This window comes from Elgaria multicarinata, chromosome 13 (assembly GCF_023053635.1).
Source record: "Elgaria multicarinata webbii isolate HBS135686 ecotype San Diego chromosome 13, rElgMul1.1.pri, whole genome shotgun sequence".
In the NCBI taxonomy this organism is placed as follows: Eukaryota; Metazoa; Chordata; class Lepidosauria; order Squamata; family Anguidae; genus Elgaria; species Elgaria multicarinata.
In genome coordinates this window covers 11657112-11763919 of record NC_086183.1, presented here as the reverse complement: position 1 = coordinate 11763919, position 106808 = coordinate 11657112, and the positions used below count along the sequence as shown (strand labels likewise).

At 44.6% G+C, this 106808-nt stretch overlaps 3 protein-coding genes across 14 annotated transcripts; all 3 read right to left on the bottom strand.

The window, feature by feature from the left end:
* Nucleotides 1–21697: 21697 nt before the first annotated feature.
* On the bottom strand, nucleotides 21698–23235 carry SFN (stratifin). The gene has a single exon (XM_063140492.1). The coding sequence runs from the start codon at nucleotides 23146–23148 to the stop codon at nucleotides 22408–22410; it is 741 nt and encodes a 246-aa protein (XP_062996562.1). The 5' UTR covers nucleotides 23149–23235; the 3' UTR covers nucleotides 21698–22407.
* Nucleotides 23200–73715, bottom strand: ZDHHC18 (zinc finger DHHC-type palmitoyltransferase 18). 8 transcript variants are annotated; one of them, XR_010026090.1, is made up of 10 exons: nucleotides 73403–73708; nucleotides 62127–62287; nucleotides 55543–55692; nucleotides 50677–50814; nucleotides 48882–48930; nucleotides 48079–48181; nucleotides 47154–47263; nucleotides 44061–44160; nucleotides 23411–23880; nucleotides 23200–23280 (listed from the first exon to the last, which is right to left on the bottom strand). XR_010026090.1 is itself a non-coding variant. In XM_063140478.1 (10 exons), exons 1-9 carry the CDS (start codon nucleotides 73657–73659, stop codon nucleotides 23749–23751), a joined length of 1200 nt encoding a protein of 399 aa, XP_062996548.1. In that variant the 5' UTR covers nucleotides 73660–73709; the 3' UTR covers nucleotides 23370–23480; nucleotides 23723–23748. The 8 variants fall into 8 exon arrangements, 6 of the variants coding, with proteins under 6 accessions (XP_062996548.1, XP_062996552.1, XP_062996547.1 ...); XM_063140478.1 differs by lacking the exon at nucleotides 23200–23280 and having other exon boundaries at nucleotides 23370–23480; nucleotides 23723–23880; nucleotides 73403–73709; XR_010026091.1 differs by lacking the exons at nucleotides 23200–23280; nucleotides 23411–23880 and adding exons at nucleotides 37271–37347; nucleotides 40368–40463 and having other exon boundaries at nucleotides 73403–73706.
* A 5474-nt stretch (nucleotides 73716–79189) lies between these two features.
* Nucleotides 79190–105822, bottom strand: PIGV (phosphatidylinositol glycan anchor biosynthesis class V). 5 transcript variants are annotated; one of them, XM_063140473.1, is made up of 6 exons: nucleotides 105743–105822; nucleotides 103866–104186; nucleotides 102327–102387; nucleotides 95326–95485; nucleotides 85203–86375; nucleotides 79190–81673 (listed from the first exon to the last, which is right to left on the bottom strand). In XM_063140473.1, the coding sequence occupies exons 4-6, from the start codon at nucleotides 95428–95430 to the stop codon at nucleotides 81374–81376; spliced, it is 1578 nt and encodes a 525-aa protein (XP_062996543.1). In that variant the 5' UTR covers nucleotides 95431–95485; nucleotides 102327–102387; nucleotides 103866–104186; nucleotides 105743–105822; the 3' UTR covers nucleotides 79190–81373. The 5 variants fall into 5 exon arrangements, with proteins under 5 accessions (XP_062996543.1, XP_062996542.1, XP_062996541.1 ...); XM_063140472.1 differs by lacking the exon at nucleotides 103866–104186; XM_063140471.1 differs by lacking the exons at nucleotides 102327–102387; nucleotides 103866–104186.
* Between the last annotated feature and the right edge of the window lie 986 nt (nucleotides 105823–106808).

The following is a 106808-nucleotide window of genomic DNA, read 5'->3' as shown; positions in this document are numbered from 1 at the left end:
AATTGTGAAATTCACTACCACAAGAAGCAGTGATGGCCTTCCATGTGGATGGCTTTAAAAGGGAGTTCGACAAATTCCCAGAGGAAATCGCCTATCAATGGCGAACTAGTACTGACGGCTATATGCTATCTCCACGATCACAGGCAGTTGCTGGGATACATGGGCGGAAGACTGCTGTTGTCTTATTTGTGGGTTTCCTGCGGGCATCTGGTTGGCAGCTCTGTAAACAGGATGGTGGACTAGATGGACCCTTGGTCTGATCCATCATACCCCTTCTTATGTTCTTATTTCAATTATAATAATTCTTTCTAAATTTGCATCTATACATATAAATAAACACATGCACATCTATGCAAATTTGTATCATCTTTGGTTCTTTTAGTTGGTGATGCATCCCAGTGTCTCATCACTGGTCAACCTAATTCTGTTTCATTTACGGAAGTTTATGGCGATTCTTCCATTTGTAACCCCCGTGTGTTTTCGCATTGCCTCCTCTGTCTTTTTTTCCCCCCAGCAAAAAAACCAATAAGGAGAAAAAGATGGAACAATGTTTTTTGATTGATAACACTTGGAGCCATCTGTTTGGAAGCACCCCAAGATATGGGAGATGCAGATTGATGGAACTGACACTCAACACCCAGGAGCAGATAACTCCAGTGCATATGTTGGCACTCCCAACATCCCCATCTCTGCCCTTATAGAGGCTTTCAGCTGGCTTGTCCCTAGACTGCCATTCTTTCAAACAGGTGTTCTTTAAGATATGGTAACTAGAACAATATCGCCGCCTGCTGACAGTTAAAGCTATAACTATACAATGTGCTTCAATGCACTTTAGTGCGATTCAGTTAACTCTTGAATAGGGCCTCTGTGTTCAATGTGTTCAATATGCAGGTAAATAAGGGCTCCAGAAGAAGTGTTAGACAGCACACTATAATGTGAAAGGAAAGAAGTCCACATAACACCATGTATCTGCAAGGAATATTCTGCTCTGTACTGACATTTGCAAAGAAAGCTATTGTCACCTTAAGGGCCCTCCAAAGTTAGGGCTGGCCCAGTGGGATCTCCCAGCCTTGCCATTGCCAACTGACTTCTGCATTGTGGGTAAGAACAGTAATTTAGGCACGCTTGTAGGCTGGGATGGTGTGGGGCTGGGCTCTTTGGAAAGGCCCATACCTGTGGCCTTTTCTCAAGCCAATTCACACAACAGGCACCCGCAACCGATGGGAACTTTCTCGGGCGAGGTGTAGCTTGGCGGTCCAGTCACACCTGCTCTCAGCTTCTTCCAGCCTCCGTCTCCCTCCACCCAATCCGCCCAAACGACTCTCTCGGCGCAAACAGCTGCGTTAGCAAAGATGCAGCTGTTTGGTGGCAGCAGGCTGTGTGACGAGATGCCCAGCCCCGCCACCCTGTGCAAACTGCTTAGTAACGGCTTTTCCAGCAAGCCCTGGCCCCCGCCCTTGGGGCCTCCCGGGAGAAGCCGTTAGACCGGCTTTGAGGTTCTGGGTGCCCGTGGCAATTCTTGCGTTTTGGCTCACTATCAACTCTTTCAAAATTGGGCAAGTCAGCGCCACGCTGCTCGCTGTTAACCCCTCGGAGGTGCTCAGTCTAATGGTGGTAGAGAATCTACATACCCTAACCCAATGTTTCGGGTTGAACTAGAGGAAAATATGTAAACCCAAATGCTTATATAGCAGCTTTGCCCAACCTGGTGCCCTCCATATGTGCGGGATTACAACTCCTGCAATCTCCGAGGTACCTATGGGGACAGCAGGTTGGAGAAGGTGGTCATGTAGGGTTAGATCCAGACGTCACCAGACGTACAATGGACCCAGTAAGATCAATGGGTCATCTGTTAGCTATGTCTAACTTAAGTCCTATTAATTTCAATAGGTCTACTCTAGGTGTGACAAAGTCTAGATCCATCCCATAAATACATGAAATATGGCAACTCTTAATTCACACATTGTAGCTGCATATCATTGAATTCAGAGCTCCATGGTGTGGTGGTACCAACCAACAGTTGATGGAAATGAGTCCCAAAGAGCCACTGTTTCAGACATTTTGGTAAAAATCATGAAAGTTACTAATTTTGGCTTCTCCTGGGCCGGATCTACACTACTGCTTTCAAGCGCTTTATAACAGTTTTGACAACTGTATATGGAGTGTGTTCTGGGCCCCAACAGTTGTCAAACTGTTATAAAGCGTTTTAAAGCACTTTAAAGCAGTAGTGTAGATCCTGCCCTTGTTTTACATCCTTGCCTTGGGCATTTGCAAATATTTTTCGGCATCCATGTACCAGGCACACACATACCTGTTCTCATTCATTGCAAAGCTTTAAGATAAACTTAGGGTGAAACTACAGGTAACATTAAAATACCCTTTCTGAAAAGGAGGCTTAAGCTGCCTAGTTTTATTTCGAAAGAAAAGCATCCAGGCAGGGCCCTTATCTGAATCGAAGGCTCTGCACCGGTTTCCTGCTGAAACTTACCCATGCATTTCCCAGTTGCTATTTGCCTTCAAAGGGGGTCAGTTTGCGGCAAACACCACCTTGGAGGAGGGCCAGTATCAGACCACTGGAAAGCCTACTCTGATCTCTCAAATTTCACAAGGCATGATCAGCTCACTTTCAGACCTATCTTTGCAGAAGGCCTCGACATCCACGGAACCTTTCTTGCCTCTCCCGCACCAGCTACTCATGTAACGAAAATCAGCGACACAAGGCAAAATTTTGGCCTTGAGCAAATTTGTAGTAAGCTGAAGTCTGGAACAGATGCGATTGGAACTAGGGATCTCCCGAACCAGAGGTGCAGAACCTCATTCACCCTGAGGGCGGAATTCTATTTCGGAAGAGCTCTGGGGGGACACTTTCTTGTGGAGGGGGGGAACACTTCCAAATGCCAGCAGATTTCATTTTAAAGCTCTTCCTGCAAGTAACTCAGCCTTGGGAGGGTATTTTAACCTTTTAGAATGGGGGTGAGGGAAAACAACACAAAAGCTGAGAAACTACCCCAAAATTGGTGGTTGAGAGGAAGGGGCGTGGCCTTGTGGAGAACCCAGAAGGGCTGGGTTGTGACCACCCCCTCAGAGGGCCGGATTTGGACCCAGGCCTGAGTTCCTGCACCCTGTCATAAACCCATTCTCACACAGCTATCTCCCTCTACCCTCCACCCAAGACTTCCTCAACCTGGTGCCCTCTGGATGTGCTGGACTACAATTCCCATCCTGCCTAGAGATGATGGGAGTTATAATCCAACACATCTAAAGTGCACCAGTTTGGAGAAGGTTGCGCCATCCTCTTCCCTCTCCCTCTCCCAAATGTCAACTGAACAAATTCCCACCAGCAACCCGACTGCCATTCCATGGTTCCTCTAACTCCCACCACCACCACCACCACCACACACACACCTTAACACTCCACACTTCAAGTGATCTCTTCCCTGCCTCACAGCTTCCTCTCGAAACACAAACCCCGTACTTGGTTCATTACAGTCAGGGCCAGCCCGCCCGTGATGCAGGGTGAGGCGCTCGCATCAGGTGGCAGAGAGTGAGGTGTGGCGAATTGTGCCACACTGCGACGCAACCTACCCCCGCCATGAGGGCCTGCCGCCACAGCCTCCAGCAGGTGCTGTGGAGATCCCCACCGTCCACTCTCCTGCCATGGCATTTGCTGCAGCGAGAGAGCGGCTGGGGAGGGGCTCTTTGGATCAGCCGCCCTCCCTCGCTCTCCCTTGTTGTGTGTGGCTGGGAACCTGCCACAAGAGCCGCCTGAGGCCTTGTGAACTCCCACGAGCGTTCCCCAACTGCTTCTGGCCTCATGGCTCTCCACAGTGATGACACGGCAGAGGCAAAAGTGAAGGTGAAGGGAAGGGGGTGGCACCGCGAAAGTCCTTGTTCAATCAATTAACAGATTATATGTTGCAGTCTTAATTCCCAATGACTCCCTCCTGTCAGGAAAGATGCCGTCACGTTTTACGTGAACTTAAAGCCTCTACTACGTTTTCTCAATGGCTCCATTAAGGGAGGATTTGGGAGTGGATGTCAAAGGCTCCACTTAGTAGAATGAGTAAGAGAGACCCAAAAAGCAGCAGGGCTGGTTTACCACATTTTGGAAGTAAGTGAAGCAATTCTTATCAATATCTAAAAGGGCGGGGGGGGCATAAGACCACTAAGTTCACGATCTAAAATTACTTAACTTCACCACAACTAAGTTCAGGATCTAAAGTTACTTCAAAACTGCATTTCCTACAACGGCTTTGGGTTAGTGGTATAATCATAATAGCTGGGCCTCAAAAATGTCTTAATATGAATAACTGTAAGCCAACTAAATGCCTTACAGAAAAGATCACAGCATTTTCACCAGGTGGAGATGGTGAAAAGCACTTGTGGTGGCTTCTATTGCCATTTCAAAGGCCCGCGAGAAGTGGTGGAATTAGCTAGTAAAGAGCCTTCCAAGGGTTAAAGGGTGACTCTTAAGTTCCAGTGACAACTCCAGGGAGGAGACTCGGCTGAGCTTTGCACTGGGTGTTACAAACAGGGTGAACAGGTTCAGGTTTATGCAGTGCTGCCTCCCACGACATTACATCAGACAAAAGACTAAGAGAGAGGCACGCACAAGCTCCCATGAAAGTAAGTTGCAGTGAGACACCAAAAGAATCTTCAGTTACATCACTGAAAAGATACCTCAGCAATCTAGAGCAAGGCATGTAGGTCATTCTGCCAATACGGGTGTGGCCGTCTGGAGGATTGCCAGCCACTGAAGGAACAATTGGTTGATCACGAGCACCTTCTGTGGTGCTGCAGCAAAAAGGACCAAAGTGCTCCTTGGCCGAACAAAACAGGCAAGGGATCCCAGACTTCGCAGTGACGAGTCTCCCCCAGTTCCAGGAAACAAGAGACCAAGCCTGCTCAGGTATTTACGTTTTACAGGAACAGCAGGCGCACATGTGTACATTGTGTACAGCGCCATCATGTTACAGGGAATCAGGTGCACAGCTGTGCCTCCAGCTCGTCCCCAAAGTCATTTGGCATTGCTTGCCCTGCCCCTGATGTCCACAACAAGGCAGCAGTGTTGGCTTTTTAAAAAAAAAAATCCAAAATTTGTATGACAGAGAGATTGCACCCCAAGAGGAAAAGAGAGAGACAGACAGACAGACAGATTGCACCCCGAGAGAGTGAGAGACAGATTGCACCCCAAGAAGGGAAAAAGAGAGAGAGAGAGAGAGAAATTGCACCCCAAGAGAGAGTGAGAGACAGATTGCACCCCAAGAGGAAAAGAGAGAGACAGACAGACAGATTGCACCCCGAGAGAGTGAGAGACAGATTGCACCCCAAGAAGGGAAAAAGAGAGAGAGAGAGAGAGAAATTGCACCCCAAGAGAGAGTGAGAGACAGATTGCACCCCAAGAGGAAAAAGAGAGAGAGAGAAATTGCACCCCAAGAGAGAGTGAGAGACAGATTGCACCCCAAGAGGAAAAAGAGAGAGAGAGAGAAATTGCACCCCAAGAGAGTGAGAGACAAATTGCACCCCAAGAGAGAGTGAGAGATAGATTGCACCCCAAGAGAGAGTGAGAGACAGATTGCACCCCAAGAGGAAAAGAGAGAGAGAGAAATTGCACCCCGAGAGAGAGATTGCACCCCAAGATGCTTTACTGCCGGCCAACTCCATGCTTCCAGTGTCACTATCTCATTGCCCATTCCAATTGCAAAACTAGCTCCTCATACACAATCCGCGAAGACCAAGGACTTGTCTTGAACCCGCACCTCAGCTGGGGAATTGCCCAATTGGGGAAGAAATACAGCCACAAAAGAACGTTTATGGCATTTTTACGACACCCCCCCCCCAACTTCCTCCTCCAGAGGCACTTTAGAAAAATCATTGTAACAGACCCGATAACAGTTATCAGACCGCAAATTCACACCATCCCTATAATCTCTTAGGAGCATCCAGTGCCTTACGCTCTGCCAGATTGTTTCTGCTTCTAGCTCAGAATCGGCTACTCCGGCTGGCTGTTTTGGTTCGCTAGGGAGTCTGGGAGAGAAAAGCTCTTTCCCCTCACCTGCTACCTGATCCTTTGAAATACAGCCGGCAGCAAATGAACCTTGGACCTCCAGATGCTCTACCCCTGACCGCCGGTCCCTCCCCTAATAAATGATTGACTCGCGGCAGCTCCTATCCAGCGTCTTGGGTAGAGGGCCCCTTCCCAGCCCCGATCCCCGAGATTCTTTTAAACTCGAAATCTATATTAATGTAATCCCTTTACCAGGCCAACTCAAAGATCACCCCCAAATGTGCACGCTTTCGAGATCTAGAAATCTCTTCATCAGGCGAGACGTCAGAAGAAGCTGGTTGGGAGGGGGGGCGGAAACAAGGGCAAAGGAGGCAGAAAAAACACTGACTGCAGGTAATCTGCATAGTCAGCAGGGCCGCCCCAAGGCATTTTGCTGCCTGAGGCGAAGGACAAGATGGTGCCCCTTTTCATTCTATGTACAAAAGCCAACTGGGCTGGCAGGTGAATCTTCCTTCGATGCTGGCAATGGCACAGCACCCTCCATCACACCTGAAGGCAGCAGGCTAACTTAGGGGGTGCAGAACAGGCTGTGCGGCTCACAGCTCTCTCCTCCAACACCGTGCTGCCCTCTCCCAGCATCTGCCGCCCGAGGCGATTGCCTCAGAGTCCAGTCAGCCAACCTCACCCCCACCAACCATCCAGCCTGCTTTTTGTAAGAACTTGCCTAGTGAAGAAATCTGGAGATCTCAAAAGCTTGCACATTGTGTGTGTGTGTGTTCTTTGAGTTGGCGCAATACAGCAACGACAGTGACAGTAAAAGCAGGGAGTTGGCTGGCAATGAAGCATCTTGGGGCCCTGATGCAAGCTAGCAGGGCTGCTGCCTTGAAGGGCGATCCTGCTGTATGCCTCCCTTTTCGTTGTGCACACGGAAGCACACACTTGCTGCATGCAAAAACACGGCAGAAATGTGAGTGGTGGACTCATCTCCTCTGGTCCGGCTCAAGAACACCCCAGAACTCACTCGAGTGGATGCTTAGGAACTGCTCCAAAAAGAGGAAATGCATCACCACAAAAGGAGGATAAGGGTTCACTTAAAACTTGCATGTACTAATTTAGAGATATAGATGGAAACTTAGAAATAATGGCAGTAGGGTAGAAATGCAGCGCTTCTCGCCATAGTGTGGAAGACAGGGACCAGGCAGCAGCTACACAACTGCTAAAGGTGGACAGTAGTTCTTCTTCTTCTTCTTCTTCTTCTTCTTCTTCTTCTTCTTCTTCTTCTTCTTCTTATTATTATTATTATTATTATTATTATTTTATATAGCGCCATCAATTTTCATGGTGCTGTACAGAACAAAATAAAATACAAAACACTCTGCCATATGGCTTACATTCTAAAATCACAGTAACAAACAAACAGGGAGGGGAAAGGCCAACCAACATGGGGGACAATAAAACAAATAATAAAAACTAGTATCGTCACACTACAGATAAGCTTTTAAGAAAAGAAATGTTTTCAAATAAGATTTAAAAACTGTGATCGACGTCGCGGTTCGTAGATGCGCTGGAAGAGAATTCCAGGCATAGGGGGCAGCGAGCGAAAACGGGCGAAGAGGAGCGAGAGAAGTAGAAACTCTTGGGCGAGTAAGAGACATAGTGTTATTAGAGTGAAGGGTGCGAGCAGGACAGTAAGGTGAAATAAGAAACGCGAGATAGGGAGGAGCCAGACCATGACAAGCTTTAAAAGTCAAAAGGAGAAGCTTGTATTGAATTCTGTAGGAGATAGCCAAGTTCATTGGCTGAAATTCCCTCTTGATCACAACTGTTAAAGATACAGGAGCCCTGTCCTCCTTTTCATATGGTCACTCTGTTGTTATATTTTAATTAGAAATACATTTCACCAGTTCAGTCTGCAGATCAGGCACAAATTTGAAAAACCTGTTCTCATTTCTTAGGGTTCTTTATCTTTAAACTGGAGTTGGACTGGGCAGCCTTTCAAATAGAGGACACCTTCCGATAGAGGACAGTTATAGTAGGAGACATGGCCACCCTAGTTATTTCAATGGATATGTCATGCTTAGAGTTGCTCCATTGAAACCAATTGGATTTAAATTAGTCATTGATGGGGACACAAGTTAGTCATGCTGTCTGGATCCAACTCAGTATCTTGTGAAAAGCTGTCTCCACCTCTTTTGCCATGACCCAGTTCTTGACTCCATTGTCCCCATAGAGCAGGCTTCTCCAACTGACCCCATTTCAAGATGGGCTGGATTCCAACTTTCATCATCCTCAGTCACCTGGCTGAGGACAATGAGAGTTGTAGTCGACCCGTCTTGGAGGGGCACTCCGTTGGAGAAGGCTGGCATGGAGTCAGGAACAAACTCATTGGAGGAATCCCTCTTGCCGCTTTTGCTGACTGAGGTACCATTGCATAGCCGCAATCTCACCCAGCCACTGTTGACTAGCAGGCATGCGGCGGAATCAAAGATGGGGCCCACATGGACATTCCGAAAGAGTTCCTAGGAGAAGTATTTGGGCCAGGGCATGGAAACCACATGGAGACCTCATTGACACATATTGTCCACTCCCAGTGCACAAACCCACTTAATTTGTGCCACTCACTGTCTATTGGGCGGTATAGAAATGAAATGGTATAAATACATACGTTCAAGATGCAATGAGAGAGACGCTAATGCAACAGATGCCAGGAGACTGTGCTGGCCCAAATCACATCAGCCCCACCCTTCTCCAGCCTAATGACAGGCTCTCCTTTGCCTACTTGCAGCCGCTGTGGCTCAAACTTCAGCTCACCGCATCAGCCTACCTCCTTTGGTTAAACCCAGGTTCACCCCGATCACGCAGAAAGCACCCATTGCCAAAATGTCTTCCTTCCTCTCTCCCCCCACAGCCTGGTTCTGGAACACAGAAAACCGCCTTATGCGGAGTCAGACCATCTAGCCCAGTATTGTCAACACTGACTGGCAGCGGCTCTCCAGGGTTTCAGGCAGGAATTTTTCCATCCCTACCTGAAGATGTGGCAGGTTGAGCCTGGGACCTTTTGCACGCAAAGCAGGTGCTCTGCTGCTGAGCTACGCCCCTTCTCCTACAGGAAGTGAGTATGGTGGGAAGGTGGCCTTATAGGCCCCTTCCAGCTCTACTATTCTATGATCCTATAAGTTGCTCTACAGCAGGGTGGCTGCTTATGAATCGCCCCCCAAAAGGACAACAAAATAAGGCAGCCATTTCCATAAAACATGCATACGTTCATTTGTCTGGATAGTTGCAAAGTTAGAAATCATTACAATTTAAATGGAAATACAGTCAATCTTACTATAGTGCGGAAGATTATGACCGGGTTGACTTGTGTGTCTGCTTGTTCAGCCTGCTTCCCAGGTGCTCATTGTTGAAGGTCAACTGTTCTTAGAGTTCTTCATCTTTAAACTGAGAGCCAGTGTGGTGTAGTGGTTAGAGTCTTGGACTGGGAGTCAGGAGATGCAAGTTCTAGTCCCCTCTCGGCCATGGAAACCCACAGGGTGACTTTGGGCCAGTCACAGACTCTCAGCCCAACCCACCTCACAGGGTTGTTGTTGTGAGGGTAAAATGGAGAGGAAGAAGAGGAGGGCTATCTATGTACACTGCCATGGGTTCCTTGGAGGAAAAAAGGTGGGATATGAATGTAATAAATAAACTGGACAGGACAGCCCTTAATAAAGGAGGACACATGGGCTCCAGAGCCTTGGGAAAATGCAGAGACCTCAGGGAGTCCTGCTAAGCTCTGCATTAATCCTTTCATGATCCGATGAAGCTTATGCAGCGTTTATGCAGAGCCGATAAGTTTAGGCTGACTCTTCTTTCAGCCGCACCTGCCTTGCGGGGCTCCTTCCACACAAACGCACCTGGGATATGAGATGGAAAAGACGGACCTTTCACCCCACTCCCATCCACCCCAATATGGGCAGGCGGAGTGAGCTGAGAACTTTTCATGGCACACCCTGCATCCCCCAGACGTCCTCTTTCTTCCGTCGCTGGACCACTGCTGGTTGAAGGATGTGACCGGAAGCCTCACATCCAACCCAGGGGCAAGTCTTTTCGTTGTTCTTTCCGTCTTTCTTTTTTATGACCTCTCCTCCTGTGTATTCAACACGATGACATGCAGAAATTAAAGCAGATGGGCGAAGGGTTCCCCATTATCACTTTGTTCCCATGCTGGTAAAAGCACAGGGGCCAGGCCAGCAAAAAGATCAGAAAAGGGGGAGGAGACGACACAGCCAAACACAGCCAGCGTCAAGGGTGGGCATGTTGAGCACCTGTCAAGGGCCCACAAAACAGTGGGGGGGGCACAGAAAAGGGCCCCTGGAATTGCTGCTCCTGTTAAGCCAGCAAGTGGTAGAAATGATGAGGAAGATGCTGAGGATCAACAGCAGCTAGTGATAATACTGGTAGGGAGGTTGAACTCATTGATGGACCCGGGGGGGGGGGGCATTAAGGGTGTCTTGCCCAAGCACCGCATCCAAACTTTACAGGTTCTCAGTTATACAGTCATGTGAAAAAGAAAGTACACCCTCTTGGAATTGTATGATTTTACATATCAGGACATAATAACAATCATCTGTTCCTTAGCAGGTCTAAAAACTAGGTAAATACACCCTCTGATGAACAACACATGACATATTACACTGTGTCATGATTTATTTAACAGAAATAAAGCCAAAATGGAGAAGCCATGTGTGAAAAAGTAAGTACACCCTTACTGCTTCCATAGGAATTAAGATGCTAAGTAGCAGACAGGTGCTGCTAATCAAATGCCCGTGATTAATTGATCATCAGCAAGTATGACCACCTCTATAAAAGTCGAAGTTTTTTCAGTTTGCTGGTCTGGAGCATCCAGGTGTGTGTTAACACAATGCCAAGGAGGAAAGACATCAGCAATGATCTTAGAGAAGCAATTGCTGCTGCCCATCAATCTAGGAAGGGTTATAAGGCCATTTCCAAACAATTTAAAGTCCATCATTCTACAGTGAGAAAGATGATTCAAAAGTGGAAAACATTCAAGACTGTTGCCAATCTTCCCAGGTGAGGACGTCCCAGCAAAATCACCCCAAGGTCAGACCGTGCAATGCTCAGAGAAATTGCAAAAAACCCAAGAGTTACATCTCAGACTCTATAGGCCTCAGTGAGCATGTTAAATGTTAAAGTTCATGACAGTACAATTAGAAAAAGACTGAACAAGTATGGTTTGTTTGGAAGGGTAGCCAGGAGAAAGCCTCTTCTCTCTAAAAAGAACGTGGCAGCATGGCTTAGGTTTGCAAAATTGCATCTGAACAAACCACAAGACTTCTGGAACAATGTCCTTTGGAGAGACGAGACCAAAGTGGAGATGTTTGGCCATAATGCACAGCGCCATGTTTGGCGAAAACCAAACACAGCATATCAGCACAAACACCCCATACCAACTGTCAAGCACGGTGGTGGAGGGATGATGATTTGGGCTTGTTTTGCAGCCACAGGACCTGAGAACCTTGCAGTCATTGAGTCGACCATGAACTCCTCCGTATACCGAAGTATTATAGAGTCAAATGTGAGGCCATCTGTCCGACAGCTAAAGCTTGGATGAAATTGGGTCATGCAACAGGACAATGATCCCAAGCACACCAGCAAATCTACAACAGAATGGCTGAAAAAGAAAAGAATCAAGGTGTTGCAATGGCCCAGTCAAAGTCCAGACCTCAACCTGATTGAAATGCTGTGGAGGAACCTTAAAAGAGCTGTGCATAAAAAAATGCCCTCAAACCTCAATGAACTGAAGCAAGGTTGTAAAGAAGAGTGGGCCAAAATTCCTCCACAACGATGTGAGAGACTGATAAAGTCTTACAGAAAACAATTACTTCAAGTTATTGCTGCTAAAGGTGGTTCTACAAGCTATTGAATCATAAGGTGTACTTACTTTTTCACACATGGCTTCTCCATTTTGGCTTTATTTCTGTTAAATAAATCATGTCACGGTGTAATATGTCATGTGTTGTTGTTCATCTGAGGTTGTATTTACCTAATTTTTAGACCTGCTAAGGAACAGATGATTGTTATTATGTCCTGATATATGAAATCATACAATTCCAAGAGGGTGTACTTTCTTTTTCACACGACTGTAGGTGAATTTGCTGGAGGTGGCTGTCCGGTGTTGGAAGGTAGGGTGGCCATATGGAAAGGAGGACAGGGAATTTCAGCAGGTGTCCTTTGTAGGCATGCAGCACCTGGTGAAAGTCCCTCTTCATCACAAGAGTTAGAGCTGCAAGAGCCCTGCCCTCTTTTGTATCTGGTCAAGAGGGCAGGGCTCCTGCAACTCTAACTGTTGTGATGAAGAGGGACTTTCACCAGGTACTGCCTGCCTACAAAGGACGCCTGCTGAAATTCCCCTTTCTGTGCAACTGTTGAAGACACAGGAGCCCAGTCCTCCTTTCCATAGGGTCACCCTATTTACTACCCTTTTCCTGGCTAGGGCTCCTATACCAAAGATGGTGAGAAGTTGTGATCCGTTGAGCCAAGTGCTGTAGGACTGTCAGCATTCTGTGCGTTTAAGAACAGGTAAAGTCCCACCATTAGGGCTTTAACTAGTACTGAAGCCCTAGCACTGCCCCACTGGGAAGCCTACTCAGACACTTTTTAGCATCATGAACCACACACACTGTTAACCATCAGGCCTAGAATTCTGAGTTTAAAAAATTAAAAAGTTGAGATATTCAGAAAGCTGAATTTTACAGCAAACACCTCCTTTTGCTGCAGGACTATTGATTTGCAATGTACCAGTCAGAGGCCTGGCTAGCTAATCACTTTCAATCTGCCCTTTTCAGTGCCATGTTCAGACATCACTAGGGTTTCCCTGTTCTTTTTTTTTACAGGCAGATCTCTTCTATGTTGAAGGAATGTTGTTCACTGGCAGAGCCCATATTTCAAATGCAGGAGGTCTCTAATTCAAACCCTGTAGCCTGTCTCCAGATTGGTTTTTTAAAGGCTGAATTAGCAGATGATGGCAAAAAACTTCTTTTCTGAGACCCTGAAATTCTGCTGACAGTTGGAGCAGACTGGTCAGACAACACAGAACCGGATTTGGCGGGGGGGGGGGAATACTCTTCCCCAGCAAAGGCTAGTTCTTAGCTTCTCCCTGTGTTCCTGCACAACAATCAGAAATTCATCAGCACAGCAGTGATGAAGAATAACGCCATGTGTCGGATTTCTGCTTTACGGAGAGTTGTTGCAACAGGCCTGCACAGCTGCAGCCTGTCAGGTGCTTCAGACAGTGCTGTCGTGACGCAGGGGCATGCTGGGCAGTTGCACGGGGGCCCCATGAGCATAGGGGCCCCATGCTAATCTATGCACAGACCAGAATTTAACACTAATTTTAACATTTGCAGAAATGAAACGTAATGTTTTGAGTGGAGCACAGAGAGCAGCAGAAAAGAAAGAGAAAACGAGAAAACTTCCAAAGTTATCATCTTGGTTCAATCCAAGTGCAATGTCAGCCACTGATTTTGTTGGCGGTACCAATAAATATAAGTTTATTTTATCGATAATTTACATTTTTATTCCTGTGAGTGGTTGTGTAGGCAGGGCCCAGTGCACTGCTTTGCCCGGGGGCCTCTAATGCTGTTAAGACTGCCCTGGCTTCAGATGCTCCACACTTCCTGAGAAAGTAGGAGGCCAGTGGGCTGCCAAGTAGCCCAAGAGAAAAATGATGGTTTGTCCCTGCTCCTCTGCCTTTAAGAGAAGTCTGGTATGCAGAAGTCATCAGGTGCAGCTTTCTGTCTTGTGACAAGAAGTTTGAAATGCTCCACTACCTCATGGGTGAGGAACCTCAACCTGTGGGCCAGATCCGGCCCTAATTCAACCCCCTGCAGTTTACCAGATGGCCACACCTCCTTTCCCCCAACCACCAATCAGTGGGTGGTTTCTCGGCTTTTGTGCAGGGTTTTTTTTTTTGGCCATTCTAAAAGCAGTTCTGAAAGCTTGAAATGCCTCTTTTAAGGCTTAGTTACTGGTAGTAAGAACTTTAAGTTCAACCATGCTGGCATTTTTTTTATTGGCTCCACCCCATTTTGCATGTTGTTGTTTTTAATTGGCCCCACCCCATTTTGCATGTTCTTTTTTTTTAAAAAAAATGGCCCCACTGCTTTTATATGTTTTTTTTAAAATTGGCCCCACTGCTTTTGCATGTTTTTAAAATTAGCCCCACCCCTTTTTTGCCCTGCCTCCTCTGCCATTGGCCTGCCCCACCACTGGAATGCACCCCCTTGTAAGCTTCAAAACTGAATTTAGCCCTTGGGGGTGAAAGAAGTTCCCCAATCCCTGCCCTACCTGGTAAGCCTTACCAGTTCTTGCAGATCAGAATTGCAGGAGAAATAACACAAAATTACAAAAAGTATTTGGGGGTGGGGGGGAAGGGAAGCATGCTGATATGAATATTCTACTCAGGCTGCGGGGTTCACATTTGCCTTAGCACAGAACTGGGTTAATGGCACAATCTACACACAGCTCTAGTCAAAGCTGGGAAAGAAAGAAGACTGAAAAGTGCAGATGGGCTGAAGAAGAGAGAGAGGCAGGAGAAGAGAAGGATGCTAAAGGGAGCAGCTGCAAAGCCAGGGAAACCTCGGCATAGACACACACACACACACACACACACACCAATTTCGTTGCAGCTGCCTGGCCCTCCCCTCCGCATCTTGGCGCACCCCGGCCCCGTTCTGCTGGCTGAGACGAGTTCATAGCCCAAGGTGGCATGACTGGATTTTGCTACAATTAATCGGTCAAGTTGAAACTAGTGAGAAACCCCAACACAGCTTGGATTGCTGAGCTCCACCCAATTTTGGGGAGGAATTAAAACAGGAAGGGGGCCAGTTCGGGAGCCGTCCCGCTCCCCCTATTTCCCAGAGGAACAGAAGAGGTGGGTGTGGAAGCGTTGTGGTATGTGCTAAATGCTTTGATCCAAATTTCTCTGTGGAGCGGAGAGGCTGCCGTTTTCGCTTGGAAGTGCATTAACCCACCCAGCGTCGTCTGGCTCAACGTGTTCGTGACGGATCTCGGAGTCCATCAGAGCAGGATGTGTCTTCACGGGGTTGCCAATTCCTTTCCTGACAGAGGCTCCTGGGCCTTAAAACAGCCACATGACTGGAAATAATTCCTCAGACACAGAGGCTGTAGTTCAGGTGATGTGGCCTGTGAGGACCCGGCCATGTCAGGAATATTCCTGGCCTCCTCCCTGTTTTTTCAGCTTTCTTAAAATGAAACAAAACCGCCAACACACACACCCCTCTGTCCCAGTTAGATGTGGGACATATAAGGAGAAGCATGTGAACCGTATACTGCCCAATTGCTGACTAGCAAGTAAGACAACAGAAGGACTTGGAGAGAACAATCCTATGGTCCCTGGTAGAGCGTCCGAATGATCGTAGGATGGTTTGGATTACCCCGTTCTGAGATTGGAGACTGTGCTCCGACCTCGGAAGAGGGAGTCAGAGATCCACCCCCCTCTCTAACCCATCGCAGCCCACGGAGAGAGACCCATGCTGGCTGGCTCTCCAAGCTGACCTCAGAGAGGGGGAAAGGGAGGGCATTCTGGTGGGTTGGGGCAGGGAGGAAACCGGAGAGGCTAGGATACGAGATATCCTGAGCCTCCTTCTCGCCGCCTCGCTAGACGAGCTAAAAAGCCTGTCTAGTGAAATCTGCAGGGCATGGTGGGGAGGTGAAGATGGCCTCTGCTGCTTCTCCCTCCACGCATTGGAAGATCAGATGCCTCCTGGTTTGTCCACCAAGGATTGTGCTCAAAAAGTATTAGGTTATCTATATTTGCGTTCTGGCTCTTTCACAATGATTCCCTAGGCCACCTCAACACAAAATGTCTGGCAAAGGCCCTGCTCAGGTTCAACTTCCTACCTTGCCATGATGGAGAAGGTGTCGCTTGTTGAATTTTCAGAACAACATTGGCAACCTGGAGCATGTTTAAAGGAGGGTGTTCAAGAAGGTAAGGGGGGCTGGAAATCAAGCACTGCGAGGACTGAGGAACAGTTGAAAGAGCTGGGTACATTTAGCCAAGAGAAGGGAAGAGAAAGGAGAATCATGACAGTGGTGGTCTTCAAATATTGTTCTCTGTTGCTCCAGAGGGCAGGACTAGAGGAAACATTTTAGCTAAACTTTAGGAGAAATTTCAGGAGGTGTTGGGCTCTCCTTCACTGGAGGGGTTTAAGCAAGGGCTTAATGGCCATGCTGTAGTTGCATCTTGCATTACGGATCCTGCATGGAACAGGGAGTTGGACCAGATGATCTCCATTGCCCCTTCCAACTCCTATGACTCTGTGCATTCAGCCAACTGGGGTCCAGCTGAGATTACCACTCCCCACATTTTTACTGCTCCTGCTCCTGTATCTTTAACAGCAACAACCCCTCTCAGAAAGAGAGAGAGAGAGAGAGAGAGAGAGAGAGAGAGAGAGAGAGAGATCTCGTAGAGGCAAAGCTTTTTCCTGGCATGTAGAAAAGCTGGATTTTAATTTTTGTACATCATCCTTGATGACACAGGAGCAGGGCTAGCAAAGACCATGTGGGAACTCTAATTCCAGCACAGTTATGTAATTGAGAAATCGGAGTTCAGATCCCATCTTTGTTGAGGAGCCCTTGGGCAAGTAGCTGTTGCTATTTCTCAGCCTTTCTTCCCCTGGCAGCAAGGCATGAACCACAGGGAGAGGCCTAGCCACTGAGGAAAGGATGGCTACTACTTTTGATCCACCCAGAGCCTTAAGGACAACATTTAAATGAATGAGTAAAGGGGTGTGTGCGTTCTATGGGCCAACACTATTCCCTGGTTCCATTCAGACCCGCCACTGCCAAGTATGATTCCTACCAGTTCACATCCAAGATAATGGTCATTATCTCTGCCTGGGGAACACCTTGTATGAAGAGACATCAGACCCTACCTTCATGATCATCTTGCATGGTAACCCTGGGCACACACTTAATGCCAATTAAGTACCATCTCTATTAATGCACTGAGTCAGCAACTATACCCTTGTGAAATTTTCTCTGCTCGTTTTCCCTAGGCAATTAAGCATGTTTGATGAGCAAGGGCATTCTCCGCCTCAATCAGCCATGGGAGGAGGGTGGCTGCTGTTGCATCAGCTGCTCCAACACCTCCTTCCGAGTAAGGCTTAACATCGGTCTTCTAGAAGCGTACCTGTTAGCAAGTCCCTTTCACCGAATGACAGAACTTCAGAGGCAAAGGCCCTAGGCAGCGGATCTTAGTCACCGTTAAGGCACAGCAGAGCAGACGATGTGAGCCATAGGGCAGGATCTGGCTGAACGTTCTCCTGCTGAGTTGCTCTGTAACCCAATTCCAGTTCATGTCAATGAGACTTGCGCAGGAGAATTTCCTGTGTTTGTTAGACCCCATCATCACTGCCTGGCAAGTTTTAAAAGGCCAAAGTGTAGGAGCAAAGTGTAGTGCTCATTAATTAAATAAAAGGGATATAGGTGATCCAGAAGAAATTGATTAGCTCAGCAGTCCTCCAAAAATATTTTTTTGACTTGACCACTTGAAAATTGTTGGGGGGGGCGTTCTCCTCTCAGAGGACTACTTAATCAACATTCTTTATTTTATAAATCAAAGCATATACACAGGGTTATATACAGTCTAACTTAAGTCCCTTTCATTTTATTTCATACTCTAAGAATAACCCATTATTCATATTTTAATAACATTTTTTTCTTCAGTGTGAGATGGTGATTGGCAACAATCAAGCAATTCTTAAACTGTGGTCCAGGGATGGCCAGTTGTCCCTTGTGCAGTTTAAGTGATCCTTTGAAAAGCTGGAGATTTAGGTCCCATCACATGCTGAAGAGGCGAGCCACATTTCCACCACAGGCTGAAGAAACAAGCAGAAAAAGCCGCAGTGGAAATGTCAAAGAAAGCCCAAGCAGAATGCTTGACTCTTCTTCCTAGATGAGGGGTGAGTTAACATGTGGGCCCACCTAGCCTCTTTTGCACATGCACTCCACTCACTGTCAAATTGCTGCCGAATTTCGGCAATGCAGCAGCGGCAAAAAGCTGCACCTTCACTTTAAAACAAGGTGGGCGGGGAGTGTGCAGCTGGCTTTAATAGAAATTCACACTTCCCAGGGCTCCTGGATGTATGATTATGCATTAAAAGAAGGCATGCAGTCCATGAAAACAAAAAAGGAGCTTTTTTTGCTGTCACCGAATTTCTGTTGAATTTCTGCATCAAGTTGGCAGCAGCTATTTTGGCCGTGGGGATGCAGCTCAGAGTGGATTCTGTGGGTGGGAAATTGGGCCCTGGACCCTCTAGATCCCCTGGCCTAGATGCAAGAAGCTTTGTTGGATGATAGACAGAGAGGACAAACATAGCAGTAGAGTTTTTATTCGAAAACCTTGGACACAGCTTCTCACACGGTGGCCACGAGTTTAGGCGCAGGTGCTGAGCTTCTTCCAGCCTGAGGAACGAATTTCATTTCAGAGAAGTTCTTGCGGGCAGTGGTGGGGCGGGGCCAAATTACCAGCATCTTTTATCTTAAAGCCATTACTGCCAGTAACTAAGGGGAGACCTTTCAGCACAGAGCAAAAACTGCACAGAAGTTGGGAAACCATGAAACGATCAGTGGCAGGGGAAGGGGGTGTGGTCATGAGACAGGGGTGTGGTCACAGGAAGGGGCGTGGCCCTCTGGGGAAACCTCAGAGGGCCGGAATGAGCGCCCAGGCGGGCCAGATTTGGCCCTTGGGCATGAGTTTCTGCACCCGTAAGATAAGGGAAGTGATGGCCTGCAAAGGACAAGTAGACGATAGAGAAGTGGTCCTCAGTATGGCAAAATTTAAGAACCACCAGTGACAGAAGTGCTGCTGGCCATGCTAGAGAACCCTGATTCACCAGGAAACACACAGACCCAGGATTTGTAAGTTTCTAACCAGCTGTGTAGCTGCATTGCATGGGTTTGATTTGCAACAATGAGTCAAGCGACAATATTCATCTTCAAGTAGCACAAAGTTCCACCTGCTGATTTAGAAATCTAGCCAGTGTAAGGTACAGACTTTGGGGGTGGGGGTGGGTTGCAGAGAACATAAAAAGCAAAATAAAAGAGTGGTCCTCAATACCATGTTTAAGAATTTGTCAACTTATAGGCATGTGGGGAAACGCTTGCCTCAAGCATTTCGGTGGCAGTGGAAACTAGATGTGCCTTTGTGTTCCTCGAAGATCTAAATGTTTATGATTTCATGCTTCAGGAGGGGCCAGTTCCTAAAATTACTCTCTTTAGTTTGATAATCCTTTAGGCAGAGCTCGAAATCAAACAGTTGGATAGGTCAGGTGGACTGCAGGCTTTTATCCAGGATGACTTATAGATCAGGGGTATTCAGACTTATGGGTTCTGCTCTGTTTTTAACAGAACCCCAGATCCATTAATCAGAGCCAGGCGAAAGAAAGTAGATTTCCAGATGTTTTGGACTTCAGCTCCCAGCATTCCTGACCGTTGGCCATGTTAGCAAGGGCTTCTGGGAGTTGACGTAAAAAAATATATATCTGGAAGCAAGATTCTGGCTGGACATCAGGAAAAACTTCCTGACTGTTAGAGCAGTACGACAATGGAACCAGTGACCTAGGGAGGTTGTGGGCTCTCCCACACTAGAGGCATTCAAGAGGCAGTTGGACAGCCATCTGTCAGGGATGCTTTAGGGTGGATTCCTGCATTGAGCAGGGAGATGGCCTTATAGGCCCCTTTCAACTCTACTATTCTATGATTCGATGATCTACCATCTGCCCACCCCTGAACGTGAACCCAATTACTGCATATTCCAGGACATCCAAATTACTATAGATCAGGGATTCCAATGCAAAGAACCGAAGCATTCAGTAGAGCAGCACACAGTTCTGGTCAAAGGCATCCAATTTTACAAGTGAGGAACATTGAGGTTAAGCAGGTACCACAAGGCTAGAAATTGTGTTTTGTGTTTTGTGTTTGTTTTAGAATTTTCAATGTTACTTGCTATCGTTAAACTATTGGAAGTCAGAAATCCTTGCCAACGTACAGCAACTCATCCAGAGATCTAACGAGAGATCCCAATCTACTGGCAATGCCTGATATAAGCTGAAACTCTGACATTATGTTTCTACTTAAGGTGAAACTGGAAAGAGGGCTTTTATGATTTAGCAGCTGGGAGCCTGAGATATTTCTCGCTGGCACATCTGTGGTCTGATATGCCCGCTCAGCACCATGGGTGCTGTCACAGAGCTCCCTGGTCTCATACCACCACATGAGAAGCTGTGGCCCTTGCAAAAAATGTCCACGCTGCACCTCCCCCGTCCCGGGACCCTTTGGAAACTGAAGCCACGTTGGCATGCAGAGGGAAGGGTTGTAACTCCGTGGCAGAGCACAGACTTTGGATACAAATCCCCGTAATGTCCAGGTAGGATTGGGAAAGACCCTAGTCCGAAAACCCAGAGAGCCACCCCCAGTGAAGATGAAGCAACTGTGAAAGCTAGAGAGAAAGTAAAGAAGTTTGAGGATCTTCAGATTCTGGGAAATCCTCTTGATAATTCTCTGTGACAGAGGCGATGCAGTTTCCCAATACTTTTGTTCCAGGAATGAAGTGGAAGGGTTGAGATTTATTTTTTTCCTAAAGTAGTGATTTTCAGAATATGTTCCAAAGGAATCCTGATGGGTTTCTTCGTTTTGTTATTATGTGTCTCAGGGGTTCCTCTGAGGACATCCATAGTGGCAGATAAGCTTCCCTGAAAAACTGTCTGTCTGCTATGACCAAAGTAATATAAGAAGCTACCATACATACACTCAGTCCATTGGTCCAGCTAGCCCCGAATTGCCTACTGGCAGTGCCTCTCCTGGAGATGCTGAGGACTGAACCAAGGACCATCTGCATGCCAAGCACTTGCTGTAACCACTGAGCCACAATCTGTCTCCCCGGTCAATGTACAGCCCCAGAAGAGATTTGATTATGTTCTTGATTCTGCTCTCAGTTCCTGTGGGAAACCAGTAGACTTGGCCAAAAGGCAGCCCCGCTCCCCAGTATTCTGCAGTCCAATGGGGGTCCTCAGCAGATGGGTCAACATGAAAAGGTTTCCCCAAATGTTGACTTTAAACCAACCAACCGACCCATAAATATACTGGTCAAAACAGCAACCATCAGTGGGATTCACTCTCTCCCTTCTGCCACCTGAGCCAGCCAACAGCGTTTGCCGCACACAGAAAAGTGAACACGTGTTTTTCTCCTGAGTAAGCAGTATCCTCCGTTTTCCACCCAGATCAAAGCCATTCCTGTCCCTAACAGCCTCTCCTCGGGGCTGTTCTGCTACTCCACCCTCCTCCCTCCCTTTCCCAGATAAGGCCCAAGCGCGCCTACAAGTTGCACCGCTCTTGCTTTAGGTGTAACCTTTCTCCCCACCCCTCACTGAAGCTCTCAGGAGCGCCTCAGATTTCAGACGCGCCAGAGAGAAGCTGTCTAGCGTGCATCAACCTGCTCTCTGTACGCTTTGCTTAGACTTGTGAGTTTTCGGGATCTCCGGTTCCCATCCTACGGCACGCCAGCAAACAGGTTCTGGATGCCACATTTCCACCCCGCCCCACCCCATTCCTCCTGCCCTGGGAGGCAAAAACGAAATCGAAAAACTAAAGACCAGAACTACGAAAGGCAGGCGTAGAAGGGAACTTTTATTGGGAAAGAATACGGCAGCAAACCAACTCAGTAACACAGTAACAAAGAGGCCCTCGTGAGATTGCTATTCTTAACCCACTCAGAAGAGCTGCCCACCCCAGCCGCCCCACAAAGTACCCACCACCGCCATCTTCTTACAACAACAGGATGCTAAGGGTGAGAAAACCCTGCAGAATTGGAACCAAAGGTGACCGCTCTTGTTTTAACTCGGCTCAGCTCCTATTTTGGTACCGTTGCCATGCCAAACGACATCTAGCTTCTCAGGTTGTTGGTTATGTTTTAATTTTTGTAAACAGTTAAACACTGAAACAATATATCTATATCTATATAATATATATCTCAGTCCTCTGTGACAAGTCAGGACGAGCCTTGTGTTAACCGAGTGCTGCACCAGACCCAAGAGTTTATACAAAGCAAGGCGCTCCAGGCTGCAGTAGGGGTCACACACCAAGAAGAACAGGGGCCAAGGGGGGACAGAGGTAACCCCAAAGCTGCCACGCGAGGAGGGTCGGATAAACGTTCGAGTCCCGTGCATATGAATCAGTCCCTTTTTTGCTGTCTAAATCCCAGCCGGAACTTTCAGGAGCTGGGGACACATCTTATAAAAATAGGGTGGCTTGGGAAAGGGAGGAAAAAAGAGAGAGATTGAGACGGGGAGTTACCGTCGTTCTGCGATCTAAAAAGTTCAGTTCTTGGGCTCTTCGGCAGCCTCTCCCCCTTCTTCTCCTGAGCATTCTGCGGTCCATAATGTGAGGTTGTCTCTGAGAAGCTGCATGATGAGGGTGCTGTCTTTGTAGGAGTCTTCGCTGAGCGTGTGGAGGTCCCCCATGGCTTCATCGAAGGTGGTCTTGGCCAGCTTGATGGCTTCTTCTGGGGCGTTGGCGATCTCATAGTGGAAGACCGAGAAGTTGAGGGCCAGGCCCAAGCGGATGGGGTTTGTGGGCTGCATCTCCTTCTTGCTGATGTCCATTGCTTCTTGGTAGGCTTTCCGGGCGTTGTCAATGATCTGCTTGCGGTCATCGCCAGTGGCAACTTCGGCCAGGTAGCGGAAATAGTCGCCTTTCATCTTCAAGTAGAAAACCTTGCTCTCTGCATCACTGGCTTTCTGGATGAGATGCTTATCCAGCAGACCCAGGACAACGTTGCAAACACCCTTCAGCTCCTTCTCAATCTTCTCCCGGTATTCACTGACAAGCTGAGTTTTGTCGTCTCCTTCCTCGGTCTTGTGTTCGATGCTGGAGACGACCCTCCAGGCGGACCTCTGACAGCCGACCACATTCTTGTAGGCGACGGAGAGGAGGTTGCGTTCCTCGTTTGAGAGCTCTGCTCCATCTTCCACCACGGCCTTCATGAAGTCCGCCATGTCCTCGTAACGCTCGGCCTGTTCGGCCAGCTTGGCTTTCTGCACTTGGTGGTTCCTGGCCATCGTGGGGGCTGTGGAAGGGAACGCTGGGCGAGGAGGCCGGCTTTTGAGAGGGATCAGGCAGCTGCTTGGAGAGCCGTCAGAGTCTCTGCTGAGTTCAGCCGCTGGGATCGGCTTTTGGCTTGGCGTCTCAGCCTGGAGCAAGAACAAGGCGTGGTGAAGAAGCTCTCAATGAACCCTTCCCCCACTTCCGTTCGTGCAGCCGCTCCTTAAAAGGAAAGCTGCCGTGATTCACCTTGGAGCAAGAGAGTGAATGAATGCGTACCTGCTAAGGATGAGGAAATGCAGCCCGTTCCGAGACCTCTTGGGCAAGAGACCGCTTGTCCTAGCGAAGGCTTTAGTAGAAAAAGAAAAGATGGAGCCACAGGGTAGGAGCTCAAATAAAGCATTTTGGTTTCCCTCCAGGGGGCAGTGCACCAACCCTAAGCCGACCCCAATGTTGGCCCTGTTCTGATCTTCAACTCCCATCATCACAGTCAATGGTCAGGAATGCTGGGGCTTGTAGTCCAGCACATCTGGAGGACACCAGCCTTGGGGAAGGCTGTAATATACCTTTCGATCTTCCTCATTTTCTAACCTCCATTTGCCGTAGTTCGATGAACCTCAGACTTTGTGAAATGTCGCCCCGCCTTGTGAACTTGTGTCCGGGTTATATGGCCAGCGGAATCGAGCGGTCAGGCTTTTCCTGGAATGCACCACTGCAGAGTGGAGGGGTGGCACGTTTGAATGCTTTGCCTTTTAAAAAGAAAATAATTAAAACCCTGCACATAGTAAACTAGCATGTCAGGGAGAAAGGTTCAGCTGGGAATTTGGCCTGACATCTTGGTTTTGCATATCCGGGGGCGGGGGGTAGTTTGGAGGGTGGGGAGAGAAGGTATTCAAATTTGGGGAGGGAGGAACCATGTACAGACTGAAGTGGTACCTCCCCAGGAAAGGCTTTATCACTTGATTAACAGCACAGCCCCATACATGTCTACTTCGAAGTAAGGCTCACTGAGTTCAATGGGGCTTACTCCTAGATAAGGACTGCAGCCTTAATTGGATCCTTACCCTTCCTCCTGGGTTATTATCCAGATTAGCGCCAGTAGTGTCAGTAAATGTGTGGAGATCTCCGTGACACTGCTAAAGCAAACAGAAAAAGAACCCTAAAAGAAAACCTAAAATGTGTATTGCCAATGGGGACTCATATGTGATAGGTTTTAAATCAGGTTATGGGATAGTGTGTGTGTGTGTGTGTGTTCTGTTTATGTTTCCAGCTAAACTGTTTTTATTTTATGCAGAATACTGGACTTTTAAGGATTTCACCCTTTTTAAACTGCCCAGAGAGTACTGGGCAACATACAAATGGAATGAATAAAATGAAATGAAATCCCACCACCATTTCTCAGAAAACGTGAGTCAAGGCAAATGGATATTAAAATACAGTAAAATACTGATCCCCTTCTCTTCATCCCACAAATAGGGCTGGATGTTAGAGCCAAAATCCAGGCTCTTGCAGCCCAGGGAAACACCTAATGACCACCTAGGGGGCAGCAAGTGATGGGGGAAGCAGAAGCAAATTCTATTTTATCCCTGTAGTCATGACGGTCCTCTGATTTAAGTGAGTTTAAAATGCAAAACTGCAGATGCTTAAAGTATTTTTGTTTTAAAAGGATTGTCAGATATATCGGGAATGTAGAAGCAGTTGTAAAGCATAGAATGGTGGCTGGGCAGGGGGGACACAGAAATTATTTTTTACAGTATTTATATACCGCTCCCCATTCAAAATTTCAGAGCGGCGGACAGAATAAAAATACATTAAAAGTACATTTTAAAAGAAACAAAGTGCAAAATAAACCACAGCTGGTCATTAAGAGAAGGCTTCCTGGAACAACAATGTTTTCAGGAGGTGCTGGAAGGAATACAAAGCTGGCATCTGCCTGACCTCCAGAGGCAGGGTATTCCCTAGGAGGGGGGCCACCACACTGAAGGCTCTTCCCCTGGTGGACTCCAATCGCACAATAGGTCTATGACCTCAGTGACCAGGCAGGTTGATAGAAATGTTGGTTGTGAGTCTTTTGACTGAACTAATACAGATGGTCATTTAAAGATACTCCCCATAAGACCATCAAATCCAGGGTCCAATATGGCGTAGTGGCTAAAGTGTTGGACTGGGAGTCGGGAGATCTGGGTTCTAGTCCCCACTCGGCCATAGAAACCCACTGGGTGACTTTGGGCCAGTCACGGACCCAACCTACTTCACAGGGTTGTTGTTGTGAGGATAAAATGGAGAGACGGATTATGTACACCAGCTTGGGTTCCTTGGAGGAAAAAAAAAAGCGGGATATAAATGCAAGAATAAAAATAAATAAATAAGTATTACCCAGTTGCACCTCTGATCTCTGTTGCCCCTGCCCTGGCCTGTGCAGTTGTTCCTGACATTGAATCAACAGACAGCAGTGAAAATCTACTTCTTCCCAGAAGAAGGGTCCCAGAGAACAGCAGAGGTTTGCTGGGTCAGACCAAAAGGCCAACTAGTCTAGTTTCTGATGGTGGACAGCCAAATGCTTCTGGAATCTACAGTCAGGGGGCTGGAGGCAATAGACCTACCCTGTTGTCTGTCCCTGGTATCTGGCACTAAAAGGTACACTGCCCCTGAACATGAAGGTTTCACTTAACCGTCGTGGCTAGTAGTCATTGATGGGCTTTTTAAAATTTATTTGTTACACTTCTAATCCACTTAATAACGAATGTTTAGACAAATTCACAGAGGGCAATTCTAGCAATGGCTATTAATAGATATGCTTGTGGAGTTAGTTGGGTTTCCATTTTTAAGCAAACTGACCTGATTCCCATTTCCAGGCCTAACACGCACGTCAGAATGGAGTCATCTTTTGGCTTTCACACTTTTCCAAAGTTTGTGATACAGTTCTCAGACAGAAAAATGTACCAAAATGTATATAAAATGTGTATTTTTGGTTAAAACGCATGCAGATGTGCTCCCCCTCATTGTGGAACGCCCTCCCCAAGGCAAAGGCCCTTTTTCTCCCAGGGATTTTAAAGGCCAAGTTTTTAGATCTTACAGCTTTTCTTAGATATGTCTCTGCATGTATATATTCCCATGCTATCTGTCATTTGTACTGTATTTTATTCTTTTAACTATTTGTTTTGTATGTTATCCTTTTGACTTTGTAATCCGCTGAGTGAACATTTGTTATTAGGCAATTTTTTTTAAAAAAACACTACTTGGGATAAAATGCATACAAAAATGCATGTCTCAGAAAAAATGCAAACGAAAATGCATGTCTCAGGATAAAATGCATACAAAAATGCATGTCTCAGGATAAAATGCATACAAATCTGCACATGCAATGGAACACAATAAGATCGTCAGTTAGAGGCAGCAGGAATTGTGTGGACTCAAGAGCACTGCGCTTGTTAGCAAGTGTCTGCCTTTAAAAAAAGCTTCCAAAATGCATTTCCCACACCTAACAATTACTTTACTGTTTGACTGGGAGAATCGGACTTGTCTTTTGAGAGATGTGTATGTGTAAGTGTGCACATCTGTTCACACTTGACGATTGCAGTCTTACGTGATGATTTACATATGTGAAACGGCCACAATAGAAAAACATCACAGACAAGCCCTTCCATTTCCTCTTCTTCTTCTTTTGGCAATTCTCCTCTTTCTCCCTCTCGCCTGCCCACTCCCAGATTCAAATAGAATTCCAAGATCAACCAGTAACTTCCCACCTGGATTTTTCTTTTCTTTTTTACGCACACACATGCACACTCCCTACAAAGAGGCTTTAAGAAACATTTCCAGTACATTCTCGTCTGTTCTTCACTATTCTCCGCATCAGCCCGTGTGGAGCTATCAAAACGTTTCTCTCTCTCAAAACTAAACCTGTTCCCGCTTGTCAAGGGAAGACTTTTCCTTTCTTCTGACACTGCCAAAAAGAAGAGAGGGCGTGGGCTGGAGAAGGAGGCCAGCTCGATGACAAATTCCTTGCACTGCAGAGCGCTTTGGGGGCCTTGGGTGATACATCCCAGGTTAGCCATGGGATGAGACAGGCGGGGCTGATAAGTCAGCCGCTCCAGTTAGAGAGTGATTGTTCCATCGGGGGTGACTCATGGCCAATCTATGCAAGTGATGTGTGAGCAAAACTCCTTCATCGTGGCTTAATCCAATGACACAGACCGGCACTTGGAGACGTTCTTTTCAACCCGAGACAGGGTGGGAGCAGGCGACGCCTACGGCGGTGGAAAAGAAGAAGCCAGGAGTACCAAAGCATGCCTGGACACCTTCAAGGACCTTTCCAGAACTGTAGCAGGGATGTTTCATTGAATACAACCACAGAAGCAGAAGGGGCTTGCCGGCTATCTAGCACATCCCTTGATGCAAGAATGTGCTGTTAGCAATCCTAACAGAGGGCTGTCTAATTTCTGCTTGAAGACCTCCGGCAAGAGAGAGCTCACCACCTTAATTGGTTCCATTGTTGAACTGCTCTGGAAATGTCTCATAATGACCAACTAGAATCTACACTCCTGTAACAGAAGCCCATCTGATCAGGTCCTGCCTTCCATAACAGCCCTTCAGGTATTTCAAGAGCAATGTATTCTTGAGGGCCACTCCATTCTCCAGACCAAGATCTAGCATCTAGACATTGCCAGAAATGGATTTGCAATAGATTTAGGACAGACATGGGTCCTTCTTCGCACAGCACAGGATTAATCGCTGGAACTCACTGCCACAAGATGTGGTGATGACCACTGGCTTAGATGGCTTTAAAAGGGGATTGGACAAATTTATGGAGGATGCCTGTTGGGCATGATGGGGAACAATAGCAAAAGAGGGCTATTGCCCCCAAGTCCTTCTATTGCCCCCAGGGGGCATCTGGCTGGCCACTACATGATGGATTAGATGGACCTTTGTTCTAGTCAAGCAGGACTCTTATGTTCCTAATGTTCAGATTAATTGACACCCCGACACATACAAGTGTTCACTATAGTTAAATTCCCATAATGTCCTACTAAAATCTTCCACAGTTGTGGAGTATTCGTTCTCTGTTTCCCTTGCAGTTGCTTGTACTTTTCAGGCTTGTCTTTTCAGCATATGGCAGAAACATGGGTTGCCTCTTCAGCATGTGATGGAAACTAAGCCTCTGGCCCTTCAGCAGTTTCCTCCATTGGTTTCACTGTGGCCTTGGAGAGCACCTGAAAATGTACCAAGGACAACTGATGGTCCCTGGATCACAGTTTAAGAATCACTGCTCTCAAGTAGATAATGTTGTTCCTGCAATGTGTTATATGTGAGGCTGCTTTTGAAGACCTCTTGGGAACTTCACCTAGTTCAAAATACAACTGCTAGGCTACTAAATGGGATTAGCCATAGGGAGTGTATCTTACAGGCATGCAAAAAGCTTCACTGGCTGCTGGTCCATTTCTGGGCAGAATTTAAAGTGTGGATAGTTCACTATTAAGTCCTAAAACGCGTGGGACCTTCTCTTGTGAATCTGCTTGAATCTTACCTCCAATTGGAGGCCTTTCTCCTGAACCCCCTCACCATGACATGAGGTGGGTGGCGACTGAAGGAGAGGGTCTTCTTGGTCGTGGCACCCTGTCTATGGAATGTTTTCTCCAAAGAAACTTGCCTGGTGCCAACTCTGATGTCATTTCATTACCAGGCAAAATCTTCTTTCCTCGGGCATTCCAAAATGTGGTGTAAAGATCATTTTAATAGTGATGTTATATCTGTTCCGCCAAATTGTATTGATTTCTGCGACCACTGCTTGTGTTTGTTTTGTGTTTTAAGATTCCGGTTTACACAAACAGGAACTGTGACAAAATGTTGCAGTGGGGAGTGCTCCTTTTTCAGGGTTTCAGTTCGCCGGCTGTGCTCTTTTCCAGCACACTCCATTACATCCCCCTTCCCCTGCATTTTGTGACCACTGAGCACAATCAGTCTTCATTGGGCTGTGCTTGTTTTCTGCTCTCTTAATTTCTTCTTTTCTATATTTCTGCACTTTGTGGTTCACCCCTGCACATGCTGATGCTTCACTTGTGTGTCTCACTAGCCCCCCCTTTTTTGTCAGCACCCACCAGTGGTCTTTGCTATTACAGTTGCTATTAATGTTGTTTGATTCTTTTAATAGGTACACAGGCCTGAGAGTTTTGTACTGAAGGGTGGCATAGAAATTTACCATATAGAGAAATATTGGGCACGTGGACAACCAGTTGTCCTCCAGTTTGTTTGTTTTTGAACTGCAACTCCCATCACCCCAACCAGTATAGTCAATGTTTGGGGATGATAGGAATTGTAATCCAACAAATCTGGAGGGTACTAAGTTGGGGGAAGCTGCACTAAGATATATAGTATGTTCTTTTCCTTGTAGTTTTTGTGCACAAGGTACTTTTGACTCTGCATGCGGTGCGCGCGCACACACAAATTTCATGCGCTTGGATTCAAAGTTGGGGAGAAATAGGGACCCCCAGGACCTAGTGCTAGTCCAGGGCCCATCATAGCCTTGATCTGGACTCTCTATCAAGCAGCTTCATTTAGGCCCCATTCAGATGACACCTTAAACCATGGCTTTAACCATGGTGAATAAAGCAAAAGGCCTTATTCACTGTGGTTAAAGGTATGGAATAGTCTGCTGGAGGAGACTCATCAGCTTGACAGTCTTTTAGCGTTCAAGAAAGCTATCAAGACTGTTCTCTTCCAGCAGGCCTATCCAGGGAAATTTTAGGATATTTTTATTATGTTTTTAGGATGTTTTTAAACAGTGTATGCCACGTTCTTAATCAGTATTTTGTGTATTTTGTTTGTTGTTGTTCGTCTTGATCCAATCAGAGAGGTGGGTAAGAAATAAAGTTGTTGTTGTTGTTGTTGTTGTTGTTGTTGTTATTATTATTATTATTATTATTATTATTATTATGGTTTAAGGTGTCTTCTGAACATAGATTGGCTTTCTAGCTTAACCACCATGGTTAAAGCAGTGGTTTAAGGTGTCTTCTGAACAGGCCTCTATGGTTCTGCAAGTTCCAGACTTTTTTCCCTCAAAGAAGTTGTTCTGTTTTAAGGCTAAGGCATTTCCCCTAGCACTCAAATCACAACAAATCAGAGTTGCTGCGGGGAAATATGCATTCTTTCCCCAGCTAGCAAAACCACTGGGACTCGGAACGGTGTGTGAAAAATGGTTGCACAACTTATCACCGGCACAACAACTTTGATTTCTTGATTGTACAATTGCCTTTTTATAGAGGAAGTGGCACAGAAATGTTACAACAAGGAATGTCACAGGAAAACAAATTAAGTATTTGGGACTCAAACAGCTGCCAGATTCTGCACTAAGATAGGAGTTTGAGCTACAGTTGCCACCTCTTCACATTCCTGTAGGTTCTCAAGGGAGTGTCTTGTATCTCATTGCAGAATCGCAGTACACTTAATTATACGCTTGCGTAGCACTTTTTAATGACAAAATAGAGCTTCGGCTGCCATTAGCAATGGCACTGTATTATGCATCGAACATTCCCCCCTTCAAAGTTCTTGGAAAGTGAAATTAGATATTGGGTGATCCTCTGTCTGCGCAGTCACATCGCTGTGCAAACAAGGGCCCCCAAAGCCAGCTGCTTGGCAAACATATTCACAAAAGGTCTTAAATGTTAAACCCCTCCTAACTCACTGACTGCTGTGAATGAGGAAGCCAACTGCTTTGCAGGACTCCAAAGGTCTTTCGGTTTACCCTTTACTCTTGGACCGCAGTGGGGAAACCTCTTTCAGACCTAGGGCCAAATTCATGTTATGGAGAAGCTTTCAGGGGCTGCATTGCAGTGGTGGGCGGGGCCAAAAGCAAAATGGGCAAGGCCAAAAATGCAAACATGCTTTAGCTGAAAACACTTCTTGCCAATAACTAAGCAGAGGAGGCATTTCAACGTTTTAGAATGGGGTGGGGAAGGGGGAATTGCAAAAGTCAAGAAACCACCAATCGATAGATGGTTGGGGGAAAGAGGGCTTAGCCCAAAGGGCCGGATTGGGACCCCAGGCTGGTAGAATTTGGCCCCTGGGGGTTCAAAGGAGGTCCTCCGCGCCTGTCCTTGATGGAATAGTAATTGCTGTGACCTACATGACCAGTTCACCAGCTATTACTCAGGCCTTAGCTAAACCTACCTAAAAGTCCGGGGAAGAGGAGGGGAGACCTCACATTGGAATTAACGCAAGATGTCACCCCCGTTTACACGTAAGGTGCAGTGACCTCAGGAAGAGAGGCATTGCGCCCACCATTTTTAAAATCATTTTTAAAGGAGACGGAGCGCACAAACGCTCATGCGCAAAGGTAAGTTTTTTTTTAAAAAAAAATTAACTACTTTCCCCGCTCCCCCCACCCTGCCCCCAATGGGTGCAGTGCTCCTGAGGAGCGCTGCGCCCCATGCGTGGAGCTGGGTAAACCCAAGGAAATGGACCACACGCTCTGTGGTCTTGGGCTCAGCCCAAGATTGCGGAAAAAGCAGGCCCAGAGTGTAGGGTTGTATCCTGGGGTAAGGGAGGGATGATCCCTCCCTGATCCCGGGATCCCCTGTGCATCATCTGGACGCACAGGGATGATCCCGGGGTTCACCCCGGGATATAGCTTGGTCTAGCTAAGGCCTCAGTGAGCATCATCACTCTCTTGGGATCGATTCTCTGGACTGTTTTACGTAGGAATTGTCCCTCATTCTTATCTAAAACCCTCTTTTCCCAAGTACGTTTTTTCTGGGTAGTGTAATTTCCATTTGGTTTCTTGCTGTTGCTGCTGCTAAGAAGTACAATTCCTGGGGGGGGGGGTGCAATAGAGCAGAACAGCCTTCCCCAACATGTGCCCTCAGTATTTATTTTATTACATTTATATACCGCCCCGTAGCTGAAGCTCTCTGGGCAGTTTACATATGCATTGGACTATACTAGGGTGACCATATTTGGGAAACCAAAAAAGAGGACACCTAGTGTGTGTGGGGGGGAAGCAGCTTTCTGAGTCCTGCAGAAAGTACGTTATTCCCCCGCCACCTTAAAGAACCCAATTGGAGTGGAGGAGGGGAAAGGATTTCATTCTGCACCACCACCATCCACTCCAATTGGGGCCTTTTCTATAATGTCCACAAATGACCCACTTTCCCCTTTAAGACCTCAATTGGAGCTCAGGGTGGGGGAATGATGTGCCTCAAGAAAGCATGTCATTCCCTCCTGCCATGCTAATGGCAGCCTTAAAGGGGAAGGTGTGTCATTCCAGGACATTATTGAAAATTATAGAAAATCCCCCGACACCATGGAAAGAACAAAAAACAGGACAAATCCGGGGAAATCCTGACAGTTGGTCACCCTAGACTATACTTCCCATCACTCCTGCACAACATGGCCAATAGTCAAGCTGGCCAGGGATGATGGGAGGTCCAGTCCCAAGATATCTGGAGTGCACCAGGTTGAAGAAGAGTGCAATATCAGGTGTGCATGCACATGGCCTCACCAGCACTGATATACCGTTACGAGGTAGGTGGAGTCACCCAGGTTGTGGGTTGCCATCCCCAGAGAGGGCTGCCTGCTACCTTCTTTACAGACACTTTGGCACCACTGGGTAAAGATGTTTTTATTCTCACCGGCCTTTTAAAATATGTGGTTTTAAAATCACATTTAAAGGTAATCTGCTGTTTACCTTTCCTATATTTTTAGCTGTGTTAAGAAACTTGATTACACCTCTCCATTGACATTTTTCAATGCTGCAATTTGGTTATTTTACAATATTGTACTCTAATATTGTTCTTTGCTATTTTATGTTTGTGAGCTGCTCAGGGAACAGTGCTATTTGGTGGTCTAAATAAAGAATTGAAACTGGGCGAGAACTCTCGGAAAACAGACAAGGGTTTTCTGAATCCTTGCCAAAAAAAAAAAAAAAAAAGCTTATAGTTGCTGAGCTAATTCCAAATTGAGCAGAGGAGTCTGCATAGCTGTCACTGGTTTGCATAGCTGTGACTAGCATTCCAGTCACTGGCATACCTGTTGGCATCAAGCAATTATCACAGCACGTTTAATTAAACTATGGAATTCACTACCACAAGATGTAGTGATGGCCACCAATTTGGATGTCTTACCACAAGTCCATCTCAGCATCATCCTTTCAACAGTGACCAACCTGTTGCAACTAGAAAGAGTAGTGCCAACTCTGTACCTGGAGGTTCTGTCTTATGGTTATCAGCCATGTCCACATCAGAGAACACTTAAGCATCTGTAGAGCTCTTTCAAGCATTGAAAGACGGTGTAAGGTCAACAAAAAATATTATTACACCTATTGAAGGCAAGAGCTGAGGCTAAGGTGTAGGGTGCCCATGTGTCCTCTTTTACACAGGGCATTCCATTATTTGAAGGACTTCCAGAGGACTATCCTTCATTTGAAGGCCTGTCCTGTACAATTCTGGATAAAAGAAGAAAAAAATCCATAAGGACGGTTGACCATCAACAGCACCTGAGCAGCACACTGACAGGTCATCTGGTTTCACTCTTTCAACTATGGCAAGACGGACTGCATTCCTCTTTAAATTCTAATAATTCTAATGTGCATCTGTATATATGAATTTGCTCATGCACTTCGGTGTCCTTTTTTCATGAGTTAGTTTTGGCGATTCGTAAGTGACTTGGCTACAATTTCTTTTTCCTGCAAGCTCAGCTATAACCATCTACTGAAGCTATGGCTAAGGGAAGATCCGAACTCCTCCTAGCCCTAAAGGCAGAGTAGCAACGTAGATTCTCTTTCTGCTCCACAACCCATTCAGGGTAATGCTGACAAGCCATAATGATGGCAGTGACCTAACTGCAGTTCTTTCTCTTTTTTTATGAGCTTGGTTTCCCTCACTGTAGAGCTGAAAGGATGCCACAGATCTGAGATCTGGCTGATGTCTTATTACTACCTCAGAACCCACCTTTCCCACAAAACATACGCTTCAAGCCACCAAACACAACAAAGTTTGAATTAATAATAGAACTGCCTTTGCTCACATACTGCCCTTCTTATCTTTGCCTTTCCCACCCATCCCAACCAGCCTTTAAACTGTGTGCAGTTTTTGGCTTATGCTGTAAGGGTACAGCACACAGCAATGAATTAATTAATAAGGGAAGGCTCAAACTCCAATTCAGCAAGGCTCAGTAAGGCGTGACGGGATGTAAAACATCTGGGCGGCAACTTTGCACCTCTGTTCTACACACTGTTGTTATAAAGAGGAGGGGTGCCCCATTTCATCAAATTTCAGGCTGCATTCACTCTCCACTAAGAAAAACCAATGTGCTGCACCAAGGTCACCCAAACTTCTCTCTCAAAAAAGAAAAAAAAAGCCAGGTCTTGCTCCAGTATAGTGAAATCGTTTCCAGATGTTGTGTGTCGAGAAATCCCTTTCCAGATTGCCTCATTGTCCAAGAGCTTCTGCACATTGTAGAGGATTCTTTGAGGTATGTTCTAGGTTACTCTTAACTGACATGGGGCACAGTCTCTGCTCCACTTAGAAACATAGGAAGCTGCCTTCTACTGGGTCAGACCGTTGGTCCATCTAACTCAGTATTGCCTACACTAAGTGGCAGCAGCTCTCTGGGGTTTCAGAGAGAGGTCATTCCTGGCATTACCTGGAGATGACAAAGATTAAACCTAGGATGTTCTGCATGCAAAAGTCCCACTTGAACAGAGTGGGAGACCTAGAACCACACTTGGAATCAGCATCTAACAGCCTTCCTCAACCTGGCACCTTCCAGTTGCTTTGGACTATGACTCCTATCAGCCCAAGCCAGCATGGTCAATGGTCAGAAATGCTGGGGGCTGGAAGGTACCGGATTGAGAAAGTTTGCATACAACATCCTGATGCAGCTTCCAGAGTTGCTATTTTAATTTTCCACAGTGCTCTCGATTACTCATTACTAAACTGTGGCACAGTGACAAATTTAAATTGCAGCTCTAAGTCACTGGTTGCAACGCTGTTACCTGCCATGGCCCATCAAAAGAGGGGATCCATTAGAAGGTTCTTTACTACAGAGTGTAAAACTTGACCCCTTTAGTATCTCTGCCTACAGGGCACTCAACATATCTGCCTAGAAGGCACCCAGCATCTCCAACAACTAAACCCTGTGGCCAGTAGAAATGAGCACAAGTTGGTAGTAAGGAACCCCGTCTTTCTAGGAAGCTTGGTTGCTACTACTAGTCTTCTTGTAAATGACCCTGATAAGCTTCCAAGGCTGAGCAGGCTCCCATGAGTCACCATCCAAATACTTATGCTTTTAGGTTCTTCCAGACAGAGGCTCTTGGGATGACCAATCAAAAGACATTGTGCAGCTATTCCATCCTTTCTTCCTTAATGTTTTTTTTTTCTGGAGCGAAAAAAGAGGGTAGAAATGGTGCAAGAAGACAGAAGTGTTGTAAGTGGATGATCCTACTCCCCATAACATATAATACAAGCCTCCTCTAGAAGCATCTAGAAGAGGCGCGCAGGCACACACACATACACAGGCGAACACAGAGCCGTGTATGTTGCACTCTAGCATAAGAAGGGAAAGGGAAACTGATAGCTACAGGCACAGGTGAACATAAAGAGGATGTTTCCATTGAATTAGCACAGAAACCAGACAGCCATGGAGTAGGAGAGGAGAAATTTTATTGTTACAAAAGTGAAAGGCATAAATGGATTTCAAACCCTACGTAACTACAGTTAAGGGGGCCCAACGGGGTTGGTTTTGTTCTGTATTTAGGGCTTCCGGACAATCTCCCTGTTCTCTGTTCTGCTCCTTGACCTTACGGTGAGACAAGGGCAGAATTCTCTATAGGAACAGTTAAACACTATAATATACTGTTAGTTGTTTTGAGGGGTGGGTGGGGAGGAAAGAGAGGAATCTAGAACAATCCTAAAAAAAACAAGCTAACTTATTAGCAAGTTAAGTGTTGAAAAGTACAAACTCCAAACTAACTACACCCAGGGGCTGTGCATATTGTCTCTTCATACGGAGCTCGAAAAAGCAGCTCAGGTTTTTAATCCACAACCTCTGAAAGTTCCTGCTTTGCAGGCTGTAGTAGCTGCACTTGTGCATTTCAGCAGGCTGGGACTGCGCACTGATGTGACCAGGCCCTCCTCATTCTCCCACGGTAGCCCAGGACAGAGCCAGGCACAGCAGTCTACTTTTGCTCGAGAAAAGCAAACAAAACCATGAACATTCTGCACCAAGGAAAGCTAAATTGTGCAGCTTGTATAAATAATGCAAGTTGAGTTATTTTACATGATGTATTTCATAAATTTGCATAATCCTGACTTCACCAGTGATCAAGGGAGGTATGTAGAGCACTGAATCTCCATAAATCTGGGTACACCACCCTTCTGACTTCTGAGATTTCCACAGAAACAGCACATACTTGAAAGCATCTCTTTAAACCTATACGTTTTAGACCTGGCTTTAAAAAAATATTTTGAAGATTTACAGGAAATCAAATTCTGCATCCATTACCATGTTGTGTTTTTACCATATGCACGCACGCACACACACACACACACACACACACACACACACACACACACACACAGAGCCCTGAGTTGGCTCACAGTTCTAGTGCATCACATTGTATTTAAACAGATGCAAACTTGGACCATATGCACCAAGAAGGAATACATTAAACACAAGTGCAAATACAGCCTTAATGGAGCCTCCTCTGCGGCTAGACACCACACTGTTGGGGGAAGAGGAGGTGTCTTAGACTAGCATATCCAATCATCTAGATAACTAAAAACATCTCCCAGGGACTTTGAAGCCTTGAGACATCTTTGCTGCAGAATAAGGCTAGATATAGGAATCCTCTCATGGCCTTGGTGTGCTTAAGTTGCTGGAGTCCATTTCCCCCCAGATATGGGTGTCAATAGATGCCTGTTATTGCACTTGCAGCAGGTGGCTTGTATGGCTTTAAGCTTCAAACCCTACAGACGGCAGGAGCACCTCCAGGCCTCGAGGATTTGGAATAGCTTTTTCCTTGTGCATGGTGGCATCTCCCTATGCTTGCCATGAAGCGGGAAGAGATGCAGCAATATAAAAATTACATAGCCCTGGAAGGTAGAGAGGCACAGGTGGTGGCAATGGCTGTACTTTCAGATATTGGACAGGGCCTCTTGGGTTCGCCTTGGGTTTTGCCACGAGGCGCAGAGGATCCTCAAAAGCTCTTTTGTGCCCCGGACACACTGGATGTTCCCAAGCAGTGAAAGGGGAGAAAAAAGGAAGAAGAGAAAAGAAGAGGATTAGTAAAAGGAAGCACCAGAGACAGAAAGAAGGTTAAAGGAATAGCGCCTGCAAGGAAGCTAGAGAAGAAGAAGGAATAGATAATGGGAAATTAGTGCAATCTGGGGAAATCTGGAATGGGCGCCATTTTGGTAAGGACCACTCTTCATTATGAAAGATTTGGAGAGGAGAGGAGAAATGTCAGGAGAGGGAGCTATATAAGGTACATCAGACCAACACAGAAAGGAATTTCAAACCAAGCTTGATTAGGTAGGAGGAAAGCAAAAAAAGAGATGGTTTCTGAAGAATGTGACACATGGGCATGCAAGGGTCCGGGAGGGAGAGGGGTAGACAAGAAAAGAATACCTTCTCATGACGTTTATATAGCAAGATACAAGCAGAGGCCAAGTGTGTGGGTTACCTCCCAAGCCCTTTAATTCATGACCTTCCTTGGCAGCCATTTTAACTACAGCTTCTGTTGCCACATCAGAGGTGGGAAGAAATGTCCTGAAGTTCTTGGTGGATCTTAAAACTAGAAACGGGGTGGCAAAGGACAATCTAATGGACCCCATCAATTCAGACATGCAGGCAGCCAACTTTCTGTAGAGCTGCAGGAATCGGCATTTCCTTTAGGACTACCCTATCTCACCACACTGTGCACACGACCACCATGGAAAGAGAGACTTTTTCAGGTCCTGAGCATTCGGGCCATGGGGAAACACAAGGAATCAAGCTGCATTTTGCTTGGAATGAAGTCTGCTTCTGTCCGATTCACCACTCTGGCTTGCCCCTGGGAGTGAATATAGGCAGAAGGCTGGAAAATCCAACCCAGCACTTAATACTCCCCTTGCTCTGCCCTGCCCAGCACTTCAGCAAGGAGAATGCCATTACTGCTGCCTGTTCAGCCACAACAGAGACAGCTGGCTTTATCAGCTAACAGAACCCTCATTGCTTCAGCTGATCCTCCCTTTGGTTGCTCTTGCCATGGGGGGCAAGAGAGCAGTAACAGCTTCTCCCTGCTAGAGTATTGGGAGGGGGGGCAGACCAGGGCAGGGTGGGGGGAGAGAAGAGGAAAAGAAAGAGCGAGATATTAGAAAATTTCTCCAGATTTCTCTTTGCTGATACGGGGAAAAGGAGAGAGATGAGAAAGGGTAGAAGCAGGCCTGATTACATGCATTTTCCCCATCAAAGGTAACATACAAACTAACCCGCAAATTACATAAAATCTTATGACCATCTTTGTCAGGAAGCAGTCGCAGCAAATCCTCCTGGAAGCTGGGTGAAAGCAGCACTTCGAGCCAAATAAACATTAAAATATCACCATTTACGAGTTGCAGGTCTGCCAGATTTGTCTCTTATTCCAGAACGTTAACATGTTTAGCCCATCGCAAAACCTCAAGGCACATAGCATGTTTCATTTGTTATACAAGAGTTCAGTACTTCCCAGCACAGACAATGAACTTTTCATACATTCTTCTTCTCTTTCGGAACAGACTCCAAATAGGATTCGGATGTGGAGGGGAACCAAATGGACAGCAGTGACAATAGTTAGTTGCTGGAACATCTACACATCTAATTCAACATCGTCATTAAACAAATAAAGCGTCTTGATAATTACTTACCAGCAATACACACACGTACACATGAGAAAGGATTACGTCTCATTTTGGGGAAAATGAGATGGCAACAAAATGAGCACCAGGGAGGGTGGAGGCAGCAGCCATTAAACAGCAGGGCCAAGTTGGCACATTAGGTCCTGGCTTTACACGAGAGTTTGGGGCACGGACACCCTGAACATTAACTGGGGTTTCATCTTGAGAGCTTGCATGGAGTAATGGTGAAGAGATGGAGCTGGAAACCAGGAAGTCCCCAGTTCAAAAGTCACCTCAGCCACTGAGGGTGAGTGGGCCCAATAGGCAAGCCACTCAAGGCCAGCTGACGTTATGACTACTCTGAAATAAATTATTTCAATTAACAAGGACTTCAATTCCCAGCATTCCTGACCAGTGGCCATGCTGGCACAGGACTTCTGGGAGTTGAAATCCCAAACATGTGAAGATCTACCTTCTGCCCACTCTGGCGATAAGGAATACTGAGATAATGTGAAGAACCTCAAGAATTCTAAGGGCCCAATCCTATGCATGTTTAGACAGAAAAAAGCCCTACGAGTCCCAGAAAGTCATGGTGGGAGTTGTATGACTTGTTTGTGCTTAAACATGGAAAGGATTGTGCCCTACAGCACTATATAAATGCAAAGTGATGCCTTCTAGTCTATGCTGCACCTTAACTAACCATGGTGATAAAACACAGCATCCCTCTATTACAAAATAGGGGCAAGTGGTTGGTGTGCAGCAACCCTTCTTCATCCTTGACCTGTATCCCATATCATAACCTACTCTAAGAGCCATCTCCTACTAGGCTTTAGAAATTAACTGCTAAGTAGCTGAAATGGGGTGCTCAGGCATCTTCATTTAGTACAACCTCTATTCTACCCCTAGTTTGCAACTCAATTTGCACAGCTGAGAGATCACCTAGAGATTTCTGTTCTATTTCCTATTTTTTCATGGTAACCACTGGTGCACGGGAAGCCATTTTCAACGGGCGTTCTCATTTTTCTGTCCTCCAAGCAATCACGGAGAAAGTGGACAGACCCATAGCCTAAAACTGTAAGTATATCATACATGTTCCATGTAATGACAGCTTTAGCACCACAGGGCCTGTCACCTTTTGGGGATGCGATAGTAGAAGGCACTATGAACTTTGCTCAAAACCCTCCACACCTGCAGGCTGCCTTGCTACCCATAGGCCTCATAGCTCTTCACAAGGCTTAAGCTACCGGTGGGATGGTTTGTAGGCACACAACAACAGCCACACAGACTGGAGGGGGGGGGGTAGATGGACTCCAGGCTTGAAGCAACTCATGCGGTGAGAATGGGATGATTCACTGGATGAGGGCGAGAGGGGAAAAAAACCACGTTCTTACCAGCTAACTTTCAGAGAGCAGTACTAACCCATCCTGTGGGGAGGGGCTATCCCATCAGGCAGTGCAAGATATGGCAAAGTCCTGGCAAGCATCCTCCTGAAGAAGACACCAGAGATTATGCACCATGGCAGTCTCGGGGTTTGGGAAGTAGAATGGGGAGCGGGGTGGGGAGAGAAGGAAGAGCCAGAGTGCTGTCCATCAGCAGTGGAATGCACTTTGGCCAATGAGAGGGCAGCTTAAGTTATGGCTACTCTGAAACTCTACTACAAAACTATTTCAATTCATAGAGAGTAGGCTCCCCCTGTCCCCTCCCCTCCCTTCCATAGATATTCCCCAACCACAGGGGAGAATGCTCAGCAACTGCTCCTATGCCCGCTAGGTTCTAGAACGGTCATGCAGGCAACAGCCTGAACTGGCAGATGAATTGCCCTAAGCTCAGCGTCTTGCCACAGAATGTAACCAAAGAGCGGCCATCTTAATATGACAAAAGGAAATGCAAACATAAAACCCAAAGCAATTAACTCTTTAAAAAGTATTTTTTTTATTACAAAAGTAAGTAACAAAGGGAACTCGCTTCAATACCGCAAGAGAGTTTCCCCACACAAAGGTAACACTGCTACAGTCCTTGCCTCCCCCCCTCACACAAACGTTAAGAATGTGATTGTGTGTTGAAAGTTGGCCTGAAATTCCCCTTCAACAAGAAGAGCTTCCTTCCCTGAGAAGTGGACAAGGCTACCCCTCTCAAAGCGTGGTCGAGGATGGGCTTCAATTGGTGTGCCTAGTTTATATAAGCCAGGAACTATCTCTCCCTCCTTTCTCATTATGTTCCTGGAAAGCTGTACAAGGGGGGAAGAAGAGTGTTTCCAATTTATGAACACCTCCTGAAAGCAAAGCTGCAAGCCTTTCTGCACGTAATGCCGGAGCTATATGGGCCTCAATGGAAAGGCTACTTTTGGAAGTGCACCATCACAGAGGAGATTGTTAATGCAGCTGTACTGGGAACAGCAGCTGCTCAAGAAGGTGATGCAAGAAAAAGAAAGAAAGAAAGATTCTCATCATGGCTCCAAGCATCTTTCACGGCAGAAGTGGCACAGCAGCCTCTGCAGGCTGAACGTGAAGGTTCAAGCCCGTTATTATCAAGGGAATGCCCCCACCACATCCTTGGGTTTGGCACATGCCTTAATGGCACAGAATACAAGCACCTGCCTCATATATCAGCCGGCATATTGCTTAGAACTGCCTATATTTCACAGGATAAGAAATTCCCGAGACCAGCAACACTCCAAGAGGTGTCCGTTAGCAAAACCTTCAGTTCTGCACCACGAATGAGCCAAATGCTGCCCATCCGGATGCAGTCCAAAGGGCAGAGGATCATGCATTCTAGCCCAGACATTTGATAGCTGGAAGCTGCCGTGAAGTTTCTGAACCCCATCAGAATGTCTTGGTATGGTGCTCTTAAGTGCAGCTCCAAATTCTAGAAAGGGATTGTTGATTATGTGCACTCCTCTGTCTTTCTTGTAAGAATTCTGATTTGTCAGGCAAACAGATTGTGCAGCAAGCATACGCAAATCATCATCACGATATAAAATAAAAACAGGCAGGCATAGAAATGCCTTTGATCTCCTGCAGGAGCTGCTTCAACTCAGGGCATAGGTGCAAAGAGAGCTCAGAAATGCTTCCTCTATTAACACCACTCTTCTTAGAATGGAAAAAGGTGCAGGTCAGCTAACAAAGTATGCGACACTGAAAATGGTAATCACCTCCTTCCCCCGCAAAATGCACATGCAAACAACGGAGGAAGGAACTGTGACAATTCTGTTTTAACAGGGTTGGGTAAGTTGCCGCCCATCTTGGGGCAGCCTTACAAATCTCTCTGACATTGTGCGTGATCAATGGAAGAAGTCTGCCACGTGCCTGTTTGCCACTGTTGGCCTTCAAGGACATTCTGCTAAAGGGGGTGGTGCTACTCCAAACCACTGATGGATGTCACACCTGGCCCTGAAGAAGCAAAAGGGAAGACTCAACTTGTTCTTTCTCCAATCCCTAACTTAACAGCTTTTAGGGCAAATTCCTGAGATATGACCTCAATGATTTCAATTTAAAAAGCCCCGTAATGTTCAAGCTTTCTTGATCCTCTGCAGAAGTGGGGTAGAGAAGGCACATTCACACACTTGATTTGTTCCTTTGAGATTTTAAACTGTCTCTCACAAACTCTAGGTCAATAGGGATGAGGAAGATCTAGCCCCCACAAGTCCATATGGGCTGGTAGAGACCAGGGAATAACAGCTTACACAACCTTTTGTTTGTAATTACTTGATACACAAATTCCACTGCTGTAAAAAATAATTTAAAAAAATCTATCCTGGTTTCTAAATCCCTTGAACACAGGTTTTTATATAGCAAAACCACTTTAAAAAAAATACACCTTAGAAAAATCTACAAAATGTGTGCAAAAATACCCAGCAGCTTTTAATAAACACATTTCAAGTATTTAACATGTCTTTAGCATTCCTATTTACGTCAAAGGCTCACACAACAGGATGGGAGGCACAGTAAGTCCAATAGGAAGGATCACGACGCTTCCCTCTTTATATGATTGGTCAACAATCCAAGCGAATGGACTCAACTTCCTACAGTAAAAAATCAATTTGGTTTTGGATAATGCAGGAAGGTTTCTCTCTGGATTCCTCCTTGAACACAGCCTTTGGTCAACGTGTCTTCTATGTACAGACCTTCAGCCCCCACAAAAATAGCTCTGCTATCTGTACACACCAGGTGACTATGCACCCCCTCTGTTGACATCATTTCAGAAACTCAGATGGGTTTGCTTAATTTTCTTCTAACTATTAAACAAATAACCTCACTGGGCTGTGTTCAGCCTGTTGTCGTAGTCCTCATTCAACTGAAACAAAGGACAACTCTGGGTCAGTTCCCAGAGTGAGAAACCATTTTCTGCCACTGATCCAATAGATGCACTCATGATCCTTCCTAGGGATCTTCTACTCTATGCATCCCTCTAACTCCCACCAGTAGGAGGAGCAGGAGAGTCTTCCCAGGCAAACCAGCTTAGCAAGCCACACTAGCTGCTAGGCAAGGAGTGCTGTGTCCTCAAAACGGTTCACCTCTCTGCCTTACAGCTTGGGCAAGCACCCATTATTCTTCATGGTGCTCTTGCGGCATGGCAGGAAAGACAGACTAACATCAAAGATGTCCACTTTCACCAAAGAGCAAGTTTTAAAATAATCTGCAGTGCAGTTTAGGGAGATGATACCTCTGTTCCCCCAACCCCTTCCCACTGCCGGATCCCCGTGCAAACGACTATGCTCTTTTCAACCAATTCCTGCTGCGGATCCTCCAAGAATGGATGGTTCTCAAGAAGCTGGCATCTCCCAACCATGGGCATTTTTGGCTCTAAGTTTCAACCCTCTTTTCTCCTGTGTGACAGTAGGGCCCACTTAGAGGCTTAACTGCAACAGTCCACAAAGTTCAGGTAAATCCCACTGGGTAAACACCAAACCAAATAAAAATCAACCAAGAGACGATGGCATATGGTTTGAGTAGGAACTTTGGAAGCTCTGCCACACAAGGTTGTCCTGCCTGAGCCCAGGAAATGTTAAATGAAGGAGAGGCACCAGCTGGAAGTAGACATAGGCACAGGACTATGTGTCAGCACTGCTAAGGATTGGCTCATACCATGCTGGCATCAGATTTCGTTCCAAAGGAAGGGATTTCACTCTTAGGAGTGGACGGGGTCCCAGCATCTGCCTGGATAAATCCTCTTCTGTCTATTAGACTAGGCAAGGGGAGAAAGAAAAACAAGTAAAGGAGTTAGACTGGTAATTAACAAGCCAAATGAGCAGCAAAATCCCTCTTTTTCACTTGTTTATAGATGAGGTGGGAATTCCAATCTGCACTTGGGTAATAAAAATGAAACCAGGGGCACTATCTATTCTGGAGCCATGCACTAGGAGTACAAGAACATGTGGAATAAAAACATATATGAACCTTTGTAAAACAAAATCTGCAGTTAGCATTTTAACATCAAGCAGGCCAGAAGTATCCAATCATCACAGAACTCCTTAGAGCAAGCCAAAAATGGGGATATTTAGATAAATTTCTCCAGCCCCCCACTAGCGAGATAAGAATCTAGCACCCAGTAAACGAAGTTCAACCAACTTTTCCACTTGGTTTGGATGATACGGCGTTCTGCCCAATGGAGCTACTTTTAAATTGCAGCTAAATACTAAATAAGTTTTGCGTGGGCCAGTAGTAGCTTATTCACCATTATAGTTTTAGACTGGGAGTCATATTGGTGTGTTACATATTTAACCTCTCCAACATGCCTGGATCCAGCTCCAGCTGAGAGCGCCCCACCCCTCCTGCTACCAACTGTCACTGCTGAGGCCATCAGAGGGAAAGGAAGCAGCAGCCAGGCACTTCTCCATCATGCCTGGATCTGTATTAGAGGGAGAGGGAAAGGAAGCAACTGCTGAACTTTGCAACTATCTAGTCCCTGAATTTGCTTCCCCCCCCTCTTCCCACCCAATCCCCTTTGCTTCTGGTGTCATGTTTTTTAGATTGTAAGTCTATGGGCAGGGACTGTGTTAAGAAGTATTTTTGTAAGCCGCGTTGAGAGCCTTTTTTGCTTAAAAGTGCTATAATATTTAAGACATGAACTGGGGGGTTCACAGTGACACTGGTATGAAAAGCAATGAGAGTATTGATTGGTTTAAAAAAAATTGAACTGGAAGAATTCTAACTAGTCGTTAGACCACAGGCTTGCTCAACAGGAGTGCTATGCTTACATCCTATTTTGGGAATACCTGCCCTCTACTCTGCCAGAAGAGAAGCACATTTATTTTTTATTTTATTTATTTTTTATTGCATTTATATCCCGCCTTTTTTCCTCCAAGGAACTCAAAGCTGCGTACATAATCCTCCTCCTCTCCATTTTATCCTCACAACAACAACCCTGTGAGGTAGGTTGGACTGAGAGGCTGTGACTGGCCCAAAGTCACCCACTGGGTTTCCATGGCCAAGTGGGGACTAGAACCCGGATCTCCAGATTCCCAGTCCAACACTCTAGCCACTACACCACACTGGCTCATGAAGTATCATGGACTCTCTTAGACTTTCAGGAGACAAGCAGAATTTGATCCAAAGGCTTAAAGCCTCTTTGGCATTCAAGGAATGAATTTTTGCTGTGATTCTGTAAATATGAAAAACAAATATGGACCAAGTGGATCTCTCTATAATTTGTTTTGAGGATAATACCAAGAATAGGACCTAATAGAAGCATAAGATCTCACTCAAATGATCCTTCCAAAAAGGTTGCATGGTTACGTGGCTGACCCTTTCTAACAACTATTCCTCTTGTATGTACTCATGGATCCTACGAGGAGTCATCCCACAAATGCCACGTGCAAATGTTAGAATCATCTTTCTTTTTGTCCAACTCTGCCCCCTTGTGACTACATGAAGTTAGTTATGATATCAGCAAGGGGCCAGGTAGTTTAAAACTGCAACTGTAAATATAGGAGAACTGTAGGCTAGCTGGACTTGGGTGTTATCCTGAGGAATTTCCAGTGAGCCATTGACAAATTCCCATAAGAGCGTCAGTACTTTAGACAAAGAGGGCGTAGCAGAGAGAGATGGAAAGTGGGGCTATTCCGTAAATTCTGCTAAGATACGCTAGCATAGACAACTTCTAGCGCAACACTGTTGTGTCAGCAAGCACTATCGCCACTCTGCTAGGGGTCATTTACATTAGTGCGATGGAATTCACGTGAGTGCAACATAATTTAGCAGTAGCTTCGCACTGGATACTGCCCTGAGTTTGCTTTTCTTCCCCTTCTTTCCTCATCTTTCCCCCCCTTTTTGTGTCATATCTTTTAGATTGAAAGACTGTAGGCAATGACAGTCTTGTTTTCATTGAGCATATGTGAGCCACTCTGGAAGCCTTTTTGACTGAAGAGGGGGGTAGAAATGCTTCAAACAAATAAATATTAGCCCCATGTTCAGACACTGAAGTCTGATGTATTTCCAAGGTTGGGCTGAATGAGGTGGCTGCCTCAAGAGGCAGACTGTGTATGCTATTAAGGGGTAGGAAATTACATTCCTAGTGAGAGGAAAGGGGAGATTTGGATTCTCTATCTCACACACAAAAACATCTCAGGACAGCTCTACATCTTTCAGCATTTCACTGCTAGTTTTCCTGTTTTCCCACTAGCTTAGCTCTCCCACCTCTTTCATTGACCCTTCCCTGTTGCTTCCATCTTCCCAGATTCATGTTTTTGCACAGGGGTGTGTACGTGTTCATGTTGTTTCAGTAACTCTCTCATTGGAACGAAGCAGCAGCCATTGTCTCAGCCAGTATGGATACTTCCTGCACTTAGCAACTCCCTTTGGGAACATGCCTGCAATCCCATTTCACTCAGGGTGGTGGGCCATCTGCCTGTTCCTGACATCCTGGCTGCGTCCCTCTGTTTCTTCCCTGCATGAACAGCAGCACAGTTCAGGAACGGGAGGCACCCATGGCAGAGAAAAGGAAACATCCCTCCTCAATCCCACAATTCACACGTAGAAGTGAGCTTCCGTCTTTTTTCTGTCCCTAACACACCTCCTCTCCAGGCAGCATCTTCCAATAGTCTAGAATAGCTGCTAGTCAGTCTCTGTTCCCACCTGAATGTGGTTCCGGTTCACATACACAAACACAAAATGAAGATGATTCAGGTTCATTTATTGAACATTAAGGTGCAGGGTCAATTCAGGAACAAATGTCCTTACCTGGGATAGAATGGTCCACAGAGCACTGCACAGCAGTTGGTGAGGATACTTTTATGGCTGTAGGGATTGGCAAATTCGGAGCCTCTCTTATTTGACCATGCCCCTTTGAGCTATAATCCAAAAGAGACGAGCTGGTTAGGAAAGACCAAGAGAGGGAGAAGACAACGAGAATCTTTTGTTGGGCTGGCTTAGAAAAGCATTTCCTCTGTTTTCAAGAACTTTCCCTAGTTACTGGCAGTGAATTATTTCCCAGCTACTAATTAAAATGTTCTGATTAATCAGGCAGCAAATTTTCAAAATACTATTATTTTTAGTACAAGTACTTAACAAAAATAGCGCATAGCAAGGGCCACTTTAGAAGAAACATCCCCCCTTCTCTTCCTCACAGAAGGGAATGCCTTCTAAGGCGGGGCTTGATGAAATGCAGGCAGGGATCCTCTAATTTTTAGATTCTAAAAAATTAAGAAAGTAGGCCTTTTTTCTTCAGAATGACTATTTATTCATAAAAAACATATGCAGACTTAATTGCTTGATTGGAAGTCATACAATTAACTGACTAAGATTTCATTAAGCGTGTGACTTCCCCACCACAATATACTTTAGTTAGAAGTGATCAACCAAGGGTGAAATTCTTTTGATTAGACATGATGCATTCATTCATCTAGAATCTACAAAGGTATCACCAGCTTTTTTAATGACAAGAAAAAAAAGGGGAAAAAAAGAAAATGTCTTTCCCTTCTACCGTACACTGGAATCTAGGGATGTTTTGACCCCAAACATTACAATGGCACATCTATGTAATGAAAGAACAGGATTTTGAGTGCCATCTTTTGCTTCCTTAAGGGATTGGTTTACAGCTCTAGTAATTGTTGCTTGGGCTTTCCAGCATCTATTCATGAAAGGAGATGCAAATATTCATACTCACATCCTCATTGGTCGTCAGGTTGGAGGCAACTAAGTAAGTGTGAAACCCTGAGAGGCCAAAAATAGACCAGACTGAGAAAAAACAGATCACCAATTCCAACACAGTGAGTGGAGAATCAAGGAAGGAATAACAACTTGTGATTATAGGGAGTTTGTTCTCCTCAAATTCACAGAACCAAAGATATACCTTCCATCAGTTTACCATCCTTCAAACTCATCTGAGCCACTTTCAGCATAATTTGTCATGGAAAGATGGTGGCCAGCATTAATTCATCGAATCAATACCCATTTTGTACATGAAGAACAGAAATCTCCAGCTATGTACTTGTAGTATTTTATACCCCAGTCCTTTAGAGGATTCTTAGACTGGCTTATAGGAAAAATTAAAAGCCATAAACAATACAACAAATAGTAGAAATAGAGTAAAACAGTGTTGAATAAAACAGCATTGCCCTATCAACAAGTTAACACAGAGACCTGGGAAAATAAAAGTCTTCACCTGGCATTAAAAACATCTAGATCTTATGCAGAATCAGATGGACACTTCTGTAAAAGGAAAACAGGCCATGAATGAAGATCATGGATCATAGAAAAGGATTATTCACCCCCTATGTAACAGGGCCTATGAGACAACCTCCTGCTTTTGCTGTATGAGTGGTCATGGGAGTTTGACTATCCCTTACTTTGGGTGTTCAGAGAGTACCTCCAAGGATGTTTTACATTTTAGAATCCATTATGCTAACTAGCTCTTTTTCAGTCCCCCACACGGAGGAGGGGAAGGTAGAACAGACACTGAAAGGATATCTTGCTGGTGTTGCTTTCAAAACAGCAAGGAAATCATTTCCCTGGGAGCCTGCAAAGCAAAGAGAAAGAGGCACTGAGTTGAAGAAAGCCATTTTCTATTTCTAACCATGCAGTAGGTCACATGATACCAGAAATTCAGCACAGTCCCTGACACCCAGGATCTCAGTAAGACAGAAGCAGCAAGGCAAGTTTTGAGTAAGACTGAATAGGCTTGCCCAAGTTTCATGTATTAATGAGCTTACGTAAAAATATTTTTGTTACCACCCTCTGGCGTGGCCTTAGAGCAGCCTTTCTCAACCTGGGGTGCTCCAGATGTGTTGGACTGCATCTCCCAGAATGCCCCAGCCAGCTGGCTGGGGCATTCTGGGAGATGCAGTCCAACACATCTGGAGCGCCCCAGGTTGAGAAAGGCTGCCTTAGAGGATCTCAGATTCTTCCTCTCCCCTTTATTGCCTAAAAGAACTGTGGCATATGGCTTTGAAAGGCACTCTGGTTTTGGCTTGCGCTCACCCAGACACCTCCAGGAACCCAAGAAGAGCCCTGCTGGATAAGACCAAGGGTCCATCTAGTGCAGCATTCTGTTCAAACAGTGGCCAACCAGCTGTCGACCAGAGACGCACAAGCAGGCCATGAGTGCAACAGTACCCTCCCAACTATGTCCCCCAACAACTGGTGTACATAGGCTTACTGCCTCTGCTACTGGAGGCAGCACATAGCCAATAGGACTAGTAGCCATTGATAGCCTTCTCCTCCAGGAATTGATCCAACTCCCTTTTACAGCCAGCCAAATTGGTGGCCATTGCTACATCCTGTGGAAGTGAATTCCATAGTTTAACTACGCGCTGTGTGAAGAAGTACTTCCTTTTATCTGTCCTGAATCTCTCACCCATCAGTTTTATGGGATGACCCCAGGTTCTAGTATTTTGTACACCTCTCTCACGTCTCCCCTTAGCCTCCTTTTTTCCCCAAGCTAAACGATCCTAGCTGTTGTAATCTTCCCTCACAGATGCTGCAGCCCCTTGATCATTTTAGTTGCCTTTTTCTGCATTTCTTTCCAGCTCTGCAATATTATTTTTTAGGTACGGTAACCAGAACTGTACACAGTATTCCAAGCGTATTCACACCATAGATTTGTATAAAGGCAGTATGATAGTGGCCGTTTTATTTTCAATTCCTTTCCTAACTATGCCTAACATGGAGTTTGTCTTTTTTTTTTTTTTTACAGCAGCCGCACACTGGGTTGAAATTTTTATTGAGATGTCCACTACAAACCGAAGATCTCTTTCTTGGTCGGTCACTGCTAGATCAGATCCTGCCAGGGAAGTTGGGATTTTTTGCCCCAACATGCATCAGTTTACATTTGCTTACGCTGAACTGCATTTGCCATTTGGATGCCCATTCTCCCAGTTTGATGAGATCCTCTTGGAGCCCCTCACAATCCCTTTCTGTTTTAACCATCCTAATTAATTTGGTGTCATCGGCAAACTTGGCCACTTACATCACTGTTTATTTCTAATTCCATTTCATTTATAAACAAATTGAAAAGCACTGGTCCCAATACAGATCCCTGTGAGACCCCACTATTTGCTTCCCTCCATTGGGAGAATTTACCATTTATTCCTACTCTCTGCTTTCTGTTCTTTAGCTAGTTACTGATCCATAAGAGGATCTCTCCTCTTATTCCATGACTGCTAAGTTGGCTCAGGTGTCTTTGGTGAGGAAGTCTGTCAAAAGCCTTTTGGAAGTCCAAGTAAACTTCCCACTTAGGACATGCTTTACTAAAAGCTATACTTACGCAGAGCAAGATGGGTGATGACGCAAGCAAAGATGAAGGCTGTCAGGAAGGAGAGAGAGAGGATGAAGGCATAGAAGTATCGATAGTTCCGCTTCCCCACGCAGTTGCCCACCCAGGGGCAGTGGTGATCAAACCGTTCTGGGGGGTGGGGAGGAGGAAAGACAACAAGGAGACAACATTAAGTTCACTGGCATCCCACACACCCAAAGAGGATGCTCAGCAAAATCATTGAAGCAGGTGACAATCTTAGGACCAGACTCTCTTTCTGCTAATATAGTGAGAGTAATGGTGTTGCTGTTGTTCTTTCTAAAGGGGGGCTGCAGCAATTTTAAGTCTCTTTGTCTTAAAGCAGGGATGGACAACTTGTGGCCCTCCAGATGTTTTGGCCTACAATTCCCAGCAGCCCTAGCCAGCACAGCCAATAGTGAAGGATGATGCAACACACTTTTTACGGGTTTCTTGGGAGATTCATTAAATACGTTGGCTTGGAATCAGATGGTCTTTGGGGATCATTTTCTAATGCCCCACATTGTGAGATGTAAAGCTGAATGAGATGGGGGAAAGAACCCGTTCACATTGTTCTTCCAGCCGGAGTTAATGTTTTCATTCAAGAAGTTAGGATGCCAAGTGGACCTGTAATTTGCACACGCACTGAATTTTCCAAGACCAGATAGCAAACTTGACTGAAAAAGCTAGCTTGGGCTGGATGAACAGAAGCTGGGGGTTGTGGGGGTGGAGAAGAGTCAGTCCTAATATGGGTGCTCCAAAAGTCCAGTGGACAAATTCTTCCCTGACACGGAAGTTTTCTTAAGATGTGGGTAGTGCAGTGGCAGGCAAGCACACAATTAGTTGATTTCAGTATATGATGTTATGCATCTGCAAACCTCAAGCCCATAGGGGTGTATGTATGGAAAGTGAACTTGAGAACAGGACCAAATAGGCATAATTTGTTAATTGTAGGAGTTTTGGTTGACTATATTTGCGTTATGAATAAAAGCAATCGTTATGAAGAAAAAGCAGGATTTGTTTTGTCACATTTCAGAAGTCATCCCATGTGTGCATGCACAGAGGCACCTGTCACCTCTGCAACAATCACATTAAAAATAATTAGTGTTTTTAAAAACTCACACTGCTAATTGAAGCATTTAAATTGGTTAATCTAGATTCTACCCAACCAAGTTTATGCTGCGGCTCTACTACCAATTAACAAATATTTGTGGCAGCAAAAAGCAGATTTCTCTTCAGCTGGACTGATTGGTGATACCAAAAGGATTTTGTCTTCCCTAGCTATGGGCTGGCTTTTTATCAAGCAACTGCTTTATCTTATACTGTGGCTGCTTGATGATCTAATAGTAATAATATTCTCTTGTTTGGATTACACAGGGCTGCCTTTGAAAATGGTCCACAAGCCCTCAACAGCTTCAGGATAGGTTACCAGAAGGATAATCTCCTACCATATATACACCTGCCCAGACCTTAACATCAGGCTCAGCAGTCCTTCTCTGGGAGCCCCTGCCAAAGGAAGTGAGGCAGGTAGCTTCTAAGAAGAGGGCCTTTTCTGCTGTGGCACCCCAGTTATGGAATGAGTTTCACAGAGAGGCCTGCCTAGCCTTTACATTTTTTATTTTCCCAGGTACTTCAGTTTTTAAGATGCTATTTTAATACTGGTGTTGTATTTTAAATCTTGCACTGCTGCTAGGTTTGATGTGCCTATAATTTTTATTTTTTATACTGTAGTTTTAAATGTTATATTGCATTTTATGTCCTGTATTTTACAGTTTAAATTGTTGTGAACTGCCCAGAAAGCTTTGGCTACTGGACAGTATAGAAATAAAATTTATTTATTTATTTATTTATTTACATTTATATACCGCCCCACAGCCGAAGCTCTCTGGGCGGTTCACAACATTTAAAAATAGTAAACATTAAAAGTATACAATTTAAAACACACACACACACACACACACACACACACACACACACACACAAAAACAGTATAAAAACAACAGTATCCATTTAAAAACAACAATTGTGGGGTCCATTAAAAACAAACTTAACGTTGTTAAATGCTGTTAAAATGCTGTTAAAAATGCCTGGGAGAAGAGAAAAGTCTTGACCTGGCGCCGAAAAGATAACAATGTTGGCGCCAGGCAAAATAAATAATAAAAATAAATTTAAAAAATACTATCTTACTGATGCTTCCGGCATAGTGCTTCTTAGCTTTCCGATTGTGGCAGACTATAATCGCGAAGTGGAAGAAATTCAGAATATACTTCTCAACTCACGGTTAGAGAAAGCTTAGAAGGGATACAATGATTTTGTTTGTTTCCCTTCCACACAGTTGTTCATTCGGGCTATCAACGAAAATGGTGCCTTTACAATTAGTTCAGTTCATCTTTTGTTACCGTGGGAAAATCAACAACACTCACCTTAATAAGAGACTGCAGCTGTCAAGCTTAAGAAAAGACTTGGGCAACAGAAGCAGGGGAAGAATACTTGAACCAAAGCCTAATCCAACTGACAGTAGGCAGAGATTCTCTTGGAAGCATTCTGGACACAGTGCAATAAACATTTTTACCAAGAAGCAAAATGCCAGAGAGACACTTTGAAAGAAGAGTGGGGAGAGGCAGGCCGAGGCTCCAGATCTGAGCAAGCAACTTTCTGGTTGCTGTTCTCCAGGCTAAAGTGTTGCATCCAAATCTCCCCTCAGCCTTTAAGCTCACTGCGTGACCTTGGGTACAACAGCCTACCCGATGTCAACCTACCAAATTCATACTGCAAATGGATATAACATGTAATTAAAAACAGCACAAGTTCTATCCGTTTTTGCCTACTTGGCAGGGTTGGAGGAGTGCACATTAATTTACTGCTGTCATTGTCAGGTCTTGGGGCAGTGGGAAAGGTGATCCATGGACACTGGCAGGCAGAGACGTATTTACCCTTCAAAGTGCCTATTCAGACAACACGCTAAGCCATGGTAAGGTCGTTAACCCTTTTGTAGCAAATTGTTAGTGACCATGTTTAAACAATGGTTATATAGCCACCGTGGTTAGGAATGGCAAGTCATGGTTCACAGGACACACTAAGCCAAAATGTTTAGCTCAAAATGCTTAACCACTGGGGTTTAGCATGTTGTCTGAACAAGGCCATAGTGAAGCTGCTTTTTGAAGTAGGTCAACTGTCATGTCCCAACCATCCCAAATCTTGGAAAGTCAGAATTTTGTGAGAGTGCTAAAACTGTTAGAAATCCCAAGCCCCCTAACAGAACTACATCTGGCAAGATTTTGGGTGGAACGAAGAGAGCAATTAAATTCAATTTGTATGTCTTAAGTATCTTGGAATGAGGGGACAAGCAGAAACACAGAGCAGACAAGATCCCATCCATATTCATTCCAAGTCCTATTTGGCTCTCATTCTTTTCTAGGCCTTTTGCTGATAAATTGCTCATATTTTCCTACACAACCACCAAGGCTAGGAACTTGCTTTCATTTTAGAGTCAGCATTCATGTCTGATCTAGCCTTTTATAAAGTATATTCCTCATTCTGCAGCACAATCATGGTCAGGCACAATAGAAGAGTCACGAAACAAGGATTAGGTACCTGACATTAACAAGTACTCTAGTCACATGGTGTATTTGGACCTTGGTCCCACCTTCTCCCCCACAAGATACTGTCTCCTCCAGCTTCAGTTTTGCTTAGCACTGTGAGAGAGTGCTGAGGAAAGGGCTTATGCAAGTACCTGAATGTCCTACCACATCTCTTACTGAAACACCTTTGGGAGGCTGCTGGCCCAAGTCCGCCCCTCCCCAGGGCATGGCTGTTCTGTGCCACTGGAGTCATTTCTTGGGTGAGTGATTGTGTTAGCTCTCTACTCTATGCAACCTGCACAACCATACATGTAAATGGCTTAAAAAAGTAATCTGTATGTAGACAGGATTCTTCACATTTTACTCATTAGGCAGACTGCCTGAGAAGGAAAGAAAAACTGCACAATTCAAGCATCCAGGAATCTACTTGAAAAAGCTGGTGTCTTACACAGACCTGCCCTTGCCCTGAAGCGCTATACATACTGGCAAGAGTTAGCAGTTTGGGTGTGCTCAAAACTTTTGTTCACGTCTTGATATGCCTTTTAACATTTATTTTCAACTAGTACATGCTACAGGAAGACTTCGCAATTACAAATGCCTCAGGAATGGAAAGGATTTGGGGCTGAAATTCCCTTTAAAGTGGAAACATTTTTGCCACCTAGCCTGTCTCCTAAATTTTCAGCAACTTTTCATCACCCTCAACATTTGCCCATCACCTATCGATACCTATAGACACTCAGCAGATCCCAGCATGCCTAGGAACTCAGCCATCCCTCTCATACGTGCATCCATCCTCCCATTGGCCCAAAATAATGCTCCTCAGTCAATGCAATGCGTCAGTCAAAATCTGACATCAAAAAGCTCTGTGTTCTGCTTCCAAAATGTATGCATTTTTGTTTGCTTGTTTAATAAGAGAAGAAAAAATGTTGACTAGCTACCTAGTTCATTGCAACAGACGTTAAAGAAGCAAAAGTCATGTGCATTGAGAAATTTCACATGGGCTTTGCATTATGTATTCTTATCCCAAGATTCTAGAAAGGTAGCCAGGTTAGACTGTTGCAGCAAACACAATAAAGAAACCTAGGGGCACTTTAAAGACAACAAATCTTTGTTCTTCCAAGATCGAAGCCCTTACATTTGCTGGGTGGGGTGGAGAAAGCAGGAAAAGAGAATACACACTGTCTGCAGTCCAAATATCTTTGCTTCAGATGAGGCAGAAAGATTTAGCAGCTGAAACCATAACCCTGATTACATGTAGGACACCTCCCTCTGAACTTACCTACACAGTTGTCACAGACACTGCAGTGGGAGGTCCTAGGAGGACGGAACATTTTGCAAGTGTAACAGTATTTCAACTTCACCATGTACTTGTTTATAACTACTTCCATGGTGCGGGCAGGTGGCCGATAAGTGGAGGTGCCCAGATTGTCTGTGAAGGCAAGAATATCCATATATTAGTCTCATCCCAGATTGAATCACAGGACTGGATGGAATCTGGCAATCTTCCTGTTGAGTATCCTGCCCCAAAGCAGGACCCATGGCATATCAAACACTGACCTCTCATTGATCTGAATTATACCATGACATCTATTTTTGCAATGCTTCTGTTTAAAGAATACATTACTCCTCTTGTCTCAACATTAACAGTCACACTGAATTTAAGGACAGATGGAATGGAATAAGTTTCAAACAAACAATCCATGTTCAGAAGACACATCTCAAAACAGAAAGGTTAGCTTGCCCCTTCTGCCCCTTCTCCATTGCACTTGTGGATGCCCATGCATCTAACTCTTTAGAAAGATGAACAGACAGTCTAATCTTGTGTATGATTTCTCCAGAGCATACCGTCTCCAGTCCTTACACCTACAAACCTGGCTGCAACATTCAGCAGAGCAGGCACCATGCTGCATGGAAGAGGAATTCAGAATTGTGGGTTTTGTTTTGAAACTAGGGTTGGACAGCTGGTAAATGATAGACCACTGGCCAATTTCTGGTAGGCTGCCCCGAATCTGCTAGTTGCTTGGATTTTTGCAAAGAACACTGGATTAGGTGGACTGTGGTCTGATCCATCAAGAGCACTTCTTATATCCTTAGGCAAGAGCCAGGCTTCAGCATTTTCTCTCACCATGGCGACTAGACCGTCTCCTCCCTGAGAATGACTAATCCTACTCCCAACTTTGAAGCTGCAAGGGTAGGCTGAGATCATCCTAGCAACTCCATGGCATTCGCCTTCTCCCATACAGTCCGCCCCGCACACTCAGGTCCTCTGGGGTGAACTTACTTCAGTCAGCTAATACTAGGCTGACATCAGTTTCCCAGAGGACCTTTTCTTCTGTCGCCCCCAGATTGTGGAATGGCCTGCCGGAGGAGATTCGTAATATTAACTCTCTGTGTGATTTTAAGGCAGCTTTAAAGACTAGCCCTTTCCGGCAGGCCTATCCAGATCAATGTTAAATCAAGAATTTTTTAAGATGTATTGATTCCTGTTCTAATGTTGTTCCCCGCCTCGATCCAAAGGGAGAGGCGGGTAAGAAATATAATAATAATAATAATAATAATAATAATAATAATAATAATAATAATAATAATAATAATTCCCCAGTTCCAAGGTTGGGAAGAAGGCTTGGAGTGGTTTGGAGTGGTTAAGATGCTCAAAGCATCTTGGCCAAATGGGTCCAAATAGGCAAGCCACCCCCTCTTTCCTGCACCACAGCAGGAAAGGGAGACCTGGGGTTCTTTTGGCTGCTCCTTCGTGGAGGAGTCCCTCCACCATGCAGTAGCCAACGCTGACACCCTCTCTGCCTCTCTTTCCAGAGGAAGAGGTTTTTTCCCCTCCCTTACCATTGCCTGATGAAGGAGGCCCTCCATCTCTCTTACCTAAAAAAACGGAATGAGGCCTTACCTGGCCACTGTTGCACTAAGCAACAGCCCAACTAGAAGGGGATAGTCAGGAATGTGGTGAGCACAATTGTGGACGACTGACAAAAGTACATCCTTAGATTAGGTGTGCCTTAGCTAAGAGATCCTAAGTAAGCACTCTAGTTTTTTTTAAATGTGATGTACGTTGGATAGTATCCAATGTTAGTCCTACATACAGCAGACACATTGAAATGAATGGGCCTAACTTGTCTCATTCATTTCTATGGGTCTACTTTATGTAGGACTAACATTGGATACCACCTATTGATTGCCCATACAGATTTGGGTAAGACAACAGAAGCAGCATTAGGGAATTCTAAAAAGCCCCCAAAAGGCCGTGAGCCTTATTTTTGATATTCCTGCTTTAAATCCTCTCTTTATAAGCCATAAACTGAGTTATCATACAACATAAAGCATGCCTACTTTCCTGTGCACGAACCTCATCTTCATGGTTCTAGCTAGCATCATACTGTCAGGCTAGAGCTAACTAAATGAAAGAAGCAGCTGAACACAGCCTCCAGCTACTTTTTCCCAATTCTGTTGCACAATAATTCTTAACATGGTAAAAGAGTTTATTTTATTTAGGCATTTCTTAGCTGCATTTTCTGCTGTGCATAGCACCCGAAGTGTCTTATAGGTTAAACATATATACAGAAACCCCAATTAGCACAAATTAACACATCAAACACACAACATAAAACCACAGCCAGAAGCAAATCCAGTTACTTGGCTATAAACTACAGTACATTTAAAGATCATTTCATTAACTCGCTTCCCAAGCAGTTCTAAGGAAACGGGGAGGCACATCTGGGAGGAGGCATTCCCACAGGTACACGGGTGCCAGATCATTTAGAGGAGTAAAAATTAACTTCACAACTTTGAACTGGACCTGGAAGTAAACAGGCAAGCAGTGCAGTTGGACCAGAATAGGAGTAATATGCAACTCATTTCTAGCATATGACTTAGGCCACAGCTAGACCTAAGGTTTATCCTGGGATCATCCAGGGTTCTCCCCTGCCTGAGCACTGGATCCCCTGTGTGTCACCTAGATGAACAGGTTTGACCCCTGGATGATCCAGGGATAAACCTTAGGTCTAGCTATGGCCTTAGACTCCAACCAGTATCCCAACTCCAAAATGCACCTAGATATATGAGTTTGGGCCCATGTATTTCATTCCTTACCCTTACATTTCTATTTCTTTTCTCTAAATTAGCTTCCTATTGTCCTTTAAGTTGCAGTTCAATCTCAGGTCTAAATAACCAATTACAGAACATATTGTCTTGGACTTTAGTGCATGAATTAATCGTGGCGAACTCTCCATCCATCAGATAGCGCCTCACACTGTTTGCAATTCCCCAAATGCATCTGCAGTATATTCAAGTAGAAACAGGTATTTGGTGCCTCAACCACAAAGAAGAGACATGGAGAAGAGACTGTTTTAGGATGACCCTTCAGATCCCTCAGATGCAGGAATTGGATCATATAATCTTCAAGGAAGCAGTGATGTGCAGTGGAAAATTTTCAGAGCTTTTATTTTTCTGAGTAAAGTTTTCCATTTCATAAGTTCATTAGTAAAAATGAATATATGCCAATTGCAAATGGAATATTAGGCAAGCTTGGCAGTTTCAATGTTGTAATTAATACTTTTCTGGTGATTATCAGAAAAGCATACATATTTGTCACTGAAATACATATATGTCAGAGTGAAACAGCAAAACTGAAGGTGCCCCCAACAAACTTAGAAGAGAGCTGAACTTTGTTGAAATATATGAGTAGTTGTCAGCACACAAAGTTCTTTGAGTTGTAAAATTAATTAGTGTGTCAACAGTGTTCAGTAACTTTGTTTCCCCCCCCCCCAAATTTAAGCAATGTTAGGTAAGTACACACTATTGTATTTAAATTTTTGGTAGTATTCCCACAAATAGTCTACATAATATAACATTTAAATCATATTAAGAGTGCTCTAATTTCCACCCCTCAAATATTTCAGATCAATTTTTTTGGGACAAAAAATAACATGGGGTAGGTTTTGGGTATGTGTGTTTTAAAAAGCTTTGTTGTTTACTAAATACAAGTATAATAAACATGATAAACTAGATCTGTCTAGGGCAGGGTTGGGCACTGTGGCCCTCCAGGAGTTTTGGCCTATGGCTCCAACCAATTCTAGCTAGCAAAGCCAATAGTGAGGGATGATGGGAGTTGTAACCCAGAACATCTGGAGGACAAGTTGCCCACCTGGTTCTAGGGCATCAGAACATTTTCCGATCTATGGTAATTAGGTCAATTTGTTGCTTAGCAAATTAATTTAATTTGCATCATGGTACTTTTCAATTCAAACTGAATTTTTCCTAGACAAAATAACTTATTCTGCATTGGAAAATATTCTAATTTGAATTTTTCCAGAAAATCCACAACACTGCAGGTAGGACAGACTTCCTCTCTCATACATCTACATTACCTGTCCCATGATCTTTAATACACAGCATTATATGCAAGGTAGGGTGGGGCAAGATGAACATTTGAGGCTCTACTCAATGGAGACTAGAACCCAAAAAGAACAGTGATCTTCCAGTGTGACAGCCTTGCAAGTACCCATAAAAGCTACACTAGTCTGTCTGGCCACAGAAATCAGTATCAACTCCTTCTAGCATTAAAAAACTCCACAACTTTGTAAGGCTCCTAACTGGTCACTTGGAGGCAATTCCTACTCACCACATGTGAACAAGAAGGAGTGAGAGAATGTTTAACTCATTTATAAAAGTTAATCTATTCAGCCTTCAAACGACACAACGGACAAAAGACCAACACTAAATACCTGGCCCAGTTGGAGAAGTAGAAGACGTTAGCTGACAGTTATCATTACCAAAGCCAAAATACATCATGAAATCCAAGTTCAACAATCACTGGCTGCATTTGCACAGAATTCTGGTTTAGCGATTGAGAGCAAGTGTGCTAGTGTATGCTGTTGGATCACTACTACTTAGCTCCTTCTGCCTGCAGGAACAGCCACGAATTCAACAGCAAAAAACAAAACAAAAACTTGTTTCAACACAATGCTACACTTTTTCTTTCTTTAATTCATTTTTATTGCATTTATATCCAGCCTTTTTTCCTCCAATGAACCCAAGGCGCCGTACATAATCCTCCTCTTCTCCATTTTATCCTCACAACAACAACCCAGTGAGGTAGGTTGGGCTGGGAGTCTGTGACTGGCCTAAAGTCACCCAGTAGGTTTCCATGGCTGAGTGGGGACTAGAACCTGGATCTCCCGACTCCCAGTCCAACACTTTAGCCACTACACCACACTGGCTCTCTTCTTGGTGAGTTCCTGGTTATTGCAACATGAGCCAAGCTGGATCTGGGATTATCTGTGATTCTGGCTTATTTGGATAAACATGGTCACTTGAATTCTGGTTTATTTGGGTAAACATGGTCACTGACTGCATCAGACTTTATTTCAAGCATTATTACAGAAATGGAATGGTTGGCACAATATTTGAGCCAAGAAACACACATTCTCTTCCTGGTTAACTTCATATTCAGGTTGCTGGTAGTCAGTTGTGAAGGTTTAATTTATTATATTGTAGAGGTTGGTATTTTCACTATGCTTATCTTCCCAGTTCGATCTGTGGATGATTTTAGTGGTTGCTAAATTAGTTAATAGTGGCTTTTATCTATCACTGTTATATAATGGCATGCTTTTAATTGTTTGCTGTACGATAGCTAATGTTTTTATGGAATTTGGTAGCTGCCTTGAATGCTATCTGGCAGAAAGTTATCATACACATTCTTTCAAACAAAACAAAATATTATTTCCCCCTTTGATAGCACTGTACTGGCCCACCTCTCATTGAGCCACAATTACAAAACAAAACAGGCACATACACTTTATTAGTGAAAGCCACAAGAAAAACAACTCAAGCTTTGTGACAGGGTAGAGGAAGCAGAACTATGTTATCTGGTTGAGTCATCTGGGAAATCGGTCACGTTACCTACGAAAGGTTAGATACCAACGGGAAGTTAGGCACTTGCGATTTTGCTTCTTTGAAGAGAACACACACTGAAGTGTCATGTTTTTTGATAATCACTACTTTATGTTCCACCTTGCTACTGTGGATTCATTCCCCTGGGTCCTAAGACTCCATTTTTCGATCTAAGACCTTGGAAAGGTGACTACAAGGCCTTGCACTATGCTCCTTGAATCAAAAGAACATCATAGAGTTTCATGACATGGACAGGACCTTGGAGCCAGTGAAAGATCAGGCCACTGCCCTCTGCCACAACTCTGTTACTGTCTGGCCTTCCTATTCTGCTCTAGCATGTGGCATTCTGGCTCCAAAACATAATAACAAGATGAGGAGGCAGCAAAAGCAACAGCACATGAGATTGGCCTGCTGTTCAGCATCGAAATGAGTTTTCACTAGAGAGGACTTGTGGCCCTGATTTCATGTGTCTCTCAGCCTAATTTCATGTGGGGGGGGGGGAGCCCAGAAAGGGAGGAGGAGGGCAGGAGCCCAAATGGACAAAACAATGGAAGGAATGAGGAAAGCTCTCTGCAAGTGATCCATCCAGATTTTTGGCAAGAGTCATTTATCTCTTCTGCAGGGTGGGAAAGAAGGGAGAGAGAGAGAGAAGGAAGACAGAGAGAGAGAGAAGGGATGTCCTCACTCACCACCAGGATGCAATCCCTAACAAATTACTCCAAAAGGAATGCAGCTCTCAACAGAAAAAAAAAGTTCCCCACCCCACCACTTAATATCTGGCAAACCTAGTACCCTGTCTCCTCCTCTAGGGCTGGCCCAGACTCAGGATATGAAGATGCCCAAACAAGGATCATAGAATCATAGAATAGCAGAGTTGAAAGGATGTTGGATACCATCAGATATTGAGCAGTGCCTTTGAACTTTTCCCCATAAGTAAAAGTGCAACAACTAGAATCTCACCAATCCATTTCTCAAGGTCAGCAGCTTCACTGGGGGTGGCTCTGGGCAGGATACCAGGGTCTCTGAAGCTGGTCTGTAGCAAAGAACTGATGACAAAAAAGAACAGGATGCCAGCAATGATAGGAATGGCCAAGGTCAGGTTACGAGCCAGGAAGGGGCAGCTGAAAAGAAAAAATACACTTTTTAAGTAGGACCTCTCCATTCACTGCATAAGCTCTTCACTCAGCAGCTAGTTTCTCTTTCTGCCTACACTAGCCCCTACAGCTAACAGAAACCAGCACAACATGTTCTTATTCTGGAGGATATTATTATTATTATTATTATTATTATTATTATTATTATTATTATTATTATTATTATTATTTCCCACCTTTTTCCCAGTACTGGGTCTCAGTACCTTGAGTCCCATGTACCTTGACAAGTTCTGTAGAACTTTTAGGAGAAAGTGATAAAGGACATTATGGACAACAGAAGATATCTAATTGGGCATTTGTAGTAGAACTTGTAGTTATAACATATTCCTAGGGTTAATCCTTCCCTGTTTTTCTGGGATCTCACAATCTATTTTTTTCCTTAAAATTCTGCAGTAAGCAGATCAACAAACTGGAGTTAAGAATATTTCCACTCCATGTTCTCTTTTCAGCTCCCAGCAGAAGAAACTATACACCCCACAATTCCATTTCTGAGGCCAGGCCAGTTACAGGTGATGACCTAACATGTTTTTTTTACCGATTGGTTTCCTCTTACACATATAATCATCACCTTTGTCATTATTTTATTAACAATGGATACAGACCCTTTTTAATGAACAAAGAGTTGAATATATTTGGTCTGATTTCTACCAAGCACAATCCCGTGAGATAGGCTACCACTATTCTGTTTAACTGAACGATAATGGAACCATAAGTTACTTGTCAAAGGCTACCCCATGCCAGTATAATTGCATCAAGACCTGTTAATACCAAGACAGATCTGGATCACACTGGATCAACAATCATGCAGCATGGGAAAATATAGTTGATATACTGGTTACAATAAGCTTAACTCTCCATAGCAATATCAATTCCTGTTGCTAAAGCACAACAGTTTCCGCTCCACAACTCAAGGCTGAAGTCATGCCTTCGGCAATACAGCCCCATGTCTCCACCAACTACTCATTCTTTTGGCTAAGATCAAGTACACTAACTATTTAGAGCTATGGTCTGGTGCACCAAAGTGGTTTGGCAGATCACTGGAAGTGTCAGCCTGATGTAAGGAAGCCAGACCCAAACTGGAACATTCAAAAAAGAAAAAAGAACAGGAACTCTGTTTGGATCCAGTGGTATCAATGGTATTTAAATCCTTATTTAAGTTCAACGACATGTCACTACATCTGGGAGGGAAATTATTGGTGGAGAACCTGAATATGCTGGGTCTTGAGTTGTCAACGGTAACCATGGCATTCTTTTTAAAAGGAGTAGGGGGTGGTTGGTTGACTTGAGCAGGGAAGTGGGAGTGAGCTGTGTGTCGTGAGGGAAATTAAAACTATTTCTGTTCTGTTCTTTTCAGGAAAGAACAGATTTGTAAGAGATGGGATCATTTGGCAGAAAGACAACTGCAAAGCTGTGGAAAGTGCAGGGAATGAACTGATACCAAAACACTTTGTGACAAGAGGCACCGATAGGGTTGTCAACCGAACAGGCAAAAATGCCCTTGCCTGCTCCTGTGACTTTTAACAGCATCTTGGTCCGAACAAAACAGCAGAAGCTTTGCACAGCATGGAGATACACACCAACACCTCTTAGTGCCTGCACATCAAGCCACTATTCAAGGCACAGCTGCAGAGGCTGGCTGAAAAAGTAGGCAACCCTATGCAATGGAGGAAATTCAATGCAGACCCTGCTCCCTCCAGAAATATTTTTTACATGGAGGAATCCTATAATAAAGCATATTTACTTGAAAGAAATCCCTACTGATTTCAATGGATTTTTCTCCCAAGACTCCCTCCCTCTTGTCTACATAAAGGGGTCCAGGATTGTTTCAACGGCTAACATGAAAAAATCTCCAAGTTGATTGTCTCAATTAATATATTTTATTTACACAGAGGCTTAGGTAACTGCCTTTGGACCCCTTTTTATTGGTTAGGAAAGCAATGAGTATCTATTCTTTTATTCCTACCCCAGCAGCCCAAGCCAACACAATACACCTGAGCTGCCCAGTGCCCTGAGTCTGTCCATGCAGTCAGGGCAGAGGATGGTAGGATGTCCTTGAACCATAGATATAAAGATGTAGTGTAAACTAGGCAGAATGGTAATGTGTCCTTCCAATTCCAGCCCAATCTGGGAGACTGCATGGTCACCTACCCTTAAATAACAGGGGTCCAAAGGCAGAGGACTGAGCCCCTAATTATCCCAAGGCTGTCTTCCTCCTTTTGATTTGCTCCAGTTTTTTTAATCTATCTGTCAATCCAGAGGTGAAGCCAGTTAAGATGCTGTCATGTCAACATAAGGAGCAGCATTAACAAAGCAAAGTCAGTTTCTGAGACCAAGAAGGTGGTTTCTATGTGCAAACAACTGCACAGAGATTACAGGGAGCCAAAGTAGTGTGGTTAGCTGCACAAGCAGCCAGTGCATGTACAAAGCAGGAGGAAGATGACAGCATGCACTTTGTAAATCAGTGATGGTTACTGTGCAAAAAGACATACACCACAATCACACCAGTGACTCCAACATGGGCTGGTTAAACACTTGATACAAAACTGACCCACAGACTTAGGGTTGTGAAGATAGAGCTTATGACTCCACTTTCCTAGGTTGAAGATGCAGGTGTCTGCTGTCCAAAACTGCAAGCTCTGAACTCTAGAGCCTGACTGCTAAAAATCCAAGATTAAATCACCGCCAAAGACAGGCCAAGCTGGACACGCAAGCAGAAGCTTTAGACAAGACCAGTGCTCTGGGGAATGAAGCCGTTTACATAAGGAAAATGGAAAATACTGCCCCCCCCTCCCCACCCTGCTAAAGGATTTTACTATTATAAGCACTGATAATCACACGGACTCCAACACATACACGGAAGCCGCCCAAATACTTCCCGTTACCCACTCCTGAGAGGATTAAAGGAATATGATGCATCTCCCAAGTTCAGTTGTGGAGCTACACCAGATCAACATCAATATCATCTGCTACAGCTGTCCCCTGAATTTTCCTTTCTGCAAGGACAGAAGGACATTCAATAAGCCCTTCACATTCATCCCTGAATCCTTTAGCACTCTTGCCCCACCCCCAGAGTCATTAATCTCTGTAGGCAGATGCAGCCCACCAGTCAAAGAGGGTGCATATAATGTAAGATGTGACCCTTAAGTGGTGATTTAACAGGGGAGCTAAACACCTTTCTTGGGGCGGGCGGGGAGGGGGGATATACCAGGCACCATGTTGCAAAGCTGGCCTCTAAGGTGCTTTTTCCATCCCTGACTAAACACCTAGTGCAAAAAGCCTAACAGGGCTCTTAGACTCATGTTAGATAACAGATTTATTAATGATCCCTTCTCACAATACAGCAGTCATATAAAGGCTGCTGGAAAATGCCTAAGTATAGCAGCTGAATAGTCTGAATTGTCCCCATACTGCTGTCATACTACTAGTGGCATAGGAGACAAACCATGGAGAACAGATATAAGCTGAGACATCCTAAATGGCTCACCACATGGATCAACAGAGGCAGCTTCAAGCAGTCTCCATGTGACGCGATATCCTAGGACATAGCCCGAATTCGATACATGCACACGTATACACCTGCCTTCATAAGGCTGCATTTGGAAGATCTTCCCTCTCCATATACACAAGCCCCAAATGGCTTAGAATATGAGTAGGGAGAAGAGAAATAAGCCAGCCCAAAGCTCACTTTCAATAGCAAAACTGTATTTGCATTAACATCCTACTTCAAGTAAGTTAATATTTCCTAGGGGCTTTTTTGCATCCCACAAGGCAATTATGCTACTCATTCACAAGTATACAATAATGAATCCTACCCATTCTACAGGTCCTTCACCATCCAAAAACACAGTGTGCCCTCCGGTTAAGGATTATAGTTACTATTACAAATTTGTCATTTGTTATAATAAACCTTGTTTTACTGTTGAATTTGGATCGCCTAAAAGAAAGGTGTCAGCACTAAGCCACAGAGCCTGAGCTTCCCAAATCACATATGAACTGGGGCTATTATGCTTTGTATATGGAGAAGGCAGCACCTCTCAGCATGTACAGAGCATCCTTTTGTCACTATATCCAGCCCCACTAGCATTGAGGGAAATGGATTCTGAGCACCTCTTTGTGATGATTAATTTATAAAAGTGTTTAGGAATTCAAAACAACCAGAGATACACAATACAACAGGAACTGTCACTCCTACCACACCTCCATGCTGGCTGGGGATGATGGGAGCTATAGACCAACACATCTGGAAGAACTCACTACCTCAAGATGTAGTGATGGCCACCAATTTGGATGGCTTTAAAAGGGGGTTGGATAAATTCCTGGAGAAGGCTATCAATGGCTACTAACCCTGATGGCTATGTGCTACCTCCAGCATCCAAGACAGTAAGCCTGTGTGCTCCAGTTGCTGGGGAACATAGGTGGGAGGGTGCTGTTGCACCATGTCCTGCTTTGTTGGTTCCCAGTCAACAGCTGGTTGGCCACCGTGCGAACAGAGTGCTGGACTAGATGGAACCTTGGTCTAATCCAGCATGGCACTTCTAATGTTCTTAAGGCTGGTTGGGAATCATCTGCCTCTCACAAGTTGGCTTCTTGAATGCTTCTGTCATTTGTCCCAACCCCTCTTCTCTCCCCATTCCTTTTTCCTTGTGTGTTGTGTCTTTTTAGATCGTAAACCTGTGGGCAGGGACTGTCTTGTCTAACTGATTTTATGCAAGCTGCTCTGGAAACCCTTTTGGCTGAGGAGGGGCATAAAACTATTTCAAATAACAACCCCTTAAATCAATGCAACCTCAGATCTCTTAAAGAAGCCAGTCATCTTTCTTCATTTCACTTCATTTGTTACCTCAGGATAACTAATGATGAAAATATTAACTCAGGTTTGCAGGGCTGGGAAGATGAAGCGGGGGAGAGGGAACCAATTTGCCCCTTTGCCCCATTGGTACAAAATCTCCCCCTGCCCCCAACACAGGCACGAGAGAATGAGAACCCAGAGCCTTACCCATTCATTTAAAAATTTATACCTTGCTTTTTGTTATACTTTGTTGTAAACTGACTTGAGGGTCATAATAATTCAAAAACAAAGGAATTAAATAATATCTTGGTGGAGTGGAGCTGCAAGAGAAGCTGGTGATACATAATGTTAAAGTCTCTCCCCAGTTGTGTGATGCTGCTGTCCTTACTGGGCTTTTTCATACATAAAAAGCATGTAATGCAGGACCCTTTTGTTATGCAGTATGCTAAAGTTTGAAGAGTTTATGATCCCTGACGTGAAAACATCTCTTCTCTCAAAGTCCCTTACTAGGGAGGTAAGTTAGAGTAAAGGATATCCTACTTCTTAAGCAAAACATCAGGGCTTTTGGTGGGATGCTGTAGTGAGCGGCAAACAGAACTAAGAGGTGGCCAAAGAACCCATCTGAAGTGAAGTCTCAGGACGCCTTGACTGATAGGAGAGAGCTTACTGGCATACCAGGCAATGAAGAACAAGCGGGGGGGGGGGGGGGGGGGGAAGAGAGATAAAGGGAGCCAAGAGACCCATTTTATTGCAAAACCAAAACTATCAGAGATAGTCGTCCTCTCCTAAACTTCCTATAGGTCCCATTTTTGGGAGCAGGGATGTGTACACTGTAAGAATAGAAGAGTCGCCAGTGCACAGTTGGATTAAAAGGTCCATTTTATTGATTAATTCTTTTGGGGGGGGAATTGGATTTCAAACATTTATTGCCTTTCGCCCTTCATTATAATATGTTGTAAACTGGCTCTGGGTTCATAACAATTCAATACAAAGCGGTTATTTTATCTTAGAGGGGAGTAAGGCCTGAACAGAGATATACAACCATTCTATCATGATTTCATACTTCAAAAGATTACCAAATATGTTACAAGGATAAACCAAAGAAGCCAAAAATAGTATAACCCTTTACAAAGAGGGTTTGAGATCCTCATATTCTTCCCTTCCACTACTTTTTTGACTGGCTATTCTGAATATCAGATTGAAATGTATTTACAATCTCATATTACCTAGCATGGATGGCTATGTTAAGTCACAAATACACCCTATTTATTTTGGGGACACCCCTTCTAAACGTTAAGAGATCACCAATCATTGTTATTTATTTATAGTCCCAAAACTGAATGAACCATTTCCAATCTTGTTCAAAATTATGAACAAACCAAGGAACAAGCTCTGGCTAGACACAATAACCCAAGATGATTTATTTAAAGTTGCTATAAACTATAATTTCATGTAATAAATTAAGTCTAAGAATCAAATTTATCTTCTAATACTTTGCATAAATAATTCTACTAGCTGCAATTATATAAAACAGTAGAGTCTCCTTATCCAGGGTCATCTGTCCTTTAACATACACTAGCAAGAATACTTTAGTGTCAAGAGGTAGTTTCACATTAAGAATTCTGTTTATTGCTGCTAGAATTATTTGTTTTCAGGGATTCTTAACTTATTTACCCTGCCACCAATAGCAGCAATAATCTTCTCTCTCTTTGCCACATCTCCAACCACCATGAGAATAATTCTGCTGCAGCTTCAATATTTTTAACAGAATCATATACCACTGTGCCATCACCATAACACAGTTTTCTTTTTAAAGACATTGCTACTGTCTATCTAGTTCCACCTAAATTTCCTACAATCCTATTGATGTTGCTGTTTGAAAATCACTATTTCATTTTGTGAAGTACCCTAGTTTATCCTTCCTAATATTTAAGACAATATAAATAAAATTGTGATAATGATCAATTTTATTTCTTAAAATCTATTCTAGCTGGTCTCCAACTATACCAAAATGTCTAATTGGAAGATATGCCCCCACAAAAGGTGACTATACTTCTCCCATCTCTTCCTGAAATAGTGTGAACAACCATGTTGCATCCAGTATCTATACTGACCAAATCCCTGCTTCATCTAACTTTGAAAAGATCCAGGCTGACCATCCTTGTTGAATTGGGGTTAAAAAGAACAGAGGAGATTGGTAACTTACCTGGGCATAATACTTTTCTATCTGTCCAATATCCTCAAAATTACTGGTAGTGGTATGGTGCTTCTTTCCACCACTTCTCGTCTGTTTCAGGATGTAACAATAGAAGTGCCTCTAGAGATGGCCTGCTGAAATGTGATTCCTGTCTAAATGTCCTTCCTGAGGTCCTTCAGGCTTTTTAAACAGTTTGTAACAAAAAACAAATATTTGGGAGAAGATTCTTGATAACTGATATTCATCCAAACCAAGCAAGATTTAATTTTGATGACCTACTCACCTCTGCGAAAATCTATATTAATTTAGGTTATTTAAGACTTTGGGGTTACAAGAAAACCTAATCTCAAATAATAGTTATGTTTATTTTTATCTGTAAAGCTCTTTAAATGTTGGATGTGGTTAATTTCTTCCTGAGGCAGGAAGAAAATTAAAAGTTATGTTTCCACAGGATTAATCTTGAAACTGGAGACCTTGGTAAAATCCCCAATGATTTTAAAGACGCCTGTAGTTCTACAACTCTTAGGGCTGTATCATCTGTAAACAAACTTATTTTAGCTTCGTGGGCTTGTAGGTTAACTCCTTTAATCTTGCTTTCCCTATTTGCTATTGCCAATTGTTCTGGATATAAGTTAAACAAATAAGGGGACATGTAACACAAGGGTTTGTTTAAATAACTGAAAAGAATGGAAAACTGTTCTATTTATTATGAGTACAGCCTGCGGCTTTGCATATCTCAAATCAACCCACCGAACAAAATTTGGTCCAAATCCAAAATTATTTAATGCATATTTCAAACATCCCACTCAATCCTATTGTATACCTTTCAGCATCCACAAAAGTAATAACTGCTTTGGTTTTCTATCAGTTTAACTGATCAATAATATCAACTATTTTTTAAAAATTGTCTACCTTGTATAAATCCCTGCTGATCATACTGGATGATATTGTGCATGACCTTATCAAGCCTTGGTCAATATAACTGCAAAGATATTATATTCACAGTTTAATAATGATATGGGACAGTAAAAGGAATCCGGAACGGACCTTTTTCTAGACCAAGAATAGTAATTTTTGTGTCATTCCATGAATTGAAAAAATCACCCATTCGGTGGGCAAAAAAGACTGTATATTTTGGTTGTTAGGTTCATCAGAAGTAAATAACTGAACAAAGAAATCATCAGACTCCTCAGTACTTGAGGCCAAACCTCCCTTCTCTTTGTAACCCTTGGAATAATCTCCAAGGGTTAACAACCTATCTGTCTTATTCCATATCTCAAAAAAAAAGGGGGGGGAGGGGAGATGCTGCTTAATAGACAGAAAATCTTTGACTCTTTTAATTCTAACTTTTTATTCATTCAACTTATCATTCAGTTCTATTGCCTTTGTTTCTAACACATCTTTTTGCCCTGTTGCACCTTCTGCCTTTTCTGCACCCACTAGTTTCTGTTCCTCCTTAAGTCACATCATCTTCTGTTTCCTACCCCTAAATTTCCTTTGTGAGTCACCCATTATGAAGTCTAGAAACCTTTTTCTTTCAGGTACACTGTTGATCACTACTGCTATTCCTAAAACAAAATTAAAAAGTAAAATCTTGAAAGGAAATTCCCATTGGTACCTAATCTAGTTGTCATAATTCTTCTGTTATTTCTCTGAATTTCTCTCTTTTGACTAATGTTCTAGACTTTAAAACACTAAACACATGTAACCTTTAATCCTAGGACTACCTTCTCCAAATAAACTATTAGTTACTTCATTTTAAAACTTCCTCTTTTGATCATAACGTCCGATGTCTAATATTTTCCTTAGCCATGATTAATTTAATCTATACATTGAATCAAGTACAAAATCTTCAATTTCTGCTCCAGTCATGGTAGTAATTCATACATATATGATTAGATATAATCATATATTTATCATCTTCCACTTTCCTTGGGAACCCTCTTACAATGTCTTACATTGTTATCAGGTTCTGACATAAAGACCTGGTTCTTTTAGGAACATAAGAAGAACTGTGCTGGATCAGACCAAGGTGCATCTAGTCCAGCATTCTGTTCACACAGTGGCCAGCTAGCTATTGATGGGAAAACCACAAGCAGGACACAATGCAGCAGCATCCTCCTTCCCATGTTCCCCAGCAACTGGGGTATATAGGCTTACTGCTTCTGATAGCATATAATCATATAGCCTTCTCCTCCAGGAATTTGTCCAGTTCCTTTTTAAAGCCACTGAAATTGGTGGTAATCATTTCATCTTGTGGCAGTGGTTTCCATAGTTTAACTATTAACTGTGTAAAGAAGTACTTCCTTTACCTGTCCTGAAGTTTTTGCTGTTGGTTCTATTTTTTTCAATTAATGTCTGCTAACCCATTTTTGAGATTCTGAAATAACTTGGCTCTCTCTTCATCAAATGCCTTCTAAATGCCCATATCCAGTTCTAATGTTTTAACTTATCCTGCTTGGTTATTTAAGTTGAACATTCTTTGCTCCCAACTGAAGCCACCAGCACAGCATGAAGGCAACAACCCCCTTCCCTATTCCCAGAAATATTGCCCCTGAACATGGACTATAATTACCTAATATTAGCCACTCTTGCAATCCTAAAGATGAAGTGGATTGATGGGGCCCGAGAGGCTGCAGTCCTATTGTCAAGGTAATATAAAGGAAGTCAGTATGGAACAGTGAATAGAGAGCTGGATTATATGGGAGACACAGTTTCCCATCTCTACTCAGCCATAATGCTCACAGGATAACCTTGGATCAGGAAAAATTTGGTCACCACAAGAATAAAGGAGCTGCCCTGAGCATTTTGGAGGAAGGGTGGGATTAAAACATAGAGTTGTATCCAGTGATGTCTTTGTCAGTACACCCAAATTTCACAGATCTTGAAAAGCAGAAGCAGTAAGCCTATGTATACAAGTTGCTGGGGAACATGGGTGGGAGGGTGCTACTGCACTTGTGTCCTGTTTGTGGGTTCCTGGCCAAGAGTTGGTTGGCCACTGTGTGAACAGAGTGCTAGACTAGATGGACCCTTGGATTTGATCCAATAGAGCTCTTATGTTCTTATGTAAAAGCTGCTCCTAAGGATTGGGAGAGCCTCCAGAACAGAATGGGATATGGCATGAACGACTGCAGCAGATATGGGGGTTCAGCAAGGAAAAAAAGGGCAGGGGGGGGAAGGATGCCTCAACTTGGAAAAGCACTTTCTGCTAAAATAAAGCTACCACAGGAGGAAACCCACAAGGAATAAAGAAAAACTGTGCAGTTATATATACTCAGAGGCAAGGCCTTTCCAGTGATGGTCCCTAAAGCATGGAATGCCGTTGAGAATAAAGAGTGATACATTCCCTCCCTTCCTTTCAAGAGAGAGGGGGAAATCTCTCTATTTCCTGGGGGCTTTTCTGTATGATGTTGCCCAACAATTTGAGGTTGATGCTGTGCCTTTGGGCTTACGTGCAAACACACACAATAATAAAGACTTACAGCACCGGAAAGAATTAAATGGATTTACAGTGGCATAAGCTTTCATGAACTAGATATCAGTCTGACAAAGTGGGCTTCCACCCACAAAAACGCAAGACCACTATAAGACTGCAATCCTATGCATACTTACCTGGGAGGAAACTCCATTAAAACTGAACATAGTGGGGCTTACTTCTGAATAAACACTACACAGCACATCTGCTAAGTCTTTCAGGCTGCAGTCCTATATCCACTTTCCTGGGAGCAAGTCCCATTGAACCCAATGGGGCATCGTTTAAGGTAGGGATGTACAGGATTGCACTTGTCAGATTGCCACAGGCCACTTTTTGGGGATTTGCTTTGAGGGACCAAGAAGGCTACCCCTCTGGAATCTGCTGTGCCACTGCTGATCGCAGTTTTAACCGAACGGTGGTGGAGGTAATAATAAATGTAAATACCGTATTAATAATAACAATATGCGGTGGTGGTGGCGATGCTCCGTTATGAAGATCCTTGGGGTTAAAAAGGAGCGTACAAATTTTGCATATCAATAAAATCAAGCATAGGGGGGCGGGTGTGTGCCTGCTCAGGTCCCCCCCCCGGGGGGGCTCCGGCTCCTTCACCCACTCACTTACTCGAAGGCGAAGAAGAGGCCGCTGGTGACCACGATGAGGCCGAGCGTGAGGAGGAAGACGCCGCTGTGGCGGGCCAGCATGAGGCGGCCGCCGCAGTAGAAGCGGTTGCGCCCGGGGAAGACCTCCCATTTGCGGCGGGGCCGGTGCGCCGGGGTCGTGGTGACTCCCACGGAGGCCGGCGGCGGCACCGGCGGCTCGGAGGAGGGAGGCGCGGCTGGGGTGCCCGGAGGAATCTGCCGGTATTCGCATTCCTTCATGATGGCGGCGGCGGCGGCGGCGGCGGCTGGCTTCCCCGGTCCAGACCCCACCGAGCACCGGCAGCGCCAGGACTGCCCGGCAGGCAAGCAGAGAGAGAGAGAGAGAGAGAGAGAGAGAGAGAGAGAGAGAGGCCGGCTCGGTCGCCCCGCCCCTGGCGGCGACGGCGGAGAGAGAGAGGAGGACGGCCAGCGGGAACCGGCAGACACACACCCCCACTCGCCGCGGCCGCTGCCGGCCGAGGCCTCCCGTCGCAGCGCCCCCCTCAAGCCCGCCGGCCAGGCGTCCGCACTGCAAGAGCCTGGCTGGGCTGCTCCCGCCAATTTGCCTCAGGAGGAGAACCGCGAACCTCTGACGCGCCAGGCGGCAGCATCCCTCAGTTTCGCCCGTTCCCAGCGCCTCGTTATATACTTAAAACAACAACAACAACAACACTATTGCTAGGAAGCAAAAGTCCCATCGGGCCTTCGGCTTCCCAGGAAACGTGCACGGAGTGGGGTTAAAAGGTTTCTGGGGAGTTGCGACCTTTGATTTATACAAAAGATGAAAAATAATCCTTAGGAATAGCCTCTGTTCATGTGCAGAGTACTTTTTTTTTATTTGTACCCAGCCTTGGTACTAAAGGCTGGGTACAAATGGCACTAAAGGCATTTCCTTTTGTAAAGTGGGTGGGGTTGTTAATATTATGGTTACCTCAGAGAGAGCATTCAAATGGGCACCTTCCCCCTCTCATACACACAACGCAAATATATTTGATTAATCCAGACATTAAGAGCTGCTCTGTTAGAATAGACTGAAGGCCCACCATGAAAGCAACACACCTTTCCCTGTTGTATCTCTCAATATCTGGTACTCATAAGCTATACTATATCAATCTGGAGATTCAATTTGCTACCATATATCATTCTCTCATTTCTGTAATTCAGAGCATCATGAATCTTTATGTAGCCCAAACCTGCCATCCACACACAAGACAGAGGTATTAGTAGCATGCATGTGTTTGCTTTCACAAGTTTTCTCAGTGCATCCTACAAATGCAGCCAACACTCCCATGCAATGTGGCTGGATCTACACTACTGCTTTAAAGCGCTTTATAACATTTATAAAGCGCTTTAACTGCTTTAAAACGCTATAAAACTGTTAAAAAGCGCTTTAAAGCAGTAGTGTAGATCCGGCCTGGGTTTATGTGTGCAAACATCTACTATGACAGCACATGCATGCATGACCAGAAAAATGGCTCAGCTGGAAATGATTTATGGCTAGAATCATTTAAGATGTTTCCACACATGAAGTCTAAATAGGTATAAGGGGAGTTTAAAATCTTCATTAGGCAGGAAACCGATGTGATTTGAAAATGGTTCTCTTTTGCTGACTATCTTTCTAGGTCAGAGGTGTTAGTTTGGTGATTCCCGGTTTTTGTACATCCCCCCTCCCCCCCGGTTCTAAAAGGCCAAAATGCCTTTCCTAAGTTACCAACAGTAAGAGATTTAAGCTAAAATATGCTGGTATATTTGGCATTGACCCTGCCCATTTTTGTCTTTGGTCCCACATAACCACTGGATGCAGCCCCTGCTCTGTAACTGAATCAGGCCCTTGGTCTAAAAGAGCTTTAATATCACTGTTCTAGTTAGTAATATTTATACGTTTGTGCACAAATACACTTCAGAATGCCTTGAAGGTGCTTTTTCATCCTTAAGGCAAACATTCAAGACTACATGGTAAGGATTTGTTGTCCTAACAGCACAATCTTTTATATGCCTACTCAAAACTAAATCCCACGGAGTTCAACCGGGGCTTATTCCCAGGTAAGTGGGTATAGGATGCAGCCTTAATCACATATTCAAGGTGACAAAGGGCTAATTTACATTTATCGTTATTCTTTAATACTGATATTACAATGACTTCAGCTCACAAGGCTCACAAATGCTCTTTCTATAATGTTTATTGCTGCTCCTATTCGGATTTAAAGAACAGAAGTAGATTTAAGTTACTGTATATCCATATTCTGCAATTCATCCACATGTAAGAATAATGGAATTGGAATTTTGGAATAATGGAATTGGAATAATGGATTTTTTTTTCTTTAAAAGTTACGTTTGCAAACTTCTACACCATGTATGTGAAAATTGGCTTACTGAGGTGTACTAACTTGTTTAAAAAATAAAATCTGATAACGTACTTCATGGACACAACTAATAAATTAGAATAGAACTTGAATGGGTGAACCAAATTTCAATACAATTGTAAATGAATGGTTTTAGGAAGGTTAATGAAGATGATGTTATTCCCACCCAACAACAGAAGATCATATATTTTAAAGGTTTATTGATATTAGCATGCAGAATATATTAGTAAATCTTGTCACTTACAACCATTTTAAAATATTGTAAGCATTATTTTGCTGTGAAAGCTCTTATCTTTTTATGCATTGCCTACATAAAAAATTCTGGTTGTATTGTTAATACAATGCCATCCTACCCCTTCAAAGCCAGAAATGTCCAAACCAACTTAAAACAGATGAACTAACATAACCTGTGTAGGAGCCTTCCCCAACCTTGTGCCCGCCAGATGTCTTGGATCTCATCTCCCATCATTCCCAGTCAGCATGGCTAATGTCCCCTATATAAGGTAATTGGAGAGAAATTGTTTGCTTCTGCATTACTGAAACAAAGGTGTGGTCAGAAGAAAAAATGGTTTTGCCTCCTAAGCGATGACACATTCTCTGTTATATTTACTTGGTAGTTGGACTTTACATGGTCAGTGGAGAAACAGATCAAAAAGCACTCACACTTAGTTTCTATGATCAACATGCCCCCATTGTAGTGTAGCAGTTCATCTTATAAGGAACTCTGCTTGCACGGAACTGCAGTGTGTTTCCATATGCTCTTGTTTTGAATTGTTTTTTGGTCACTCAAATGAGGAAGTATTGTGAAGAGCTCCAAAGGGATCTCTCTAAGCTGGGAGAGTGGGCATCCAAATGGCAGATGCAGTTCAATGTAAGCAAGTGTAAGGTGATGCATGTTGGGGCAAAAACAAAAAACAAAACTTCAAGTATAACTTAATGGGATCTGAGCTGGCGGTGACCAAACAAGAAAGAGATCTTGGGATTGTGGTGGACATGTCAATGAAAATGTCCACCCAGTGTGCGGCCGCTGTAAAGAAGGCTAACTCCATGTTAGCCATTATAAGAAAAGGAATTAAGAATAAAACGGCCAGCATCATACTGCCCTTATACAAATCTATGGTGCGATCACATTTAGAATACTATGTACAATTCTGGTCACCACACCTAAAAAAGGATAAAGTGCAGAAAAGAACAACTAAAATGATTAAGGGGCTGGAGCATTTCCCCTACAAGGGAAGATTACATCAACTGATTTGTTTAGCTTGGAAAAAATGAGGCTAAGGGGAGACATGATAAAAGTGTACAAAATTATGCATGGTGTGGAGAAAGTGAATAGGGAGACATTTTTCTCCCTATCTCAAAATACAAGAACCCGGTGTCATCCCATGAAACTGATTGGTGGGAGATCCCGGACAAATAAAAGGAAGTTGGCACACAGGAACAGCTCTCTAGTGAAATCCTTATGTCCAGAGGAGTCAGACAGGGCTGTATCCTCGCACCTGCGCTGTTTAATCTGTATATAAACGATGTTGAGGAGGCCCTGTCAGATCACAAAGGACACTTGCCCAAACTTGGTGCAAGGAAAGCTCCTATTCTACTCTATGCAGATGATGCCATTATTCTCTCCCGTTCTAGACCTGGTTTGAAACATCTTTTAATGAAATTTTCTAACTACTGCTTGATTAATGATTTGAAAATTAACTTTGGGAAATCCAAAGTTATGGTTTTTGAAAACAGATTTTCCCAACGCCGGTGGTCCCTTGACGGGCATACCCTGGAACAGGTTAAAAACTTCTCATACCTGGGGTTGTCATTCCATCATACCCTGTCTTGAAATGCCCATAGATCGGCCACCCTTCACAAAGCATTAGTTAGCTCATCTGCAATAACACGTTTCTTTTTTACCAAAGGGGGCATGTACATACCATCTGCCATCAAAGTGTTCAATGCGAGGCCTGCTGCCCAGCTCTTATATGCCTCTAATATCTGGATAGGGGGATTAACATCTGAGATAGATAGGCAACAGACAAAGTTCCTAAAGACCCTTCTTCAACTCCCAAATTGTGTTCCCAATTCTGTACTTCTGTTGGAAACTGGGGAAAGCTCTTTTTCACTTCGGGCCTGGTGGTATGCTTTAAAATTTTGGATGGAAGTTAGTCTCTTTGGGAAGGGCTCAGGTTTGCTTCCATATTTGTCCCAGGATAACTATGTGAGCAGCTGGTCCAAGCTTCTTGCCAGGAAGGCAGCTTCAATCGGTCTCTTCCCCTTTCCTCCTCAATCTGGTTTTGAATATTGCTCTCAAATCTGTCAGATTGTGGGACATAGCTTTTTGCAATTTGCGCACCCGCTCATACATTTCTTGTTTTCCCAGTGCAATGTATGTCCATTATGTTGGGCCTTTTCATCTGGCTGATTACCTAAAGAACCTGTAGGTGGAGAAATACCGCAGTGTTTTCTCTAAGGCCAGCTGTAATGTTTACTTTACTGAATTACTTCGGGGCAGAGCTGCTGGTGCCCCATTTCAGGAAAGACGGTGCCCCTGTAGGAATATGGAAGTGGAGATGATGGAGCACATTTTTCTGTCTTGTAGCTTTTATAATCAGGCTCATTGTTCTATAATCACCCCATTGCTGTGTAAACTGCCCAGAAGTTCAGATAAATTCTATACTAAGTTCCTGCTGGAAGACAAGTCCCCAAAAGTGACTTTGGCTGTTGCTAAATTTCTTATAGAGGTGGCCAGTAGAGCTCTGTATTAGATGAAAGGTGACAGTAGTCTTAATTTGTCTTATGTTTTATGTCTGAGTTTTGCCCTTCATGAATCTGCGGATCGTAATAAAGCGATGATAATGAATAAAAGGAAGTACTTCTTCACACAGCACATAGTTAAATTATGGAACTCACTACTACAAGATGTAGTGATGGCCACCAATCTGGATGGTTTTAAAAGGGGGTTGAATAAATTCCTGGAGGCAAAGGCTATCAATGGCTACTAGCCCTGATGGTTGTGTGCGATCTCCAGTATTCGAGGCAATAAGCCTGTGTGCACCAGTTGCTGGGGAACATGGGCGGGAGGGTGCTGTTGCACCATGTCCTGCTTGATCATCCCTTGCCGATGGCTGGTTGGCCACTGTGTGAACAGAGTGCTGGACTAGATGGACCCTTGGTCTGATCCAGCATGGCACTTATGTTCTAATTAGAATTTGGCCATTTGCGAACATGAGACTAAGTACATCTAACTGTGCATGATTTAAATATATGTGTGTGTATGCCTCTCTGTGTGTATGCATTCTTGTATTTGGTGAAAGTTGTAACATGATACATTCCTATGAAGGCAGCTGAACTATACTCCATCCTTCAATTAAAAAATGCCTAAGGCAGCTTACAATGAATATTAAAACAAGAAAATGTAAGAGAATAAACAGTTTAATCTTTTCTTTTTATATAAACAAATGGGGACAGCAAATATAAATGGTATTTAAAAATCCCATTCTCCAAAGAGACAATAAAACAATCCCAGATTTAGCAGGCTAAATGCTTGCTGGAAATGAAAGGTGTTCACAAGATAGTGGAAAAAGCATCAGAGAAGGAGTGAAGTGGCCCACCCTAAATGGAATTCCCAACCCTAGGCACAAGATTACATGTTCTCTTGCATCCACACGAAATGCACCACAGATATTGGCAAGATGAGAAGCGCCTCTCTCGTTTATCTTAATGAGCATGCAGTTTCATATAAGAGGAGGCAGTCTTTTAGGAACCCTGGTCCTATACTATTTCAGGCTTTAAATGTAATGACCACCACTTTGAATTGGGCCCAGAAACTGACTGGAAGCCAGAAAAGTTCTTGCTAAAGTGGGGAGTCACAAGTTCTCAATAATCCGTTCAGCTCTGCTATATTCTTATGCTAGTTCAGGGGACAGCTGACCTCAGGCTTGCAGGATCTGCTTTGTTTTTAACTACAATACAGATGGGGCTGTCAGATAATGTGCAACTTGATGGCCTGCAGTGGGCAAAGGAAGCTGAGCCTGCTGCTACACAGTCCCTTGACATCAGTCAGGTTGGTAAGCCTGTTAGACTGAGCACTAAAAATAAAAGCTATGAGAAGATCGAAGCCAATGATACCAAAGCTCTAAAAAAAAGTGAGTGCTGGAAAGAAAGACAGAGATTCTTCTATCAGCCAATCAAAAAGAAATGTGGACAATTATAGTAATGGACGAATGGATACTGTAATTCTATCTGTAAACAACAAACTTCGTAATAGTAAGATAAACATTCCCAAGCCTGCATGTCCTGTTGAAGATTCTAGTTGCGTGGATTCTCTGGAGGAAATGGTGCCATTGGACAGCTACAGTTGGAAAGAGAAGTATAGTTCCCACCACTCTTACAAAACCACAGGTTGCACAACATCTTGGATAGACCTTGCTCCTCCAAGCCATGTCAATGGTCGTAATGTTTTGACCCAGGAAGTAAAACAAAAGTCTAGCGGAATGTAAAACTAGTAAAGTAGATCAGGCAGGATGGAGCTTCCTCCGGGCTCCAAGTTCCAGAACTCTGCGAGATTCTCTTATTATGGATGTTACTGAGGTGCCACCACCTCTGTTTAATTTCTTAGCTATATGCCCCAACGCTCCTGATTCTTCTTCAGTTGGCCATTCTAAGATCGTGTTATCCAGCTGCCAGAACTCTGGTCATTCATGTTTTATGCTTCTACCTGCTAAAGATCAGGGGAGCCCAGAAAGATCCTCTGCTTGCCAAAAATTTTGACAGTCTCCAAGAAAAATGATGCGAAGCTGTTAGCTTCCACCAGACACGAGAAAAAGACAGTACAAGCAACACCTGAAACACTCCCGAAAGAAAATGAGAACAAAGTACTGAAAGATTTGACCAACGCTAGCCCTGATTCATGCCGTTCCATCCCTCTAGAAGTCTCTCCAACACAGCCAAGTAGATGGGGAAAAAAGGAAGTTTCCTATGCAGAGCCCAAGATCAACAGAAAACTGAGTCGTGGTGACCCGTTTACAGTTACTGACTTCCTCAGCTCCCCTATCTATAAAACTAAAAGATAAATAAATGAAAGTCGTGACTCAGTTAATATGGAACTTATGAACGAAAGGCATCCTTGTGGTTGGAGCAGCATGGAGCATTGTAGTAATAACTGGAACTTTACCGCTCTGCTAGATTTTACAGAGTAGCACTTTCTGTTGGAAAGAAAAACTGTAAGAGAATGGAGGGAGGCAAACATTTCGGCTATTTTTTCAATGTTCACTGTTTTTAACTGTTGTAAACCACCCAGAGAGCTTCGGCTATGGGGCGGTATATAAATGTATTAAATAAATAAATAAACACAGATCTACCAACTGGAGGCAGGTGCAAGGACACACACTCATTTTGAGTACTAGAACTGAACTCACAGTCCTTCCTCACATTTTGATGTGGAGTCATTTTATTGTTCCCCTTGTTGAACCATTGGGAGCCAGGAATCCTTGCTGCTCCACTTCAGGTCACCCAGAGATCTACCAGCAGATTCCCAATCTACTTTCTGCCCACCACTACTCTCCTCAGCCAACATATATCCATATTGTTTTTTAATTGCTTTAAGTCCAAGGAAAGAAGTTACAATGAAGGACCAGCCCCAGCAGCCAATAGGAAAGTACATATCCCAGAATACACTTGGTGAGAGTGGTACACTGTCTCCAGTTGCTCAGGAGTGCCAGCACAGGGTTTTCATTCCTGCTCCAATTAGGAGAATTCCTTAATGAGTGTTTCTCGGAGTGGAGTGCTCCATGCTGTGAAGACGGACTTCCATTCTGCATCAATATTTCATTGTCATAAAGCAGACAAGCAGAGAACCAATAAAGGACTGGAGAGGAGGAACCCAAAAATCTGGTAATGACCTATTTAAAAGGAATTTAAATGAAGAGTTATTTTCCTGACCTTGTGCCTGAGACCTTTCAAAACAATTCCAACATAAGTAGCCCTCTCCCACTCCACCAACTTTTCAGTAAGCACATAATGCACACATATTAAGCAGACATACAAATTGGCATATTGGCCAGCAGTCTTGGGGCTGGGTCAGAATGTAGGTTTTCTGTTCTACCCAGAAACGGACTAGATATAGGCCCTCATTTTTCAGTGCACATAATCACATACCACTGGTTTAGTATACTGCCTTGTCAATTTGCAGTCACAGTTTCTAATCCTGCTCTCAGTAGTTAAAGCTGGTTGCTTGCTTTTTTAAAGAGCTGGTGTAGAATACCAGTTAAGAGTATCTGCTATGAGTCCAGCACTACTCAGTTTAAATTGCAACTCAGCTATTAGCTAATCAGAGGAATGTAAGATACTCTCAGCCTCAACACCTCAATCTCTGTCAAAAAGTCAGACTGCAAGTCCCTTGGGGGCAGGACTTCTTGCTCATTTAATTCATGGCACTATATAAACAAATACTACTAAATGCTTCCCATCTCCAATGTGTAAAACAGGGTAATAACATACCTTGCTGGGTTATTCTGAGGACAAACTGTAAACACATTTTGTACATTAATAGTGCTATTTATATAAAAAATGCATTCAACTGTAGGGTGGAATGCAATACAACAGCCATTTAAAAGAAAGAAATCGCTGCGGGGGAGAAATTGGCAGGTGATATGGGAGAACAAGGTGAAGAAAGATGAAGGCTTCAGATTAAATACAAAACATCCTCAAACTCTCAAGTGTTTTTATTGCAAGCACAGCTGGCCAAACAGCATGTTTGGATGACTGAGAAATTGCCCATTATTGAAGGGTAAAAAGGAGGTGGCCAACAAATTACTGAATATATTATGAATTCAATGAATTATTATTGCCATAATACAATTGTTAGTCCTTAAGGTGCTACATGACTATTTTTGCAGAAACAGGCTAAGGCCAACCTTTCTGGAAGTTGTCACTATATTTGATTTATGCAGGGGCATTAGACTCACTGTTGCCGTTTGGACTGAAGGGTGACCAAGAACACACCAACATTCCCCCTGCAGCACCATAACTCCAGATCAATAGTGGTGAGCAAGCGGTCTTACAGGGAACCTTGTCTGCTGTTTTTTATCTTCTCACTGAGGAATCACTGACCTGGCATAAGGGCAATTTGTGAGTTATTTAACCTACTGCTTGCAGAAACCTAGTGGGAGTGAGGGTGTGTGCTGTCTCTGGCTCGCTCATCGCACCCACTTTCAATTAGCAACCTACTATTGCCTTGTTCATAGACGGTTAGTGTGATGTCCAAACCCACTCTAAACAACACATCATTAACTCAACAACAACCCATGGTTGTTGTTAGGTTGGAAGTGGGGCGATCGTAGGTTGCTAACTGAAATCAGAAGTGACAACCATGATGGAGGCAGTGGACTCACTCCCACTCATGCCAGACAAGCACAGGTTGTTATTATGTGTGAACCGGCCATGTGTCCTGCTCTTGGAGATGCTCTAAATGCCCTAGGTTAAGCGTGTTCCTTGATACTATGTTTACTCCATGCCAATTCTGTAGGTAGTTTGAAACTTTGCTTCTGCCACATGCCTTTCAGCATGGATCTTCCGACATACCCCCCAACTTCTGGGAAACTGACCACCAGATTCTCAGGAGGCTTCTTCTGAGTAAGCTTTCACTACGCAAACACATAGTAACATTTGCTGCCAGTGATCTACAAGAATTCCCTACTTCTTCTTTCTTGGAACTTTCTCCCTCTTAAATCATCTTGTATCACTTCCAGGGAACAGTGGATAGCCATTGATACTTGCCATCTTTGAAGAATTCTCTTCATCTAGGAGAAAGTGAGATGTAGATTATCCCAGTAAAAACTCTTCTGGGATCCAGACAGCTGCATTCAGCTCACTTAGCAGCAGGTACTTTGGAAATACCATGTTTACTCAGAAACAAATCCCAATTCCTAAAACTGCAATCCCAACCATACTAACCCAGGAGAAACCCCCATTGAACTCCATAGATTTGCTTTTCAGTAAACATGCACATGACCAGGCTGCACACCTAATAGGAGGCATTTATCCCTCTCTAAAGGTTGTATTAGTTTCAGCTGTGCACCCACACCAAGAAAGAACACCCATCACATTTTAGACACAAGGACCAAGTTCAGGGGGATGTTTTTTTCTGATATGCAGCACAAGCTGAATTCGCACAGCACTGATTGGCTGCCTTTACGTCAAAGCTAGTCCCTCCCACACCGTTACAGGGCAGACTTTAAAGCATTTATAAAGTTTGCCCCCCACCCTAAAAAAAACCCTGAAAAAGGAAAATTGCTGAACGTTTGAGCAGATAACCATACAAGAGTTTGAAAAGCCAGAACAAAATGGAGACTCTAAAGCATTTGGAGCTGGGGGATACATCCTCAGTCCAGAGTCTGGTGCCTGTGCTCTTTGAGAATGAAGGGCAGGGATCAGAGCTCACCTTGCAGCAAAACAGCGCACGGGCACTCCTGTTGCCATGTACATCTCTACATGGCCCTGCCCAAGGCCAGCATACTCAGACTTAAAAGCAGGGAAATGCACCATTTCCACAGGGCAACCTGGTCCTTCACCCAGTTCCACTGCCATTCTTAGAGATACAAGGTTCTCTCTGCTACACAGTTCAAATTCAGCTGCTCTTACTAAAATATTATTTCTCTTATTGGCAAGAGTAAACAACTGTTTTTATTTTATTAGAGACTTTTACATATTTGAACATAGCAATCCCTTACTCCTTGTTTCTCCAGGCTGTGTTTCTAGTTCCTTTTTAAAAAAATTATTCCTGCCAGTAGTTAACCCAAAGCTAGATTAACTGCACAGTGGCAGAGAATGTAAGAACTCAATTTATATTGAGTCAGACTAGCCCAGAATGGTTTACACTGGTTGGCAGCAGCACCCCCAGGGTTTCACGCAGAAGTATTTTCCATCACTTGCTACCTGATCCTTTTTTTACCTGGAGATTTCAGGGACTGTACGTGGGTCCTTCTGCATGCCAAGCATGTATTCAACCACAACCTATGGTCTCTAACATATTCTATATACTAGTATATATTCTTCGTATATATGGCTCCTCAGGTTTTATCTCCACTTAAGGGATGTCAGTTTAACAGAGCTGGGAAAGCCTGAAGTTTCTTGATATCACACATTACATTTTTAGGTGTTTTTATAACATCTCTTAAGATGTACACCTTTTTAAGATGTCATGTAAATGAAACAAGTATAAACAGGTACTACACTTGGTTAGAAGCTGGGAGCGGCTGCAACTCACTGCTCAGTGTTAGGCGCTACATATTGTGGTCCTCAGGAGCAGCGTTCACGATCTGATGCTGCCAGTCAAGACAGACAATAATGTGCTATATACACCTTTGCTCAGGTGCCATTAAGCTGCCATCACTATTTGCCCTTCCCCCAGGAAGAATCTGGCAGACTCACCTGTACATGCATGCAAAACGTCCCAAACACCAACAGAGCTGTTGCATGGACCATGTAAACAAATGCACCCGGAGAGGAAAAACCAGCAGCCGGCTTGTCAGAATCTTCACCTTGCATCCCTCCAGTCTTTCTTCTCAGCAGGCCGAGCATTAGGCAGTGCCAAGGGTTTGCAGTGAAGTACCACCAGGCCGCCCATGAGCCCAGCACAATGGCAGGCGCAGCTAGTAGGAAGTTGGGGATCTGTTTGAGCTCAAAGTACCTGAGGAAGCCGACGTTCCAGTAAGCATCTTGAATATAGGTGTAGAGCACAGGAAGGTCCCAGGAGCACCATGGGGATTCCTCACCATCTGAGGTGGCTACACGATACCCCTTATCTACAGCCAGCTTCAACAGTGGCTCTGGCACAGCATGTACTGGGCTCGCGTTGGGATTGCAGAATCTAAGGTAGGCAAAAAACTGAAACAGAGCAAAAGGTAGGAAAACAGAGGCTACCATGACCACCAGAGACACTGCCCAGTTTAGGAATTGAGCTAAGTTCTGCAGCGGCCTTACCCCAGTTCCTGTCCTTGCCTGGAGCTGGGAGGCGAAGTGTTTCATCTCCGAATAGAGGAGAAATCCAGCATTGATTAGTCCATTGGAGCGCACGCCGGTGGCTAACGAGAAGAGGAGGGTGCTGGCCCAACGTTGCTTTTTCTCTAGCTGCCACATGGCAGCAAACACTAAGAGAGCAAACATGCTTTCTGAATAAGCAGCTGTCATAAAGACATTAGCGGGAGTGAGGCAGAAGAGGACGGCTGACAGGAAGGCCTTCTTGCGGCACTGCAGGACCACACAGCTGAGCTCATACAGAGTCCAAGATGCCAAGACAGAGAAGAGGCCATTGAGCAGAGCTGCAGAGAGGAGCAGGCGGCTCCGGAGACACAGGAAGCCACTCAAGGGCCACAGGGCCGTTTCTGCTGCCACTCGCAGGCTCAGGGGAAACAGGGGGAAGAAGGCGCAGTTGTGCTCATACACATAGCCGTGCTCGGCTATGAACAGGAAGTGCTCGGCATCCCACCGTGACAGGCCTCCCAGGAGCCATTCCAAAAGCCCATCGCAGAACCCAGACTCGGACAAGCGGGGTGGAGAGAAGGCGTCTGCAACGTGATCAGGGATCAGGAAGTTGAAAAGGGCCTGGGTGGGGGAGAAGAAAAGGGCAACTAAGCTAAGACCTTGTTCCTCATCCTCCCACAAACAAGATGGAAGACGTGAAAGTGAACCTTCCATCATGTGCAGCAATAAGCAGGAACGTAGTGCAACATGGAGCAGCACATTAAGCGATCTATTGTGTATGGTAGCCTTTCCCAGACTGGTGTCCTCCAGATGTGCTGGACTTCAACCCCCATCATCTTCAGGCAGCCCAACACATCTGGAGGCACCAGGTTGGGGAAGTCTGGCACATGGTGTGGTTGGAGCATTACAAGGCATGAAACATTTCATATGAACCTGGGAAGACCCACCTTTTGTTTTTATTGTTTGAAGGCTTGTTTCAAGTTGTTACACACCACCTTGATGACTTTTTAGCAGATAAAAGCAGTGTAATATAAATAGTAATAACTAAAATGAAATAAAAAAAGCTCTGCAGAGCCGTGGAACATGCTGGGTGGCCTTGCAGAAGTCTGTTGCTTGGCTTAAACTGTCTCACAAGATTAAGAACCTAAGAAGAGCTGGGTTGGGTGGACCAAAATCCATCTAGTCCCTGTGTCCCTGTGTAATGTGCTGTTGTCGTGCTGTTCAGAATATGATAAAACAATGTACAGAGTGAGATGGAAAAACTGAATTGGCAGCAAAAACTCTTGAATTGCCCGTCAGTGGCATCCTGATGGCAACTGTGTGGTCTGTAGCCCAGTGTACAGTGAATTATTATCTAATTCATGCATTGACACTCCTTACTTGATGGCTACAATTCAAAAGATGAGTTGCATGTGTGAAACTACCATCACAGATCAAACTCCATGGACAGAGCCTTGCTTCACCTCAAATAGAGGCTGCTTCCAGACAAGGTGTTTAGTGTCCAATTGCACTGCTTCAGCTAGATGGCTTCTGGAAACCCTACAAGCCAGGTCTGATGGCAACAGAATTGCCACCCTCTTATCCCCCAGCAACTGATACTTGATGGCATACAGCCTATGAACATGGAAGCTCCAATTAGCTATCAGGGCCAACAGCCACTGATAGAGATCCCTTACTCCATTAATTGTCCAATCTCCTTTTCAAAGCTATCTAAGCTTAGGGTTGTTTGGGCGAGGGAGAGATAAATGAGAAATTGGTTTATTGCACTCTTACTTTATTCTCTGGGTAATTCTGGAGCACAGCTGACTCATCTGCTTCTTTGTAGCAGATTGACTCAGTGTACATTAAAAGCTGAGATACTGGACAAGGGCCGTTCCACTGCTACCTTATATTTCCATGCATTACATCCCCCTGTATTTCAAACTCTCTGTGCTTGCCAGAAGCAAGCTACTTAATGGGTGTATCCTCTCCACTGCATATGATTGATAAGACACTCAGTTGGATTTAAACATCTTACCAAAAAGGGGGTGATTCACAAAGGTAATTGCTGATCACTTGGTAATTTGCAGATGAATGTGTCCATATTTCTTCTACTTGGAATTATTGTGGGTGCTTCCAGACAGCGGGCTTCAAGCGCTAACACCAAAAAGGATTTGTGCAGCTATTCTGTCTTTTTTGCCTTAACAATTTTTCTTTTGGTAAGAAAAATGTTGGAAGCAGTGGGAAAACATGGCAGGGCTAAAAATGGAAGATGTTATTGTCTGGAAAAGGAAAGGAAAGGAAAGGAAAGGAACCTCTCGTGCAAGCACTGAGTCATTACTGACTCTTGGAGGGACGCCAGCTTTCGCTGACGTTTTCTTGGCAGGCCTTATAGCGGGGTGGTTTACCGTTGCCTTCCCCGGCCGTTATTACCTTTCCCCCAGCTCGCTGGGTACTCATTTTACCGACCTCGGGAGGCTGGAAGGCTGAGTCGACCCAAGCCGGCTGCCTGAGAACCAGCTTCCGCTGGGATCGAACTCAGGCCGTGGGAAGAGTTTTGGCTGCAGAAACTGCTGCTTTACCACTCTGCACCACACGAGGCTCATTTATTGTCTGGACTTCCCATTAAATGCTATGAATGAAGCAGTGCAATTGGACACTAAACACCTTGTCTGGAAGCAGCCTCTATTTGAGATGAAGCAAGGCTCTGTCCATGGAGTTTGATCTGTGATGGTAGTTTCACACATGCAACTCATCTTTTGAATTGTAGCCATCAAGTAAGGAGTGTCAATGCATGAATTAGATAATAATGCACTGTACACTGGGCTACAGACCACACAGTTGCCATCAGGATGCCACTGACGGGCAATTCAAGAGTTTTTGCTGCCAATTCAGTTTTTCCATCTCACTCTGTACATTGTTTTATCATATTCTGAACAGCATGACAACAGCACATTACAGGCTCAAGAATTGCCCAGGATACTACCGAATTTCTTCAATTCTAAGACACACTTTTTTCCCCATATAAACATCTCTAAAAACGGGATGCGTCTTAGAATCGCGGGTGAGTCTTAGGGTTTTTTTCTGTTGGTGGTACTGAAATTAATGTGCGTCTTACAATCGATGGCGTCTTACAATCAAAGAAATATGGTATCTGTGTCCTGAAATGCAGGGCATCTCAACCAGGTAGTGAGCCAAGCTGCCTCTGTGCACCTCCTCCAATAATGCCAATCATGGCACTCTCTCTACAACAGGGGTGTCGAAAATCTTTCAGCCCAAGAGCTGAATATGGCTGGGGGCACAGAGGGGTGAGGCCAAAATACCAACATACGTTAGCTTACAGTTCTTATGGCCAGTAACTCAGCTTTAGGAGAGGCATGGCAACCTTTTAGAATTGGGGGGGGGGGGGGAACACACACACAAACACCGGGAAACCACCTAACTATCAGTGGTCAGGAAAAATGATAATGACCATCCAGGGAATTCCAGAGAGCCGGAGAACCCCAAGTGGGCCAGATGTAGCCCATGGGCCTGAGGTTAGACACCCTTGCTCTATAGTTGAGGCAGGCGTTCGTGGAGCTACGGCACCCTAAGAGGTGGCTTAGTGTGCCGCTATGATTGCATCGACCCCGGCTATGGAAAGATGGCCCCAATCCACGTGGGATGTACTTGTAGATGTTCTGCCCAGGTTTTGGATGATGAAGCACTGAAAAAACTGTTTTTAGAAACATCTCTCGTCTTTAGGGCAAAATCTGCAATAGGGGAAGCCTTTGCTTTTGCCACCAATGCTATCTTCTTACTGTCCTGTAGCCCTGCTCAGTGGGACTGCAAATATGATGAATAAGACTCATGTAAGAGGGGAAAGGTTAAGCACACATTAGCTTGGAATCCTTGCAACAAGGTTTTAGCCACTGCACCAGCCTTCCTCCAACATGAGGCCTTCCAGATGTATTAACTGCAACTCCCATAATGCCCAGCCAATGACCGATTGGGAATTATGGGTGTTGCAGTCCAAAGCATCGGGACGGCACCAGGTTAAGGAAGGGTGCATTACATTGCCCCAGCTCTCCCGTATGCTGAGGCTAAGGTGCTCTGGAAAAAACAAACGAGGAAGCACTCCTTTGAGTCTGCTGCGTACACCTGGTTAATCAGATGGTAAAAAGAAGAGTAGGCCAAAGGCTACAATGTTTAATATGTGCCAAGATATGTTGCCAAATTTTTTAAAAACCAATCAATTCACTGTGCGGACATAAGACTCAAAATGTCAAACCAAACCTTTGTGCGTTCAAACTGATGTGTTGGAACAAGAAATGGGAGAGCCACTGCATCTAATGAAATTAAACCTAATACAGGCAGTTGTACTCTTATAATAAAACCTTTGCTTGGTGGTGATGACTGCTTGGCTGGCCAGACGGTTTGGAACTACAAGTTCAATCGCAGCTTTTAAAGCTCAGCTAAAAACTTTTCTTTTTCCTTAAGCTTTTAAAACTTGATTTTGCTCTGACTTTTATACTGCCTGTTTGGTGCATTCTCTTCCCCTCCTTATTGTTTTATTATGATTTTATTAGAATGTAAGCCTATGAGGCAGGGTCTTGCTATTTATTGTTTTACTCTGCACAGCACCATGTACATTGATGGTGCTACATAAATAAATAAATAAATAAATAAATAATACAATTCCTCTCACCCTGCAGTGGCTGACTCATACCCAGGCAGAGCAATGCAGGACCATAAGGAGTTCTCCTTATGGCAGCGTCGCGTCCAGTAGTGTCCAGCATTAGAACTTCCATATGGATCTAACACAGATCTCAGGTACGGCCCCTATAGTGGCTGTCATAAGGGACGTCCCAAACTCTCTTAAACTTGCCTCACTGACACGGAAAACCTACCCAGGAGCAAACCTCGTTGAATACCATGGACCTACTTCCAAGTAAACACCATGTAAATAAACTACAGACTTTGGCCAACTTATGGTGAGATTTGGCTGAAAAGTGGTACAACAAAGGGATATGGGAAGCTGCCTTCTATCAGGTCAGGTTAATCATCCATCTAGCCCAATATTGCCTACTCCGCCTAGTAGTGGCTCTCCAGTGTTTCAAGCAGAGAAGGTCTTTCCCACCTCTTGCTACCTGATCCTGTGACCTGGAGATGGCAGGGATTGTGCCTGGGACCTTCAACACGCAAAGCAGGTGCTCTGCCACAGTGTTACAGCCCCTCCCCCCCCCCATGCAGAAATGCCTAAAATTACAAATAAATACATAAATCACTGGCCCAGGAAAACCACCTAGGACTAACTTCAAGAGCCCCATAGGAATCCAAAAAAATTCGGGGTGGGGGCAGGCACAAGAAAGAGTTATGCATAGTGTGGAGGAATTGGAGAGAGACTCGAGGCCAACCAATAACAGTGGAACTGGCAGGAGATTTGTGATGGACAAAATGAAGCACCTCTTCCCACCATGCACAATTAAGTTGTGGACTGTGGCTTTAAAAGAGGATTAGGCAAATTCATGGAGTTGGAGGAGGAGGAGGCCTATCAGCAGCTATCAGCTCTATATGGAACCTCCAGCTTCAGGGGCTGTCTGCCACTGAATACCATTGCTGCAGGGCAAACACCAGGGGAGGGCTGTTACGTGCTGGCATGCTTCCCAGAGGCATCTGGTTTGCCACTGTGGCACCTGGGATGGGGGACTAGTTGGACTTCTGCTGTGATCCATCAGGCGTCTTCTTAAGCCTTTGAGATGTACCAGTGCAAGACTCCCTCTCCTGCTCCCAGCCTAGTTCCCTGCAGGTCTTAGTGCAGATTCCCTTTCCTCCTTTCTTCTTGTATCTTAGTCCACTCTTGGATAAATTCCTGGAGGCAAAGGCTATCAATGGCAACCAGCCCTGATGATTGTGTGCTATCTCCAGTATTCGAGGCAGTACACCAGTTGCTGGGGAACATGGGTGGGAGGGCGCTGTTGCACCATGTCCTGCCTTGTTGGTCCCTGGCCGATGGCTGGTTGGCCACTGTGTGAACAGAGTGCTGGACTAGATGGACCTTTGGTCTGATCCAGCAGGGCACGTCTTACGTTCTTACCGAAAATAATCCTTAGCAATGACTTACCTTGCCTCTGATTTATCCTGATTTTCTCGCCCCAAACTGCTATGAATTCCTGACACCTATTCATCCCGTTTGCTTTAGCCTGGACGAACGCCTACAGGCTTCATTCCAGCTTTGGTCTGAGACACCTCCAAACGCTTCTGAGCTTTGATACAAGTGTAGACTCATTTTTACTCTGCTAATGATGCAGGATAGCTGGCTTTCTTGCTGCTATCACAGCAGGCAAATTAGGAACAACATTCCCTCTGGCATAAAAGCAGCGTTACTGGTTCACGGCTTGGATTCAGTCGAGAGCTTATGAGAAATAGTGGTGTATATCCTTAGCAAAATGTGCAAGATGCTCCCTTATTGGGGCCTCCCTTGCTGTGGTGGTGAAACTATGTTACATTTAAATAAGGAATTTAAATGACAAATGCCTGTTGAGTAGAGAAATAGCTCATGCAGCTAGTTTGGTATTCTTCTAGACACCAGGAGCAGCTGAGGAAAAGAAAAACCTGCCCTCCTTCAGAAAGTTTGCATGGAATCTGATCCCTAGACACGAATATGGATGATTGAGAAGCTCCAATTTTGTTTGTGTTGTTTTAAGTATGCGGTCCTCATGATAATTGAGGAAAGACATTTGAAAGTATATAGACTTTACTTCCCAAATTATTGTGAGGGGGGCATGCTCTCATGCTGAAACAGGACCACTAAAGCTTTCTGTGCATCCAAACTACCCTTTCACAGAAGAGGCTTCCTGCTGCGTCTCTGCTTCACTGCTCTTCCCTTGCCTCCTTTTAATCAGCCTCTAGGAAGATAGAAAGCTGCCTTATATGGAGTCAGATCATTGGTCTATGCAGCCCAGGCATTCTCAACGCTGATTGGCAGCAGCTATCCCGGATTTCAGCCGGATTTTTTTCTGGCCACCTGGAGTTGACGGGGAGCAAACCTGGGACCTTCTTCATTCAAAGCATGTCCTTCACCACTGAGTTAGAGCCACTCCCTTACGCTAGAGCCTGTGCGGGGGCACATAATTCTTCCCAATCTCTGCATTTGGAACTCTCAATAAGTCCTGATACAGAGAGGCAACAGAATTCCCTACCCACAAAGGAGACTGCCAATCGTCCATTTGCATGGGTCAGTGCTCTGGACTTGCCTCCTTCCATCCAGGACTACAAGACTGGGTGTGGACTCCACTAAGGCCAAGCCTTTTTAACTCATACACTTTCCATAAGTAAACCTTTTGGGATGTTAAGAAATGAAGTGTGCCTTGGGTGCCCAGCATTTGGAAAAATCAGACCATTTCTTAGACAATACCTATGAAATGGTCAGGTGCCAGAGATCATGACCTGGGGACACTGGCAACACGATACCTTGTCCCCTGGTGTCACCAAGGAACCCATCAAGGAGAGGGAGCTTTCAGACTTATCTCTGATGTGCTGCAGTGCCCTGTAATGGTCAGATATGGTACTAGGCTTTTCTTAGCCCAGCCAAACCAGGTGACCTGGGGAACCAAGAGGGACCTAGTTTGCCCTCTGTAAGGGCTATTCCATGCTTAGTTCCTCAGTCAGAGCAACTGTTCTGTGAGCAAAGGTGTTAAACTGTCTTACTTTTAGCCCCCTCCAGAACATAACCCCCAGATGGTCTTAAGACCACTCACATCACCTGCCTTTGACCCCTGGATTCTTTTTGGCCTGCTCCATACCCAGACCATGGCCTGGATGAACTACACCATTGGTCCCTGACCTTGCTGGGCACTGGCATAAATATCCCAGTGTTCAAGGAGCAGATCACCTGTACTTTGTATGGCTATTCATTCCACTCTCAGAGCCTCCAGTCTTTTATCCTCTGTCTGGGGGGAAATGTGTACGCCCAGCTCAGGAGCACACATTTATCAACCAAGGTCATGCAAAAAACATAAGAACATTTGCATTGGTTTCACAGTTTAACACAACCATAGGGTTTGAATTTTCTTGGCCCAGGATTCACATATTTTGATGCACACCAGAGGGTCCTTCACATACTGCATTTATATGTATTTTTTTAAAGTCAACCAAACTAGGAAGCCCCCTGCCCCCTTTCTTCATCAGGAGTTTAAAAGTAGACTTGAAAAATGAGGATTCTCAATGTGATTCATCCACTTTGGATAGAATCTCATTTAATCCATGCCACAGTACAATATACACATGAATTGGAAGATGACTTGAACAAAATGAATGAGGGAAGTATTTACCATGTCCAGATTTAAATTAATGACTATTTCTGTATTGGGTAGTCGATATAGAAAGTTCCATATAATTTTAGGTGTTGATTCTCAACCAGGCTGAAAAGCTCTAATGTTATCTCTTTGATTGTTCTCTCTCTCATAGGAACCTGCCTCATACCAGGTCATACAATTTAAGAATGTAAGAAGTGCTCTGGTAGATCAGACCAAAGGCCTTCCCAGTCCAGCACTCTGTTCTCACAGTGGCCAACCAGACACCCTTGTGAAGCCCACAAGCAGAACGCGGGGGCAAGAACATCTATCTTCCCACTCACGTTCTCCAACAACAGGTGCCTCCGATCTTGAAGGCAGTATATAGACATCATAACTAATAGCCATTGACACCCTTTATCCTCTGAAGAATTTGTCTAATCCCCCTTTACAACCATCTAAGTCGGTGGCTAACACCATATCTTGTGGAAGCAAATTCCACTATTTAACTACATGCTGTGTTAAGAAGTACTTCCTTTTTGTCTGTCTTTAATCTCCCCCTGCCCCACCTCCCCAATGCAGCTTCGCTGGCTTCGCTTTTACAGTTTGCACATACTGGGTTGCCATTTTCACCGAGCGACCCCACCACAACCCTAGGATCTCTTTCATGATCAGCGACTGCCAGCTCAGACCCCAAGAGCATATACATGAAGCTATTTATTTATTTATTTGTACCCTGCCTTTCTACCCAAAAATGGCATTCAAGTTAGGATCTTTTTGTCCCACCAAGCAATGCTTTACACTCATTTACACTGAACTGCACTTGCCATTTTAATCCCCATTCAACTATTTTGGAAAGATGCTTTTGGAGTCCTTCACAATCCACTTTTCTTTTTGTTTTTAGAACCCTGAATAACTTGGTGTCATCGGCAAACTAGGTTGCCTCATTGCCCAACCCTAACTCCTATGAAGAAGTTAAAAAGCACCAGTCCCAACACAGATCCTTGGGAGACCCTACTTCTTACATCCATCCACCCTAGTATGGTCTCCTCTGGATGGCAACAGATCTCTGGGCTCTTTCCCATCATCTGCTACCTGACCCTTTAGCCTGAAGATGCCAGGGAGTTTAGTCTAGGAACTTCTACAGACAAGGCATGTACACTAACACCGAGCTATGGCCTCTCTCAATGCACGGCAGATTATTTTCTTCCTGAAATGAACCTGATATTTAATGCCAATGATGGGCCATCATGAATTGGGCACAGAGGAATTGTATTTCAGTAACTGTAATCATCTGCACCTGGTGTTTGGGGACTTGCCTGGAGAAGAAGCGTGATGGCTCTGCAAAGCACCGCAAACCAAACCACTTCTCGGCAACGGGGGTCCTTTCCACTCCTCAGCGGCATCCGGACCTGGGAGGCCATCAAATGGGATACTGCTGCCTTCTGTGCAGGGAATTCCACAGAGCGATTTCGAAACCTGAAATCAGATCACAAGCTTGTGCCACATTTGTAAACGACAAGCACGTAATGGTTCGAAGACTCACTTGCCAAAATAAGAGAGCTGGTGTGGTGCAGTGCTCAGAGCGATGGGCTAGGACTAAGGAGACCCCGATTCAAAGCGGCCGTAAAAATTCAATGGCTGACGTTGAGCCAATCAGTCTCTCAGCCCAGCCTACCCCACAGGGTTGTCGCAAGGATAAAATGGGAGGGAGAACCATCCATACTGCTTGGAGCTCTTCGGAAGAAAGGCTGGATACAAATGTACTGAATGAACTCTGGACTGCACTACTTTAGACTGTAGGCAGTGTTGTATTTTGAATGAAAAGATACTCCCAATGTAAAACTAGTTCCTGCATGTAGTATTCTTAAGCCCATGGCCAGTGTGGTATAGTGGTCAGAGTAGGCGTTGGCAACATGGTGTCCACGGGCACCAATGCACCCCCAACCATTTTTCTTGGTGCCTGCCAAGGTACCCTACACCTGCCACATATTCCCCCACACACGCACAAAAGACATTTGGCTCTGAAAAAGATTTCTTTGGTTTCAGACTATTGTTTCAAGGAGTTGTTTAGTGCGTTGGAGCTCAGACCCCACCTCGACCTTGTACCTTTTGGGAAAGCTACTTGTCCTTTGCCATGCCTCCCATGGCAGCCATTTTGTGGTGGTGCCTAGGGCAGTTTCCCAAAGTGCCAATGGTCTGAAAAGGTTGCTTACCCTGGATCAGATTCTTGTATCAGGACTCAGGGGATGCAAGTTCCCCATCTCTCAGCCTAGGCTACCTCACAGCGTTGTTGTGAGGATAAAATGGGAGAGAATGAGGTACACCATCCAGAGCTTCTTGGAAGGCAGATTATGTCTAATAAATATACACCCGAGGTCTCAAACTATAGTCTGTGAAGAGATTAATTATTGCAGAGAGAGCCGGTGTAGTGGCTACTGTTGGACTGGGAGTCGGGAGATCCGGGTTCTAGTCCCCACTCAGCCATGGAAGCCCACTGGGTGACTTTGGGCCAGTCACAGACTTTCAGCCTAATCTACCTCACAGGGTTGTTGTTGTGAGGATAAAATGAGAGGAAGAGGATTATGTATGCTGCTCTGGGTTCCTTGGAGAAAAAAGGTGGGATATAAATGTAATGTAATAATAATAATGAAATACGTATCAAATGATGGGAACGGGCAGGGAAACGTGGCCATAGAAGCAGGGCTGCCCAGTCTCCCTTCCTCTTGCTCCTGCTCCTTTGTCTCTCCATCGTTTGGGACTCTCAACTTAGTCCCAGGTCCCCCAGGTCTTGGGCTATATTTCACTGTAATGCCTGCGGTTCAGTTCTCTAAGCCCACATTCATCCCTAAGCTGTTCCATCTAGGCCTGAAACACATCAGTCTTTGCTCCTCTCCTTAGCACGAGGGGCACTGGTTGCTAGGCATACAAGCAGCTCTAAGGGCAGAGTGGGGAATACTGGTGTCCGAGGGTGATCTGGCTCTCATCTACAAGGATCCCAAAGGAGTGTGTGCAGTATGCAGCTGTGTGTAGACTGCAGAGACACTCTGCACAGACACACACACACCTTTCCTGGGGCTGTTGCATCATACAAGTCCACCCTCTATATATATCCTACCCATCATAATGGGAAGTTGGCAGAGACATGTTGTCTAGTCGCCCCACTGACAACAACAAGGCACACCCTAAGGGTTAAGTAGAACCCCTCAGCCTGTTATCACAGAATATCGAACACGCTTGTCCTTGCACTGTACGGACAACCAAGCATTTCTCTGGAGTGGATGCACAGAAAGACGTAGAAAATCACTGTGTTTAAAAACAAAATGAAGCAAACCCTCATGCAGATTTAAGCCTAGCAAATGCCTCTGGTTTTCTAGCCAGGTCTCTGGTGCCAAGAACAAACTACTCCTCTTCTTTCTACCTCACCCATATTTTTATTCTTCTGTTAATAAGAGCCTGGAAACCCATAAGCCAAATGACAGGATTTTTAAAAATCCTTTAAAATGAGGAAAGAAATGAAATGGTTTTAAAGCACTGCACTGCAGACTGGCTACCACCAGGGGGCAGTAAGCACTCACTGTGCTGGTACCTCTCCCACACCTTGCACTACTGTGGCCATCAAATTATAGGCATAAGACAAGATTCCTAGATAAAATCCATGGCAGAGTACACAGTGCTACAACGGAATTTACCGTATTACTGTAGATTAAAATAGAGATACTCCAGAGTAAAAATCACTTGGAATTTCATTCTCAGCAAACTTCTGCTAATATGATTTACATTATTCTCTCCCCCATTTCTTTTGACTTAGAAAAATAAATTATTATTTCTTCTATACCACTCCATCGCCGAAGCTCTGGGCAGTTTACAAAAGAAATTTAGTTTGTTTCCCCTAATTTTCCAGCCACCTTCATTTTCTCAACACAAAACTGTCCCCCACCCTCTTCTTCTTTTCATACAGCCTCTACAGAGACGGTGGTTCAAAAGTGTTTTCCAATTCAAATATACATGCAGCATGTTTAAACAGAAATTTTTTTTAGTGGTCTGAGGTTAAGCTTCATTAGAACAAAACAAAAGAACTCCTGGAAGATTTAACTTGGTTTACCATTTGGGAGACAAGTTTCCTTTTCCTCAAAGCATTTGGGCTGGGTTGAAGAGCCTGCTGTGCTTTTATAAAAGCTGCGGGTTGCAGATCTGTATGGGTTCTCATATATATATATATATATATATATATATATATATATGAATGATTTGTGTTGTGACATTGGTTTTTTGTTTTGCTTTTGCGTGTTTAGTGTGGCTGCTTTGGCTGCCCTAAAGCCCAGCAAGGCAGGACATTAATTTAAAAAGATAGTATTGACATCTTCATTGAAGGCATGGCTCTGGGCTCCTCTCCCATTGGAGGCGAGGTAGGTGGCTACCAGGGATAGGGTCTTCATCTGTGGAATACCCTTCTCCATCCATTCATCTGGCACCATATTCAATTGGTTTTTAAGCCCCAGGAAAAACCTGCTTTGTTTTTCTGGGTTTTAATGGCCTCTATTGCAGTCCTGGTTTTACTACTGCTTTTAACTGCTGTTGGTTAGATTTCATTGTATTGGTTATTGATATTTTTAATTATATATTAAATTATCTTATGAGCTATCTTAAGAGTTGAAGATTGAAAGGTAGGGTAAAACATTTAAAATGAACAAAAATAAAATTAAAAAGAGCGAAGCCAAAACATCAGTTTTAGCTTTCCAAATTCTGAGCTATTCATTAGATTCTCCTGGGCTTTAGGCGCTACATATGCCTGCTCAGAAGTAAGGCATAATGAGTTCAATGAGACTTACTCTCATGTAAGTGAAGATAGGATTGTAGCCTAAATTGAGGTTCAAAACAGCTTGAACAACAACATACAACAACATGGCCTAATTCTCCATTTCCTTGCATTGGTTTTTTTTAGACATCGTAATATTTATTTATTTAAACAAATATCCCTCCATAAATGAAGAACTGCTTTTCCCTGCTTTGGAAGTGGTGAAAAATAGCTTTGCCTTAATTCCAATAGATGCTGTTATGATCTTACTGTGATATATAATAAGATTCGAAGCAAAGAGATGAGATCCAGCCAATAAATCCTTACACTAATATCACTAATCGTTGTCAAAATGCTAATATTGCTAAACTAAGGATGTACCACCCTGCCTGCTTCATGCTCCCCATTACATTCTCTTTGAGGTACAATTCAAGGATCATCTCTAACTGACATCACTTCAGTGCAATCACTCAGACTGACCACTGGCAACTTTTGCTATTGTTTATCACTTATTTTGTGTGGGTGGGGGGGATAAGCCTGCTTCTCAGCAGTGCCCCCCTGAAGCACTTCTTTTGTATCTGTATTGTACTTTTAATTTGCAAAGTGTTTTTATCCTATTATTCCCATGTTACAGATGGAGAACTGAGGCCAAAACCAGTTTTCCCAAAGCATACATCAGCCTTGATCCAAAGAATCAGTAACACCGTGGCTTCCTGAAGCCGATTATTATGGCCTGTAATAAATAACACAGAGCAACAGCACAAAGTGTTTGCGGTTAGTTTTCAACTGTCAATTTTTCAATTTTTCACTGTCTAGCTCCTTCCTATCTTTCCTCTCTCATCTCACACTATTCCCTCGCTCGTGCTCTTCGCTCCTCTGATGCCATGTTTCTCACCTGCCCAAGGGTCTCTACTTCCCTTGCTCGGCTTCGTCCATTTTCTTCTGCTGCCCCTTACGCCTGGAACGCTCTTCCAGAACATTTGAGAACTACAAGTTCAATCACAGCTTTTAAAGCTCAGCTAAAAACTTTTCTTTTTCCTAAAGCTTTTAAACCTTGATTTTGTTCTGACTTTATACTGCTAGTTTTACCCTACCCTGTGCCTGTTTGGTGCATTCTCTTCCCCTCCTTATTGTTTTATTATGATTTTATTAGAATGTAAGCCTATGCGGCAGGGTCTTGCTATTTACTGTTTTACTCTGTACAGCACCATGTACATTGATGGTGCTATATAAATAAATAATAACAACAATAATAATGATGATGTCAGGCAAAGGCTGCCATCCGACTATCACTCAGCCAGTGCCCACAGTGTTTGTTATGCTTGTACACAATGAAACAGGCCCTGGAACCTCCAGTGTTGGCATGATTATATTAATTCTTATGGCTGGTGGCCAAATCAAAGCTGGGTGGCAGCAGGTAACTACTTCCAAAATATGGAGTATTTTAGCATCATGACTGCTTTGCCAAAGGGAGCTCACCTTGATATGCTGTTGAATGCAAATTAGTGACAAAACATTGGAAAAAGACAGCCTATCTATCTAGGCTGTCTAGGCTAAAGATGGCAAATCTAATTGGGTAAAAGAGCAGATTCACACAAGTAACCCAGAGTTTATCCCCCACCAAAAGGGGACTTCTTCCTGCTCTCTCATGTAGTTACATATATGGATCCCCAAAAACATTTTCTTTTTTTAAAAAAGTGCTTTGTGCTAAAAGAAGCAATGGTCTATCTAGCTCTGCTTACAGCAAGTGGAAGAAGCGTACAAACGGATTCAGGCAGAGGCCCTTCATAAGTGTGAGGCCCTAAGGTCTTTTAACAGAGCACCTGGGACCTGATCTATAAAATACATGCACTTCACCTCTTGAACTATAACCACCACTCAAGTGTGGAAACATGAGAACACTGGCAACCATTATGGACTGAGGTTAAAGGCTGAGGACAATTAAATCTTCAAAGACAAATGCAAACAGTAGGGAAGGGGTACTTTAAGAGCTAACAGAAGAATCCAAATTCCTCTCCTACCCTCCAATATCAAAGTTGTTTCATGGACTTCTTTTTGCATTTTGCATCAATTTCTACTTCTATTAAAACTCCCACTGTTCCAGATTGTGTATCTTCCTTTGATTCCTCTCATACCCACTCTTCTCATTCCCCCCATCTATATAAGCTCACCCCCACTCACCCCGTCACTTTATTCCTGGCCTCATGTCTCGTGTGCTTTCTCTATGCTGCCCCCTAGGCTTGGAACAGCCTCAGTTCATTGTTGTTTTCCCACCTCACCCCCTTTGCAGTTCCTCATAAAAACCCAGTTCTTTAGCAAAGCCTTTCTTGAACAACCATCTTACCTGTATTTTCACCACTAAGTATGAGGACAGATTCATATTTTAAGAACGGCAAAAATAGCTTGATGGTGCCATCACTGCCCTCTGAATAAATGTACCTTTTTTTTTCTTTTGCTGAAGCATACTTTGAAAAAACCAATACATCTGAAGGTTTTCAGAATGGTTAAATCTGAACCAAGGAAAAGCTGTCTATGGTGGGTGTCTTTTTGCTAGTGCCCATGCCATCACCAACGCCCAGCTACTCAAATTTCCCACAGTAGCTTTTTAAAATGTTTGACCGAAGGGCCAACCTTAATACTCATATGCACCACTTCCAAACCTTTTTTAGAAGGGTAGGTTGGACAATATTCTTTTAAAAGGGTACTTGGGGCAGGACATATTGGATTCAGGGCACAATCCTTGTGATTGCGCCCTTGTTGATCGGAAACCCCAAACTCAGAGGCGTCCGATCATCCAATGTAGGGCAGGAGGTGCAGCGGAGGCAATCTCTGCCTCCCTGTCCTCTCACCCTGCTAAAAAGCCCATCTAGTGAGGGCACCTCAGAGGGAAAGGTAAGGAGGCTAGAAGAGGCTCAGGATAACTCATATCCTGGCCTTTCTAATTTACTCCCCTCTCCTTGGAACACCCTCTTTCCCCCTCCTCCAAGGCCACTTTTCTGAGCTCAGAGAGCAGCCAGCGTAGTTCTTTCCGCACCAGCTGTGAGGGAGCAGGGAAAGAGGGACGGATCTCCTACTCTTCCTTAGGAGGTCGGGTGCTGTCTCCAACCTCAGAAAGGGGAATGCAAACAATCCTATGGTCCCTGGGATGCTCGACCACAGGATTGCTCTCTCCATGTTTTACTTACTGGTATCTATGCCTGTAACACAAACTGTGATACTGGGTTTATACTGTAGATGAAGGCGCTGTGACCAGGGATCACCCTCAGAAATCTCCATCCGCGTTCATCCTGATTTTCCCAAACTACATCTCCACTACTCATTTCTAAAGCCCCAACTCCCCACCACTGTCCTTTATATTAAAATGTAGATTGTGAGGTACCCGAGCAGAGACACTTTTGCATTGTGTCTGGAACAAACAGGAGTTTTTAAAAATGGGTGCAGATTAACAAAGCCAAGCAAACTGTTTTCCTGTAAAGATGAAATACAAAAAAGACTGTATTTTAGGTGGGGAAAGGCATTTACCTGTGAAAGGCATTGATTTACTTAATTTTTTCTCTATTTGATCCAGCCAAGCAACTGCTATCTATAGGGGAAAGGCACAACAAAGCACACAGGTTGGAAAAAATAGTTTTTGAAACTACATAAAATGGGAGAGTCTAAAGGGAAAAGTTGTAGCTAATATGGCAATATTTAAAAGCTACATAAACTCTGCCTGGATCTAGCTGAGAGCCACCACCCCCCGCCTTCTGCTACCAACTGTCACTGCTGAAGCCATCAGAGCGAAAGGAAGCAGCAGCCAGGCACCTCTCCATCATGCCTGGATCTGTATGAGGCTGTTAGAGGGGGGGAAAAGCAGCTGCTGAACTTTGCAACTAAAGAATCTAGTGCCTAAACTTGCCTTCCCCCCACTCCCTCCCAATCCCCTTTCCTTCTATGCCGTTTTTTTTTTTTAATTGTAAGCCTGTGAGCAGGGACTGTCTTAAGAAATATTTTTGTAAACCGCCTTGAAAGCCTTTTTTTGGCTAAACAGCAGGATAAAAATGCAATAATAAACTGAATGGTTGAAGAGTTGCTATTTTAGTCACCTGAGAGTCTATGACAACTGACTTGCCTTGTACACAGCAGTCTTATCTGCCATATTTATGCCAATGTCTGATTTTCAAAAAGGGTATCAGCAAACATTCAGAAGGCCTGTAGTGAACATAGCATGTAAGCACTGCAGATTCTAGCCTTCCTTTTACATACATATATGTGGCAAAGCATTAGTTATTGTGTAATGTGACTTAATTGCGTGATGGGTCGACATCTCTCCAGAACCAATTACTCTCAGATGGGATATGGCAGCCTGACCCTATATGTGTTTACACAGCAGTAAGTCCCACTGAGTTCAGAATTATTATTATTATTATTATTATTAATTGCATTTTTATACCGCCCAATAGCCGAAGCTCCCTGGGCGGTTCACAAAAACTAAAACAATTCAAAGTGTAAAACAAACAGTATAAAAACATGATATAAAATACACATTAAAATGAATTATAACATACCATGCATGACTAAAACATCCTGAAAACATTCTAAAATTTCACTGGATAGGCCTGCCGGAATAGATGTCTTTATTGCTTTTTTAAATTCTAAAAGACTGTCAAGTTGACGAATCTCCTCCGGCAGGCTATTCCACAGTCTGGGAGCAGCAGAAGAGAAGGTCCTCTGGGTAACAGTTATTAATCTAGTTTTTGCTAGCTGAAGTGGATTCTTCCCAGAGGACCTGAGTATGTGGGGCGGATTGTACGGGAGAAGGCGATCCCGCAGGTAGCCTGGACCCAAACCATGTAGGGCTTTAAAGGTAATAACCAACACTTTGTACTTCGCCCGGAAACTAATCGGCAGCCAGTGAAGAGATTTTAAAACTGGTGTAATGTGGCCACCCCTAGGTGTACCAGTGACCAGCCTGGCTGCGATATTTTGGACTAATTGAAGTTTCCGGACTAGGCACAGAGGTAGCCCCATGTAGAGCGCATTACAGAAGTCAAGCCTCAAAGTTACCAGTGCGTGCACTACCGTCTTTAGGTCTTCCAACTCTAGGAAGGGACGCAGCTGGCGTATCAGCTGAAGCAGATAGTAGGCACTCCTGGCCGTCGCATCTATCTGGGCTGTCATTTGGAGCGACGGATCCAGAAGCACCCCCAATCTGCGAACAGTCTTTCAGGGGGAGTGTAACCCCATCCAGAACCGGTTGACACACCTCCAAACCTAGGTTGTGGCCTTTGGCAGCGAGCACCTCCGTCTTGTCTGGATTCAGCTTCAGTTTGTTTTTCCTCATCCAGCCCATTACCGCCTCCAAGCATTCATTCAGAGGAGACACACTATCCTTAGCTGACGCTGTTATTGAAGGCATAGAGAAATATATTTGGGTGTCATCAGCATACTGATAGCACCCCGCCCCATGCCTCCAGATGATCTCTCCCAGCGGTTTCATGTAAATATTAAATAGCATTGGAGAAAGGATGGCACCTTGTGGTACACCGCACAGCAGCTCCTTTTTTGAGGAGCAGCTATCCCCAAGTATCACCATCTGGAACCTGCCCGAGAGGTAGGACTGGAACCACCGAAGGACAGCGCCTCCAATTCCCAATCCCCTCAGGCGATCCAGAAGGATACCATGGTCAATGGTATCGAAAGCCGCTGAGAGGTCCAAGAGTACCAGCAGGGACACACTCCCCCTGTCAATACTCAGGCATAGATCATGTCTCTAGTAAGCCTGCATTGGATTGCAGCCATAGGCCAGTTAGCTTTCTAGCCTAAAATGTCATTTTACTATAGGAACCGGTTGCTGCAAAGGGAGGTGCCACAGCGATTTGCTTGCATAAGGTCCTATGTTCAGGCTTAAGCAACCCTAGTTAAAAGAGCATCAGGTGATGAGAAAAAAACCCTGCTTGCGATCCTGGAGAACAGCTGTTACAATACTAATATATGGATTGCTATTCAGAAATAAAGCATGCGCTTTATTTGTACAACGTCAAGATTCAATCCCTCGCATATCTTAAAAGTATCTCAAAGAGGGCTGCAAAACACTTTTGCGTGAGGCTTTGTGGGAGTTGCTGCTGCCAGTCAGAGCAGATAGTGCTAGACTAGATGGATAAAGGCTCTGATTAAAACCAAACGAACACAGGGAGCTGCCTTATACCAGGTCTGGCTGTTTGCCCATCTGGTCCAGCACCATCTCCTCTCAGGGTCTCAGGCAGGGGACTTGCCCATCTCCTGCTACTTAACCCTTTTTAACCAGATGAACCAGGGCCTTTTGCATGCAAATCATTCATTTGTTATCACTGAGCTACAACCCCTCCTTGCCTGCATGTGTACTTGCTTAGTCCCACTTCTTCTTCATGAAGCTCAGGACAGTAGTATACATCCCCCCCTTCTTATTATCCTCCCTTGTAATACGGACTAGGCTGAGACAAGACGAACTGGCCAAACTCACACAACAAACTTCATAGCTGAGCAAGGATTTGAACTTGCCTGGGCCATAAAACTCGCAGGGTGAACTTGGGTCAGTCATGTTCTCTCAGCTTAACCCACCCCGCAGGGCTGTTGTGAAGATAGAAGGGGCGGCCCCCTTCACGCATCCTGAGCTCTTGAGAGGAAAGGTGGGATAACCCTAGTCCAAGGCTCCCAAGTACTACGCCACACACCTCGGCTAGGAAAAGGGCCCAGGGCCAGGAGAGCAACAGCGTGGGGTTTGAGCGCTGGGAGGGAAACCGGGCAGGCGGGCGGGCCTCTCCCTGTGGGCAGCAAGAAGGGAGCCCATAGGACAAGCGGCAGCCAATGGGATAAGCCCTTATAGGAAGGCGCTTATGGGGCGAGCTTGTCAGGGGAGGGTCTCGGAGTCAGCCCCCTCTCCGTCGTTGACGGGAGTCCCAAGCCGCCGCCTCCTTCACCTGAGCGCTCAGCGCAGGGACTTCGACTCCCTCTCACACCACAGCCTCGGCTTGCTCCATTTCCGGCCGGCGGCGAACAACTTCCGTTGGCAAAGGGCCCTTGGCGCCTGCGCAGTAACGCGAGGCAACCGCCCTTCCGGCGTTGGAACATCGACGGGATCATAGACACGGTGGCGTGGAGGGGTGGGGAAAGGCTCGAGTGGCTGCGCCAAGGCCCATTTGCGTCCTCCTCCGCTCATGACCTCCGCTCTAGCTTCTCCTCCTTTCTGTCCGCTCGCCTCTCCAGCGCGACTTTCCTGTCAGAACGCGCCGGCCTCCCGCTCTCGGGCTATGAGGGGAGGTGGAAGAGAAGGAGGCCTGTGCGAGGCTTGTCCTGAGGGAGGGAGGGAGGGAGGGAGGGAGGCGCACAGGTGCCGCCGCCTGCTCTTGGGGTTTTGCCCGGGCGACGGTGGCTGCCTTTGTCCCCCTCAGGCTTTCCTTTCCGTCGCCTCTTTCCCCGAACACGGCGGAGCCCCATGGCCCCTCACCGTCTCTGGGGCTTTGCCTCGGCCGGACTCGTCTCCTCCCTTCTCTCCCCCCCCCCCCTAAATTCGGTCTCAAGAGCAGTGAGGAAAGCGCACAGGGGCCTGAGGAAGTAAGAAAAAAAGCTGAGAAAAAACATTATTTTTATTTGTATCCCGCCTTTCCCCCAATACCGGGACTCAAGTCGGCTTTACAAAGTTAAAAGATATACTATTAAAGCATAGGAATAGACACAGGTTAAAATATAATTAAACCAGCTGTATTATTAAAACATTTTTAAAAATTAAAAGACAAATAAAAAAAACTCACCCAGCACTTTAACAGAGGTCCAGACTATTCCCAAAGGCCTGCCAGGAAAAAAAAAAGATTTTGCCTACCTGCAGAAACATCGCAAAGAAGCCAAGAGAAAAGGTGGGGTGGGGGTTAAGCTGAGAAAGAAACCTGAGGTAAAGAGACATAAGGGGAGAAAAGCTAGAATTGGAGGTTGGGTTGGCGGAGAGAAAAGCAACCAGAGAAAACCTGTTAGAGGGAAAACAGCCAGAGA

Coding starts and splice junctions, on each gene's coding strand:
- SFN (XM_063140492.1), bottom strand. CDS start 23,148: ATGGCCAGGAACCACCAAGTGCAGAAAGCCAAGCTGGCCGAACAGGCC.
- ZDHHC18 (XM_063140478.1), bottom strand. CDS start 73,659: ATGAAGGAATGCGAATACCGGCAGATTCCTCCGGGCACCCCAGCCGCG. Junction 55,693..62,126: donor TGACCTTGAGAAATGGATTG/GTGAGATTCTAG, acceptor TTGCCTTCACAG/ACAATCTGGGCACCTCCACT. Junction 48,931..50,676: donor CATCACCCATCTTGCTCTGC/GTAAGTATAGCT, acceptor TTTGCTTTGCAG/GCTCCCAGGGAAATGATTTC.
- PIGV (XM_063140473.1), bottom strand. CDS start 95,430: ATGGCCTCCCAGGTCCGGATGCCGCTGAGGAGTGGAAAGGACCCCCGT. Junction 86,376..95,325: donor CCATCACGCTTCTTCTCCAG/GCAAGTCCCCAA, acceptor TCCCCCACCCAG/GCCCTTTTCAACTTCCTGAT. Junction 81,674..85,202: donor CGTTTTGCATGCATGTACAG/GTGAGTCTGCCA, acceptor CCTTTTAAATAG/GTCATTACCAGATTTTTGGG.